Raw genomic sequence first — 144,179 nt, 5'->3', positions numbered from 1 at the left:
GGTGATCATTCACTTCTGATGTCACTATTCCTTTCCTTCAGGACAAGCGTCTGCTTCCAGCCCCTGAATGAATTGATATCCTGGGTGAACGTCTCCAACCTTCCTTGCCAGTTAACACAGTCATGTGTACACCAATGTCTTCTGGGCCACAGGCTCTGCCCTTGCTGGTTTCTGTACAGTTTAACCCACAAGGCCATTGCGGTAGCCTGCCAGAACCCCCCTGAGTCCTTACTGTCACCTTTTTGTGCCTGTTCCCCGCTTAGAACCTGCAAATTTTCTTTAAGATTGCATTGTAAATACTGCCATGCCTTGCTGGGAGCTTCCACTGCCGGCAAGGCCCCTTGCCATGGGTGCACCTCAATTATTCCACTCTACCAACAACCTCTTGCATTCAATGCCGCCCTTATGTTCCTTGTGAATACATCCGCCCCAGTGTCCAACAGGTGCTCCCTATCTGGACCATAATAGTCTGGTTGTCGTGAGTTAATTAAGCTATGTTTAGTCCCACCTAAACCTGCCCGCACAGGAATTTAGCCATGAGGCTGTTTAGTCTCTTCCTTGACAACTCAACATCCAGCCTCTATACAGGTCCTCCTGGGAATTATCTCTTGCCATAACACCTCTGTGGCATCCATGGTCCTGGCGAAGTCAGTGATGGATTCCTTCATAATCTGAAACAAGATACCCCCTACCCATGGCTGGGAGGTTGTTCCCACCTGAGTGGATGATCAAAATGTCTGGGTTTCTTGCATGTCTGAATGACACCTTCCAATTCCTTCCACTGCAACCCAGGCTTTCCAAACCAATCCACCCTTATGCGTTTAAAACAGGGATACTGGATTCCCCTCCGCCATTGTATCTGCCCTGGCCATGTAAGAGTGCCCGATTACCCACACAGTTTTGCAGTCCGTGGAGGAGAACACAAACACAAAAGGGGCATTAAGAATGAGCTCAAGGTGATGAATTACATTTATCAAGCAATTAATTTTGGCATACATTCTTGTGCCTCTATCAACCTGAAGTCCCACCCCGGACCAGCATCCTAGTTGCCAATTCCTTGCCGGGCTTTGGGGTGTATATACAACCAGAACCAACTGGATCCCCATCTCATTGGATTGTTTTAATTACCTTTGCAGACATTCCTTCCTGGGAGTCTGCTGTGGCTGCCCCAATTTGAAATGAATGTGTGGTAAAGTGGTTCCCCTGGAGCCCCGCTATCTTTATCACTGATGCCTACACCTTTTCAAACTGATATATAATTGAGGGTGTCCCATCCTTGTGAGTGAGGAGGTATGCCTCACCTTGGACCCCTGCCTGTTCATGCATGTACCCTCCCAGGAGTCTAACTGGGCAATATGGGCTCTCCACTTTCATCTTCCTCAGTATAATACTCTGTCCCATGCTCATCTGATCTGTCTTACATTGCCTAATTCGGATGGCCATGTGGTGAGAGTCCGAGAACATATCATTAACTAAAAGGGCCCTTTTGTTTTTATCACCTATGGCTCTGGCTACAAGCTCACTCGCCCTGAAAGCTACAAAAAAGCAGGCGAAAAAGCTGTACTAAAATTTCCAAAACTCCTCTTTGAAGGGCATCATCTTCTCTTCTGCTTCTGCTCACTCTACTCGGAACCTTTCCCACTGCAGGTGAGAAAGAGCATCAGCTGCCTGATTCTAAACCCCCTGCGCATGTTTAGTCCTAACTTCAATATTCTGCTGGAGACATGTGCTCACCAGACGCCTTAACAATCCCAATACCATGGGGCATGATGCTGCTTGCACATTAATGGCGTGGACAGCTGCCATGTTGTCTGACCCTACGACTAATTTCTTGTTGGCCAGGCAATCTGACCAAAGCAGCAAAGACACCAGAATGGGAAAGTGCTCTAATGCTGGCTGCTATATTACCTTTCAGGCTAGACTTGCACCAAGCAGCTGGCCATGCCCTGGCACACCAAGCTGTACCTAGTATTGCTCCAAAGCCACCATACCTGTAAGCATCCGTGTACAGCTGCAACTGCTTACTTGTTGTCCATGGTGAAGGCCACATTCTAACTCCAATGAAACCTTCTAAAATAGACAGCTACGTCCATAAGTCCTCTTTCAGTGCTGCCTCCAACCTCCCAAAATTATGCTTTTGAGTAATGCCTGCTGTTGCACATGCCAACCTTCTTGAAAAGACTCTCCCCACCTAAATGACCCTGGGTGCAAAGTTGAGCTTTCCTAGCATCTCTTGTTTAATTTTTAGTGTTGCTTTCTCCTTTGCTTGTACTTTCCTAATCACTGCTGAAAAATCCTGTATCTTTCCTGCTGGGAGGTGGGACACCCCCTTGTGTGGAGTCAAGCTTGATCCCCAAAAATGTCAATCTAGTCACTGGGCCTTCTGTTTTCTCTGCAGCCAAAGGTACTTTCAACTCTTGTGAGGTGACCTCAATGGTCGCCAATGATTGCTCGCAGTCAGGTGAGTTTGCTTTCCTCGCAAACAAGAAATCCTCAGGGTAATGGAGTTTGCCCCTACCAGCTGTAATCTGTTTGTTGCCCACTCCAAGAAAGAACTAAGGCCCAGATTTAAGAGGGCCTAGGGCCATTCCAAAGCCACATTAGCATAATTTTGTTTTACGTCAATGTGTTAAAAGGCCCAAAACGCAGGGCCATATTTATAAAGTGGCACCATGCATGCATGGCGCCCTTTGTAATCCGTTGTGTCACATTATGCCTGCGCCAGGCATAATGTATGCAAGGGGGTGAAAAAATGGCGCAAAGAAATAGCGCAAAGAAATCTAAGAGATTTCCTTGGGTTATTTTTAATCGGCATTTTTAACGCCTGCTAAGACCAGGCATTAAAGGAAGGCTCCCATTGTTTTCAATGGGCCTCTGGGTGCTTTGGAGGATTAGCGTCAACATTTTTTACACCATTCCTGCGCTGGGCGAGCTCCATAAATTATGACGCTAGTACCCCTGACAACCGCCATGGTGCACCATATTTTCAATACGGGGCACACATGGTGGTGTTAGGGGGACACTAAATAAATCTGCCCTTAAATGCCTCAAAATAAGCGCATGATACTGACCATGGGCATGCACGTCGTAGTATAGGTTTCCCTTAAACCGAAACCCCAACAAGTGGAAGCTTTTCAGATGTACTGGAAACAGTCGGAAAGGAGATTCCACATCAGCTTTAGCCATGAGGTCACCCAGTCCTGCCTGCCTGACTTACTTGATAGCCTCACTGTATGTAGCATAGGAGACTGAACACATGTCCAGACTCAGCCAGTAGTTAACTGAATTTCCTTTGGGATAAGAAAGGTGATGGATCTTTTGACATTTGCCTTCCTCCTTCTTAGTGTTGATCCCTAGTGGAGAAATGATAAAATTCTTAAGGGGAGGTTTCTAAAACAGGCTGCCTATCCTACCCAACCATAGCTCCTTTTCTTTTTTTTCTGGCACTGTGCCTGGCTACTCCTCCACTGATTACCTCCGTGACATTAGGCCACAGTAAGGTTTTCTGAACCCTTCCTTAAAACCCCAGAATGGTAATTCCCTGTCCTCTTTCTTTGGGTACTCGTTCAAAAATGTTGCTAGGATGTCAAAGTGGGTCAGGGATGGGCCTTTCGTTAACGGACCAAAGCTATGGCTGCCCATTGAATATGGTGCCAGGTGTTGATCTTGTAAGGGACTTGCAAGAAAAGACTGGGTGGCTAGGCCCACACTAAGAGCATGTCACGGTTTCGGGCTGGTCTGATCAGGACTCTGGTTGGGACACCCCTTGAGGTCACCGAATATCCTAAAGAGGTAGTATACTGGGGAAGAAGAGCAGCTAAAGGCATACACGGAAAGGACAGCAATGAACAGGCACAGGAACGTAAAAGCAGGGCAACCCTTGTGTGAACAAACAGGAAACAGATTACTAACGGACAAACACGCTGGGGTTGTACACAGAGTAAGGCGTAGAACCTCCCACAGTGACAGGGAATGTCAATGCCTCTGTGCAGTTTGCTCTTACAGACAGTCACCCTGCCAGTCCCATAGAAAGGAGGCAGCAGAAGTGATTCTGTCTCTGGACCCTAGAGCACAGACAAGGAAAGTACTTACATATACAAGACACGCTCTTGTGGGTCCAGCTGGGAACACAGTGGCGATTCCTGGGAAAACAGCAATTGCACACTGTCACTGTTAGGCACAAAATACAACGTATAACACTGGACAAGGATGGGGGCTGGAATTGCCTCCTGGAAACCAGGAGCCAACCCCAGAACGAAGGAGGACACGTATACACTGGTGAAGACTGATAGAACACTTACCAGACAAAATAACCAAGAAGAAACAGAAACAGAAGGGAACAAACTTAGAGGCAGAGGCAAGAACTAGGAACAGGCTCAGGCTGAAGCAAAGGCGGGACTAGGACTTGAAAACAGGGCGCAAACTTCTGGCTGGAACAAACAGAGATAGGACTGGGAAACTGAGAGCAGGCTCTGGCTGGAACAGGCAAGGACAGGACTGGAATACAGGGAGTAGGAATGAGTAGTAAACAGGACTGGGAAACAGAGAGCAGGTTCAGGCTAAAACAAGGCAGGAGCAGGGCAGAGAAACAGGGAGCAGGCTCTCGAAGAAACAAACAGGTACAAGGCTAAGAGATAGGGGGCAGACTCTGACTGGAACAATCAGGAGCAGGGCAGAGAAACAGGAAACAGGATCAAGCTGGAACAGCACAGGAACAAAACTGGAACACCATCCGACAAGGGGTCTGTAAAATAAAGGAATCGAACTCCAATGCACGACGGGGATCTTGAGGAAATGGCTGCTTATAAGCAGTTCCAAGCTGGGCTGCACCGGAGAGGTCTCAGGTGTGTGTAATTTCAGACACTTGCAAGTCTTGGAGTGGAGGATCAGGTGAAAAGGAGCAACTGGACTTCTCCCATAGAAAACAATGGGAAACAGAATCCAGGTTTTCCTGACTACCAGGCTGTACATTATGGGAGTTGCAGTCCCAGGAAGCAACTGTGGTACTACACAAGTATACCATGGCCAAAAGAGAAAACAAACAGGAGTCAGCAAGGGACTCTAGATAAGTGTTTAAGGTGATTCCCAGGCTTCCGACAGTCCCCTTACAGCGCCCCCTAGAAATGGGATGACAGAGTCGTAACAGAGCGCCCATGTTGGAATTTGCATGCCAAACCCCAGTAGCAGTTGCCTGCATTGAACAGTCTGCAAGTGTTGTCCCGTGGTTTCCGTTGAACCAAAGGCTTGAACATGTTTGCCACCTTTGATGTCTGAAATTACTGCACCTGCCCTTGAGGTGGCTGCAAGGAACCCACCATTAACTGCCCTTGGCGTGTAGCTGTGCCTTGATTAGCTGGCAGTGGTGCCAGTGTGCAGCATGTGTGTTGCCTGCACTGAGCTAGATGGCAGTCCCACCCCAGCCAATGGCTGTATGTTCTTAAACCAGATGGACCACAGTCTCTGCTGACCATTTAAGACTTGATGTAACTGCTCTCCATCCTGCATTGCAGACATTGGGCAACATTACCTAGCTGTTGGCCAGGCATCCCTAGTATCAGCTGTCTTCCTGCCGTTCCTTACCATTGTTGTCGGGCCTGCTCTCCAATTTGCTGCTGATGTGCTAAACCCAACCAAGCGTGGTGGTGACCCTGGCTGACTAAAGAAGACTGATGACTTGGGCCAATCACCGATCCTTGATACTGAGAACCCCCACTGGTTGTATGAATGTCTAGGGAATGATAGGGTGAGTTTAAAGCTGACCCCCTGCGATTGCTGGAAGCCCACCAGTCAAGGAATGGGAGGAAATCTACCATGGAAAGCACACAGTACATAACTCACCCAGCACTGAAACAGCGCTGATGGCTGTCTAGGTTCAGAAATGGGATCCTAAACGGAGATGTGAGTGCTGGAGGGGCTGCGGGAGCACTAGCACCTTAGTGCATCTCTTGTGGATCTGCCTGAGGTTGGTCCAATACTGGGGGGGAGGCGGGGGCATACTGGATACTATAGACAGGGCCTTCAACACGCAAATCTTGCGCTTCCCTGCTTACACTCTTCTAGGTCTCACCTAACCCCCTTGACATACCCCTTAAAATCCCTAAAGGGCCGGCAGATGGCGGCGCAGCACATCAGGTTATTTCGCACTCTGGGACACAGACATGTTTCGAAACCTCACGACATGGCTATACAAATTGAGGTGCATACAATAAGCCTGGAGAAAATATCCCTCTCTGCTCAACTCAAAATAGAAATATCTTGTGATTTGTGGGCCCCTTTTTCAAGCATCTTATCTGCAGAATTCAATTAACTGTACTGCCCCAAATACCATAAACTGCTGCATCTGATTACAATACTTAATCAATAATTATTGCCTTAGCAAAGTATTGGAAAACCTTTTTGTATGGTAGGAATAATGAGATTTAACTTTGGAATGCGTAGTCGTTTAACGTTCTGATCTGTAGGTGGCAGCATTTCTTAGTTATATACTTACATTTCACGAAAATAAGTGTTCCCCTATCCAAACATCCGGTAGAATCAGCCATGTGCTTGCATGCCTGAAATTTATGCTACATCATTTTGGGTAGATTTGATGCACAATTCACAGTGGTTGTTTTATTTGCTAGAATGCATTTTCCTATATATAAAACACACAGTGCTAAAGGAGCAATAATACTTGCTAATTTTTTAAACAGGCAGTGATATTTGGGACAGAAAATATTATTCATTTTTCGGTTGAGCATGCGAGACATTTGTGTTAAGTAATTGGCTTGGAACACGCCCGTAACTTACCATTAGTTGCTATCATAGTCGCTATTCTTTGGTGCCCGCTCAATGGGCAGTGCTTGTTAGGTTGAGCCTGCGAAAGCAGGTGCTCTCGCTCGTCAGACACTCGTATTAAGTAATGGGCTTGGTACCCCCATAGTTTACCATTAGTTGTTATTGTCCCTTTTCTTTGGTGCACTCTCATTGGATCGTGCTTTGCATACCTCACTTCCTTTTCGTTCTAGTGGAGCAGGGACGAAGTAGAGATTAATTCGTTTTGGTTAGTGCCCCTATGCTGGCTGTCTGCTGCTGCCACTGTGTTTCATAGATCTTTTTGGCTATGGTATGATTTTCTGTCTGAAAAGCATTGCTGTACATGCAGAGAGCTGCGTGGCTCCCTGTGATTTTGGGGAACGCAGTCAGGGAAAGGTGATATATTTAGCAGGCCAGATAGCAGTGCCTAACTTTGAGATTGTCTGCTCAGGTGCCCCACATGATGAGCGCCAACCTCTCCACCCTGCTGGCCAGCCCCAGACAAACTGTCTTTTGTGCCACTTGGCCCCCATCAGTGAGAACTTCCGGCGAAAGTGTACACTGCTGATGATGAGCCGTGTTTACTTACTTACAAGATAATTTTTTTTTAATCTGTGGCAGCTCTGAGAGATCAGGGCGCATCTGTATTCCCCTCTCGGGCCACTCTCCTGCCACCAGGGCAAGCAATGGCGGCCATATTCTAACAGGTTTATGCCTGCATGGGCGGGGTCTGGAGATGCAGTGTAAGATGTTTGAAACATGGAGCCGAAAGAGTGACATCTGGAATATGATGTACGCGGAATTTTATTCCTGATATGTCATTTATATGTCTGTTCTCTGACGGCTCCTTCTGGCATGAAATAAAGCAAATCCGCTGTGTTGACAGACACAGACACTCATTTCCACTATAACCTCAGAAAATAAATCTGCTTATTTATGTTATGGTGAATTTGGGAAACTTGGGCACAGATTTAAGAGGGCCTAGCACCTCCTTGCGCCACAGTAGCCTAATTGTTTTACGCTAATGTGCCCCAACGAGGCCAAATTTGCTGCACCATATTTACAAATGGTGCAATGCTTGCATTGTGCCACTTTGTAACCCCTTGCGCCACATTATGCCCGCGCCATGGATAATGTACGCAAGGGGGGCATTCTGGCGCTAGGGGGCCATCAAAATGGCAGAAAGCACTCCATGAGATTCCTTTGTGCCATTTTTATCGCCATTTTTTAACGCCTGCTAAGTGTGTTCAAGGGGCGTCTGGGTGCTTTGCAGGATTAGCGTCAACATTTTTGACGCAAGTCCTGCATAGCGCCAGACTACCGTAAGAAATTATGACACTAGTCCCCCTGACTATCGCCATGGTGCGCCACATTTTAAATACAGCACACACATGGTGGCATTAGGGGGGGCTAAGGGCTGCAAGAAAAGTGCTGCTGAACTGGGTGCAGCACCACTTTTCATTAATCTGGGCCTTGGGTTGTCAATCTCAATCGAGGTTTCTCTATCTCTAACAAAAGCGTGCGATTTAGAAGGAGAGGCAGGCTTATGATAACTGTCATATTTCCAGTTGAATCGTTGAAACAGGCCCTTTTCTCTCACAAGGTTTTACCTGAGAAGGAGAACTGGGGTTGGTGACAGCTGCCCCTGTGTCTTGTTCACAACTGCAAACATGACATTGGAACACGTCAGCTTCACGGGCCTTCTTCTATCTGTACATCATGTGGAAGAAAGAGCATCACCCCAGCTTTCAGGAGCAATCAGAATTCCCCTTCTTCCGAGTGATGATGGTTACTGCCTGTGCACATTGATGCTCATTACTGACTGTGAGCAATGGTGCTCATTAATACTTGGGCCCATTGAGCCTTCTTAATGCCTGAAGTGCTGATACGTCTTATAAAAGTTGGGCAATCGAGGTTTTTTACTGTTTGGGGCCTTTAATGCTAATTTGTTTGTTGTGGTCATTGAGGGAAGCTGTGCTGCATCTGCAACAAGACAGTACCTATAGAGAGAGAGAATCTGTTTCACAGAAGCTCACAGTCAATAGCCATGTGCAGACACCTCTGGAAGCATTGTGTGACTTAAAACCAGGCCGTGCACAATCCCCATCCAAACCAGCTCTGCCTGGCCTTTTGTCAAGCATTGTGGGTTCACAAGCTATGGGTATGACCACTGCGGCCCGGCCCTGTTTCAGTGAACCAGATATGTGTGGCCTTTGACCAACGCCTGACTCTCCGCTAGCCCTGTTCAACCCAAACCAGCTTTGCACGTTCAAAGGCCGGGCACAGTGACCTCTGAGCGTAGGGCCTGACTAACAGCCAGGCTTTACGTCAGGCGTCATCACACCAAAGCCAGCTGCACATGGCCTCCATCTCTGTGAAGTAATCTCTAGGTACGGAGTTTGGCCTATTTCCAGGCTTTCCACCCATATATACATATATATTTCTCAAGTAATAAAGTTGAAATGGACTAATTTATTAAAAAGTGGATTTACCACAAACACTAAAAAGTCATGAAAATGACGATGTATTGTGCTACCTTCACCATTTGTCCCAAATCAGCAAAATTAAATCAGCCTTAACTCCAGCATGCACTCCTCATGGAATTAAACACCTTTTCTAACACAAATTAATACATAAACAAATATAATATAATTTATTACATCACAAGCTAATGCACCCAGCATCATACATCCATACAATCAACATTTTTTTCCAACTCCCAATAAGATCCTAGTACGTCCAATTTTACACCGTCATCCACCATAATTTGGAAAATCACCAACCACCACACAGCCACCTGCACAACATCATATGGGACAGCACAGCCACCATGGTATGTCTGCACAACCACCAGTATATAGCCGGTCCCCCATAGTCAGACAACAACACAGGAAAGGTCATAAGCCCACACCTACTCATGTACGTTTATGCACCCACTTCCAACGCCCACAAAGACACCATCATATACCAACACATGGACCTTCATGCACCCACACAACCACTGATTACCAATGTTCAACACTGTCACTTCAAGACCTTAATCACTCCATTGTACAACCTTGTACACACTTAGAAACATAATCAATCAATAATCAAACTCATCTCATTTGAAGTTTTTCAAGGTAATAACAGGAATCACATGGCCACCATCATATATCCAAAAATCCAAACACCTCTATCATTCACACACCTACCATCGTATATCCCTGCATCCACCACTATATGACAAAATACAGACCATCATGGACCAGCACAGTCACCATTAAACTTATCTCAACTTACAGATGTCATCATGCAACATTTAACATACTTCTAAATATAAACAATTAGTCTGTGAAAGAAGTCTAATTTTAATTTTTTTAATTAAAATGAGGGGACAGAGTTCAGGTGTTCCTAGTATGGCGGGGCTAGGTTTTGAGGCAACATCTTAGCTTGTGCGTTTTTGACTTTTTAGTTTTTTCTGATGAAGCTGTTTTGACTATATTAGTTAACCGTACCTCTCTTTAAACTTTTGTTTTTGTAGGAAATGTCATTGCTATTTTTGGGTGTTTTTTGCTTAAGTGTGTTGAGATATGATGTTGGCTGTGTGGATATTTGATAGTGGGCATGTTGGAGTATGGTGGTGGGTGTGTTTGCTTATGATCTTGCTTGATGTGGTTCTCCACCAACTTGATGAGGATCTCCACCAACGTCCACCACCACAGTGGCTTGGCTGTATGTGAAAAAGAGACATGGAAAAGAGAAACAAAAGAGAGAGAGAGAGAACAAGAGAGAGAGAGAGACAGACAGAGAGAGAGAGAACAACATAGTCTCCAACCAAGAGAGACAAACTGCAAAGTGACGGTGAGAGATTGGATGGTTGAATAAACAAGACGCAGACACAGAAAACTAGAGACATGGGGCTAGCTCTGAGAATGTTAAAGATGATATAACTTATTACCCTTAATCTGGAGAGTGGTATTAGTTGGTGCAGGGTACGTTTGGTATGGTAGGATAGAATCTGCTGCACAAGTTGAGGTTGTTCATCCATGCTGCTGGACATGTGTAGGGAAGTCCTCCAAGTTGCTGGGATACAGCTACACTTGAGGCTGGTTATGTAGAGGCTAACCTTACTTGGTGCTGACCATGTGATGTTAATCATTGTCCATCGCTGTGGACCCTTGACCAGCGTGACTACTCCAAAGTACTTTAAAAGTTTACATTTGTTTCTAAAATTATCCTTAAGGGTGAACCCAGAGTCCTCTGTAATTTGTTTTTTTAAATCACATCAAGTTTTGGTTGATATTATTTAATAAAGCCAAGTCTGGTGACTCAGTGGACATTGCACCCACTGCAGCATCCTGTGATTACTCTCCTAGTCACAAGTTCAAATCCCCCCTGTACCGGCCAGCCTTTCATCCTTCCGAGGTTGGTAAAAAGAAAACCATTGTGCTGAGTAAGAATTCATCTGTTATTTCAGCACAGTGATACCCTTCAGGCTGAATGTGCATTTTACAAGTACAAGTTATTTAAAGGTGCTTTAAAAGTCTAAATTCGATAATATGCTGGAAAAACCTCAATCTGACTCTCAAGGGGTCCCAAAAAGTTAACTGAGACAGGACCACTTCTCTTTAAACCTACCAGCTTCATTTCACAACCTTCCTAAGAAAGAGTGGAAGCAATCTACTTTGTGTACTCAGGTCTAATATTAGACTTTAGGTCTAACTTAAGTTAGGCTTCAGGTCTAAAGTCAGACTTCAAGTCTAAGTTTACCTTTGTGATCTTCCGGTCTAAGTTTACCTTTGTGAATCAGGCCCAGGGTTTGTAATGATCAGTTAGGTGGCAGTCATGTTGATGGCTTCCAGTGCCCCTAAGGATGGCATACAATGGCAAGGAAAGTTGCCTCTATATTTTTTGCTGATGATCTCCATTGTATAGGCTAGATGGAAGGGTACATCAGTTGTTGCTGACAATGTCATAAAAAGGGAGAAGCAGAAAGTAGAAACATATTTGTCTTAATAACCCAAGACCTCCTCTACAAGGGATGTCTTGAGAGATGTTGGTGGTGATGATCTGAGGGAGGAACAGGACTAAACAATTAGAGAATGGGTCTTACTTATTGAAGTGTCCTGCAGGGACTTGCACAGAAACTTGAATGCCCAGATATTTAACTAGCGGTCAGAGCAGTTGAGGCCATATTGGGAGTTCTCTCAGGAAGGAAGGGTTTGTCTGGAACAGGTTAAAATTCAAATAGACGTCAGCCTGTTGTGGGCTTGTCTCTGTAAAGCATATCGGAGCTGGAGGCTAAATATGAGACATGGGCGATTATCAGGAGTATGGCCTTGATTGTGATTTCACTACGTGCTCAGCATTCTGCAATGTCACCCTTTACGAGGCCCCTGTCTGAAGTGAGGGGTTGAGCTCCAAGGGCATGCTATGCATTTTGTGGTTTTCTGAGATTATCTATATTCCTTCCCGCTCCACCCTTTCCTTTTTCCTTAAATGTGTGTCGGTTCTCTGGGCTGGTGGATATTGTCATTTTCGTGACTCTTTAAGTGATAAGTAAGCAGATCTGAGGGGACGTTCATCTGTCTTGGGAAACAGTCCTTCTTTGTCTCTTGCATTGTTGATGTGCATTGCAAGTCTGTGTCCCTGTGTGAGTCCTGAGTCTGTAATCCTAGAACTGTACATCCAAATTTGTGAGTGAAGCTACGGCGTCAAAACCTGTCTGACCCACATTAGATAGCTGTATATATTTGTTTTAAAATTTACACCATGTAACAATTGTTTCTTGGTTTACACCAGTAGGGGCTTGCAGGTTATAATGATGTGATGTGGCTGGGTGTGGTAACCTTGGCCAGGTTTGCATTGCATGTATGCCTATCCTTTTCAGTAACTGCATGTGAAGACTGGACTGTGTTTCGAATATATAGAATATCAAGATCTTTTTTAAGTCCTAATAGCCTCAAAGACGGATGTTAACCCTGACCAGAACAAGCAGCTTTAATAAACATTAGGTTAGACTTTGGCGAATCTATAAGCCTTATCAGATCATGTTTATCCTCCCTGATTGCCTGAAAAAAATAAGTAATGGGTGGAAGGAAATTTGTGGCTCCTCTCAGATTCCAGAACTTTCTGTCACCGAAATGTGAGGAAAACATGTTTTTTTAGGCACATTTTGAGGTTTGCAAAGGATTCTGGGTAACAGAACTTGGTCAGAGCCCCACAAGTCACCCCAGCTTGGATTCCCCTAGGTCTCTAGTTTTAAAAAATGCACAGGTTTGGTAGGTTCCATAGGTGCCGGCTGAGCTAGAGGCCAAAATCTACAGGTAGGCACTTTGCAAAAAACACCTCTGTTTTCTGTTAAAAAATGGGATGTGTTCACGTTGTGTTTTGGGGCATTTCCTGTCGCGGGCGCTGGACCTACCCACACAAGTGAGGTATCATTTTTATCGGGAGACTTGGAGGAACGCTGGGTAGAAGGAAATTTGTGGCTCCTCTGGGATTCCAGAACTTTCTGTCTCTGAAATGTGAGGAAAACATGTTTGTTTAGCCAAATTTTGAGGTTTGCATGGGATTCTGGGTAACAGAACCTGGTCAGAGCCCCACAAGTCACCCCATCTTGGATTCCCCTACGTCTCTAGTTTTAAAAAATGCACAGGTTTGGTAGGTTTCCCTAGGTGCCGGCTGAGCTAGAGGCCAAAATCTACAGGTAGGCATTACAAAAAACACCTCTGTTTTCTGTCAAAAAATGGGATGTGTCCACATTGTGTTTTGGGGCATTTCTTGTCGCAGGCGCTAGGCCTACCCACACAAGTGGGGTACCATTTTTATCGGGAGACTTGGGGGAACATAGAATAGCAAAACAAGTGTCATTGCCCCTTGTCTTTCTCTAAATTTTTTCCTTCCAAATATAAGAAAGTGTGTAAAAAAGACGTCTATTTGAGAAATGCCCTGCAATTCACATGCTAGTATGGGCACCCCGGAATTCAGAGATGTGCAAATAACCACTGCTCCTCAACACCTTATCTTGAGCCCATTTTGGAAATACAAAGGTTTTCTTGATACCTATTTCTCACTCTTCATATTTCAGCAAATTAATTGCTGTATACCCAGCATAAAATGAAAACCAACAGCAGGGTGCAGCTCATTTATTGGCTCTGGGTACCTAGGGTTCTTGATAAACCTTCAAGCCCTATATATCCCCGCAACCAGAAGAGTCCACCAGACATAACGGTATATTGCTTTCAAAAATCTGACATCGTAGGAAAAAGTTACAGAGTAAAACATAAAGAAAAATGGCTGTTGTTTTCAGCTCAATTTCAATATTTTTTTCTTTCAGCTGTTATTTTCTGTAGGAAAACCTTGTAGGATCTACACAAATGAACCTTTGCTGAATTTAGAATTTTGTTTATTTTTTTAAAAAAATTAGCTTTCTGGGATTCAGCATTGGTTTCATACCCATTTCTGTCACTAACTGGAAGGAGGCAGAAAGCACAAAAAATAGGAAAAAGGGGTATGTCTAAAACAAATGCCAAAATTGTTTTGAAAAATGTGGTTTTCTGATTCAAGTCTGCCTTTTCCTGAAAGCTGGGAAGCTGGTGATTTTAGCGCTGCAAACCCTTTGTTGATGCCATTTTCAGGGGAAAAACCACAAGCCTTCTTCGGCAGCCCTTTTTTCCAATTTGTTTGAAAGAAACAACATTTTTGCTCTATTTTGGCTAATTTCTTGGTCTCCTCCAGGGGAAACCACAAACTCTGGGTACCTTTAGAATCCCTGGGATGTTGGAAAAAAAGGACGCAAATTTGGCATGGATAGCTTACGTGGACAAAAAGTTATGAAGGCCTAAGCGCAAACTACCCCAAATAGGCAAAAAAGGGCTCAGCACTGGGGGGGAAACGGCCAGGCAGCTAAGAGGTTAATAGTATCAATGTGAGGTCACATTTCTGATACCTTTATCTTTTGTGTGTGGGGGAAATAAAACATGTCCACAACACGTAACAACCGTAGATACCGAAAGTGTGTAGGCAATGCCCGATCGCATACCGCAACAGCTTTGATCGCTCAGCACCACGTAACTGCCATTGGTAAGTACATGAAATGCTGGTCAAATCAAAGAGACAGGAGTACCCTTCAGAAAACAGGCCAACTTTGCGACCCCCGCATTGCAGTGGCCATGAAGGGACACCTGCTTGCAGATCATAGAATGACTAACAGTAGTCTCACAGTCGCTTCCGCTAAGAAAGACTTCTGTTTCGCAGTTCGGACATTTATAATCAAAGGGCAACTCCCACTCTTCCTTAATATAGCTATCACCCAATTGCTCATACCTGCCCACGGCAAGATGTTTCAAGCCCTCGAGAAACGAAAGGAAGATATGGGCAAATTATTAATGCCATGTATGAGCCAGACAGTCAAAGGACTCTCTGCAATCGTAAAAGGCAACTTTTCCAACTTTTCTATATAAAGCAAAAAAAACGAGTCTGACATCCATTGGTGTCTATTGGCCAAACTAACCACCCGCCGGGACTGGAAAGGGAAGAATTATAGGTACCAACCTGAACCTTTGCATCTAGGTCTTCTTCGGTGTTATTCAGAGAGAATTGCCAACCATTGAATTTAGCCAGTGTGGGGATACTGGGCGTATTCATTTATTTTATTTTTGCTAACCCGGGGCAGGACGTCTGTTGAACAGTGTCATTTAAAAAAATCATTTGTACAGGAAACAGGCATGCTCTGAACAAGGCTTCCCTACCCTGTATTTGCCAATCTTGTGTCCCCCATGCACTCTTTAAATCAATATTTTCTTCCAGTGGTCGTAACCTTCAATGGTAAGAGGGGAAACAAAGGCATCTGAATATATCAGTTTTGTATCTGTTAGCAAAATTTTCCTAATTTTTGAAGAAGGCAATTTGAAAAAATATGACTCAGAATTTCGTGTGTCATTCCCAGAAAAATAAGTGCATTTTTTAAAATAACTTTTTGGGCTCCCCACTGGTGGCGTTGAACAATGTTCCCAGTGTGTGTAATTAAGTACAGGTCTATGTCTAGTTGCACGGTGCAGGTAGTAATGTCCTCAATTATTGTAGCAGAACATTTCCCCATAATTCATTGTATTTACATATACATCATCACTTTCAAATATTGAACAGTTCTTCATTTCAGTTAACATATTATCAACTGTCTGGACATCCCAATCATCAGAAACAACACCGGGTGTGATAACATCTGTCATGGATATTTTGAATACATATGGAATTTGAATGACCTCAGTAGGCCTGTATATTTCAAAAGGATCTTTGTCCCACACAATCCCATCAGACATGGGCACAGCTGAAATGTTCACCGGGGACAAGTCTCTGCGGACCTTGTGTGAGGAATGATATGGAGTTGGTGCTACCATTGCACGTTCAGGGATGTAATGACCATTTATAAGCAAGAAAAAAAAACGAAACCAATCCATAAAAATAAGGTACTAAATGTTAGGCAGAACCAAAAATAGTTCCAAGGATATATCAAGTAGTTCTTTTTAAGCCATTGATATAGCTTGCGTGTCTTTAAATTTTTCATTCGTAGGAGTGGATGAGTCTGAAGAAAAGTCATCAATGTCGACAAAGTAGCCAGAGCCAGTCTCTGCAAAAACAGGAGCAAGTTCAGTACTTGTAGATGTGTTGACTTCTCGTGGGGGCTCATAGTAAATTGTGCCATCAGTCTGTGTTGTATTGTTGTGTAAAACGGCCAACTCTTGACCAGATGTTATCGTGGAAGTGTTGACTGGAACCAGCAAGAGCTCATTCTCCGCCCTCCCCATGTTTGAGGAGGAACTTATAGCATTGTTAGACATTGTAACATAGTCCATAGTAGTATTGGTCACCTGAAGGGATCAGGAACCACCCAAGGGACCTACTATGCAGGATCGGCCAGAAAAATCTGGACGTATTTAGTCATGTAGGGCCAGATGTATGAACCATTTTTGCATTCGCAAACTGTGCGAATGGCCGTTTGCGAATGCAAAAATGCCTTTCAGTATTTATGAAAGGCATTCGCAATGCACTTTTAAGGAATCGCTACAATAGTGATTCCTTAAAATTGCGACCCCATTTAGAGAATCGCAAATTGCGATTCTCTAAATAAGAAATCGCAAATAAGGAATCCTTATTTGCGATTTCTAAACCACATGTAACAAGCAATTCCTTTATGCGAATTGGGCATTAAGAAATCGCTATTACCACCAAGTTGAACTTGGTGGTAACCATGTGCAAATTTTAAAAATGCATTAAAAATGCATTTTAAAAATTGACATGTAACGCACACATGCCCCTTTGGCATGTGTGCGCCTTAAATTGTCTTTGAAAAAAAAATTGGGGTGCAGCAGAGGGGGCCTTAGGCCCCCAGCACTCTGGGGTTTGCATTTTCCAAAATTGGGAAATGCAAAAAATTCGCAAATATGGGCCTACAGGCCCGTAGGTGCGAATGGGGCCGGTATTGCAATTTACAATTCAGTAATAGCATTTGCGATTTTTGAGAAATCGCTATCACCGATTCGCAAATATGATACATACCATTTTGCGACTCAGAAATAGCGATTTCTTGAAAATCGCTATTACCGAATCGCAAAAGGGTTTTTTGCTACATCGGGCCCATGGTGGCTTAATGCGTTGTGCATAGTCAGGAATGTATGTTCTGCCAAAATTAAAGAAACCAAGCAATGACTGTAGTTTCCTTAGCGTATTTGGTGGATGCAGTTGTGCAAATTTTTCTAGGAAGTGTGGGGCCAGGCTCTTTCCTTCGTTCGATAGCTCATATCCCAGGAAAAGTACACTGAGAAAGGCGATCTTACTTTTCTTAAAGTTGAATTTATAACCGACTTCTGCAAACACCAAAATTATGCGATCGACTCTCACAAGATGAATGTTCAGGTTGTCGTCTGTGAGATAAAGGTCATCCACATAGGATAACGCCTCAGGATCAATATCATGTAATATTAACCTTACTAGGGCTGGGAACAGCCCTGGGGTAGATGGCAAAAGCGTTTTTGTGAGCCAAATGAGAATGCACTCAGGTCCCTACTTTCTTCTGCTAAATTCTGGAAGAAAAACCAGTTGGATATATCCAACGTTGTTTTATATTTTTTTCGCACTATGTTATTTATTAGTGCTGTGATATGTGAATTTTGTATAGCATATGTACTGTTATGGCTGTTTAAATGTCTGTAATCTAAGACTATTCTATAGGAATAGGCTGGCTTTGCAACTGGGAATAACGGGTTGTTCATTGCAGAGGCACAGGGTTCAATTACCCCCTTATATTCCAGCTGAGTGAAGATCTCCCTCACTGGAGCTTTCGCCTCATGTTTAACTGGATATTGTGGATGAGGCTAGGGTGTAGACCTGATAGGTATTATATGACACGGAGGCTCCCTGTCCCAACCTACATGATTTCGATATAATGCAGGTGCCTGTGCTAGAACCCAACTGACAGAGTAGGTTTCCTTTTCAGCCGCTGGAACAAGATTAGCGAAACAAGGTAAAATTACATTTTCCCCATGTGGGAGCTTACGGACGTGTTCGGGCGACCAATCTCTTTTAGCCAATAGAATGTCACAATCAAGTTCGTCCCAAAATATACCACCAATGGTGCATTCCACATCTCCCTCAATTCGGATCTCTAGATCATAAAGTCTATCTGGCTGGAGTACACGCCCGTCTGCCGTTTCAAATGCAACAAAATCACTAGTTACTGTTGCATCCAGATGTTCTCTCAGACTCTGGTGACATATCGTGACCTCTGTTGCACTGCCTAGCATTGTCACTGCCCATGCCCTGTTCTTCAGCAAAGTTCTCAAGTGTATTGGCATTTTTAAGCGATATAGTTGCCACCTTTTTCTTCTTAAACTGTGGCTTTTGTTGTGAAGTTTTCTCTTCTTTCTTGACTGTAGACTGTGATAGGTCTTTCTTTTGTTTCGCATATTCAGGACGTCGGTCAGGATGGCCCCCTCTCTCAATACACCTATCCGGGGCGTCCTGAAAGGAATGAGAGGGACGTGAATTAGTATATCTATGAGGAGTTCTAATATTCTCCCTATTTCTGAGAGTATATCTCCTTTCGGAGTTCTCTGGATGTGGAGAATCTGCTCTCTGCTTCTGTCTTTCTTTGAATTGTTTTGGCTTCTCCCAGCGCTTTTTCTAACTCTCTTGTGTCTGTTTAGTACCTTCCTTAGGGGTGGTACTGTGTACTTCCAATTTCTTTGGCTTGGCTCCCAAACTATCCCGTCCTATACTGGTATAGGTATCGGAAATCATTTTTGGCAGTTGTCTCTGTTGTTCCAAATGTGGAGTTTCTCGGAGATGCTGGCGTGTAGCCAGTGCTACCGCTTATCCTTTAATGTTACTGAGTATTGTCGGGGATAGCGCGTCAAAATTACGCATCAATTTCATCCCCAAATCTAGAGCAGGAGCTGCCCCATGCTCATTCTATATTTGTTTTAACACTTCCGGTAAGTTGGCAAGTGTCGGGGTACCATGTGGGGTAGTATATATTGCAGGGAAGACTGTACCCCATGTGGCACAGTCATCCACCGAGGGAACCATCCCAAAGGGCAAGCACATTGTTAGAATTCTATGTTTCTCCTGTGGTCCTGTGTGGGGAAACACAGCTTCCAGCTGATTTGTTTTCTGGGCTATCCAATAAGGTATTTTCTCCCGTTCTGTGAGTACTTTACCCATAATAGTATGTACAGTTTGTGGATTAATCCCAGTAGTCAATTGATATCCAGCCGGTGCTGGTGGTGCTGGACGCGCTGGTGTTGTGTTCAAAGTCCGAATTGCGAATTGAACAAGGCTGCTATATAATGTTACAATGTCATTATATAAGTTCTGCAGATCTGTTACTGGCATATTCTGTGTATCTGGGTGAGGTGTGTATGTGGCAAACATAGGCCATGTTGGTCCGTCTTTACTTAAAGGACCTAATCTCACTCGTTGTATAACATGTGGTGGGGGGAAACATCCTGAACAACTAGGTCTAAACCACTACTTGCCTGAACCACTACTGCTAAACAACTAAAAAGTCTCTACAACTAAGTACTGAACAACTACTGTCTAAACAACAATTGTGCCTGAATAACAATTGCCTGAACAACTAATTTTAAGGTAAAGTTTTCTTTTTGTTTTTTATGGTTTATTAGTTGTTTAGAATATATATATTTATATATATTAGTTGTTCAGGCAACTGTTATTCAGGCAAAATTGTTGTTTAGACAGTAGGTGTTCAGTACTTAGTTGTAGAGACTTTTTAGTTGTTTAGCAGTAGTGGTTCAGGCTATAGTTGATTAGGACCTAGTTGTTCTGTCACTTATTCGTGGTAGGGCGCCTTCAAACCAGTTCTGATGCTCTTGATAGGTGAGCGGTATTTCGTGGTACTGGTATGCTTGGCATCTTTGAGGTACATTAGCAACTCTATATGTGTGAAATGTGAGTTACCTGGCGTCTTCCTCAGGAAAGGTGGCCCAGACATAGAACGTTTCTGTTTGGTAAGCTTCATTAGCTTCCACTATGAAAGTGACGTCCCTGCCCTCTTCTCTTTAGCCATGAGCTACTAGATGTAATGTTAATGCTTGTCTATCATTTTCAGGAATGTCTATGGCGTTAGACATATTGAAAAATGGGTGAAGAGATGGAACACTAAGTGGGGAGCAAAGTCCATTTTTAAAAGTTCGAGCTCGAACAACCTACAGCCTAATTAGGTGTTCCCTGTTCAGCTGAGGAATATTTTCCCAAAGACCACAGACGTCTCCGTATAATTGTACTTAGGGTGCCTGTCGTTTTGTGAGACAGTGATAATCGGGGCACTCGTAAATAAGTGCCTAAACACCATCGTTGGTGGCACCATGTCGTAGTTTGGACTCTTGCTCTGGGCAAGACTGCTGGTTTACGCATGACAGTACTTATGTTTGTAGGTGACTATGCCTATCCTACAACAAGCTGCAACTGTAGTCCCAACCCTTCCAGCTCACTAGCAGTACCTCACCAACAACCTAAACAGGTAAAGGTGATTTGTGGCCGCCTTTACACATGGACTCAGAAGTATGAATTCTCAGGGAGTTAAACGGAGATTACCCCTTTCTCACAGATTTATTATGTTTCAACCAAACACAGGCAATAACGAAAATGCAGTAATGTTTCAATAGTTTTTATTTAATACAATGCAGTAAATTTTATTGGCTGCAATGATTAAGATAATGAACAGTACAAGAGATAGAATTGTAAAGATGAGGGTCATGGTTATGAAGACCCCCACCATCTTGTATTAGCATAGAAAGACATAAAGTGTATCATATGTCCGTGTACCCTATCATAATAGGCCTATCCTTCTACCTAGAGGAGAGCTGGGCATGTTAAACCTAATCTGCCAATGCCATGTCCCTGGAAAGAGCCCCCAACCCTGGTTACCTTGAATGAGGTCTTGAGCTCAGACTTCGGAAGAACACGAAGTCCGGATCAGCGTCAAGGCGACGTGCAGCATCGGTAGCAGCGATGGTGTCTGGTCGGAATCCCTCTGATTATCTGTCTAAAGTGTGATGTATTTATACAGATCTACTTGGACCCCTGACGTAGGTTGTTCCAAAACAATAGATAATGCTGCATGATGGGACGGTAATTTCTAATGTGAGCACCTACAGTTTGTTTGTCTTTGTTGCATGAGTTGACGCCTTAGTGCGGTGACGCCGATAACATAACTCTAAACAAAAAGGCCTTACTATAAACAAGGCAGCCGTCTTAGAAGATAAAATTAAATAAATGGTCTAAGACAGAGCAAGGTAAGTAGGTTAAAAGTCACTAGGTGACGGAGTCTGCAAGCCAAAGGCTAAGCTAACTCCCGTTATCCCATTAAATCAAACTAGGATTCACTACAGTCTACTTATTTGATTCTACAGATAAGCCATGGCTCAGTTACTAAGGGCCTGATTTAGATATTGGCGAATGCATTATTCCACAACGGTAATGAACAGCTCCTGTGCCGAAATATTAATCCCATTATTTCCCACTGTTGTGAGGGAGTAACCCATCCACTAATATTTAAATCAGGCCCCTAAGTGGGGAACACTGGACAAGTGAATGCTCAGGTGTGAGTAGTGAGCAGCCCACTGTTTCTGGGGCCCAAAGGTCATTCTGTGGTGCAGACACACTGATTTAGGGGCTTTTCAGGCTAAGGATAATAGATTAATTCCCACACAGGTTTAAGGTTGATCAGGCCAGCTTGTTTTAACTGGCACACTACAACACAACCTTAATTGAGATGTCTGTGCCATCGAGTGCAAGTCCGCATGTAGATTTGCCTTCCTCCAGGTGTGAGTGGCTGCTCCAGAGAAGCCACAAACATGTAGAGGAGTGATCACTGTTTACATTGTGAGTCAGATAAAATGCCAAACTCTTCACCCAACAAGGTGCACAGCCCACCCACAGGTCTTGAAGCAAGATCACAGGGGCTGGGGGTAGGGCAGTGGATGGAAGTTCAACCCTGGAGAATGTGCTATAAAATTTTCAACAGACAATGAAAGGATCAAAGGTCTGTGCACAGCCCGTCAGCACAGCTGGGTCACACTGACAACCACTGATGACTGTCTGTCGTATTAATTTGTCATCACATGCTTCTCGAGCACAGTTCAGTTCTTGGCCATCACTGTGGGATGCTGTCACACTTCTTAGAAGCTGGGCAGATTTCTCCTGTAAGGATATCTCCAGCACTCTTTTTCTCAGCAGGCAAGAAAGACTCCTTTATCTTAGAAGGGTAACAGCTTCTTACAGCACATACTTGCAGGTTTCTTTAGGTGAATGTCCCCACCTCTAGAAAATTGGCTGTCAAGGACACCAGACCCAGATCTCAGAAATGTACCCAACACCCTATGGGGTGTCACCAACACCTGTCACTGAGAAGTCCTAGAACACATATTGGTAGTATCAGCTTTTCTCTTTCACTTCTATCCCAGATGTGGTTTGTTTACTCCACACATGCCACTGGGGAACAGGTTTGCAGCAGTTCATTTGCTTTGAGTATCCCTTCTCTTTCAGAGAATGAACACTTCTTGCTTCCAGATGGTGACAGTTAGCAGGTGGCAATGAGAGTCTCCTCTAGGGGAAATAAATACACATGCACACAAAGCAGAGAAGCCTTCACAACTGCCAGTCTTCAGCTTTTGTGGTGCAGTCCCTCTGGGAAACAAAAGGGAGAGGTCCTGGCAAGGCACTGCACTTCAGAGGAGACCACTGTCTCCCCTCCTCCCACATCACTCATACAATATATTGAGAATGCTCCAGGAAGGAACAAAGGCAGGGAACAACAAATGGATGAATTTACACATCCAGAGGGAGCCTAAACAGGTAAAGGTGATTCTCCAATACCTCATAGGCTGCTGTAGCACAAAAGCCTCAGGAATGCTAGAAATCAACAACACTAATATGGCAGGCTACCTCCATCATGTACATCGTGCTTGCAGTGGCAGTCCTACATTGATTTCACCAACATTGTTAAATTCAGGAGTGAAACTACATGGTCTAATATCCTTGACATCTGAACATATTCTACCTTATTATGGCATAATTTGCATTGTTGTAACCATCAAGATTCAAAAGTACAGTGGGTCCAAGTCGTTCGAGAATAAAAGCTACTTAACATGTAATTTCAGATAGAGAAAGGGTTGCAGACTAGTTGACAAGCTTGAAAGGTGAAAGATTGCTAATATATTTATCTTGTTATTTTGGCATTTGTAGTGAACTTCTAATCTGTGTGATTGGTATAAACAGATCCTCTGCCCTGATGAAGCCCTGGAAACTTGAGCCCTGGAGCTCAGACTTCGGAAGAACACGAAGTCCGGATCAGCGTCAAGGCGACGTGCAGCATCGGTAGCAGAGATGGTGTCTGGTCGGAATCCCTCCGATTATCTGTCTAAAGTGTGATGTATTTATACAGATCTACTTGGACCCCTGAGGTAGGTTGTTCCAAAACAATAGATAATGCTGCATGCTTGGGACGGTAATTTCTAATGTGAGCACCTACAGTTTGTTTGTCTTTGTTGCATGAGTTGACGCCTTAGTGCGATGACACTGATAGCATAACTCTAAACGAAAAGGCCTAACTATAAACAAGGCAGCCGTCTTAGAAGATATAATTAAATAAATGGTCTAAGACAGAGCAAGGTAAGTAGGTTAAAAGTCACTAGGTGACGGAGTCTGCAAGCCAAAGGCTAAGCTAACTCCCGTTATCCCATTAAAACAAACTAGGATTCACTACAGTCTACTTATATGATTCTACAGATAAGCCATGGCTCAGTTACTAAGGGCCTGATTTAGATATTGGCGAATGCATTATTCCACAACGGTAATGAACAGCTCCTGTGCCGAAATATTAATCCCATTATTTCCCACTGTTGTGAGGGAGTAACCCATCCACTAATATTTAAATCAGGCCCCTAAGAGGGGAACACTGGACAAGTAAATGCTCAGGTGTGAGTAGTGAGCAGCCCACTGTTTCTGGGGCCCATAGGTCATTCTGTGGTGCAGACACACTGATTTAGGGGCTTTTCAGGCTAAGGATAATAGATTAATTCCCACACAGGTTTAAGGTTGATCAGGCCAGCTTGTTTTAACTGGCACACTGCAACACAACCTTAATTGAGATGTCTGTGCCATCGAGTGCAAGTCCGCATGTAGATTTGCCTTTCTCCAGGTGTGAGTGGATGCTCCAGAGAAGCCACAAACATGTAGAGGAGTGATCACTGTTTACATTGTGAGTCAGATAAAATGCCAAACTCTTCACCCAACAAGGTGCACAGCCCACCCACAGGTCTTGAAGCAAGATCACAGGGGCTGGGGGTAGGGCAGTGGATGGAAGTTCAACCCTGGAGAATGTGCTATAAAATTTTCAACAGACAATGAAAGGATCAAAGGTCTGTGCACAGCCTGTCAGCACAGCTGGGTCACACTGACAACCACTGATGACTGTCTGTCGTATTAATTTGTCATCACATGCTTCTCGAGCACAGTTCAGTTCTTGGCCATCACTGTGGGATGCTGTCACACTTCTGAGTAGCTGGGCAGATTTCTCCTGTAAGGATATCTCCAGCACTCTTTTTCTCAGCAGGCCAGAAAGACTCCTTTATCTTAGAAGGGTAACAGCTTCTTACAGCACATACTTGCAGGTTTCTTTAGGTGAATGTCCCCACCTCTAGAAAATTGGCTGTCAAGGACACCAGACCCAGATCTCAGAAATTTACCCAACACCCTATGGGGTGTCACCAACACCTGTCACTGAGAAGTCCTAGAACACATATTGGTAGTATCAGCTTTTCTCTTTCACTTCTATCCCAGATGTGGTTTGTTTACTCCACACATGCCACTGCGGAACAGGTTTGCAGCAGTTCATTTGCTTTGAGTATCCCTTCTCTTTCAGAGAATGAACACTTCTTGCTTCCAGATGGTGACAGTTAGCAGGTGGCAATGAGAGTCTCCTCTAGGGGAAATAAATACACATGCACACAAAGCAGAGAAGCCTTCACAACTGCCAGTCTTCAGCTTTTGTGGTGCAGTCCCTCTGGGAAACAAAAGGGAGAGGTCCTGGCAAGGCACTGCACTTCAGAGGAGACCACTGTCTCCCCTCCTCCCACATCACTCATACAATATATTGAGAATGCTCCAGGAAGGAACAAAGGCAGGGAACAACAAATGGATGAATTTACACATCCAGAGGGAGCCATGTCCCCATCCTCCAATACCTCATAGGCTGCTGTAGCACAAAAGCCTCAGGAATGCTAGAAATCAACAACACTAATATGGCAGGCTACCTCCATCATGTACATCGTGCTTGCAGTGGCAGTCGTACATTGATTTCACCAACATTGTTAAATTCAGGAGTGAAACTACATGGTCTAATATCCTTGACATCTGAACATATTCTACCTTATTATGGCATAATTTGCATTGTTGTAACCATCAAGATTCAAAAGTACAGTGGGTCCAAGTCGTTCGAGAATAAAAGCTACTTAACATGTAATTTCAGATAGAGAAAGGGTTGCAGACTAGTTGACAAGCTTGAAAGGTGAAAGATTGCTAATATATTTATCTTGTTATTTTGGCATTTGTAGTGAACTTCTAATCTGTGTGATTGGTATAAACAGATCCTCTGCCCTGATGAAGCCCTGGAAACTTGAGCCCTGGAGCTCAGACTTCGGAAGAACACGAAGTCCGGATCAGCGTCAAGGCGACGTGCAGCATCGGTAGCAGAGATGGTGTCTGGTCGGAATCCCTCCGATTATCTGTCTAAAGTGTGATGTATTTATACAGATCTACTTGGACCCCTGAGGTAGGTTGTTCCAAAACAATAGATAATGCTGCATGCTTGGGACGGTAATTTCTAATGTGAGCACCTACAGTTTGTTTGTCTTTGTTGCATGAGTTGACGCCTTAGTGCGATGACACTGATAGCATAACTCTAAACGAAAAGGCCTAACTATAAACAAGGCAGCCGTCTTAGAAGATATAATTAAATAAATGGTCTAAGACAGAGCAAGGTAAGTAGGTTAAAAGTCACTAGGTGACGGAGTCTGCAAGCCAAAGGCTAAGCTAACTCCCGTTATCCCATTAAAACAAACTAGGATTCACTACAGTCTACTTATATGATTCTACAGATAAGCCATGGCTCAGTTACTAAGGGCCTGATTTAGATATTGGCGAATGCATTATTCCACAACGGTAATGAACAGCTCCTGTGCCGAAATATTAATCCCATTATTTCCCACTGTTGTGAGGGAGTAACCCATCCACTAATATTTAAATCAGGCCCCTAAGAGGGGAACACTGGACAAGTGAATGCTCAGGTGTGAGTAGTGAGCAGCCCACTGTTTCTGGGGCCCATAGGTCATTCTGTGGTGCAGACACACTGATTTAGGGGCTTTTCAGGCTAAGGATAATAGATGAATTCCCACACAGGTTTAAGGTTGATCAGGCCAGCTTGTTTTAACTGGCACACTGCAACACAACCTTAATTGAGATGTCTGTGCCATCGAGTGCAAGTCCGCATGTAGATTTGCCTTTCTCCAGGTGTGAGTGGCTGCTCCAGAGAAGCCACAAACATGTAGAGGAGTGATCACTGTTTACATTGTGAGTCAGATAAAATGCCAAACTCTTCACCCAACAAGGTGCACAGCCCTCCCACAGGTCTTGAAGCAAGATCACAGGGGCTGGGGGTAGGGCAGTGGATGGAAGTTCAACCCTGGAGAATGTGCTATAAAATTTTCAACAGACAATGAAAGGATCAAAGGTCTGTGCACAGCCTGTCAGCACAGCTGGGTCACACTGACAACCACTGATGACTGTCTGTCGTATTAATTTGTCATCACATGCTTCTCGAGCACAGTTCAGTTCTTGGCCATCACTGTGGGATGCTGTCACACTTCTGAGTAGCTGGGCAGATTTCTCCTGTAAGGATATCTCCAGCACTCTTTTTCTCAGCAGGCCAGAAAGACTCCTTTATCTTAGAAGGGTAACAGCTTCTTACAGCACATACTTGCAGGTTTCTTTAGGTGAATGTCCCCACCTCTAGAAAATTGGCTGTCAAGGACACCAGACCCAGATCTCAGAAATTTACCCAACACCCTATGGGGTGTCACCAACACCTGTCACTGAGAAGTCCTAGAACACATATTGGTAGTATCAGCTTTTCTCTTTCACTTCTATCCCAGATGTGGTTTGTTTACTCCACACATGCCACTGTGGAACAGGTTTGCAGCAGTTCATTTGCTTTGAGTATCCCTTCTCTTTCGGAGAATGAACACTTCTTGCTTCCAGATGGTGACAGTTAGCAGGTGGCAATGAGAGTCTCCTCTAGGGGAAATAAATACACATGCACACAAAGCAGAGAAGCCTTCACAACTGCCAGTCTTCAGCTTTTGTGGTGCAGTCCCTCTGGGAAACAAAAGGGAGAGGTCCTGGCAAGGCACTGCACTTCAGAGGAGACCACTGTCTCCCCTCCTCCCACATCACTCATACAATATATTGAGAATGCTCCAGGAAGGAACAAAGGCAGGGAACAACAAATGGATGAATTTACACATCCAGAGGGAGCCATGTCCCCATCCTCCAATACCTCATAGGCTGCTGTAGCACAAAAGCCTCAGGAATGCTAGAAATCAACAACACTAATATGGCAGGCTACCTCCATCATGTACATCGTGCTTGCAGTGGCAGTCGTACATTGATTTCACCAACATTGTTAAATTCAGGAGTGAAACTACATGGTCTAATATCCTTGACATCTGAACATATTCTACCTTATTATGGCATAATTTGCATTGTTGTAACCATCAAGATTCAAAAGTACAGTGGGTCCAAGTCGTTCGAGAATAAAAGCTACTTAACATGTAATTTCAGATAGAGAAAGGGTTGCAGACTAGTTGACAAGCTTGAAAGGTGAAAGATTGCTAATATATTTATCTTGTTATTTTGGCATTTGTAGTGAACTTCTAATCTGTGTGATTGGTATAAACAGATCCTCTGCCCTGATGAAGCCCTGGAAACTTGAGCCCTGGAGCTCAGACTTCGGAAGAACACGAAGTCCGGATCAGCGTCAAGGCGACGTGCAGCATCGGTAGCAGAGATGGTGTCTGGTCGGAATCCCTCCGATTATCTGTCTAAAGTGTGATGTATTTATACAGATCTACTTGGACCCCTGAGGTAGGTTGTTCCAAAACAATAGATAATGCTGCATGCTTGGGACGGTAATTTCTAATGTGAGCACCTACAGTTTGTTTGTCTTTGTTGCATGAGTTGACGCCTTAGTGCGATGACACTGATAGCATAACTCTAAACGAAAAGGCCTAACTATAAACAAGGCAGCCGTCTTAGAAGATATAATTAAATAAATGGTCTAAGACAGAGCAAGGTAAGTAGGTTAAAAGTCACTAGGTGACGGAGTCTGCAAGCCAAAGGCTAAGCTAACTCCCGTTATCCCATTAAAACAAACTAGGATTCACTACAGTCTACTTATATGATTCTACAGATAAGCCATGGCTCAGTTACTAAGGGCCTGATTTAGATATTGGCGAATGCATTATTCCACAACGGTAATGAACAGCTCCTGTGCCGAAATATTAATCCCATTATTTCCCACTGTTGTGAGGGAGTAACCCATCCACTAATATTTAAATCAGGCCCCTAAGAGGGGAACACTGGACAAGTAAATGCTCAGGTGTGAGTAGTGAGCAGCCCACTGTTTCTGGGGCCCATAGGTCATTCTGTGGTGCAGACACACTGATTTAGGGGCTTTTCAGGCTAAGGATAATAGATTAATTCCCACACAGGTTTAAGGTTGATCAGGCCAGCTTGTTTTAACTGGCACACTGCAACACAACCTTAATTGAGATGTCTGTGCCATCGAGTGCAAGTCCGCATGTAGATTTGCCTTTCTCCAGGTGTGAGTGGATGCTCCAGAGAAGCCACAAACATGTAGAGGAGTGATCACTGTTTACATTGTGAGTCAGATAAAATGCCAAACTCTTCACCCAACAAGGTGCACAGCCCACCCACAGGTCTTGAAGCAAGATCACAGGGGCTGGGGGTAGGGCAGTGGATGGAAGTTCAACCCTGGAGAATGTGCTATAAAATTTTCAACAGACAATGAAAGGATCAAAGGTCTGTGCACAGCCTGTCAGCACAGCTGGGTCACACTGACAACCACTGATGACTGTCTGTCGTATTAATTTGTCATCACATGCTTCTCGAGCACAGTTCAGTTCTTGGCCATCACTGTGGGATGCTGTCACACTTCTGAGTAGCTGGGCAGATTTCTCCTGTAAGGATATCTCCAGCACTCTTTTTCTCAGCAGGCCAGAAAGACTCCTTTATCTTAGAAGGGTAACAGCTTCTTACAGCACATACTTGCAGGTTTCTTTAGGTGAATGTCCCCACCTCTAGAAAATTGACTGTCAAGGACACCAGACCCAGATCTCAGAAATTTACCCAACACCCTATGGGGTGTCACCAACACCTGTCACTGAGAAGTCCTAGAACACATATTGGTAGTATCAGCTTTTCTCTTTCACTTCTATCCCAGATGTGGTTTGTTTACTCCACACATGCCACTGCGGAACAGGTTTGCAGCAGTTCATTTGCTTTGAGTATCCCTTCTCTTTCAGAGAATGAACACTTCTTGCTTCCAGATGGTGACAGTTAGCAGGTGGCAATGAGAGTCTCCTCTAGGGGAAATAAATACACATGCACACAAAGCAGAGAAGCCTTCACAACTGCCAGTCTTCAGCTTTTGTGGTGCAGTCCCTCTGGGAAACAAAAGGGAGAGGTCCTGGCAAGGCACTGCACTTCAGAGGAGACCACTGTCTCCCCTCCTCCCACATCACTCATACAATATATTGAGAATGCTCCAGGAAGGAACAAAGGCAGGGAACAACAAATGGATGAATTTACACATCCAGAGGGAGCCATGTCCCCATCCTCCAATACCTCATAGGCTGCTGTAGCACAAAAGCCTCAGGAATGCTAGAAATCAACAACACTAATATGGCAGGCTACCTCCATCATGTACATCGTGCTTGCAGTGGCAGTCGTACATTGATTTCACCAACATTGTTAAATTCAGGAGTGAAACTACATGGTCTAATATCCTTGACATCTGAACATATTCTACCTTATTATGGCATAATTTGCATTGTTGTAACCATCAAGATTCAAAAGTACAGTGGGTCCAAGTCGTTCGAGAATAAAAGCTACTTAACATGTAATTTCAGATAGAGAAAGGGTTGCAGACTAGTTGACAAGCTTGAAAGGTGAAAGATTGCTAATATATTTATCTTGTTATTTTGGCATTTGTAGTGAACTTCTAATCTGTGTGATTGGTATAAACAGATCCTCTGCCCTGATGAAGCCCTGGAAACTTGAGCCCTGGAGCTCAGACTTCGGAAGAACACGAAGTCCTGATCAGCGTCAAGGCGACGTGCAGCATCGGTAGCAGAGATGGTGTCTGGTCGGAATCCCTCCGATTATCTGTCTAAAGTGTGATGTATTTATACAGATCTACTTGGACCCCTGAGGTAGGTTGTTCCAAAACAATAGATAATGCTGCATGCTTGGGACGGTAATTTCTAATGTGAGCACCTACAGTTTGTTTGTCTTTGTTGCATGAGTTGACGCCTTAGTGCGATGACACTGATAGCATAACTCTAAACGAAAAGGCCTAACTATAAACAAGGCAGCCGTCTTAGAAGATATAATTAAATAAATGGTCTAAGACAGAGCAAGGTAAGTAGGTTAAAAGTCACTAGGTGACGGAGTCTGCAAGCCAAAGGCTAAGCTAACTCCCGTTATCCCATTAAAACAAACTAGGATTCACTACAGTCTACTTATATGATTCTACAGATAAGCCATGGCTCAGTTACTAAGGGCCTGATTTAGATATTGGCGAATGCATTATTCCACAACGGTAATGAACAGCTCCTGTGCCGAAATATTAATCCCATTATTTCCCACTGTTGTGAGGGAGTAACCCATCCACTAATATTTAAATCAGGCCCCTAAGAGGGGAACACTGGACAAGTGAATGCTCAGGTGTGAGTAGTGAGCAGCCCACTGTTTCTGGGGCCCATAGGTCATTCTGTGGTGCAGACACACTGATTTAGGGGCTTTTCAGGCTAAGGATAATAGATGAATTCCCACACAGGTTTAAGGTTGATCAGGCCAGCTTGTTTTAACTGGCACACTGCAACACAACCTTAATTGAGATGTCTGTGCCATCGAGTGCAAGTCCGCATGTAGATTTGCCTTTCTCCAGGTGTGAGTGGCTGCTCCAGAGAAGCCACAAACATGTAGAGGAGTGATCACTGTTTACATTGTGAGTCAGATAAAATGCCAAACTCTTCACCCAACAAGGTGCACAGCCCTCCCACAGGTCTTGAAGCAAGATCACAGGGGCTGGGGGTAGGGCAGTGGATGGAAGTTCAACCCTGGAGAATGTGCTATAAAATTTTCAACAGACAATGAAAGGATCAAAGGTCTGTGCACAGCCTGTCAGCACAGCTGGGTCACACTGACAACCACTGATGACTGTCTGTCGTATTAATTTGTCATCACATGCTTCTCGAGCACAGTTCAGTTCTTGGCCATCACTGTGGGATGCTGTCACACTTCTGAGTAGCTGGGCAGATTTCTCCTGTAAGGATATCTCCAGCACTCTTTTTCTCAGCAGGCCAGAAAGACTCCTTTATCTTAGAAGGGTAACAGCTTCTTACAGCACATACTTGCAGGTTTCTTTAGGTGAATGTCCCCACCTCTAGAAAATTGGCTGTCAAGGACACCAGACCCAGATCTCAGAAATTTACCCAACACCCTATGGGGTGTCACCAACACCTGTCACTGAGAAGTCCTAGAACACATATTGGTAGTATCAGCTTTTCTCTTTCACTTCTATCCCAGATGTGGTTTGTTTACTCCACACATGCCACTGTGGAACAGGTTTGCAGCAGTTCATTTGCTTTGAGTATCCCTTCTCTTTCGGAGAATGAACACTTCTTGCTTCCAGATGGTGACAGTTAGCAGGTGGCAATGAGAGTCTCCTCTAGGGGAAATAAATACACATGCACACAAAGCAGAGAAGCCTTCACAACTGCCAGTCTTCAGCTTTTGTGGTGCAGTCCCTCTGGGAAACAAAAGGGAGAGGTCCTGGCAAGGCACTGCACTTCAGAGGAGACCACTGTCTCCCCTCCTCCCACATCACTCATACAATATATTGAGAATGCTCCAGGAAGGAACAAAGGCAGGGAACAACAAATGGATGAATTTACACATCCAGAGGGAGCCATGTCCCCATCCTCCAATACCTCATAGGCTGCTGTAGCACAAAAGCCTCAGGAATGCTAGAAATCAACAACACTAATATGGCAGGCTACCTCCATCATGTACATCGTGCTTGCAGTGGCAGTCGTACATTGATTTCACCAACATTGTTAAATTCAGGAGTGAAACTACATGGTCTAATATCCTTGACATCTGAACATATTCTACCTTATTATGGCATAATTTGCATTGTTGTAACCATCAAGATTCAAAAGTACAGTGGGTCCAAGTCGTTCGAGAATAAAAGCTACTTAACATGTAATTTCAGATAGAGAAAGGGTTGCAGACTAGTTGACAAGCTTGAAAGGTGAAAGATTGCTAATATATTTATCTTGTTATTTTGGCATTTGTAGTGAACTTCTAATCTGTGTGATTGGTATAAACAGATCCTCTGCCCTGATGAAGCCCTGGAAACTTGAGCCCTGGAGCTCAGACTTCGGAAGAACACGAAGTCCTGATCAGCGTCAAGGCGACGTGCAGCATCGGTAGCAGAGATGGTGTCTGGTCGGAATCCCTCCGATTATCTGTCTAAAGTGTGATGTATTTATACAGATCTACTTGGACCCCTGACGTAGGTTGTTCCAAAACAATAGATAATGCTGCATGCTTGGGACGGTAATTTCTAATGTGAGCACCTACAGTTTGTTTGTCTTTGTTGCATGAGTTGACGCCTTAGTGCGATGACACTGATAGCATAACTCTAAACGAAAAGGCCTAACTATAAACAAGGCAGCCGTCTTAGAAGATATAATTAAATAAATGGTCTAAGACAGAGCAAGGTAAGTAGGTTAAAAGTCACTAGGTGACGGAGTCTGCAAGCCAAAGGCTAAGCTAACTCCCGTTATCCCATTAAAACAAACTAGGATTCACTACAGTCTACTTATATGATTCTACAGATAAGCCATGGCTCAGTTACTAAGGGCCTGATTTAGATATTGGCGAATGCATTATTCCACAACGGTAATGAACAGCTCCTGTGCCGAAATATTAATCCCATTATTTCCCACTGTTGTGAGGGAGTAACCCATCCACTAATATTTAAATCAGGCCCCTAAGAGGGGAACACTGGACAAGTGAATGCTCAGGTGTGAGTAGTGAGCAGCCCACTGTTTCTGGGGCCCATAGGTCATTCTGTGGTGCAGACACACTGATTTAGGGGCTTTTCAGGCTAAGGATAATAGATTATTTCCCACACAGGTTTAAGGTTGATCAGGCCAGCTTGTTTTAACTGGCACACTGCAACACAACCTTAATTGAGATGTCTGTGCCATCGAGTGCAAGTCCGCATGTAGATTTGCCTTTCTCCAGGTGTGAGTGGCTGCTCCAGAGAAGCCACAAACATGTAGAGGAGTGATCACTGTTTACATTGTGAGTCAGATAAAATGCCAAACTCTTCACCCAACAAGGTGCACAGCCCACCCACAGGTCTTGAAGCAAGATCACAGGGGCTGGGGGTAGGGCAGTGGATGGAAGTTCAACCCTGGAGAATGTGCTATAAAATTTTCAACAGACAATGAAAGGATCAAAGGTCTGTGCACAGCCTGTCAGCACAGCTGGGTCACACTGACAACCACTGATGACTGTCTGTCGTATTAATTTGTCATCACATGCTTCTCGAGCACAGTTCAGTTCTTGGCCATCACTGTGGGATGCTGTCACACTTCTGAGTAGCTGGGCAGATTTCTCCTGTAAGGATATCTCCAGCACTCTTTTTCTCAGCAGGCCAGAAAGACTCCTTTATCTTAGAAGGGTAACAGCTTCTTACAGCACATACTTGCAGGTTTCTTTAGGTGAATGTCCCCACCTCTAGAAAATTGGCTGTCAAGGACACCAGACCCAGATCTCAGAAATTTACCCAACACCCTATGGGGTGTCACCAACACCTGTCACTGAGAAGTCCTAGAACACATATTGGTAGTATCAGCTTTTCTCTTTCACTTCTATCCCAGATGTGGTTTGTTTACTCCACACATGCCACTGTGGAACAGGTTTGCAGCAGTTCATTTGCTTTGAGTATCCCTTCTCTTTCGGAGAATGAACACTTCTTGCTTCCAGATGGTGACATTTAGCAGGTGGCAATGAGAGTCTCCTCTAGGGGAAATAAATACACATGCACACAAAGCAGAAAAGCCTTCACAACTGCCAGTCTTCAGCTTTTGTGGTGCAGTCCCTCTGGGAAACAAAAGGGAGAGGTCCTGGCAAGGCACTGCATTTCAGAGGAGACGACTGTCTCCCCACCTCCCACATCACTCATACAATATATTGAGAATGCTCCAGGAAGGAACAAAGGCAGGGAACAACAAATGGATGAATTTACACATCCAGAGGGAGCAATGTCCCCATCCTCCAATACCTCATAGGCTGCTGTAGCACAAAAGCCTCAGGAATGCTAGAAATCAACAACACTAATATGGCAGGCTACCTCCATCATGTACATCGTGCTTGCAGTGGCAGTCCTACATTGATTTCACCAACATTGTTAAATTCAAGAGTGAAACTACATGGTCTAATATCCTTGACATCCGAACATACTCTACCTTATTATGGCATAATTTGCATTGTTGTAACAAGCAAGATTCAAAAGTACAGTGGGTCCAAATCGTTCGAGAACAAAAGCTACTTAACATGTAATTTCAGATAGAGAAAGGGTTGCAGACTAGTTGACAAGCTTGAAAGGTGAAAGATTGCTAATATATTTATCTTGTTATTTTGGCATTTGTAGTGAACTTCTAATCTGTGTGATTGGTATAAACAGATCCTCTGCCCTGATGAAGCCCTGGAAACTGAAAAAACGTACCAGGCTTGAAAGCAGATAGTGCAACCTGTTATTTGAATAATGTTTATGTGCATGTTTGCACAAGGGCAAGTGGGAGGAGAGAAAGACAAATATTTGAAGAAGAGCCAGTCCTGTCCCATATCACATATTTCAGGGAAGGTAAATACTGTTTGTTTTATTGATAACTGTAAGCTCAGCAACTGAGAAACAGAGATATCTTTCTCCTCCGTGATGTATGCACAATTTAACTTTGTGCTTTTTACTTCTAATTTGTGAGTACATGGAAAAATTAGAGAGAGATATTACCTAGTGGTAGCCATCACAAACTTTTACAAGAAATTACGACGCTCACTTCAGTTGCTGTCTGGAAAGTTTCGGGGTGATCTGTCAATCGTGGGCTGAGAAAAAGGGGGGGTCCTAACACGCATTTTCTCCAAGCATTTTTCTACAGGGATTTTGAACAGCTTTATTGCCAAAACTACTGGAAAGAATTACACCAAATTTGGCAGAAAGGCAGCTCTTGGTCCAGAAAGAGCCCTCTTTAGGGTTGAGAGGACAAGCGCTCCGTCCCTGTTGTAATCTCTGTTTGGGCTTTTAACCACACCCATGTCACACCTATCACTTCCATTGGTTCGTGGGGTAGTGAAAGGTATGCATACGCCATGCCTTTTCCGGTGTTTAGCCCTCCTGGAGCGCACCGGCCAACTACTGAAAACATACGAGGCTCCATGTTTTCAGCCTGGTTTATACACTACTTTATCTTTTTATTTTCCACGCAGCGTGATCGCGCTTGGTTTTACATAGCATGCTCGGTTTTTTGGTTTTCAATTTCAGCGCAATCGCGCTGGGTTTTACATAGCGCTATCGCTCTCGTTTTTTTTTTCTTTCAATTAGTGTGGCAATAAAAGTCCGGGTAGGAGTTTACAACGCAAGTAGCTCTAACTTGAGCAAATGCAAGACCCGTTGCATTGCAAATGCTTGTTGTTATTTGGTGTAAATTTGTTCAGTAGTTTTTGAGAAATTTAAGGAAATCCAAATTTGTATATATAGGGATGCGAAGGATTTTCAACCCCTCCCTCCCGATCTCGTGCTGAGATCTGATTGGCTGCCAACATTTCAAAAAGGAAGTATTGGCAGGCCTGTTGGGACTTGGCTTCAGCCGAGTCCCAGAAAAAAGAATAAAAAATATATACAAGGGGTCAGGATATGAGCACCCTGACCCCTTATGCCTTGTGTTGAGGGTTCCAAAGGGACCCCCCACAACTAAAAAGCATTTTTTTTTTATGTGACTGTGATTCACAGATTTTGCAAACATTTTTTTTTAAATGAAGCATGGGCTCCAACGCTTCATCTTTATCAAGCCCCCAGATGGGCCACGCCTCAGGGGCAATGTTTATTTGCAACATGGAGGGGGCCACCCGACACTCCTGGTCCCTGGAGATCACCACCTCTCCGGGGTTATATTTAAATTGTGTGGGGGAGGCTCGTTGGCCTCCCCAAGGCCCCTGGAACTGCCACCCCCCGGGGATTTTCAGCAATATTAATGCAGAGGTCTTCACGCCCCCCTGCAGCCCTGGGTACCACCACTTTCCAGGGCCTATATTAAAAATAATGATAGGGGGTTCTCAAGTAACTATAACTTGTGCCCTAAGGAAACTATAATTGGGGCCCTCGACATGCACTGCTAATAACCCCACAAATTACTGCACTCATGACATCTTTGAGAACATCATTGATAATATGACTGTAATATTTGCAGTAAAATTTTTGACCAAAATCCGGTGCATGGCTAGAGTTATTGTTACCTTTGGGCACAAGTTATAGTTAGTAGATATAACTCTAACTATAACTGGTGAATTTCTATGATTTTGTATGTTTAAAATGTGATTGATAATATGGATATAACTTTGAAAGACAGTGAAGAGATCTGAAATTAAAATGGCCACTTATCAATATACTATGACAATGTTGAGTAGAGGAGACGTTCATTAAGGGTGAATTGATATTAATCAAATAGTGTTCCCAATCAAATTATCTTGTAACACTCCTTGTACCCAGAAAAAAATGACCAGCTAATTTCTTCAATTTATACTTAAGAGCTTCAGTCTAAAGTCTTGAGCTCACAATGGGTGTATATTTATACTAACGGCTTATTACTCCTGGGTTTTGGTTAGTCATGTGATAGTAGCTAATGGAGTGGGGCCTTGTTCTTTTTAGTAAACTTTTTAAAATATAGGTAACTTTACATATGCATTGGCTAATGGTGAGTTTTGATTATTTTTATGACCTTGGTGCCCAGGTGTTTTTTTTTCACATGACGAGAGCGACTAAAATTTCAGCCCTGATCAAGTCATTTGACGAAACACATTTTGGCTGTGAGGTCGTTATGGAAATGATGGACTAATAAATAAGACTGTGAGGTCGTCATGGAAAGGATGGACTAATAACTAAAGAATGGGAATTTAACATGACTATGAAGTGAACTTGGAAATGATGGACTAATAATAATCGAATGGATATACAACTTTGAATTGATGAGAAGTGTGGGAAGAACAAAAAACTCATATGTGGAGACATGATGAATAAAATCATGGACTGACAAATTGGATGTAACTGTGACTAATATTTGGGTTTTGAGTGGTATGTGCGATAAGGAATGAAGATAGAGACTTTTTGATATAAGAATCTCTGCAGTGAATTACATAAATGTTAACGCCTTTCTCTGATGTCACTACTGGTGATTTTATATACTTAATGTGATATTGAGTTTTTTTTTTCTTTTGCTCTTAGAATTAATTATGGTTAATAACTGACACTACATACATTTTAGTAGAAGGTGATAAAAACAAGTGCCACAGTATTGCTGTGTGTTTTATTGATTGACTTGTCTAATCAATGTAGGGGATTTTGAGGGTGTAATCCCCACTGTAGTGCACCGTTGTATACTATTATGTTAAACTAATATAATCCAAATCACTTAGTGCGCCAGTTCTCCCTGTACTAGACATCCCTTATTGAGGGAAGCATAGATTGTTTTATCTGCAGGTTACTGAAATTCAAAATGTGCCAATGGTTTTTTACTATCGTTTTGATTGTGTATGAAAAGGTGCTAAATGTTATTACACATATCAGTTTGCAATTGGCTTGCTTTTGGTGACATCCCAAAAGAGATTTTCTGTTCTTTCACATTTTGATGTTCTAATTATGATTCTTTGCAGTTAACCTCATGCAGAAAAGCTATAGCCCATTTGTCCAGCTTCTGTGTCATGGTCACCAATGTTAGAGCAGTTCCATTGTAATCTCAAAAATTGCCCAACAGTTGATTGTCACATAAAGAATTGGGGTGAAAACTGTCAGAATGAAGTAAACTGTTTCCATTGGTAAGCTTATGGAAGGCCTTGTGTTTAAAACTCCTTCAGACCCTGTTACATTCAAATCTAAAAATGCCAGACTTGTTTTTGGACATGCTGTGGATGAATTTCAGAAAAGGGTGGCATTTATTGAGGCAGCTGATACATTTGTATGACTAGTTCTTCATTGCCATTTCAATTGATCAAGATTTTATCAATATATATCTGCCATAATTATATATTTGCTTTAGAAGGATTGCTGTTTGAAAAAATAAGGGGGGCCTCAAATTCATGAACATACATGCCAGACTTGGGCTGAAAGTACTGCCCATAGATGTTAGATGGGTTTGGAGGTACAGTTTTTTGTTGCAAAGAGGTCTCAGTGAAAACTAGGGAAATCAGTGGAAGGATGAATTATCTAGGTGTTTTATATCTCCAATGTTCAAATTAAATCTTGCACCCTAAATAGGAGTGGTGCCTCTGCGATAACCTTGTTGGAATACACTTTACAGTTCTCCTCTCATTCACCCCATGAGCAAACCGAGATCTTAAGCCCCCTTGCTTCTTTTTAGAACATAACCTGTTTACTAGCTATGACTCACCTGCAAGCAGATTTGAAAGAAATGTACTTGTTAAGAGGAACCAATGCAAGGGTTACAAGCCTTCCATGCCAAACGACTTTGACTGCTCGAGGTAGGTACATCCAGGTTGTTAGACCTGACAGCCTTAGGGTGGTCACCCCTAACTTTTTGCCTGCCTCCTTCTACTTTTGAGATACTGTTTTTGCTGGTTTTTAGACTCTGCACACTTTACCACTGCTAACAAGTGCTAAAGTGCATATGCTCTCTCCCTTTAAACATGGTAACATTGGATCACACCCAATTGGGCTATTTAATTTACTTATAAGTCCCTAATAGAGTGCACTATATGTGCCCAGGCCCTGTAGATTAAAAGCTACTAGTGGGCCTGCATCACTGATTGTGCCACCCACTTCAGTAGCCCCTTAACCTTGTCTCAGGCCTGCCATTGCAAGGCCTGTGTGTGCAGTTTCATTGCCAATTCGACTTGGCATTTAAAAGTACTTGCCAAGCCTAAAACTCCCCTTTTTCTACATATAAGTCACCCCGAAGGTGTGCCCTAGGTAACCCCTAGAGCAGGGTGCAGTGTAGGTAAAAGGCAGGACATGTACCTGTGTAGTTTACATGTCCTGGTAGTGTAAAGTTCCTAAATTCGTTTTTTCATAGGCTAACATTGGGGCTGCCCTCATACATTGTTTGAGCAGTAGCTGCTGATCTGAAAGGAGTAGGAAGGTCATATTTAGTATGGCCAGAATGGTAATACAAAATCCTGCTGACTGGTGAAGTTGGATTTAATATTACTATTTTAGAAATGCCACTTTTAGAAAGTGAGCATTTCTCTGCAGTTAAATATTTCTGTGCCTTACAATCCACGTCTGGCTGGGTTTAGTTGACAGCTCCCTGTGCATTCACTCAGACACACCCCAAACACAGGATACTCAGCCTCCCTTGCATACATCTGCATTTTGAATGGGTCTTCCTGGGCTGGGAGGATGGAGGCCCTGCTCTCACACAAAGGACTGCCAAACCCCTGGCAGACAGGATTGAGCTGAAAGAGGACCTGGTGCACTTCTAAGCCACTCTTTGAAATCTCCCCCACTTCAAAGGCACATTTGGGTATAAAAACAGGGCCTCTGCCCTACCACCTCAGACACTTCCTGGAGAAGAAACCTGAACTAGAACCTGCACCCTGACAAGAAGAACTGCCTGGCTGCCCAAAGGACTCACCTGACTGCTTTCTGAAGAGGACTGCTGCCTTGCAGTTGCCCTGCGGTCTTGCTGCTCTCTTGCTTTGCTGCAGAAGTGCTCTCCAATGGCTTGGCTAGAGCTTGCCATCTGTTCCCTGAAGTCTCAGGACCAAAAAGACTTCTCTCCTACAGCTGAAATCCCCGTGTCTCGAAAATTCTACGCACCGCCTGCCAAGAAGAACGCACAGCCTGCTCGTGATGAAAAAATTCACCACACATTGAGTCCGGAACGATGCAGCCCGACTTTGTGACAGAATGTCAACGCAGCACCAGTGACGTGACCGGAACTTCGACGCATGGCTCTACTGGATGGACACAAGCCGACTCAGAACGATGCCGCCCGACTTCCTGAGAGGAATCGACACAGCGCCTGACGTGAGGAAGAAAATTCCACGCATCGCCTACCGGAATCGACGCAGCCCCTGTGACTTTGCTCCGCAAGCCCAGGATTCCACGCATTGTCCCTGGGGCGTCTGAAAACCCCTCAACCCAAAGAGGATTCAAGTCGACGCAACTTCTTCCCACGTGGAAAATAACAACGCAAGTCCGTGTGCAAAGGGGCGAAACCGACGCACACTCACCATTTTCCACGCATCTCCTCCTCTACGGTCCCTTGCGAGGATTTTTCATTGCAAACCTGGTACTTTGCCCTGCAAAAGACACTTGTTGTTTCTAGGAGAATTTAAGGCACTTTTTATTGCTTTCACAGTAATATTTTAACTCTAAGACACTTGATATCACTTTCAGTGATATCCCTACATTTACTTATTTCATCTTTAATCGTTTTGACCTGCATTTATCCAGATAAATATTATATATTTTTCTAAACACTGTGTAGTGTATTTTTGTGGTGTTGTATTGTGGTATTATATGATTTATTGCACAAATACATTACACATTGCCTTCTAAGTTAAGCCTGACTGCTCAGTGTCAAGCTACCAGATGGTGGGCACAGGATAATTTGAATTGTGTGTGATTTACTGTGACTGGATTGAGGGTCCTTACTTGGACAGGGGGTAACCTGACTGCCAACCAAAGACCCCATTTCTAACACAGGACCTCTGCACGCAGATTGAGGAGGATGTAATAATTGTCTGTGTACATAAAAACATCATTCAGTGTTGGTGCCGAAGATCTGCCAAACGGCAAAGGTACAGATTACAAAATAGAGGTGCACAGGCAGAGCCCTGGGGTGCTCACTAACAAACAAATTTAGGTACTGAGGTAAAAATCGCAAATTACACTGATTATATCAAGTCACTTGGAAAAGGTTGAGTCCAATAAGGGGCCAAACTTCTAAGGTGAATAATTGATATTTTACACGCTGATGGTTAACAGTGTCAAAGGCAGCAAACAGATCTAGCAACATGAAGGCATTGACACCACCAACAGTTGCCATCCATTATCCATTCACTAATGACATAATCACAATGTTATTCATTATCCCAACCATAACCTGCTTGAAAGTTATCCATCAGCTCCATAGATTTCATTCTGGCCTACATTAATGGTCCCATTACCCACTCTTAAAATGTTTTGTCAACATTCACAATAGGGAAGGGGTCCTTTAGAGGATCTTTTTCCAACTCATTAAACAGATTTAGTTCATTTAAAAAACTGTTATAGCTGTTTCAAATCCTATATCGAATCTGAGGGTTTGAGACCGTTAAAACACTTTGCACGAGGCCCCAAGTCCTTTAGAGAGAGCCATAACGTGGCAGGACAATCAACAAAGTAGGAACCAAAGAGCTTGGCTTTAGAAACTAGCGCCCAGATTTATGAAGGACCTAGTGCCAACTATCACCACCTCTGCGTCATTTGTTTGATGCTAATGTGGCGATAGTGTGGCAAAAATACTGCATCATTGTGCCACTTTGTAAACCCTTGCCCCCCCATTATGCCTGTGTCAGGCATAATGTATGCAAGGAGGGGGTTCAACCATTAGGGGCCCGCAAAAATGGCGCAGTGAAATCTATGAGATTCCATTGCATCATTTTTAGAGCATTTGTAAGGTCTGCACCAACATTTTGGGTTCTAATCCTGAAAAGTACAAGAATAATGTAAAAAATTATGAAGCTATTGTCCATAACCTGTGCCATGGTGTGCCGTAGGTTAAATAAGGCGCACATATGGCGGCGTTGGGGGAGTGTGCAATGTGATGCAAGAAAAGTGGCGCCTCGTGACATGAAGCACCACTTTTCTTAAATCTGGACCTCACTTTCATAAATCAGGTATACTGGAAAACAAAAAACTATCAACGTAGGTGACACTTTTAACAAATGGAAGATTTCCGAGTTCTAAATAAGAGTTCCTTCTGACTCCTTCTGACTGAGAAACTCATTACACATGTTTCTAATTTTTCTCAAATAGGAAAGAACTGAGGCTATCTATGAAAGCCTGAGATAGAGCATCTTGATTGACAAAAGCATTAGGGAACCAACATTTCTAAAACGTTTTTTAAGAAACATTTTTGCCAAATTAATTCGATTGCAATACAGTTGTTTTTTGCTCCTGAGATTTTGAGGGTATTGTTGCTCATATAGCGAAAATGTACAATCTTATTCTTTTGATCGCTCTTAGACGTCCCTTGTTTCTCTATCCACTTTATTAAAACGTTTCTTGTTTTTAAATCTTCAGCAGGCCAGTGGTATCTGTCAAACTGGGTCTAATAAGTAAACACGTTTCTAAGTCAACCAGGGCTTTGCTCAGAATCTCAGTGAAAATATGGAGATTGACATCAGCTCAGCATCCAAGGACAGCAACAAGAGCAGATTGCAAGCAAATTCAACAACTTTTATTTCGGATGTAACCACTTTGCATTTACCAGAGAGGAGAGATGTCAGTTTACTGTAAACAAATACACCACACATGATGCACTGTGTCTAGAGATCTCTGTTTGATTGTCCTATTCAAACCGTTAGTAGGTCTCACATTTGGGACTCACAGATTCGTTCTGCCTAAAAGTAAGAAGCCACATACTGAATAAGGAGGGAATAAACTCTGGCTTAACTCTCCTCTTGTAAATTGGTAACATTTACAGTGTTTTGATTCCTTGACAAGACTGTTTGTGCACAACCCTAGTATGTTGCTATAGGTAAAACAAGAACCTCCAGTGAACATTTGTTGTGCTTGACTGGAGGTCCCCTAATCTCCTTGCCATGCCTTGTATCAGGATGACTTTTTCGAGACCCGAGAAAGGACATACTTATGCTAAAGAAGGATTCAACTGTGTTAATAGGTGCCACCTCACTAAAACAGAAAGGGATTTTGTGAATCAGCTGACCATAGATTACAGATCTAAAGAAAGGGTGGGGTTCTTTTGTTGAAACGTCATAGAATATGCCATACAGGAAAGATTGCCACCTGATATGAAGTTCCGCCATAAGAATAATGGCCGGGGCAGCTCCTTCTCTATGACAAAGGAGCTTCGCCCCAATGGCTGAGCCAGAAGCAGATAGTTTACTATTGTTTTATATTTCAGCTTCTAGCACAGCCAACAATGCAGGGAGGGGCGGACCTAGGCCACAGGAGGTGGGGGGGGGGGGGGGAGGGGACAGTGCACCAAAGTGCATATGTGTGTTTGGCCAGCCGTCACACATGCGCACTTAGGTTTCTCCAGCCAGGCTGTGTTTAACAGTCGGGCTGGAGAAACTGCACCGACCCCAGGGCTTTGTCTAATCAGCATTCCAAGCTGCTCAGACCAATCCTGGCACTGCTATCATGCTATGTTTAGCATGAAAGCAGAGCCAGGATTGCTGGGGAGCCTGTGCTGGTGTCCCAGCAGTGAATTCTGGGACACCACAAGAGGAGCAACGAGCGAGGCGGCAGGGATGGAGGCAAGGTGAGTGTTTTATTTTTACCTCGTCTTCGCCCCGTCCCTCCCCTTGAGTTATGTGGCAGCAGCAGCTGATAATGGCTACCATCTAACTCTTAACCATCTGCTTTGCACACTACACAATTTCACAAAACTGCCTCCACCCGTTCAGAAACTTGGCTAATGTCTAACTTTGCAAAACTTCATAATTCTTTTGTCTTGGTCTGAATCTATCCATCACAATCACAGTGACGTCTACCATTCCCTTAAGGGCTTCATTATTTATCTTGCAGGAAACTCATATTTGAGCACAGACAGGAGTTTAAGTTGAATCGAGATACAAGAAGTGTGAATATTCTGGCATCTTGGTTGTCCCCTGCATGTTTTTCACCAGGCAAAACCTGGCAGCATTTGGTGGTGTAGGGTGTAACATTTAGGCCCTCATTACAACCCTGGCGGTCAGTGATGAAACAGCAGTAATACCACCAACAGGCCAGCAGTAAAAGAAAAGGAATTATGACCATGGCAGAAATCACTCAGACAAACAGCCACTTTAACACTCCGACCGCCACGGCGTTATCAACAAGCACCACGGCGGTAACCTCCAACAGCCAGGCGGAAGACAATGTACTGCCCACTGTATTATTACAGGCATATCTGCCACCTTTTCCTTGGCAGTACCAACAACATCAAAAGCACGGCAGAAACAGAACACAGAAGTCAAAGGACTCATCTCTGGAGACTCACGGAACAACCACAACACCATGGAGCCCGAGTTGCACATTTTTCCGATGTTCGCCTACCTTTTCCTGCATTATGAGCAGCAACGCCGGCGAAGACGACCACGGTGAGTACTGCCGTCTAGCACACAAGGGAGGTGGGAGGAAAAAGAGAGTGACACACACACACACACACGCAACACGCAACACCCCCACCCCAACACCATACACACAACCAGATGTAGTAACATTACATATACATCCCGTGCCCCTCAGGAGTAATGCAAGGACAAAATGATTGGAAGAAAGTGAGTGTAATACAATAAAATAACATGAATAAGGGCATCAAAAAACAAACGTATATACATATTTACAAATGGAGGGACACTGCCCAGTCCCCAATGTCCGTGGGCCACAGGGCCACATCACATAGTCCAAGGCCCCACCTCACTCCTGCAACAACATGGAGAGAACACTGCAGGGGCATCAGGTCGAAAATACACAGGCACCTCAGGGGGATGGGGAATGGGGGGGCACCTCAGCCGGAAGATGGTACAACACCACTGGTCGTGGAGGGGGCTACATGCCCAATGCTAGGTCCTGGGGAGTGCAAGGCCACAGTCTCTCAAGTGGGTGGGTTGCCCACTGCTTGGTCTTGGGGAGTACAAGGCCACAGTCTCTCAAGTGGGTGGTTTGCCCACTGCTTGTCCTGGGGAGTGTAAGGCCACAGTCTCTCAAGTGGGTGGTTTGCCCACTGCTTGGTCCTGGGGAGTGCAAGGCCAGTCTCTCTAGTGGGTGGCTTCTTCCAATGGTTCTGGAGGGGGCATTGTGCCCAGTGTGCTTCATCCTGGGAAGGATGGGTTGAGTGGATGGCTTCTTCCACTGGTTCTGGAGGGGGCATTGTGCCCAGTGTACTTCATCCTGGGAAGGATGGGGTGAGTGGATGGCTTCTTCCACTGGTTCTAGAGGGGGCATTGTGCCCCTGATGCAGATCTTGGGGAGTGCACTACAGCCCATGGAGGCAGGACTACACACTGCCCGCCGGCGGTGACGGCTGCTCAGTGGTGGCAGTGGCGGGGCTGGTGTCGGGGCTGGCAGTGGTAGGCTCCAGCCCTTCCCCTGCAGCCTCGGACGGCTGCCCACTGGGGCTGCTGCTGCTGGCAGTCGTGCTGGTGGCGGTCCTGATGGCGGTGCTGGCAGTAGTGGGGGGAGGCTCCAGTCCTTCCCCTGCAGCCTCGGACGGCTGCCCACTGGGGCTGCTGCTGCTGGCAGTGGTGCTGGTGGCGGTGCTGGTGGCGGTTCTGGTGGCGGTGCTGGCAGTGGTGGGGGTAGGCTCTAGCTCTTCCCCTGCAGCCTCAGATGGCTGCCCAATGGGCTGCTGCTGCTGGCAGTGGCACTGGTGGTGGTGCTGGTGGTGGTGCTGGCAGTGGTGTGGGGAGGCTCCAGCCCTTCCCCTGCAGCCTCGGATGGCTGCCCACTGGGGCTGCTGCTGCTGGCAGTGATGCTGGTGGCGGTGGTGGTGGTGCTGGCAGTGGTGGGGGGAGGCTCCAGCCTTTCCCCTGCAGCCTTGGATGGCTGAACTGCCATGGTTGGTGGTGGGGGCTCTGAATGAGTCCCAGCACCAGGCCTCCTGTCCTTTCTGCCTGCAGGTGCAGGCCCCTTGCCCTTCCCTTTCACAGCTGGTAGTGCCTCACTGCCCTTCCCTTTCGCAGCTGGTGGTGCCTCCTTGCCCTTCCCTTTCGCAGCTGGTGATGCCTCCTTGGCCTTCCTTGATGCACCTGGTGCAGGCACACTTTCAGTGCTGCTGGCTGGTTCCCAGGATCCTCTCCCACCTGCAGTAGCTGTCGACACTACTGTGGCCGTGGACAGGGTGTCTGAGGTGCTCGTCTGGGTTCTGACCACCCTGGCCCGACGTGAGGGGGGTGAGGGGTAGGGAAGAAGTCAATGGTGGAGCTTCTTAGGGACATTGGGGCGGGAAGAGGGTGAATGTTTGGGAGTGGAGGAAGAGGAAGTGGTTGTAGGAGGTGTCTGCTGTGTTTGGGTGCAGGTGCATGGGGTGGATGCTGTTGTGAGGTGGATGGCTGTTGGGTGTCTGAGTGCTTGCTTTTGTGTACTTCGGGAGGAGGGAGCACAGACACAGTGGGAGAGGTCACAGGGGACGTGTGCATGGATGTGGGGGTGGTGACTGCCAGTGAGGGGTGTGTAGTGATAGGTGTGCTGGTGATGGTGGTAGTGGATGAGGATGTAGTGCATGCAGGTGTGAGGGGGTGGACGAGGAGGAGGAGGGGGACTCAGTGGAGGCAGTGGATGTTGGTATGTCTGCATCTGGATGGTGTTTGTGTGAGTGCCTGTGGGATGATGTGTGGTGCTTGTGTTTGCCTGAACCACTCCTGTGTGTTGTCCTGTGTGCATGCTGGTCTACCTGTGTACTTGGGATAGGTTGGGGTTGAGGGGAATGGGATTGGGTAGAGGAAGTTGGAGGGGAAGGCTAGAAACAGTGATGATGGCTGCCATCAAAGAGAAGGCCAGAGCCTGGATTGATCTCTGTTGGGCCGCCATGCCAGAGTGAATGCCTTCCAGGAATGCATTTGTTTGTTGCAAATGGGCTGCCAGCCCCTGGATGGCATTCACAATGGTTGACTGCCCAACAGAGATGGATTGCAGGAGGTCAATAGCCTCATCACTCAGGGGAGCAGGGCTAACTGGGGCAGGGCCTGAGGTGCCTGGGGCGAAGGAGATGCCCACCCTCCTGGGTAAGCAGGCACAGGAAAGACGCTGAGGGGCTGCAGGGAGGGAGGTGCTGGTATGGGGGTGGCAGCTGTACCTGTAGTTGGGGTGGCCACTGAGGTGCCCGCCACCACCAGGGGGGCTTCCACCAGAGGAGGTATCACGGTCAGAACTGTCCCCTCCTGTCTCCGCCGTGGTGCTCCCCTCGCCCTCCATCCCACTGGTGCCCTCACCGTCGGTGTATTCGGCCTCCTTGGTCCTGTAGGATGCAGCTCCCTCCGTCGCCGGTGCCTCAGCTCCTCCGCCAGATGATGCTAATGCACAGAAGGACAGGGTGACAAAACAAAAAGGGAGGGGAAGAGACAAAGGATACACTTGGCCAATGGCTACTCCAACACCACTGTTGGCACACACAACACAAACACACAGACACAGGGGACTGCCCTACACATTAGGCAATGCACTACCAGTCACAATGCTAGGCCATGGACAGTAATACCTAACGCCAATAACAGCATACCTGAGACCCACAGACCCCTGCCCAGTAGTGGATGCCTACTAGCTTGGTTGGAGGTGGTTCACATTATACCCTGCCCAACATGGGACCTACCCTGCAATGTCCGGCCTGACCTAGGGGCACCCACAGGCCCACATCCCCCACCCAGAGACCAGCCCACCACACACAAGTAGTATATTGGGAAACTGTACTCACCCCCTTGTGGATGCTGTGATGCCCTCAAGTGCCCATCCAGCTCCGGATAGGCCACCGCACGTATGCGGGTCATCAGCGGGATCAGGGTTCGACGGGCACCCCTTTCTCGTGGGGAGGCCATCCCCAGCTGGGCCTCCGCTGTATTCCTTGCCCAGCGTCTCAGGTCCTCCCACTGTTTGCAACAGTGGGTGCTCCGCCTGCCATAGACCCCCCGTCCGCACATCCTTGGTGATGGCACACCATATACCCTTTTTCTGATGGGCGCTGACCTGCAGAAATATACACATAGCAATAGGTATCAGTCAGACCGTCCGGCCTGTTACACTCATGTCCCACCATACCCCTCCCATCCCCTTAAGTACAGACATTGCCCACCAAACATGCAGCACGCAGCCCAGGGCCCTTCCACCAACCCCCCCACATGAGGCCCTCACACACAGCACTCCATGCATTCATGCCCCATGCATTGTGCTCACAGTGTACTCACCTGTTGGTCTGGAGGCCCATACAGCATTTGGTACTGGGGTAGGACCCCATCCACCAGTCTCTCCAACTCCACAGGGGGTGAAGGCAGGGACCCCTTCCACAGCGACACGAGCCATGGTCGGTTCCAGACGCAGGTCACAGCAGCACTTGCAGTGTAGGTCCTCTCCTGTTGAAGGTCAGGTAGCAAGTGGGTGAACAGAAAGAAAATGGCAGTCACATCCGTGGTGGTGCGTACCGTCACCGCCGGCGTACATCACCATTGGCCAATGCAACCCATAGGCCCAATGGTATCCAATGAGGAGTTGCACGGCGGTTTTCGACCGCCTCCCGCAACGGCGCACATCAGCGGAATTACCTAATTTTCACATGTCTCTCCATACAGGACAGGCGGACGCCATTTCAGGGGGTCAGGCAACGGCACCTAACTGCGTCACAGTACACATGGGCAGCATTTGGGCCTATACAACAATATTGTGTTACAGTCACAATATGCAATGCAGTGCAGTGTTTGGAAATATGGACTACTGACCAGCTACTCACCGTTTGCCCCCTAGTTAGCAACCGCTGCGGATGAATAGGAGATGGAGACATCCCCCGTGTAAATGCCCCTGGTGGACTTGACAACAATGGAGGACAGGCACATTATCCTCACCTATAGACTGGGCAGGGCCACAATCACAGAACTGTGTGCCCAATTGGATCCTGACCTGATATCTGCTATCCGTCAGCCCACCAGGATCCCCCCTTGTGCAAGTCCTATCTGTGCTCCATTTCCTGGCAAGTGACAGTGGGCTTGGCAGCAGGAATGTCTCAGCCAATGTTCTCAGTAGTGCTGACCAGAGTATTGTCTGCCCTGATTAAACACATGTGCAGCTACATCGTTTTCCCCCAGGTGGAGGATTTGGCCACAGTGAAAGCTGATTTCTATGCAATGGGACACATCCCCAACATTATTGGGGCGACTGATGGTACACATATTGCATTTGTCCCCCCAGAGAAATGAACAGGTGTTCAGAAATCGAAAGAGCTTTCACTCCATGAATGTGCAGATAGTGTGCCTGGCGGACCAGTACATCTCCCAAGTCAATGCAAAGTATTCTGGGTCTGTGCATGATGCCTTTATCCTGAGGAATAGCAGCATCCGATATGCGATGGCTCAACTTCAGAGGCACCGGGTGTGGTTAATAGGTGAGCACTGGTTCCCACCCAGTGGATGTTGGTGTATGGGTATGGTGTGGGCCCTAAGGGTTAGTGTGTGTCTATCAGTTGTCCCTTGATATTTGCAGGTGACTCTGGTTACCCCAACCTCTCATGGCTACAGACCCTTGTGAGGAATCCCAGGACAAGGTCAGAGGAACGTTACAATGAGGCACATGGGCAAACAATAGGAATAATAGAAAGGACATTTGGCCTCCTAAAGGCCAGGTTTCATTGCCTCCATCTAACAGGTATATCCCTGTACTACTCATCCAAGAAGGTGTGCCAGATCATTGTGGCATGCTGTATGTTACACAACCCAACTACACGTCATTTCTTTGTATACAATACTGTACAGTTATATTGCAGTGTTTCAAACTTGTTAAACAAATACATGGTTAAATCATTTGACAGACTCCATACTTGTATTTATTCAAATGGTGTTTATTTAAGTGCTAATGATTAGAGGGGGATGTGCAATGGGCTGGGGTGATGATGGAGGAAAGTCCAGGATAGAGTCCATTCTATTTATATCACAGGTGCATTGTCCAAGGGGGCATAGGAAGGGGAGCAATGGCAGTTCAAGGTGGACAGGGTGGCAGAGTGGGTCACAAGGGTGACATTCAGGAGAGTCTTATTTCCTGGCGGGGGTCTTGGCAATGTTCGCTAGCTTCTGCCTGGATCGCATGGACCGTTTGCGGGTGGTTCTCCTTTTGCAGGGGGTGGGGTGCTGGTGGCCTGTGGTTCCTGTGGTGGGGCCTCCTGTCCATTAGCGGCAGCGGAGGTGGAAGGCTGTTCATCAGTTTGGCTAGTGTCAGGGGCCCAGTGGTGTGCTACTGCCTCCATGTCTGCCAGCACCCCTGCAATGGTACCCAGGGTGGTGTAAAATGTTCTTCAAGTCCTCCCTTATCCCCAGGTACTATCCCTCCTGCAGTCGCTGGGTCTCCTGCAACTTGTGCAGTATCTGGCCTATCGTCTCCTGGGAATGGTGGTATGCTCCCAGGATGTTGGTGAGTGCCTCCTGGAGAGTCGGTTCCCTGGGCCTATCCTCTCCCTATTGCACAACAGTCCTTCCAGCTTCCCTGTTGTCCTGTGCTTCTGTCCCCTGAACCGTGTGCCCACTGCCACTGACCCCAGGTCTCTGATCGTCCTGTGTTGGTTGGGTGGCATGGGGTCCCTGTAGTGGTGGATGCACTGCTGATTGATGTGTCATGGGGACAGAGGTATGGGCCCGCTGGGTGGGTACTGTGATGGTGTTTCCTGAGGGGGGAGGCTCTGTGGTGGTATGGGACTGTGTCTGGGTTACCAACTGTTTGGAGATCCCTGATGGGCCAGGTTGGTCATCCAGATCCAGGCGTCCAGAGCTGCTGTCATCACTCTGGAAGTTGCTGTCACCTCCTCTCCGGTGACATTGGGTGGGGAACTGTGGGGATGTAAATGCAGTGTTGTTGTTTCTGTGTGTGCCATATTGTGCATGGGTGTGTTGCCCTGTATGGTTGTTATTGCCCTGACAGCTTAGACTTGTGTGAGTAGTGATTTTGTGGGCTAGGTGATTCTCTCTAATGTGCATGCTTTAGTGATGGGTATCCATGCAGGTCTAAGAGGGGTATCCATGCATTGGTGTTGCATACAGGGCTTGGTATTGGGATGAGTGGGTTGTGATGGGGGAGTGTGTGAGGTGGTGGAGTGATGGGAGTGAGGGCAAGGGTGGGGGTTTGTGATAGCATGTAGATGGGGGGTTAATAGTAATTGCGATTTGACTTACCAGAGACCAGTCCTCCTCCAACTCCTGTCAGGCCCTCAGGATGCATGATTGACAAGACTTGCTCCTCCCATGTTGTTAGTTATGGGGAGAAGGTGGGGGTCCACCGCCAGTCCTCTGTACAGCTATTTGGTGTCTTGCTGCTGTGGAACGTACCTTCCCCGTAGGTCGTTCCACCTCTTCCTGATGTCATCCCTTGTTCTGGGGTGCTGTCCCACGGCGTTGACCCTGTCCACGATTCTCTGCCATAGCTCCATCTTCCTACCAATGGACGTCTGCTGCACCTGAGATCCGAATAGCTGTAGCTCTACCCGGATGATTTCCTCCACCATGACCCCTAGCTCCTCCTCAGAGAACCTGGGGTGTCGTTAAGGTGCCATGGGTGTATTGTGGGTGGTGTGGGTGAGAGTGTGTGGGGTGGTGTGTTGGGGTGTGTGATGTAGGGTGTGTGGATGGTGTATAGGTGATGGTGGTGTCTGTGGCCTTGTCAGTGGTTTTGCTATCTCTCTTTTCGCACTTGTTTGTAATGGTAAATGGTTGTGGGTAATGTGTGTGTGTGTTTTATAGTGGTGTGATGGCGTTGTGTGTGTATGTATGTCAGGTGTGTGTAGTTTGAATTGTCCAATGTGGTGTTGTTTTGCATGTGTGTGTGTATTTTGAGCGCAGCAGTATGTATCGCCAATGGTTTAGCGCCAATGAATGTCCGCTGCGGCGATTTGTGGGTCATAATGCGGTGGGTGTAGTTCTGTTGACGTAATGGTGGGGGTTTTGGTACCGCCAGTTTATCACTGATGTTTGGGCTGGCGGACTTGTGTGTGTGGCTGTATAGTGACAGATTTCTATGTGTGGGTCATAATATGGATGGCGGTAATCCGCTGCGGCGGCAGTATGTTGGCGGCAGTCAGCATGGCAGTAAGTGGGATTTACTGCCAATGTCATAATGAGGGCCTTATAGTCTTCATGCCGAAAAACAGCAGAAAATGCACTATAACAGTGTTATCTCCCAATCTGAGATGCAGAACTTGGAATTATGCAATAAAACCACAGCGGGTAAATCCTACATCTGTGCGACGTTGGTATTTACTGAAGATGGTATTATTGCACTAAAAGACTGTTGGACTCATAATCAGTCTTACTGTATCTCACTCAGACTGATTTTGTCTTTATGTACTGTGCATGCAACTGCTCTTCATTAAATACCTATAAAAGAAAACAAACATGACAGATCCAAGCCCATTTGATGCATTTTAGCAGGCACAATATATAAATTCCGAATCTGAAGAGAAGCTAAAATAGCCACAAATGGGTTATCAGATATGTTTTAAGGGTTGGGCAAATTGAGCAATTTGCCTAGGGTCCCCATCTTCCAAGGTACTCCCTGGAAAGGTGACATGTATCTCTGTATCACCTCTGTCTGTTTCTGTATCTTACCCTCTCTCCTTCTCTCTGCCTACCTCTAACTCAATCTCTTTCTCAGGGTCAGCTTTGATTTTGGGGTTCTATGTTAGCTATATTTTAATGGTATTTTAATGACCCCATTTCAGAAAGTTTGTTTGGAACATGCAGGATTTAATTAGCAGAACATAGGTAATAAAATGCAGAGTTTTCCCTAATAAGGCCCCTCAAAATATATCTTGCCCAAGAACACAAACATCCTTAAAATGACATTGCACGAGAATTCGTTCCATGCAAATTAAGAGTTGCCATTATGCCAAGTAGGTGATAACACAGTCAGAATTAATAGTTTCGTTATCTCCACCCCTGAGTCTGGACATTACAAGTTAAAGGCAATGGAATCATAATTACAGGTGAGATCTGTAACTACGGAGTCCTTTCCTGCATGTGGTCTTTGATGGCTGGTCCTTTACTGTTGATATTTTCCACCTGCTCTGAGCAGATGGAAACTGTCAGCAGACAAACATGGGCCCAGACGTAAGAGGGCCTAGCGCCATTCCAATGCCACATTAGCTTAATTTTTTAGGCTCTAATGTGGCGTCGGAAGGCCAAAAACGCAGCACCATATTTACAAGCATTGCGCCATTTTGAAACACATTTTGCCATATTATGCCTGCGCCAGGCATAATGTATGCAAGGGGCGCGTTCCGGCGCAGAGGGTGGGGTGAAAAAAAGGCGCAAAGAAATCTAAGAGATTTATTTGCATCATTTTTATCAGCATATTTAGGGGGTCTTTCCTACTGGGGAACCGCCAAATGACCGCACCGTGTTCAAAAGACCGCAACGGCCATTCTGGCTTTCCCGCTGGGCTGGCGGGCGACCGCCAGAAGGCCGCCCGCCGGCCCAGCGGGAAACCCCCTTCTACGAGGATGCCGGCTCTGAATGGAGCCGGCGGAGTTGACGGGGTGCGACGGGTGCAGTGGCACCCGTTGCGATTTTCAGTGTCTGCTTTGCAGACACTGAAAATCTTAGTGGGGCCCTGTTAGGGGGCCCCTGCAGTGCCCATGCCAGTTGCATGGGCACTGCAGGGGCCCCCAGGGGCCCCACGACACCCGTTACCGCCATCCTGTTCCTGGTGGTGAAAACCGCCAGGAACAGGATGGCGGTAAGGGGGTCGGAATCCCCATGGCGGCGCTGCAAGCAGCGCCGCCATGGAGGATCCCCTGGGCCAGGGGTAAACCGGCGGGAAACCGCCGGTTGCCCTTTTCTGACCGCGGCTTTACCGCCGCGGTCAGAATGGCCAGGGAAGCACCGCCAGCCTGTTGGCGGTGCTTCCGTCATTTTAGCCCTGGCGGTCGCCGACCGCCAGGGTTAGAATGACCCCCTTAATGCCTGCTAAGTTCAGTGGTTAGAGGGAGGCTCCCATTGTTTTCAATGGGCCTCTGGGTGCTTTGCAGAATTAACATTTTTGGCCCTAATTATGCAAAGCGCAGTCTAGCATCAAACATTATGATGCTAATACCCAACTACCACCATGGTGTGCCGTATTTTAAAAACGGCGCTCAAATTGTGGCATTAGGGGGGCGCTAAGGGGTGCAAGAAAGTTGGCGCTGTACTAGGTGCTGCGCCACTTTTCATAAATCTGCCCCATGGTTTTACCAGTTGGTTTTTTGTACACAGAAAAGAATTACTCATGGTAATCAGGGAGCAGGAAATCTCACCTATTCAGGCACAGCCAGAACAGTATTCCTCCATAGATACCGCTGAGTTCAACTTCTAATGTGCGCCTTGATTTGCTCACATGAAACGGACTGATCACATGATCCTCTTACTTCAAAACTCGATAGGATAGCAACATCTAGAGGTGAGCGAGACACTTAAAGCTCCTGCCAGATGCCGTGCTCTGGCTCAACTCGAGGTGCCCTTGGAACCTCGAGCCCAAAACGAGCGATCTTTTATGTGGCTTATGCCTGCCACCCTCACTCGACCCTTATGCATGAAGTTAAAAACAAACCATTAACATTGGAGATAAAATGGGTGACAAATAGATATCCATTTAGTGGTTCAGTTGTACAAAATGGAATTAGAAAACCTGGGATTAATCCTGGCTTCACCTCTTAACCAAACACTGTCATCTTAGGTAAATATTTTGTTTCACGAATCTCCCTTTTTCTTCATTACCTATCAATGAACCTTTAAGGTGACCTATTAAAGTCAAAGCTGTGCATGTCAAAGAAATTCACTGTTTTTAATTTTGAGGAGACTTTATCATATTTGACATGATATTTATTGCATGATTTACATGGCAAATATTTCCAGGACTCCTGCAAGGGCTCTGAGAGCCAAGCCAGACCCTTGGCTCAGCTTTGGCTCTGCTCTCCCTGTTAATTTGTTGGCTCTTCCACCTCATGCAACATCTAGTAGACAGTACTGAGGTGGCCACTAGACAGCCATCAGGCTCCCATAAAAACACAACAAAGACTGCAAAGACTTGATTTGACAAGTCCCTTCTATTTAATCATTAATAAGACAGACATCACCAACTTCTCCAGGTCTTTCAAACATGCAAATGTAGTAGCTAGCGTTACTGCAGTCTTGGGTAAGGTTCTTGGATTCAGTATTTGTTTTTAGCCTTTATGGTCTAGTGATATTATACAGGGTTCTTATGTTCAGTGAAAGCTAATCTGGATAAAGTTGTAAACTCCAGTTCTGGTGTCCTACTGGGCTATTGTGAGACTCCAAGGGAACTTCCAAACATTAACTCTTATGGGAGAGAATGAACTGCCACCCTCAGGCACATGTTGTAATTTGGAAACTATGACAAGGAGAAATCGAGCCTTCATTGACAAGATTCTTCTTTATTTCACAGGACAGTAATAACTAAGTAGAAGCAAACAGGTGCTACTGGAGCTTAGTCACTGACTCTGCCTCTCGGAATCTCTCTACCCCCACATTCCTGCATGAAATTTTAAGATTCTACTTCAAACCCAACAAGAATATATATCTGCTTACATCTAAAATGCCACACATCTCCCTTGATTATATAAAAAATAAAAAGTCAACAAATTAAAAACTAAATACGAATTAACAAAAAAAGAAAAAATAGTTTAAAAAGAAATGCTTCTAGATTTCTTACAATTAAAATAAAACAATACAGGAATTAACCTGCCCATAGTACAAATCCATCCAATTTCTTAGGATGATATTTTTCCTGCACCCTATGTCTCCTCCAAACAGAAGGAATCTGCTAATCTCTAACATCAACACCATTCATACCATCCTGAAGTGCAGTTGAACCAGTCGGACAATTAGAATCATTCAAAGTTATAGGATGAGGGAATATTTGGGGCACACAAACATCATGCAACACATTGTCACCATTTATTTTTTCCTCAGCAAATTAAGGACCCTGCCACACTGAAATTCTGGTATTCCACACTTTGCCACCTTTCAGTCTCACAGCTCTTTTGAAAATCTAAATCATCTTCCAAGGAAAATACCATTGTGGAGACTCTTTGCCTTCACTCTTCGGTTTCTTAATGCTAACCAGTTTCCCCACACAAATATCTGGTTTAGAAAGCCACCTCTTATTGGAATCCATCTGCCTTCTCATCTTCTCCCCTTTGCCCTTTGCATGAGATCCAAATTACCCATGTTTGGAATAATTGCTTTCCCTCTCTGTTTCCTTAACCACCAGAGGCACATTTGTAACCCAGGGATACAACCATGTAGAGTTGGAATGGTGTACGATCAGTCAAAGGATACAATGTGTTGTGATAAGCCAATAACATAGACTGCAAACACTTTCTCAAATTAAGACCAGAAGTACAAGATAATTGAAAGAATCCATGTCTACTTTATTGAAGCTCTAGATTTGGCCATCAGCATGGGAAGATATACTGAATTATTTTGTATACAACATCCAAATTCTTCAAATATCCTTCAAAGCATTCAGTAGAAAATTGTGGACAGCAAACTTTCAGGAATACCATCCTGCGAAAAAACATAATTAAAAAAAATCTATACAAATATTAGTTTCAACCTTTTCCACCATTCTAAACTCTGGCCACTTAGACAGTCAACTAACACTATTCCAAAAGCTTCTTTCCGGGGCAGAATATTAAAAGGACCAGTATCATTTGTTCCAACTTGTATCCAAGATCTATCAGGGTCAGCCACTTAACAGCCCTAAACGTTTTTTTCACTATTCACACAAGCACTACAAAGCTTAACCTAATTTTCAACAACAGCTTCCATAGATGGCCACCTGTGTATTTCCTTTACACGTCTTTCAGAAGAGGACATTCCAAGATTACACTCATGGCATACCTCAAATATACCTTCTCCCAAACCATTAGGTCAAACAACTCTGTCACCTCTTCAAACAATTCCATTAGAAACACTTAACTCCTGCTTAATTTTAACAAAAGCACCTAACTCACCTCTCAAATTCATTTCCTCAGGCCAACCAGTGGAACAATATTCAATTACTTTGTTCAATTTCACATCTTTCAGCATTTCTTCATCCCACTTTTCCTCTAAATTAGATTTGGTAATAGCAATAGTGTTCTCAAAAGTGAATGCAGCCTGAACATCATACTCAGCAACATTGCTTAATTCATCATTAGGGTTCTCTTAGACATCCTAGACATGCAATCTGCATGTACATTCCTATGACAAGGAACATACTCCACCCTGTAACAAAAAGCTTGTAATTTACTTGCTATTCTACTCAACCTAGCAGTTAAATTTCCCCCCCTACCAGGAGACAGAATTTTCACTGAGGGTTTGTGATCTGTCCTTATGATAAAATGTCTGCCTCAAACTTTCCCACAAGCTCTATAGTGTTCGCAAGCCCAATTCCGTGCCTTGCAAATGCAACAACTCATTCTTCCTTTTCATCCCTTTCAATCGAAACTCCTCCAATCGCCAAACCACTCGCATCTACAGAAATTACACTCTGTACCTGCAACATAAGGTTTCAAACAAGGCACTGCAATTAATTCTTCTTTGAGAGGTCTGAAAGCAGTATCCTGGAGAACACCCCATTCAAACCTCACATTCTTCCTCAGAATCCTCCTTCGATGTTCAACTTTAGAAGCATAGTTTTGTACAAATTTTGCATAAAACTCAGTCAAAAGAAAAGAAGACATTTCTTCTTTGTTTTGCAGAGTTCCTGCATCATGAATGGCTTTCACATGAAATAGAAGTAATGCTTCCTGTACTAGTGTTGGAGACAGGAAGAGCTGGAGTCAATTTCAAATGATTCAAGAAGCACAGACAATGTTCCCAGAAAGATACCCACCATCCTCAAACCTCCAAAAGAGCAGGAACATCAGCCTGATCGTGATCATCACACAGAGTAGTGTCCAGAAGGGCCAAGATCCTTTCCCTCTGCTCGTCGCCAATGTGACGAGGAGAAACCGAGCCTTGTTGACAAGAATCTTCTTTATTTCACAGGTCAGTAGTAACAATTAAATACTAGCAAACAGATGCTACTGCAGCTCTGTCATTGCCTCTCCTACCACCTCCCAGAATCTCTCCACCCCCACATTGCAGCATAACATCTTAAGATTCCACTCCAAACCCAACAAGAATATATATATATATTTCCTTACATCTAAAATACCACAGAAATCACATATTCGGTTTAAGGAATGGAGAGTCCCGGGTTTCAAAGTCTGTAGCATCCTCCGATATTTGTAGATGGTAGCAAGCCCTGGTGTTCTGCACTGAGCCCGAAAAGTAACAGATAAGGTGTGTTCCACAGGGATTGGTTGAAGGAAACAAAGCAAATAGGAAACTCTCACAAATGGCACCCAGGAAAATTAAGAGAATTGCCTGTCTTTGAAACACAGACATAAATAAATAATCCTCTGCAATTCGAAGACCACATGTCACGTGACACTCTGCAGACAATGCAAAAGAAATCCATCTAGCAATAGGTTAGAATTGAGTTTACCTGGTAGGCATATTCAATTGTATGAAAGGGGAAAACACAAGAATGAAGCAAACAGTCAGTGCTTAATGTGTGCTGGTGGTGGTTGCAGGTGGTGGACACCTGCACTCCTTTTTGGAAATCTGCACTTATTTTGATTATCAGAGAAAGAGTGAAAAAGATAGAAAAGGGAGGAACGTGGAAGAAGAGGGAAGTAGGAAACTAGGGGAGAGGTAAATGGAGAAAGCAGTAGTGAAAAAACCCTCCAACAGTGATATAAAAAGATGGGAATTGTAGGGTGGTGGAAGAAAGAGACAAGAGGTGAAATCAAGACCAGCCAACCTCGGTGTTTGGCAACCGTGAGATGTGGTAGCACTGGCAGCAGATTTCTAAGAGAAACCTTTGGCCTTAAAACGTATTGTTTTGTACAAAGTATGCACTATTGATAGTGCACTCAGGTGCCTAATATCGCTTCCCCCCCATATAAAAATGGTACGTGTGTGCTTGCTTGCTGCCTTCTGCTCACCCCAGCTTCGGCCCTCACTATCCAGGTCAAATTAATAAGTGATACCTACTCTGTAGTACAGCTGCTTTCACCAGAGGCAAACCAAACATTGAAAATAAAAAATGTGTATGTTCCTGAAAGCATAAGGGCTATTTGTAAGCTATAAGGCAATGAAGACTGTAGCACAGGAATTTGTGTATGCTCCCCAGGGCTAATGGTGCAATGGTTGCTTCCTTGATTACTGAGATCAACCAATGTCTTTATACCACTCCCACTTCCTAGGACGTTCATTGAGCTGCTCCTACTCACTGCAACATAGAGAGCCTTTATTGGAACAGGACAAAGCTAACATGATAAATGCACCGTGGTGGTCATCACACACCGCATGGAAACACTGCCCACATAGGACCAAAACAAAGATAACACCTTTCCAACCACACACCCTAAATAGTGTAGTGTGCTACCACTGCCGACAAGCCCTATGTACCCCACTTTGGAATAGTAAGGGATATACAAGCATTACAACACTATACCTGGCAAGGAAAGTTCTACTGGTCTTGTTTTGTGCACCTGTTCCACAACCTCTAGATACCATGCTATACTTAATGATGCAACAAAAAACCTCTGTAAGTGTGCTGTCAAGTGTGTGCTGGCACACATACTCTTTCGATGTAAAATGTCTTGAAAAGCTCTCCTGCGAAATGGGTCACATGCTGGTCAGTTATAAAGGAAAGGACATAGCTTTATTTTCATCAATAACTAAGTGCCCGTTTACCTCCCCTGTAGGTGTTCAGTAACCCCAACACAAGCTATGTTGGTGTTTACAAATTTCCAACTTTAAATGTTATATCAATAGAAAAATAGAAACATCTATATACAATATGAAGGCAGATAATGTAAAGCGGGTTGCCTAACCCAATGCAAAGTTGCAGATCTGATTGGATAGGCTAATTCTTGGCATATCATTGGTAGTCCTAGCATGTAAATGTCCATCCATGGAACACTGCTGACCCTCGCATAATGGTGTAAATTCCTAATGTACTGTGGGCATCTATGGCATGGCGGCACCCTCCCCTTATATGATGCTTCCATTGCAAAGTGGTGGTAATTCTTGACATGTTGTGGGCATTAAAAGCTTGATAATGTCAGTCCTTATTATCTCGCCTGCCCTTACATAATGGCATATTGTGTGCATCATTTTCACTCTCCTTGGCATACCCGTATCCCAATCATTTCAAATTTCCAACTATGGAATAATGGTGTTCCAGTGTTTAGCAGCATCCCGGCTACTTCTGACATAGTTGTAGCACAGCTTTAACATGGTTTGCATACTGGAATTATTCTGGTTGTAACTGGCATAAGGGCCCCATCTTGGATATAGTGGGCATTCTGGCTAACTTTCTGGCCACAATGTTGGTGAAATCCCTGCTGTTAAACAGGCAATCTGAGTATTATGGGCAGCATCTGTTCATGTTACTCTAGTACATTTGAATGCTTGGTAATAACAGCATACTGTTGGTTTGGTATGAAACTTATTTTTAAAAAAAGGAAAGGAAATCAAGATTATTAATTAAAAATACAACTTGTAGCATTCTCCCCAGTCAGGGTACTCGTAAATGAATACACCACACGTGGAGCTTAGTCTTTCATGTCTTTATTGTTCTGCGTGCAAGAGCGAACTCAACTTTCTAAACATGAAATCTATATGAAATCTACTCTCCACACCCTAACACTTCTGTCATAGTTATACAGAGTCCATCAGGGACCAAAAGGGTCCCGTCATTGCTATCTCACAAGACACTACATCTTCCCCCTTGTTAAATTAATATTTTGGTACACACACACACACACACACACATATATATATATATATATATATATATATATATATATATATATATAAATTCCTTGATAATTCATCCTGAAGCTCTTACCATATGCATAAATCATGTACTCTGAGGTTGGGAAGAGAAAAAGAGGGGAGCATTCATGACTGAGGCAGATGTCTGAAGTGTGAAGAATCTCAAGTAATGGACTTTCCAGGACAGTGTGCAGTTACAACGTGTCCTGTGCAAGTCACAACTTTGAAGGGTGCAGTATCAAAGGGAGCATCAGAGTTACATTTTGTCTGATGTCGCACCAATACTCCATCTCTTTCATTGAAAATAATGTCCTTGGCACAGCAACTTTTGACAGCATATACTTTAATCTTTTGTTTATGGCAAAAGTCTTTTCGGCGAAGTTCACCATTTGTTGTAGATCTCCTATTGGTCCACTGTGGTAACTTGGTCATCATTGCTCTCCCAAAAATCAATGTGGCAGGAACTTTCACCTGTTGTGGAATGAGAAGACTACTAATAAGCTTTTTTTTTAAAATCTCTTTTATTGCTTTATAATTGCATGACAACGCATACATAACAAAATAACTTCCCAATTTTGTGATTCCCCCCCTCCCTTTTCCCTTCTGCACATTCTATCAATTGCATAAATGTGTTTGATCAATTCACAAATAGATAACATATTTGTCCTCTTGTACAATCTCCTGTATGAGTATCTTAGTTAGTTATGCAGGGTCCGGTTCTGATAGATTAGCCTCAGTATCAGAATTAGAAGTGTCGGTGCTCTAAAATTGTCCAGTATCGTATTCCAGTGCTGAGCATTGTCTCTAGTTCTTAGGCCTCTGAGAGCTTCCCTCGGTAGTACTGTCCCTTCGGTTTCCACCCATTTAATTAACGCATTTCTCCAACGGTTTATCTGTGGGCCCTTCGGATCTTTCCAGTGCGAGGTTATTTCTCTCCTTGCTAAAATCAGGGCCAGGTCTATGAACCGGTTTGTGATTTTATGCTTGCTGGGGTGTGGGAAATCCCCCAAGGCCACTACCATGGCTGTTCGGGGTAATGTTCTGCCCGTGCAGGTGGAGAGAGCCCCAAATATCCCCGCCCAGTAATCCCTAATTAGTGGGCAACTCCAGAGCATGTGCAACAATTCCGCTGCCAGTTCTGCACAGCGAGGGCAACTGGCATTTTCTACACCATACATTTTTGATATCATATAGGGGGTTAAGTAGGCCCTATGAAAGACATCTACATTTATTAATTTAAACCTGGCATTCCTGGAAACTGTATATATGTGTGAGGTTATTCTGGACCACTGTGCGTTGTCTATTGTAACTCCCAACTCCCCCTGCCATTTGGTCTTAAGTTTACTTAAGGGAAGACATGTGCTGGTTAGCAAAGAGGTATATATCCATGATATCATCCTCCCTTGGTCTCCTATAGTGCATAGTTGGTCACAGGTAGGATGTCTGAGGGGTTCAGCGGAGGTGGAAGGCTGTTCATCAGTTTGGCTAGTGTCAGGGGCCCGGTGGTGTGCTACTGCCTCCATGTCTGCCAGCACCCCTGCAATGGTACCCAGGGTGGTGTAAAATGTTCTTCAAGTCCTCCCTGATCCCCAGGTACTATCCCTCCTGCAGCCGCTGGGTCTCCTGCAACTTGTGCAGTATCTGGCCCATCGTCTCCTGGGAATGGTGGTATGCTCCCAGGATGTTGGTGAGTGCCTCCTGGAGAGTCGGTTCCCTGGGCCTGTCCTCTCCCTATTGCACAACAGTCCTTCCAGCTTCCCTGTTGTCCTGTGCCTCTGTCCCCTGAACCGTGTGCCCACTGCCACTGACCCCAGGTCTCTGATCGTCCTGTGTTTGTTGGGTGGCATGGGGTCCCTGTAGTGGTGGATACACTGCTGATTGATGTGTCATGGGGACAGAGGTATGGGCCCGCTGGGTGGGTACTGTGATGGTGTTTCCTGAGGGGGGAGGCTCTGTGGTGGTATGGGACTGTGTCTGGGTTACCAACTGTTTGGAGATCCCTGATGGGCCAGGTTGGTCATCCAGATCCAGGCGTCCAGAGCTGCTGTCATCACTCTGGAAGTTGCTGTCACCTCCTCTCCGGTGACATTGGGTGGGGAACTGTGGGGATGTAAATGCAGTGTTGTTGTTTCTGTGTGTGCCATATTGTGCATGGGTGTGTTGCCCTGTATGGTTGTTATTGCCCTGACAGCTTAGATTTGTGTGAGTAGTGATTTTGTGGGCTAGGTGATTCTCTCTAATGTGCATGCTTTAGTGATGGGTATCCATGCAGGTCTAAGAGGGGTATCCATGCATTGGTGTTGCATACAGGGCTTGGTATTGGGATGAGTGGGTTGTGATGGGGGAGTGTGTGAGGTGGTGGAGTGATGGGAGTGAGGGCAAGGGTGGGGGTTTGTGATAGCATGTAGATGGGGGGGTAATAGTAATTGCGATTTGACTTACCAGAGACCAGTCCTCCTCCAACTCCTGTCAGGCCCTCAGGATGCATGATTGACAAGACTTGCTCCTCCCATGTTGTTAGTTATGGGGGAGAAGGTGGGGGTCCACCGCCAGTCCTCTGTACAGCTATTTGGTGTCTTGCTGCTGTGGAACGTATCTTCCCCGTAGGTCGTTCCACCTCTTCCTGATGTCATCCCTTGTTCTGGGGTGCTGTCCCACGGCGTTGACCCTGTCCACGATTCTCTGCCATAGCTCCATCTTCCTACCAATGGACGTCTGCTGCACCTGAGATCCGAATAGCTGTAGCTCTACCCGGATGATTTCCTCCACCATGACCCCTAGCTCCTCCTCAGAGAACCTGGGGTGTCGTTAAGGTGCCATGAGTGTATTGTGGGTGGTGTGGGTGAGGGTGTGTGGGGTGCTGTGTTGGGGTGTGTGATGTAGGGTGTGTGGATGGTGTATAGGTGATGGTGGTGTCTGTGGCCTTGTCAGTGGTTTTGCTATCTCTCTTGTCGCACTTGTTTGTAATGGTAAAGGGTTGTGGGTAATGTGTGTGTGTTTTATAGTGGTGTGATGGTGTTGTGTGTGTATGTATGTCAGGTGTGTGTAGTTTGAATTGTCCAATGTGGTGTTGTTTTGCATGTGTGTGTGTATTTTGAGCGCAGCGGTATGTATCGCCAATGAATGTCCGCTGCGGTGATTTGTGGGTCATAATGCGGTGGGTGTAGTTCTGTTGACGTAATGGTGGGGGTTTTGATACCGCCAGTTTATCACTGATGTTTGGGCTGGCGGACTTGTGTGTGTGGCTGTATAGTGACAGATTTCTATGTGTGGGTCATAATATGGATGGCGGTAATCCGCTGCGGCGGCAGTATGTTGGCGGCAGTCAGCATGGCAGTAAGAGGGATTTACTGCCAATGTCATAATGAGGGCCTTATAGTCTTCATGCCGAAAAACAGCAGAAAATGCATTATAACAGTGTTATCCCCCAATCTGAGATGCAGAACTTGGAATTATGCAATAAAACCACAGCGGGTAAATCCTACATCTGTGCGACGTTGGTATTATTGCACTAAAAGACTGTTGGACTCATAATCAGTCTTACTGTATCTCACTCAGACTGATTTTGTCTTTATGTACTGTGCATGCAACTGCTCTTCATTAAATACCTATAAAAGAAAACAAACATGACAGATCCAAGCCCATTTGATGCATTTTAGCAGGCACAATATATAAATTCCGAATCTGAAGAGAAGCTAAAATAGCCACAAATGGGTTATCAGATATGTTTTAAGGGTTGGGCAAATTGAGCAATTTGCCTAGGGTCCCAATCTTCCAAGGTACTCCCTGGAAAGGTGACATGTATCTCTGTATCACCTCTGTCTGTTTCTGTATCTTACCCTCTCTCCTTCTCTCTGCCTACCTCTAACTCAATCTCTTTCTCAGGGTCAGCTTTGATTTTCGGGGTTCTATGTTAGCTATATTTTAATGGTATTTTAATGACCCCATTTCAGAAAGTTTGTTTGGAACATGCAGGATTTAATTAGCAGAACATAGGTAATAAAATGCAGAGTTTTCCCTAATAAGGCCCCTCAAAATATATCTTGTCCAAGAACACAAACATCCTTAAAATGACATTGCACGTGAATTCGTTCCATGCAAATTAAGAGTTGCCATTATGCCAAGTAGGTGATAACATAGTCAGAATTAATAGTTTCGTTATCTCCACCCCTGAGTCTGGACATTACAAGTTAAAGGCAATGGAATCATAATTACAGGTGAGATCTGTAACTACGGAGTCCTTTCCTGCATGTGGCCTTTGATGGCTGGTCCTTTACTGTTGATATTTTCCACCTGCTCTGAGCAGATGGAAACTGTCAGCAGACAAACATGGGCCCAGATGTAAGAGGGCCTAGCGCCATTCCAATGCCACATTAGCTTAATTGTTTTGGCTCTAATGTGGCGTGGAAGGCCAAAAACGCAGCACCATATTTACAAGCATTGCGCCATTTTGAAACACATTTTGCCATATTATGCCTGCGCCAGGCATAATGTATGCAAGGGGCGCGTTCCGGCGCAGGGGGTGGGCTGAAAAAAAGGCGCAAAGAAATCTAAGAGATTTATTTGCGTCATTTTTATCAGCATATTTAGGGGGTCATTCCTGGCCGCCCGCCGGCCCAGCGGGAAACCCCCTTCTACGAGGATGCCGGCTCCGAATGGAGCCGGTGGAGTCGAAGGGGTGCGACGGGTGCAGTGGCACCCGTCGCGATTTTCAGTGTCTGCTTTGCAGACACTGAAAATCTTAGTGGGGCCCTGTTAGGGGGCCCCTGCAGTGCCCATGCCAGTGGCATGGGCACTGCAGGGGCCCCCAGGGGCCCCACGACACCCGTTACCGCCATCCTGTTCCTGGTGGTGAAAACCGCCAGGAACAGGATGGCGGTAAGGGGGTCGGAATCCCCATGGCGGCGCTGCAAGCAGCGCCGCCATGGAGGATTCCCTGGGCCAGGGGTAAACCGGCGGGAAACCGCCGGTTGCCCTTTTCTGACCGCGGCTTTACCGCCGCGGTCAGAATGGCCAGGGAAGCACCGCCAGCCTGTTGGCGGTGCTTCCGTCATTTTAGCCCTGGCGGTCGCCGACCGCCAGCGTTAGAATGACCCCCTTAATGCCTGCTAAGTTCAGTGGTTAGAGGGAGGCTCCCATTGTTTTCAATGGGCCTTTGGGTGCTTTGCAGAATTAACATTTTTGGCCCTAATTATGCAAAGCGCAGTCTAGCATCAAACATTATGATGCTAATACCCAACTACCACCATGGTGTGCCGTATTTTAAATACGGGGCTCAAATGGTGGCATTAGGGGGGCGCTAAGGGGTGCAAGAAAGTTGGCGCTGTACTAGGTGCTGTGCCACTTTTCATAAATCTGCCCCATGGTTTTACCAGTTGGCTTTTTGTACACAGAAAAGAATTGCTCATGGTAATCAGGGAGCAGGAAATCTCACCTATTCAGGCACAGCCAGAACAGTATGCCTCCATAGATACCGCTGAGTTCAACTTCTAATGTGCGCCTTGATTTGCTCACATGAAACTGACTGATCACATGATCCTCTTACTTCAAAACTCGATAGGATAGCAACATCTAGAGGTGAGCGAGACACTTAAAGCTCCAGCCAGATGCCGTGCTCTGGCTCAACTCGAGGTGCCCTTGGAACCTCGAGCCCAAAAAGAGCGATCTTTTATGTGGCTTATGCCTGCCACCCTCACTCGACCTTTATGCATGAAGTTAAAAACAAACCATTAACATTGGAGATAAAATGAGTGACAAATAGATATCCATTTATTGGTTCAGTTGTACAAAATGGAATTAGAAAACCTGGGATTAATCCTGGCTTCACCTCTTAACCAAACACTGTCATCTTAGGTAAATATTTTGTTTCACGAATCTCCCTTTTTCTTCATTACCTATCAATGAACCTTTAAGGTGACCTATTAAAGTCAAAGCTGTGCATGTCAAAGAAATTCACTGTTTTTAATTTTGAGGAGACTTTATCATATTTGACATGATATTTATTGCATGATTTACATGGCAAATATTTCCAGGACTCCTGCAAGGGCTCTGAGAGCCAAGCCAGATCCTTGGCTCGGCTTTGGCTCTGCTCTCCCTGTTAATTTGTTGGCTCTTCCACCTCATGCAACATCTAGTAAACAATACTGAGGTGGCCACTAGACAGCCATCAGGCTCCCATAAAAACACAACAGATTTAAAATGACAGTTAAATACACAGACATAAAGTGTAGTCTTTTCAGAAGGTCTTTTGACAAAGACTGCAAAGACTTGATTTGACAAGTCCCTTCTATTTAATCATTAATAAGACAGACATCACCAACTTCTCCAGGTCTTTCAAACATGCAAATGTAGGGCTAGCGTTACTGCAGTCTTGGGTAAGGTTCTTGGCTTCAGTATTTGTTTTTAGCCTTTATGGTCTAGTGATATTATACAGGGTTCTTATGTTCAGTGAAAGCTAATATGGATAAAGTTGTAAACTCCAGTTCTGGTGTCCTACTGGGCTATTGTGAGACTCCAAGGGAACTTCCAAACATTAACTCTTATGGGAGAGAATGAACTGCCACCCTCAGGCACATGTTGTAATTTGGAAACTATGACAAGGAGAAATCGAGCCTTCATTGACAAGATTCTTCTTTATTTCACAGGACAGTAATAACTAAGTAGAAGCAAACAGGTGCTACTGGAGCTTAGTCACTGACTCTGCCTCTCGGAATCTCTCTACCCCCACATTCCTGCATGACATTTTAAGATTCTACTTCAAACCCAACAAGAATATATATCTGCTTACATCTAAAATGCCACACATCTCCCTTGATTATATAAAAAATAAAAAGTCAACAAATTAAAAACTAAATACGAATTAACAAAAAAAGAAAAAATAGTTTAAAAAGAAATGCTTCTAGATTTCTTACAATTAAAATAAAACAATACAGGAATTAACCTGCCCATAGTACAAATCCATCCAATTTCTTAGGATGATATTTTTCCTGCACCCTATGTCTCCTCCAAACAGAAGGAATCTGCTAATCTCTAACATCAACACCATTCATACCATCCTGAAGTGCAGTTGAACCAGTCGGACAATTAGAATCATTCAAAGTTATAGGATGAGGGAATATTTGGGGCACACAAACATCATGCAACACATTGTCCCCATTTCTTTTTTCCTCAGCAAATTAAGGACCCTGCCACACTGAAATTCTGGTATTCCACACTTTGCCACCTTTCAGTCTCACAGCTCTTTTGAAAATCTAAATCATCTTCCAAGGAAAATACCATTGTGGAGACTCTTTGCCTTCACTCTTCGGTTTCTTAATGCTAACCAGTTTCCCCACACAAATATCTGGTTTAGAAAGCCACCTCTTATTGGAATCCATCTGCCTTCTCATCTTCTCCCCTTTGCCCTTTGCATGAGATCCAAATTACCCATGTTTGGAATAATTGCTTTCCCTCTCTGTTTCCTTAACCACCAGAGGCACATTTGTAACCCAGGGATACAAGCATGTAGAGTTGGAATGGTGTACGATCAGTCAAAGGATACAATGTGTTGTGATAAGCCAATAACATAGACTGCAAACACTTTCTCAGATTAAGACCAGAAGTACAAGACAATTGAAAGAATCCATGTCTACTTTATTGAAACTCTAGATTTGCCCATCAGCATGGGAAGATATACTGAATTATTTTGTATACAACATCTAAATTCCTCAAATATCCTTCAAAGCATTCAGTAGAAAATTGTGGACAGCAAACTTTCAGGAATACCATCCTGCGAAAAAACATAATTAAAAAAAATCTTTACAAATATTAGTTTCAACCTTTTCCACCATTCTAAACTCTGGCCATTTAGACAGTCAACTAACACTATTCCAAAAGCTTCTTTCCGGGGCAGAATATTAAAAGGACCAGTATCATTTGTTCCAACTTGTATCCAAGATCTATCAGGGTCAGCCAATTAACAGCCCTAAACGTTTTTTTCACTATTCACACAAGCACTACAAAGCTTAACCTAATTTTCAACAACAGCTTCCATAGATGGCCACCTGTGTATTTCCTTTACACGTCTTTCAGAAGAGGACATTCCAAGATTACACTCATGGCATACCTCAAATATACCTCCTCCCAAACCATTAGGTCGAACAACTCTGTCACCTCTTCAAACAATTCCATTAGAAACACTTAACTCCTGCTTAATTTTAACAAAAGCACCTAACTCACCTCTCAAATTCCTTTCCTCAGGCCAACCAGTGGAACAATATTCAATTACTTTGTTCAATTCCACATCTTTCAGCATTTCTTCATCCCACTTTTCCTCTAAATTAGATTTGGTAATAGCAATAGTGTTCTCAAAAGTGAATGCAGCCTGAACATCATACTCAGCAACATTGCTTAATTCATCATTAGGGTTCTCCTAGACATCCTAGACATGCAATCTGCATGTACATTCCTATGACAAGGAACATACTCCACCCTGTAACAAAAAGCTTGTAATTTACTTGCTATTCTACTCAACCTAGCAGTTAAATTCCCCCCCCTACCAGGAGACAGAATATTCACTGAGGGTTTGTGATCTGTCCTTATGATAAAATGTCTGCCTCAAACTTTCCCACAAGCTCTATAGTGTTCGCAAGCCCAATTCCATGCCTTGCAAATGCAACAACTCATTCTTCCTTTTCATCCCTTTCAATCGAAACTCCTCCAATCGCCAAACCACTCTCATCTACAGAAATTACACTCTGTACCTGCAACATAAGGTTTCAAACAAGGCACTGCAATTAATTCTTCTTTGAGAGGTCTGAAAGCAGTATCCTGGAGAACACCCCATTCAAACCTCACATTCTTCCTCAGAATCCTCCTTGGATGTTCAACTTTAGAAGCATAGGGCCAGATGTACGAAAAAAGCAATTTGCGACTTGCAAATTGCGAGTCCCTGCGACTCGCAATTTGCAACTCGCAAATTGCTATGCAGTACGGTGTCTCAGACACCGACTGCAACTCGCAATGGGGTCGCAATGACCCACCTCATGAATATTCATGAGGTGGGTCGCAAATTGCGGCCCCATTGCGAGTATAGGCACTCGCTAACATGGAGGCCTGCTGACGTCAGCAGGCCTCCATGTTAGCGACCTGCTTGTCAATAAAGCAGGATTTATTTTTTTTAAAGTGTAGCCCGTTTTCCCTAAGGGAAAACGAGCTGCACTTTAAAAAAATCCGAAACCTTTAGTTTCGGTTTTTCAGGGCAGGGAGTGGTCCCTTGGACCACTCCCTGCCCTGAAAAATTAATATCTGGTCCAGTCACAAAGGGGAAGGGGTCCCATGGGGACCCCTTCCCGTTTGCGACTGGGTTACCATCCACTTCAAGTGGATGGTAACTGCGAGTCCATTTGCGGCCGCTTTCGCGGCCGCAAATGGAATTGCATACCAGTGCGAGTCGCTAATAGGAAGGGAACACCCCTTCCTATTAGCGAGTCTGAAATGCATTTTGCGAGTCGGATCCGACTCGCAAAATGCATTTCTGCATAGCAAACCCACGTTTGCGAGTCGCAAACGGCGATTTTCGCCGTTTGCGACTCGCAAACGGGTTGCTACATCTGGCCCATAGTTTTGTACAAATTTTGCATAAAACTCAGTCAAAAGAAAAGAAGACATTTCTTCTTTGTTTTGCAGAGTTCCTGCATCATGAATGGCTTTCACATGAAATAGAAGTAATGCTTCCTGTACTAGTGTTGGAGACAGGCAGAGCTGGAGTCAATTTCAAATGATTCAAGAAGCACAGACAATGTTCCCAGAAAGATACCCACCATCCTCAAACCTCCAAAAGAGCAGGAACATCAGCCTGATCGTGATCATCACACAGAGTAGTGTCCAGAAGGGCCAAGATCCTTTCCCTCTGCTCGTCGCCAATGTGACGAGGAGAAACCGAGCCTTGTTGACAAGAATCTTCTTTATTTCACAGGTCAGTAGTAACAATTAAATACTAGCAAACAGATGCTACTGCAGCTCTGTCATTGCCTCTCCTACCACCTCCCAGAATCTCTCCACCCCCACATTGCAGCATAACATCTTAAGATTCCACTCCAAACCCAACAAGAATATATATATATATTTCCTTACATCTAAAATACCACAGAAATCACATATTCGGTTTAAGGAATGGAGAGTCCCGGGTTTCAAAGTCTGTAGCATCCTCCGATATTTGTAGATGGTAGCAAGCCCTGGTGTTCTGCACTGAGCCCGAAAAGTAACAGATAAGGTGTGTTCCACAGGGATTGGTTGAAGGAAACAAAGCAAATAGGAAACTCTCACAAATGGCACCCAGGAAAATTAAGAGAATTGCCTGTCTTTGAAACACAGACATAAATAAATAATCCTCTGCAATTCGAAGACCACATGCCACGTGACACTCTGCAGACAATGCAAAAGAAATACATCTAGCAATAGGTTAGAATTGAGTTTACCTGGTAGGCATATTCAATTGTATGAAAGGGGAAAACACAAGAATGAAGCAAACAGTCAGTGCTTAATGTGTGCTGGTGGTGGTTGCAGGTGGTGGACACCTGCACTCCTTTTTGGAAATCTGCACTTATTTTGATTATCAGAGAAAGAGTGAAAAAGATAGAAAAGGGAGGAACGTGGAAGAAGAGGGAAGTAGGAAACCAGGGGAGAGGTAAATGGAGAAAGCAGTAGTGAAAAAACCCTCCAACAGTGATATAAAAAGATGGGAATTGTAGGGTGGTGGAAGAAAGAGACAAGAGGTGAAATCAAGACCAGCCAACCTTGGTGTTTGGCAACCGTGAGATATGGTAGCACTGGCAGCAGATTTCTAAGAGAAACCTTTGGCCTTATAACGTATTGTTTTGTACAAAGTATGCACTATTGATAGTGCACTCAGGTGCCTAATATCGCTTCCCCCCATATAAAAATGGTACGTGTGTGCTTGCTTGCTGCCTTCTGCTCACCCCAGCTTCGGCCCTCACTATCCAGGTCAAATTAATAAGTGATACCTACTCTGTAGTACAGCTGCTTTCACCAGAGGCAAACCAAACATTGAAAATAAAAAATGTGTATGTTCCTGAAAGCATAAGGGCTATTTGTAAGCTATAAGGCAATGAAGACTGTAGCACAGGAATTTGTGTATGCTCCCCAGGGCTAATGGTGCAATGGTTGCTTCCTTGATTACTGAGATCAACTAATGTCTTTATAACACTCCAACTTCCTAGGACGTTCATTGAGCTGCTCCTACTCACTGCAACATAGAGAGCCTTTATTGGAACAGGACAAAGCTAACATGATAAATGCACCGTGGTGGTCATCACACACCGCATGGAAACACTGCCCACATAGGACCAAAACAAAGATAACACCTTTCCAACCACACACCCTAAATAGTGTAGTGTGCTACCACTGCCGACAAGCCCTATGTACCCCACTTTGGAATAGTAAGGGATGTACAAGCATTACAACACTATACCTGGCAAGGAAAGTTCTACTGGTCTTGTTTTGTGCACCTGTTCCACAACATCTAGATGCCATGCTATACTTAATGAAGCAACAAAAAACCTCTGTAAGTGTGCTGTCAAGTGTGTGCTGGCACAAATAGGCCCTCATTCTGACCTTGGCGGTCTTTTCGCAAGACCGCCGAGTTACCGCCGTGGTGAAGACCGCCGACCGCGGCGGTATGCCGCTGTGCGTATTCCGACCGCTGGGAGCGTTCCGCCGGGAAACCGCCAGCAGCCACACTGGCGGTCGGCGGGAAAGTGGAGACTGGTCAACCTCCACCGCCACGCCAGCAGAACACCGCCCACAGAATTACGACCCACATATCTGTGTGGTGGTCTTCTGTTGGCGGTGTTCTGTTGGCGGTCACCTCCCCATGGCTCCCGTCGCCTCCCGGAGGACCAACACACAAGGTAAGTTGATCGTCCGTTAGGGGAGGGGGTGGGGGGTGTTGTGTGATGTGTGCGTGCATGGGGGTGTGCGTGTGAGTGTGTAGAGGGGGTGTGTGAGTGCGTGTATGCGGGCGGGGGGTGCTGCTGTGTCTATGGGTAATGTGTGCAGTTCGGCGGGTGCGCATGTCTGCATGTTTGTGTGCGGGTATGTGTCCCCGTTGTGTATGTGTGTGTGTAGGGTGTGTGTGCATGTCGGGGTGCATGTATGTGCATGTCGGGGGTGGGGGTGGGGAGGGGGTTCGTACCACCTCTGGGTGGTGGCAGGGGGGTGGAGGGTGTGGGGGGAGGACTCGTGGGGGGTAGTGGGGGGTGGGGGAGACCCCTATCAGTGCCAGGGAAGGAATTCCCTGGCCCCGATAGTGCCTACCGCCATGGTTCGCATGGCGGTTCCCGACCGCCAGAAACCGCGGTGGTAAGCAGGGTCATGATACCGTTGGTGGTCTTGGGACGACCGCCGGGCCGGAGTGCGCAAACTCCAGCCCGGCGGTCATGACCGCCGTGGCGGTCGGAGTGGGGAAGTGGCAGTCGATCGCGGCGGTGACCGCCGCGGTCAGAATGCCATTTTTTTGACAGCTGGTCTGTTCGCGGTCCGACCGCCGCCTCTCTGCCGACCGCCAAGGTCAGAATGAGGGCCATAGTCTTTCGATGTAAAATGTCTTGAAAAGCTCTCCTGCGAAATGGGTCACATGCTGGTCAGTTATGAAGGAAAGGACATAGCTTTATTTTCATCAAAAATTAATTGCCCCTTTACCTCCCCTGTAGGTGTTCAGTAACCCCAACACAAGCTATGTTGGTGTTTACAAATTTTCAACTTCAAATGTTATATCAATAGAAAAATAGAAACATCTATATACAATTTGAAGGCAGATAATGTGAAGTGGGTTTCCTAACCCAATGCAAAGTTGCAGATCTGATTGGATAGGCTAATTCTTGGCATATCATTGGTAGTCCTAGCATGTAAATGTCCATCCATGGAACACTGCTGACCCTCGCATAATGGTGTAAATTCCTAATGTACTGTGGGCATCTATGGCATGGCGGCACCCTCTCCTTATATGATGCTTCCATTGCAAAGTGGTGGTAATCCTTGACATGTTGTGGGCATTAAAAGCTTGATAATGTCAGTCCTTATTATCTCGCCTGCCCTTACATAATGGCATATTGTGTGCATAATTTTCACTCTCCTTGGCATACCCGTATCCCAATCATTTCAAATTTCCAACTATGGAATAATGGTGTTCCAGTGTTTAGCAGCATCCCGGCTACTTCTGACATAGATGTAGCACAGCTTTAACATGGTTTGCATACTGGAATTATTCTGGTTGTAACTGGCATAAGGGCCCCATCTTGGATATAGTGGGCATTCTGGCTAACTTTCTGGCCACAATGTTGGTGAAATCCCTGCTGTTAAACAGGCAATCTGAGTATTATGAGCAGCATCTGTTCATGTTACTCTAGTACATTTGAATGCTTTTTAATAACAGCATACTGTTGGTTTGGTATGAAACGTATTTACAAAAAAAGGAAAGGAAATCAAGATTATTAATTAAAAATATAACTTGTAGCATTCTCCCCAGTCAGGGTACTCGTAAACGAATACACCACACGTGGAGCTTAGTCTTTCATGTCTTTATTGTTCTGCGTGCAAGAGCGAACTCAACTTTTTAAACATGAAATCTATATGAAATCTACTCGCCACACCCTAACACTTCTGTCATAGTTATACAGAGTCCATCAGGGACCAAAAGGGTCCTGTCATTGCTATCTCACAAGACACTACATCTTCCCCCTTGTTAAATTAATATTTTTGTACACACACACACATATATATATATATATATATATATATATATATATATATATATATATATATAAATTCCTCGATAATTCATCCTGAAGCTCTTACCATATGCCTAAATCATATACTCTGAGGATGGGAAGAGAAAAAGAGGGGAGCATTCATGACTGAGGCAGATGTCTGAAGTGTGAAGAATCTCAAGTAATGGACTTTCCAGGACAGTGTGCAGTTACAACGTGTCCTGTGCAAGTCACAACTTTGAAGGGTGCAGCATCAAAGGGAGCATCAGAGTTACATTTTGTCTGATGTCGCACCAATACTCCATCTCTTTCATTGAAAATAATGTCCTTGGCACAGCAACGTTTGACAGCATATACTTTCATCTTTTGTTTATGGCACAAGTCTTTTCGGCGAAGTTCACCATTTGTTGTAGATCTCCTATTGGTCCATTGTGGTAACTTGGTCATCATTGCTCTCCCAAAAATTAATGTTGCAGGAACTTTCACCTGTTGTGGAATGAGAAGACTACTAATAAGCTTTTTTTTTTTTTAAATCTCTTTTATTGCTTTATAATTGCATGACAACGCATACATAACAAAATAACTTCCCAATTTTGTGATCCCCCCTCCCCCTCCCTTTTCCCTTCTGCACATTCTATCAATTGCATAAATGTGTTTGATCAATTCACAAATAGATAACATATTTGTCCTCTTGTACAATCTCCTGTATGAGTATCTTAGTTAGTTATGCAGGGTCCGGTTCTGATAGATTAGCCTCAGTATCAGAATTAGAAGTGTCGGGTGCTCTAAAATTGTCCAGTATCGTATTCCAGTGCTGAGCATTGTCTCTAGTTCTTAGGCCTCTGAGAGCTTCCCTCAGTAGTACTGTCCCTTTGGTTTCCGCCCATTTAATTAACGCATTTCTCCAACGGTTTATCTGTGGGCCCTTCGGATATTTCCAGTGCGAGGTTATTTCTCTCCTTGCTAAAATCAGGGCCAGGTCTATGAACCGGTTTGTGATTTTATGCTTGCTGGGGTGTGGGAAATCCCCCAAGGCCACTACCATTGCTGTTTGGGGTAATGTTCTGCCCGTGCAGGTGGAGAGCGCCCCAAATATCCCCGCCCAGTAATCCCCAAGTAGTGGGCAACTACAGAGCATGTGCAACAATTCCGCTGCCAGTTCTGCACAGCGAGGGCAACTGGCATTTTCTACACCATAAATTTTTTATATCATATAGGGGGTTAAGTAGGCCCTATGAAAGACATATAAATTTATGAATTTAAACCTGGCATTCCTGGAAACTGTATATATGTGTGAGGTTATTCGGGACCACTGTGCGTCGTCTATTGTAACACCCAACTCCCCCTGCCATTTGGTCTTAAGTTTACTTAAGGGAAGACATGTGCTGGTTAGCAAAGAGGTATATATCCCTGATATCATCCTCCCTTGGTCTCCTATAGTGCATAGTTGGTCACAGGTAGGATGTCTGAGAGGTTCCTCCAGCCCTGTACCCCACTGCTTACGAAGAGTTCTGACAATCGCGTTATAGGTTAGGAACAGCCCTGGTGGGAGCTGGAACTTTTCTTGGAGTTCTGCATAAGTACATAGTTTCCCATTATTATATAGAGCCCCTATGGTGTCGATCTGAAATGATATGAATCGGGCGATGCCCCCTATCACATGATTTTCCGCAATAGACCTCAGGCAGGTCAGGGGGGTTTCTGGTGAGTATGGAGCCCTGCTGTGCGTTCTCTTTAGGTATTGTTCCCAGCAGTAACGTGATGCCTCCCATTCCACCAGCAGCGGTCTATTCTGTTTCTTGGGGTTTAGTAGTATGCCCAAATTTGTATCTCGGGAGCAGTGGAGAGGGGCTCTCAGGGCCTCCCCCACTGGAGGTGCCCTGAGAAACCGCGCCAGCCACTGGAGTTGGCTCGCCCAGTAGTATAATTCGAAGTCGGGAACGGCTATACCGCCGTCCGCTGTCGATCTCTGGAGGGTGCGCAAAGCAATCCTATGTCTGCTGGGTCCCCATATAAATCCTGTAATCAAGGACGTGATTGTTTTAAATACTACCCTCGGTATTACGAGTGGAATGGTTGTGAAGTAGTATAACACTCTAGGCAGCACTATCATCTTAATCAGCGCAACTCTCCCAGTGACCGCCAACGGAAGTGTCTGCCAGAATACCATGCTGTTTTTGATATTCCTAATCGTGCTCTGTATGTTCCCCTCCAGTATTTCTTCAGCAGAGTGATAGATATTGAGCCCTAGATATCTGAATGTGGACGGGGACCACGGGAGGCCCCGATTGTCCGTTGGCTCTCTGATGCCACTGGTAGCCGGAAAAATGGACAACTTCCCCCAATTAATCCAGAGCCCGGATGCAGCACCAAAGTTGTCTAACATTGTCATTGCTCCCGGCAGGTCGGCCTCTACGTTCTGGAGAAAAAGTAACATGTCATCCGCATATAGGGCAATATGATGTGTCCAGGCATTAATTGTAATGCCTTCATAAAACCTCTGGGATCTAGCCGACTGGGCGAGAGGTTCAACCGCTAAGGCAAAAAGTAAAGGTGACAGCGGGCAGCCCTGTCTGGTGCCCCTACCTATGACAAAAGAAGGGGATATTGTACGGCCTGTGCGCACTTGCGCTCTGGGGTTTGTATAAAGAAGCCTCGTCCATTTAACAAAACCTTCCCCTAGTCCCAGCTGCAGCATGACTCGCTCTAGGTAGTCCCATCGCAGGCTGTCAAAAGCCTTCTCAACATCTATCGAGATGATCACTGCTCTAGATGCATCAGAAGGCAGAGCATGAAGGAGTGAAATCAATCGTCGAATATTTTGGGCAGTGCTACGCTGTGGGATAAATCCTGATTGGTCCTGATGGATCAACGAGGACATGTGCGGTAGAAGTCTGTTAGCTAGCACCCTGCTTAGTATTTTATAATCTAAGTTCAACATTGATAGTGGGCGGTATGATCGAACGTCCGTGGAGGATTTGGTGGGTTTCAAAAGAGGAATCATTATAGCTTCCGTAGTGGAAGGAGGCAAGCTATTGTTATTCCATGCCTCCGTATATAATATGCTGAGTTGGGGAGCTAATAAATCCTGGTACATAAGGTAAAACTCCAGGGGGAGACCATCCGTTCCCGGGATCTTGCCCCTGGCCATACTCTAAATTGCAGTCTTTATATCTGTAAGTGATATGGGAGTCGCCAGGGCTGTTCTATCCTCCACTCCCAGTGTAGGGAGGTTGAGGTTTCCTAGTTCTTGTAATTGAGCGTCGCTAAGTACTTCGGTGGGAGGGGCATATAGCTCCGAGTAATATTCGAGAAAGGTAGCATTGATCTCCTTCTGTCCATACACTCTAGTACCCGGGGCAGCCTCCAGCTCTACCACTATGGTTTGATGCTGAGGTGGTTTAGCCAACCAGGCCAGGAGGGCACCCGCCTTGTCACCCTCCACGTGATGCCTCTGCAAAAATTGCTTATAATCGAAACGAGACAGTCTAATGTTAGCTTCCGCTATTCCAGCCCTTGTCTCTTCTAGTTGTGCTGAGAGGTCGGGCTGTGCCGGGTGTTTGCGTTCGAGGTCTCTAAGGGAATCCTCGAGATCGTCTAGTTCAGTCTCCAACACCTTACGTACTCCTACAGTCGTGCCAATACAATATCCCCTGACCACTGTTTTAAAGGATTCCCATTCAATGGATCTGGACGAAGCAGTTTCAGCATTGTTCCTACAGAAATCAGTGATATGCGTACTCAGTAGAGCCTTAAAAGCTTCGTCCTCAAGGGATTCTGCTCTTAGGCGCCAAGTGGGAATCAAAGGTCTCTCGCCGCACCAGGTCAAAGATTTTAGTAAAGGATTATGATCTGAGATGGTGCGGCCAAGATACTCGGCCTTCGCCACCGCAGATTGTACATCCGGAGAGGCCAAAAAGGTGTCCAGTCGTACGTGCAGGTCATGGACTGCTGAGTAAAAAGAATATTCTCTGTTGAGGGGATTCAGTTTGCGCCAACAATCCGTTAGTTGCCAGTGTCTCTGCCACTGCCGAAAGAACAGTGCTGTTTTATGGATTGTGGATTGCAACAATGGTGGGTGCGATCTGTCCATTGTGGGATCCGTTACACAATTAAAGTCCCCTCCTATTAGTGTGGTGCTGGTGAGGAGCGTGCTCATGACCAGCGATAGTCGATCTAGAAATCTCCCCTGGTCGTGATTTGGGGCGTAGAGTCCCGCAAGGGTTACCCCTCTCCCGTCCAATCTACCAGAAATCACTACATATCTCCCCTCCGTATCAATCAAGGTATGGAGAACCTGCAATGGAACGCCTGGTCTGATCCATATTAACACTCCCCTCGCAAACGCCGAGTGGGCAGTGGCGAAGATTTGTCCCCTCCAGCGCTTTTTCAGGGCTTTAACCTCCTGCTCTAACAAATGGGTTTCTTGCAAGATAGCTATGTGCACTCCACTTAGTTTAAGAAAATTGTGGACCTTGTATCTTTTGGACATGTTATTTAGGCCCCTAACATTCCATGTGATTATCTTGTATTCTGTGGCCATAATTTAAGGAGGGACGTGAAGGTGGCCTGCAAACGCCGCTCTATTACAACTAATGGATGAACCTATCGAGATCAGTAATCTGAGGTGTGAACTGTCTGGGCCGTGAAGTAGATGTGCATGATGTACCCTTATAACAACAAAAACGAAATCAAAACCCCTTTGCAACTCCCTCTCCCCAGGACCGGTACCTACAACTCTCCCAGTCCAAACCATTACAACCATTGTAATCTTAATTATCAACCTGTTGGAAGGAGGTGCGCCAGAGACCAAGAGGTAGCGCTCCGGGCCGTTCCCCAGGCCCAACCACATGGAATGTGCCGGTTAGGAAGTGATATCCAGGGTCATATCTTCATATGTTCACGGGTGGGATCTAGCAGGGCCCCCAAACAAAGCGAGATTCACCCACAAACGCTAGCTCATTTGCCAGCTTGTTCCTTCAGTGAGGTCATATAAGCTCGTCCGCTGTTCTCGGGGTGATTGGTGGCAAGCTGATAAGAGTGTCTCGGGAGGATGCTGAGGAGTGTTCGCAGCTTGAATCGACATCCGATGCAGCATCTGGGGTCAGACGCGAGTGGAAATCTCCTCCGCTCAGCGCTGCTGCTGTTTCCACCGCATCACGCATCTCCTGAAGTGACTGATGTTTCAATGGGGCCGCCTCTGTGGTCTTCTTCCGAGATCTACTACATTTCTTCCCGTGGTTTCAAGAAGGTCGATCGCGGGCTGATCTGCAGTGGATGTTCAGTGATTCGAGCCAATCTGTCGCTAATTGAGGGGTGCAGAAAAAATGTGTCCTATTATCGTATTCCGCTCGGAGCTTAGCCGGAAAGAGCATGGCATACTTTATACCATGCTCACGCATGGTGCGTTTTACTGCAATGTACGATGCCCTCTGTGATTGTGTCTCTCTTGTAAAATCAGGGAATATCATGACTTTTTGACCGTCCAACTGAATCTCTCCTTGCTGGCGGGATTGCGACAGTACATAGTCCCTATCCTTGTAGTGGAGTAATCTGGCGATTATCGGCCGTGGCCTAGCTCCCGGTGGAGGGGGCCCGCCGGGGACCCTGTGGTCTCGTTCCACTGCGAAAAACGCCGAGAAGCCCTCTGGGGCCATTGTGTCTCTAAGCCATTGCTCCAAGAACGTTTCCATATTAGCTGCGATGGACTCTGCCCCCTCCGGAACCCCCACCAGTCTGATATTATTCTGTTGGGCTCGGTTCTCGGCATCTTCCGCTCTTGCCTCCAATGTTTTCAGCCGGGTGGCCAGGTCTTTAACTTCTGAAGATGAGGTTTTTTGTGCCGCTGAAACCCCCGTCTGCGTACTCTCATGTGAACCCACTATTTCCTTTAGTTTACGGTGGTCATCTCGTAAAAGGGAAAGGTCTGTGGTAAGGTTATCAATCTTGCGTTCAAGTGCTTTGCGGGAGTCTTTAATGGCCAGCAGCACAGTGTCCAGAGTTGTTTCTTGTTGCTCATGTCCAGCTTGTGACCCCTTGGCGGGCGTTGGGGGTGGATTCCCAGTGGGTGAGGAATCCCCCGCTGACGGCCTGTCGTGTTTTTTGGGTTTTACCATTGTAATAGGTGAATAACTCGCCTCAGGTAGGCGATGGCCGATCGAATTAGTAGAAGGTGGTACCGTTCATCAATGTCGTCCAACCTGGATGTCGCCCTTCCCCAATCCCGGTACTCTCACATGGATAGCACTACACTGTGAGATATTCTCTATTTTGGGCAGCTTGTCCACGAGGGGGTTCTCCCACAGTTATGCACGTGCTGGTCGCTGGTTAGGGCAGCCTGTGAATGCAGAAAGGCAGTGCTAAAATCTCACCTCCGGCAGGGCATCAGACGACGGCATCTGCATAATGTTCTGGTAAACAGGGGAGAGTGCTGCTCCGGTGTCCTCGATCTCCCCCTCCAACTGGGCTTCCGTTGTGCAGGATATCATGGATTTCTGGAGTGCACGAGGTTGAGGTCCCCGATTCCCCTCAATGTGCCAGTATTAGCTCCCATCTCAGCAGGCAGCCTTCACGTTCTCTCTGGCCTCGCGGCAGCCGGGGATCCTACCCGTCGGGGCCGTCCCTCTCTCACCCGAAGTTCCAGGGATTCCGCACCTCATCCACTCCTCACTACGCTCCCCAAGGTCCGCTGGTGCTCCGCTTCATATCATTACTCTCGCTGCTGGGGACAAAGGTGCTTGTACCCCTGGTGCTCCTCGATGGATGGCGTGGGGGTCCTCACCACTGCATGTCCGCTGCTCTCCCCCAGCCGAGGGCTGCGGAGTTGTCAGGGCGATTTTCGGGCAAAATCCACCTCAAAGTAGGGGCGTCGCGGTCCCTAACCGTGCCGCATGCTCTCCGACCACCTCACTTCAATTTTCAAGACCTCCGGTCGTTATTATGGCAGGATTCATGCATCGGGCCCGGTTTGCGGCCCAGGAGCGTTGCACTATGTGTGCAGCTCCATCGGTCCCAGGCCACGCCCCCCCGACTACTAATAAGCTTAAAGAGTAGCATAGAGAGCTGACTTTAGATTAAGCTTCTCCAATTTAGCACGTTGGGCAGACTTTTAAGTGTGGTCATAAAGGGTTGGCCAATACCATTTGTTTGTGGCTAAAGTGTAGTGATTTTCTGATGCTTCCCATTGAGATGAGTAAGAAAATCTCAGAATTCTCAACCGTTGAATGGTGGACCATTGTCAGAGTTTAGGATAGAAGGAACACTCCATACTGCAAACATGCATCTAATCTCTCAATTACATTTTCTTGAGTAATCGATAATTGTTCTTCTAATAGTGGAAAATGGGGTATTTATCGATAATCACCTTCAGGGGATATCCATTGTCAATAGGACTAAAGAAATCAACAGCAATTCTCTCCCATACATGTTTTGGTAAATCTGACATGTTCAAGGTATGTTGAGTGATTTTGGGAGATAAGCAATTGCATAAATGAAAGGCATTCAATTATTTTTCAACTCTCTTATCACGATGAGGAAGCCAAACTCTGTCTTGTAAAGCTTGTTTAGTGGACACAGTCACACAATGTCCTACATGGGCTATTTCAGTTACTTATATTCACAGACTCTCTGAAATGACAATTCTTGAACCTCGTCAGACAATACTTTCCTAAATTCCAGACAGTTCATCTTCACATTCTTGAACTGATATTCTCTATTACGTGTGAGAGGATGAGAGCGCTGCTTCCAGGATTGATATGCAATATGTTCTTTCTGCGTCAACACGTCACTGTCTTTGATTGTTGCAGTAATAATATATTCCAAAGAAATAGCAGCATGGGTGTTCAACTTTACGATCAAGTTAATTTTGGCTTTAACTGCTTTGGAAAGGGTACCATGACACTGTATTGGCACTATTGAAAAGTAGTCAGCAGGGTTGTGATCTTATTCGTGCAGTCACAAACCCCAACATTCAACCCTGGGAGGCATCCTGGCTTTTGGATTGCAAAGATGGCAAACAATGCTTGATGATCAGTACAAGAGTCAAAGGTTTTCCATATAAGAATACGTGGAAATGTTCACAAGCCCACACTATTGCTAAACCTTCTTTTTCAGGTTGTGAATAGGCACATTCAGTTTGTGACAAACATCTACTTGCAAAGGCCACAACATGCCTTTAAGCATTTGCATGTCTATTGTATTGGGCAAGGATCATGCCTAACCCGACTAGCTTGCGTCAACAACAACCTCTGTATGTAGCTTCGGGTCAAAGTAGGCCATTTCTGTGGAGTTGTCAATTGCATGTTTGATTTTCTTTCAACTTTTTTCACATTCGTGTGACCCGTAAAATGGAACATTTGTTTTTCTTAAGTCTCTGAAGGGAGCACTTACTGTAGCAAATTTACATATGTATCTAGAACAGGCCATGCCAAGGAATGAAGGTAGCATGGTAACATCTTGTGGGGGATTGGTGTCTGACAAAGCTTGTACCTTAGCTGGATCTGGCATCATACCCCCATCAGAAAAGAGATGGCTAAAGAATTTGAGTTTTGTTTTGTGGAACCCGCATATCTATGCATTCAACGTTAGACCTTCATCAGCAAGTAGTTGACAGACTCGTGTAAGAGATTTATCATGTTCTTTTCCTGTAGCCCCAAAGACTAATATGTCATCACTGTAATTGAAAACATTTGTGACAGGCTGTATTAACTGTCATATGACATCTTGAAAAAGTTCTGCAGCTGATGACACACCAAAACGTAATCTTTCATATCAGAACAAACCAATGGAGTAACAAAGGTAATATTGTATCTGCAATTTTCTTCAAGTTCAAATGAATCATTCCCCTTGTTCTGTCAAGGGGAGGGAAGACTTTGTCACCATTTAACTGTGATCATATCGGCAATGTGTGGACTGGGATGTCATTCTCATTCAATTGTCTTGTTAGCATTAAGCATATCAACACAGATGTATATCGTTTCTTCACTGTCCTTTTTGGGTGAAACCCACGGAGTTGGACCAGTAGATCTCTCAACAATATCATGTTTTAGTAATGTCTCAAGCTCTTTTTCAACAGCTTCTTGTAAATGAAATGCAATTTTTTTTGTCGTTGAACAACAGAACCAATGTACTCTATGATATGCAGTTTCACTTTCATGGTCTTAAGCTTTCCTAATCCATGAAACAACAAAAGGAACTGACTCACTATTTTGTGATGAGCATTCATGTTGTAGTTCACAGATATCAGTTTCATTTCAGCAACAGTATTGAAACTGAGTAAACAGGAACTTGATGCAGTACCTTGACGTATTGGGTGGTTATACCTTTGTCTTTTTACGTTTCATGGTGGCTATGAATGAACCTTGCCTCTTTTATGGCATTGACGCAGCCCAGGTATATACTTTGGTCTCCGATGGTGCGAAATGGGGTAACAGAGATAACTCATTGTATGTCTCCTCAGGCATAATGTTTATCAGTGCACCACTGTCAATAACAAAAGGTATGGAGCAGCCATTTATCTTTAGTGTAATTGTTGGACAATGTTTGAAAATAATTTGTGATTTTTCTTGTTGACTTTTCTTAGATTTGTATTTTTCTTCGCATGTGGCCAATCTGACATGCACATGTTTTTCTCAAGTAAACATTAACATCGCTCATCCATTTTCCTCACTGTAACTTGACACTGAAACTGAAGAGCTCCTGGACAAAGATTTAGATGACAATCAACTTTGGTTTGTGTCAATTTGTCTCAACAGATGTGGCCGCTTGGCCTTGTGGTTGCACGTAGAACGTTGCTTCTGGAACATTCTGGAGTCTATTTTGTTTTCTCAGCGTGATGAACTTCGTTTTTCCCTTGCCTTACAAACCATTACAAAATGGCTCTCTTTCCCACAGCCTTTGCATATTTGTCCAATGGTGAGGCATTTACCTTCATGTGGAAACAAAAAAATCCACATCTGCAGCACAGTTTCTTTTTCTTTGGAGACATCACTTTGTGGCTTTCAGCCTTGTGTTTCTGCTTACTTTTCATGTTCATGACTGACTCACTGTGGGCACCCCTGGACTGCATGTCAGTAGCTTGTCGATCTGCACATTCCTTAGCTCTGGCAGCCATGACTTCTTGCTCCAGACTAAGGATTTCTCTCAGCATTCTGACAAATAGCCACCTATACCTCTGAGACCTATGGTCTATTCATCATTTGACTTACAATGTGCGATGAGCATATAAAGTCTCTCAACACATTTGTCATTTGTTTTACCAGCTCTCTGCCTTTCCTGACTGAAAATATTTATTTCATAATCAGCATTCAGCATTGCTTTGAATTAGAGATTTAACACTTCTTTGATTTGATGGTTTGATACTTCATCAGCATGTGGTATTTTCTTTATTACTTCTCTTAATCCTTCACTGGCAAGATTTTTGATGTATTTGACAAGCTTTTTGTTATCTGTTTCTTCCAGTTCATCAATGAAGTCATCAAAAGTTTCTTTCCAGGTAGTCCCTCTGTCACCAATATTTTGCTTTTCGGCAGTATCGAATGGAAGTGGTGGTTTCAAGCAGGAGGCAGCATTATAACCATTGGTGCCACTTACTGATGTTGAAAGCACGCCTGCAGTTTGCTGGGACCTATGCCATTCACACTATCCCTGAGGCCCTGTGACGTGCTGGCATCAGAATCGTCACAAACAATTTTAAGTCATGTGGCCTCTTTCTTCACTGCCATTGGAACCCTTCAACTCTTCAAAGACTTTTTGAGTTGTACTGAGATCCTCCTGGCAACTTCAGTAGTGTGCCTCTTGAAGGACTGACCATTCTATAAGCACAATCCTGTGCTTTCACTTGGGTTGTGGTGCTTGATGCAGAGGTTGGATAGCTTTCTTTGCTCAAGTTCTGGTTAGCATGATGACATTCTCTATATATCTGATTATCATCACTTCTAATGTTTCTCTGCATTTATCTGCTTCCACTCACAGCTTTCTCTTGCACCTGTCTGTCTTTGCTCATCATGTTTTCCTTACCTGATTGTTGCTGCGTTCAACATTTCTTTGCAAGCAACTATCTCTGTCTATAGCATTTCTCTGTACCTGGTGATCACTGCCTTTAGCGTTGTTGTTCTGTATATCTTGTAGCTCTTGTTGTGTTGTGGTGGTGTACCTCTTCCACTGGCTCACCATTAGGTTCCTGGCAAATAACAAACACATTTTTTGCAGGTCCTTAGTCATTTTTGAAAGCTTGGCACTAGCTGGAGTTGTGCTTTGACTCCACATACGCCAGACATCGATCTCCACTTTGGCTGGGGCATGTGTGGCACGCACAAGCAGTTTGCTGGACCACGAAAAACTCTCTGGGAGAGCACTGTTGGTTCTTCGGGTTAAGTATCTCCTATCTTTTCACCAGTTGTAGTATCCTCCTCAGTCTGGGTACTCGTAATTGAATAGGGCACAAATGGAGCTTAGGTTTACATAACTTTATTCTTCTGCGTGCAAGCGCAAACTCAACATTCTAAACATCAATTCTGTTCACCACATCCTAACACTTACGACATAGTTATACAGAGTCCATCAGGAATCAAAAGGCTCCTGTCAACCCTAACTCACAAGACACTACACAGCTGGGCCTCTCCAAATAGATTTTCAGTTATTACAAATGACAGTGATTCTATTTGGAAGTGGCAGTGTGGAACAATGAACTCAAGAAAGATGCTTCATACATTTTGATATATTATCGACCATGAGAAATTGCATGCTCAGATTTTTATAACTGCCTTTACTGCATAAACATCTTTTGCCAATTTTAATGGAAACTCTCCTGAACAATCTATTGTTTTGCCACCATTTTTAATGACGTCCTGGTGGCGGACACATTCTGTAAAACACTTAGGAAGAGTAAGGGGTAACTTGTGCCTCTTAAATTAAAAAGGAAGCGGAAGCTTTCCCAACCCCACGGGTTCTCCAGAGAAAGACATTAAAAAAGGAAACGCCTTAGAACAATTGCAGGAATATGGCATCAAAAGCCTTCTGTTTCTAACCTCTCCAATCCTATATCCAAGCACAAAGCCTACATTTTTGAAGTAGAATCTCATTTCATCAGATCTGAAAATAAACTCAGCAATAAATCGCCCTGAGAAACTATTTGAGCTGTTAAAAATCATTCCTTCCCATTTGCATCACCAGACATCTCAGATGCAAAGGAGAACCTTGAGAAACTCTAACTCACCCTGGAGGATAAAATAAGGAAGAACCTCTCTGTCTCTTGTTCATCCGCTTGTACTCCGTGTTTATGACCTGATCTTCACTGATATTCACTATGCCAAGAGATCTCTCAAGATGTTATCTAAGGCTAGCTAAGATCATAAACAACCCTCTCACTTTTTGGACCTCGTCACTACAAAGTTGATGAAAAGCAATTGCCCTCTCTTTTCCTGCTCTGTGTCTTCCCCAGCAAGGCATGGTCCACAACACTCTGAAAAATGTAAAAGTCACCACTCTTCTTCAAAGGTATGGAAATGTCTTGAAAGATCTCAGCAACTTTCGGGCAATCTTGAATCTACTTTTTCTAGTCAAAATCCCATAGAGCTTCATAAGCAACAGTTTACTCATTTCAGAAACAAATATAACTCATGATTTACAGTCAAGCTTGAACTTGCACAGAATTGCTCATGAGAGTTATAGTTGATGAGGAGCTCTGTCTTGCAGCTCCTGCCTTCTCATCCTTTCGTTCTCACTGCAGTGCTTGGCACAGTCAACCATGCAACAATGGCCATCTTATCCTTTGAATTACTTACAGAAACTAAAACTAGATTGGTCACTCTTGATTCCCCCATCCCTTTCTCCAGAGTCCCGTAATGGTCTACTTTCTCACCATGCTTTTTAACCTGTACATGGAGCCCACTAGCATTGTCCTAAGACAATCCAATATTGCTTTCCACCTCTTTAAGGATGGCACACAGTTATACCTCAAACTGTCCTCACCAGAAGACAGTGGGACCTTGCCAACCACTGTTAACACCTTCCAGTCCTGAATACTTTGTCACTTGAAGCTTAATCATCTGATAACAGACTTTCTTTTCATCTCAACTCCAGGCCAAGCCAGGATCCATGCTGACAACCTGCTGGAAAGTATGTTTGTGAAGCACAGTCTGTCTTGTCCTTGAAACTCCTGCATCCAAGAAACTCTAAGCCAAATGTTCTCCCGTAGTCTGTCCCGAGACTGTAACACCACTCCACCCCAACTGAGGAAGATTCTCTTCTTTAGCACATTCAACAAAGAACTAAAAATCGTTTTGTTCCTGTGCCTTTTCCAAACAACACTGCCAAATTAAGGCCTCACTCGATGACCACAACGTTATCTATGGATATCCAGAGGTTCTTCAATGACTTGGTTTTCTACCGAATGCCTCTGTGCGGTGAAATATTCTGTGGCATTGGCAAACTGTTATGCTATGTTATGTTTGTTTCCTGCAATGGTCTTCCATACCATTAATTGTATGTTAAGCCATGCTTTGACCATTCCATTGTTTTTGCTCTGTAATGACCCTCATAAACTCTAAAACTATCTGATATCCTTGTGTGTCTGTCTGCTATATATCGCTACAAATAAATAAATGAAAAAAAATAAAAGGTTTCCTAGTAGATTGTAAAATGTGTGGAATATTTCATAACTGCTCCTTGGACGTCTTATTTTTTACCCAATTTATTTGAAAACTGTACATTAAGATTCCACATTGGCCTGTTTTTCCCTAAAATGTTCCTGCATAAAACAACCCCAGTTAAAAAAGTCGGGGTTGCTCACTTTGCTCCCTCACATGGTCAAATGAAGAAGTTATTTAAGCACCACAACTTTAAAAGGTCACCAGCTACAACTGAAAATGGAAATGACCAAGCATTCCTGGCAAAGGATGTAAAGGGGAGATGTATGGTAGTAGTATCAGCGAGGTAGCGATTAAAACTGAACAGAAAGGATCAAATAATGCTTTGAGCAGAAATGCTCACCTTCGTTTTCTTGTGAACTATAGCTTTTGGCTCGGTTAGTACTGCAACAAACACAACTGATAGCAGCATTGTTGGATGAGAGAAGAGACTCTAGGTCAATGAATCAGATGTTAAAGCGAGGAAGTTGTGAAGTAGACCATGCCTCCCATGATGTCCTACATTGTGACGGATAATGTCCCAAACAGTTTTGAAGGAATGTCCACTCATCAGATTTTGTAAGCAAGTTACACCGGCTATTTCGTCAAAACATAAAGTTGTATGTGTACGTAGAAGTAAAGTATACTGATGAAATTATAGGTCCATATGATCAAAGGCACTTTGCATTGTCTAATGGTGCGAATCGCAATTTAAGGTTGCTAGGAAATGCAAAATGCCATTTTGCTATGTGCGAAAGGCATATGCGGTAGTGCAAAAGGTGATTCCTACCTCATAGAAATCACATTTTGGAAATCACAAAAAAGGAAATTGCCAGTAGGGATTTCTTAGTTGCGATTCACTACCCGCATGCACAACAGATTTCCTAACTGAGACTAGTAGCAAAATGGGCATTTAGGAATTGTAATCACCATTTATTCCGGTAGTAACCAGGTGAAAAATATAAAAAGGCACCCACAATGCATCAGGCTCTTCCACAAGCTTTGTATGGTCTGATGAGGAGGATGAGGATTTAGGCTGGGAAAAATACAAGGAGGATGAGATAGGAGAGCGTTTTTTAGGGTGAGGGTCACCCTGTTTGAACAGACTTAGGATGAGATTTATGACAGGTACATACTCAGTAATCAGGTAATTCCTGATTTAATTGCTGAGGTACAACCTCAACTAAAGACCCCAACATGCAGAAGCAACACAATCTGACCACATATACATGTATTGTGCTGCCTACACCTCGTAGCTTCTGGCAGTTACCAGGGGGTCATAGCAGTTACTGGTGGTGTTACAAAGTACCTTTTCCAGATTCTTTTGCAGGTTTCTGGACATCATGGTGAACCAATATATATATGTTCCCAATACCCGGTACCACAGTTCCCCTGTGTTACAGACTGTTTTGATGCAACACATATTGCCATATGTCTCCCCTCAGCAAATTGTTTACAGGAACATGAAAAGCTCACCCTCACTCAATGTGCAGGTAGTATGTGATGCCTCCTTTATCATAACAGAACTTGTGACCAGAATTCCAGGCAGCACGCCTGGAATTCTGGTCACAAGTTCTGATTCATTTATGTTCCCCCTCAGTGTAATACAAAACCAACTTTCACAGGGTGAACTTGCCAATGGTTTCTTACAAGGTAAGAGAATTGCACAGTCAATGAATACAGTGGCAAGGATGGTTTGTGTAACAGGACCAATGGTTTCCTTTCTCATGCTCTTAAGGTGGCATATGCCTTGCAGACCTGGATACTCACACCATACCTGAATCCAAGAACAAGAAGTGAAAGGCAGTTCAACAGGGCACACAAGGCAACACGTGCAATCATGGTGAAGACCTTTAAGATCCCGAAGTCCGGTTTCGCTGCCTACACAAGACCAGCTGGGCACTACTGTACAACACGGATCGTGCTGCAAGATATTTGGTACTTGTGCCATTCTGCACAAAATTGCAATGAAGAAGGGTCTGCACAACATCCCTATATAGCGTGGTTCCAACTCTGATGATGACTTACCCCAATTACAGGTGCAGCAGGAGGATACACGTGCATCAGAGGGACAAGCATGACACACAGAGATCACCAACAACTATTTCTGAGGTATGAGTAATTAGAACATCTAATAATAAGTCAGTACAACTGATGGTAATGCTTGGTGTCTAACTGAGAGATCACCATTTAGGTAGCAAAAACATTGTTTCAATTGTCTTGTAGGTTCACATTATGCTAATGAGGTGATTCGGGCAGCAGAATCGCATGGATTGTGGGGAACAAACACCATTCCACACCATGTAACGCCTGTTGGCCTAATCTAGTTTTTCCAGCTAACTAACAGCACCTCATCTACACCCAAGGGCAGGGATGATTGTGGGAACCGGGCGCATGACGAGGAAGACTCCTTAGGGGAATCGTGGTCGGTCAGATCTCATCCCTTTCTCTCAGTTACATTGGTCTCACACAGGCAAAGACAACAGAGGCAGGATATAGTTCAATAAGGATTTATCAAAGTAACTGCATCTTAGATAAAATGGTATGTATTGCAATAACTAGGATGGTAAAACACAATAAAAGCAAGAGGGTAACGAGGAGAGTGAAACACAAAAACAATCCCACCATACTGTCACTAGAAGTGAGATATAGTTCTCCTTCCTACGCTATGTTCGAGCACAGCATAATAAGCCTAATCTGCCCTTCAGGTTTCTCCTTGGGAAAGCATCATCCCTGGGCAAGGAAGCCTGTAGTCTAGAAAGACACCGTCCCCATGTAGGCCAGGGGCTCAGCAGTCTAGGCAAGCAGCTGTAGCGAGGCAATCAGCATGCAGTCGTGATCATCTGGCGGGAATCTCCCTCTAACGTGTATGGGACAAAGGAGTGTTTTTATAATAAAACAGTTGACATTCTGAGAAATGGTCCCCACGTATTAGTGTGTATGTTTCTGCAAATGTTGGAGACACATCGTACCACTTTTGCCAGCAACCTATCTGCCTGTAGCCTTTAAGAAAGCACAGAATGAAATGAATGTCCTACTGAGAACAAATTGCTTTCCAATGCAAAGAACAATTTGATAGAGTAAAATAAAATAACATCGCAAATGTGGCTATTGCTAAAGAAATAAAGCGATGCTGGATAAAATATAACTGGGCTAAAGTGCACAACAGCAGGCCTAGTTTGGTAAAATAACATGTCTAAAATATTGCTAAAATAGCTATACACCACCCTCCCCATGCTGGTTCAAAGATGGTTTAAAAAGCTCAAAATAGAAGAAAGCCAAATACAATCTATCAATAAAAGCATACAAACTTAAATGTCATTATTGACAAGCTAAAAGACACTCAAGCAGGAATAAAATGGACAATTTAAGAGTGGCGTCAAAGAAAGCCAAATGTAAAGTTCAGTGTCATTTTGAAAATTGCCAATAATATCTGGGACAATTGAAGCCAGGAAATGTTCTGCTTCAGCAGGTGGTAAAATATACAGATCCTTTCCAAGGAAAACCGTAGAGCACTTGTGTTCCAAAGACTGAGCTCCAGCTGAGGCAGCAGCATACTGTGTTGTGCCCAATGTTGAGCCAAGAGTTAAATCATCCACAAAAGGCAACTCATAGACTGCTTCCTCTAGCAAACACACCCTCAATGCGCATGTCTGATAATGAGCCCTCATCGAGAACATCAGCAGATCAGCGTCCAATGAAAGTAAGTGCTGCGTAGAAAGGCAAACTTTCAGTGCACATTCAAACAAGCAACGAAACACGGGCTGCACACCATCCAAAACCGGTTGGAATGACAAGGACCAGTTGCACTCCAGTTGTTCAAGAAGTGGTGCTCCGAAATACTGCATCATGCGTTCACAACACAGTTGCGGTGGTGGAAACACTTTCAGCCCTCCTTGTTGTGAATGGACAGCCATTACGGAGAAAAAGTAGCAACAGCAAAATGCCACCTATTATAACCAAAGCAATTGGAAATACCCTGAAAATACTCTAAAAAATTGAGTGTATGGCTGAAGATATTAAGCCAAATATAGAGGAAAAAGTGTGAACGAAACCAGAACCAACAGCCATAAAGAAATGAGCGGTTCCAGTAGTACTGGACGTGTTGAATATTCATCCCATGGGCTCACCAAAGTGTCTCGGAAGATTTGTGTTCAAAAGGGACCAAGGGGGTCATTCCTATATTGACGTGCGGCGGTCGCCGCCCGCCAAGCGGGAACTGCCGAATGACCGCATCGCAGTCAAAAGATCGCGGCGGCCATTCTGGCTTTCCCGCTGGGCCGGCGGGCGACCGCCAGAAGGCCGCCCGCCGGCCCAGCGGGAAAGCCCCTTCTACGAGGATGCCGGCTCCGAATGGAGCCGGCGGAGTCGAAGGGGTGCGACGGGTGCAGTGGCACCCGTCGCGATTTTCAGTGTCTGCTTTGCAGACACTGAAAATCTTAGTGGGGCCCTGTTAGGGGGCCCCTACAGTGCCCATGCCAGTGGCATGGGCACTGCAGGGGCCCCCAGGGGCCCCACGACACCCGTTACCGCCATCCTGTTCCTGGCGGTGAAAACCGCCAGGAACAGGATGGCGGTAAGGGGGTCGGAATCCCCATGGCGGCGCTGCAAGCAGCGCCGCCATGGAGGATTCCCTGGGCCAGGGGTAAACCGGCGGGAAACCGCCGGTTGCCCTTTTCTGACCGCGGCTTTACCGCCGCGGTCAGAATGGCCAAGGAAGCACCGCCAGCCTGTTGGCGGTGCTTCCGTTATTTTAGCCCTGGCGGTCGCCGACCGCCAGGGTTAGAATGACCCCCCAAATCTCTGCCGATGACCTTGCACCCTGAATTGCATAGGTCTCGTGTGCAGATGTAAGCGCCACATGTTTGTGAAACAATAAAGCCTTGAGTCTGCTCAACTTGTCAAATTTCTCATCAGAAGTAGCAATATGAGGCCTAATTTCTGCTACTCCTTTTTGTTGTGTAGGAGGAAAAAGACATTCCCCCAACACGTAACAATTTGGGAGACCGGAATGACACAAGCATTTCCGGCTTGCATTCCACAACAGCTCTCACTGTTAAGGACCACATAGCTACCATTTTAGAGCACCTGGATTGCTGGTCTAATCAAGAGAACTGAAGCTCCCTTCAGATAACAAGCCAAATTTGAAGTCAAGGCATCACATGCCCCATGCAAGGACAGCTGTTTGCAAACCACTGAATGGCTCACAAAAGTCTCACATTCACTACCGCTAAGAAAGACCTCTTTCATGCCATTAAAACATTTGTATGAAAAGGGAAGCTCCCACACCTCATGTATATAACTATCTCCCATCCTTTCATATATGCCTGCTGGAATGTGTTTCAAACCGGATGTGAATTGAAGTGTTGAAATAGGCAGATTTATAACCCTATGCATTAACCATTCAGCAAATGGTATTTCAGCCACAGTAAAAGGTACCCTTTCAAATTTCTCGATATTTAGCATAATGCATGTTGCTTCCTTCTTAGCCATTATTTGTTGTTGTTGCGTTAAATTGAATGTTGAAAAAATATCCCTTGCACTAACATGTTCCCAGGGAATGCTACCAGCTTTCAAAGTTTATAGTGTCCAACCCAACTACATAATTGACCTTAGCTGAATTTGTCCATTGGGTAAAGATAACATGTACTCTGTGCTATATCTATTGCAGAGGATGTAGGCCCGCATTACGAACAGGCTGGCGGTAGGTACCGCCAAATTATGATCATGGTGGTGATAACTCTCATAGACAGCCAATGTACTGCACCAACCGCCAGGGCGGAAACAACACTCACCTCGGCGGTAGCCGTCAACAAGCCAGGCGGAAGACAAAGTACTGCCCACCATATTAAGACACACGAATCCACCACCTCTTCCGGGGCGGTACCAACGCCATCAAAAGCCTGGCAGAAACGGAGCTCAGAAGAGAAAGGACTCACCATCGGAGACAAAGGGAAGAACAATGCCGCCATGGAACCTGCACTGCAAGTCTTCCCGATGATCTTCTACGTTATTCTCCACCTGGAACACCAATGCCGACGAAAATAACGACGGTGAGTACAGCCGTTCAGCACACAAGGGTGGGAGGGAGTAAAACAAGAGTGACACACACATGCACAACACACACCCGACACACACACACCATACACACAACCAGCTGCAGATGTAAACAATGGCACATGACACAAGGCAGAATAACACAAGGACCAGAGTATGGATGTACAGAAAATGTATTAGCATAGCAAAACCCACCACACAAACCAAATATATACAAATTTTCACATTGGGCCAATGCCCAGTCCAAAGTCATAAGGGCACACAAGGCCACAGTCCAAGGTCCAACTTGTATCCTGACTTCATTTGGGGGCATCATTTTGCAAGTGGGCAGGTACCTCAGAGGGTGGGGGGCACCTCAGCTGAATACTGGACCTTCCTCACTGGTTCTGGAGGGGGATCCATGCACATTTGTCTGGCTGGAGAGTGCAAGGCCACAGTCACTGAGCTGGAGAACATGCACACTGGTTCTGGAGAGGGCTTCATGGCCATTTGTCTTTGCTGGGGAGTGCAAGGTCACAGTCTCTGAGCTGGGGAACATTCCCACTAATTCTGGAGGGGGGCCCTTGTGCATCAGTCCCTGGAAGGTAGCCTACTTGTTCTCTGCTGGTGGTGATAGCTGCACTGCCTCAGCTGGTGGTGAGGGCTGCTCTGTGGCAACAGGTGATGGTGCCTCCTGGTCTGCCTCTGCTGGCGGTGATAGCTGCACTGCCTCAGCTGGTGGTGAGGGCTGCTCTGTGGCAAAAGGTGATGGTGTCTCCTGGCCTGCCTCTGCTGGCGGTGATAGCTGCACTGCCTCAGCTGGTGGTGAGGGCTACTCTGTGGCAACAGGTGATGGTGCCTCCTGGCCTTCCTCTGCTGGCGGTGAGGGCTCTGTGACCACAGGTGGTGGTGGTGGTGGTTTTACCCTCCCAGCCTCTGATGGAGTTGAGGGCTTCATTCCCTCAATGGCAGGAGGTGCGGGCACCTTCCCCTTCCTGGCTGTAGGTGTTGTGGGCTTCTTCCCCTTCCTGGCTGTAGGTGTTATGGGCTCCTTCCCCTTTCTGGCTGTAGGTGTTCTGGGCTCCTTCCCCTTCCTAGATGTAGGTGTTGTGGGCTCCTTCCCCCTCCTGGCTGTAGGTGTTGTGGGCTTCTTCCTCTTTCTGGCTGTTGGTGAGGAATCCCACACTGTGCCTCCACTGTCCCGGTGGACTGTTTGGCTGAGGTGCTGGGCTGGCTGGTTGGCACCATGTTTCTATGGGCAGGATGGTGGGGGACGGTGAGTGAAGAGGTCAAGTTGGGCAAGGAAAAGCTTCTTAGGGATGGTGGGGTGGGATGAGGGAGGAGGGATGGGAGTGGAGGTTGAGGGAGTGCTTGTTGGAGGTGAACATCTGCTGGACTTAGGTGCAGGTGCATGGGCAGTGTACATGTGTAAGGTGGATGGCTGTTGGGTGTCTGAGTGCTTGTGTTTGTGTCCTTGTGGAGGGAGGGACAAGTAGATGGATGTTGTGGAGGTGTCTGCTAGAGAGGTGTGAGTGCTGCTTGGTGTGGTGATGCTGGTGGTGGATGTTGATGTAGTGCATGCAGGTGTGAGTGTGACATGACTGGGAGGGAGGTGGAGGAGGAGGAGGGGGAGACAGTGGAGGCAGTGAATGTTGTTGTCTGCAACTGTATGGTGTTTGCGTGAGGGCTTGTGGGATGAAGTGTGGTGCTTGTGTTTGCCTGTGCCAATCTTGGGTGTTGTCTTGTGTGCATGCTCGTCTGTATGTGTGCTTGGGATGGGTTAGGGTTGAGGAGAATGGGACTGGGAAGTGGTAGTTCGAGGGGGGACAGTAGAAACAGGGACAATGGCTGCCATCAGAGAGGACGCCAGAGCCCGAATTGATCTCTGTTGGGCCGCCAATCCACCTTGAATGCCCTCCAGGAATGCATTGCATTGCTGCATCTGGGATGCCAGCCGCTGGATGGCATTCACAATGGTTGATTGCCCTACAGAGATGGATCTCAGGAGGTCAATAGCCTCCTCACTCAGGGCAGCAGGACTCACCGGGGCAGGGCCTGAGATGCTTGGGGCGAAGGAGATGTCCACCCTCCTGGGTGAGCAGGCACGGGCAACTCGCTGAGGGTCTACTGGGAGGGCGGTGCTGGTACGGGGGTGGTGGCTCTACCTGCAGCTGGGGTCATCACAGAGGTGACCGCCACCACCAGGGAGCTTCCATCGGAGGAGGTATCTGAGTTTGTGTTGTTTCCTCCAGTCTCCGCCATGGTGTTCCCCTCGCCCTCCGTCCCACTGGTTCCCTTGGCGTTGGTGGACTCTGCCTCCTGGGTCCTGTGGTATGCAGCTCCCTCTGTCGCAGGTGCCCCTGCTCCTCCGCCAGATGATGCTAATGCACACAAGGAAAGTATGACAAAACAAGAAAGAGGGGGGAGACAAAGGATACACTGGGTCAATGACTGCACCAACACCACTATTGGCATGCACATCACTGTCACACACAGGGAACAGGCTTAAGCACTATGCATTGCACGACCAGTCATATGGCTAGTCACTAAGGCAAGATGAGGACCACACACCGCCAACTGCAGCACTCCTGGGACCCACAATGCCCTGGCTGAAATGGACTGATAACAAGCTAGGTTACCTGTATTTGCCATACACCCATTACCCTTCAGATGACCCACACTACAATGTCTGGCCTGGCCTTCGGGGCACCCACTAACACACATCCACCACCCAGATACCACCCCACCAGCCAAAATATGTATTGATACCCACTGTACTCACCCCCTTGTGGCTTCTGTGATTCCCTCAAGCGCCCATCCAGCTCAAGGTAGGCCACTGACAGTATGCGGGCCATCAGAGGGGTCAGGGTCCGACGGGCACCATTTCCTGGTTGGGAGGCCTTCCCTAGCTGGGCCTCCGCAGTCTTCTGAGCCCAGCATGTCAGGTCCTCCCAGCATTCCCGACAGTGGGTGCTCTGCCTGCCATAGACCCCCCAGGGTATGCACGTCCTTGTCGATGGCACGCCATATACCCTTCTTTTGATGGGCGCTGACCTGCAGAGGCAATACAGACATGAGAACATCATTAGACAAACAGTCCAGCCTGTCACACAAATGGCCCATCATACCCTTTTCCATCACCATTGGCACACACATAGCCCAGCGCACAACATGTACACCGCCATTAGACATTCCTCCCACCCCCTCCCAGCACCCTTACACGATGCTTGCATACACACCTCCATGCATCCTTACCACATGCATCGTGCCCAAAATGTACTCATCTGTTGGTCTGGAGGCCCATATATCTGTCCATACTGGGGTAGTGTCCCATCCACCAGTCGCTCCAACTCCTCCGAAGTGAAGGCTGGGGCCCTTTCCCTGGTCATAAGGGCCATGGTAAGTTCCAGACACAGGTCACAGCAGCACACGCAATGTAGGTGTTCTCCTGTTGAAGGTCAGGAAACAAGTGAGGAATCAGATAGAAGATGGCGGTCACTCCGAGGCAGTATACACCGTCACTGCCAGCGTAGATCCCCATTGGCCACTGTACTCCATAGAGCCCCATATTATCCAATGAGGAATTGCACAGCGGTGCAAGACCGCCTTCCTCCACGACACCCAACATCAGCGGAATTACTGCACTTCCACCTGTTCCTCCATACAAGACAGGCGGTCGCCGTTTCATTGGGGGGGAAACAGGCCTATCGACAATTACTACTTCACAGATTAAATTGGCACATACCATTTACACTGTCCCAAAACATTAGTGCACCATGTGGACTGCAGTTGTGGTTTTGTTGTTCCAATTTTGACACCCTACCCACTCTTGTGTCCCTTAGATACCTACCACTGCAGATAAATAGAGGGTGGAGACATACCCCCGTGTACAGACCTCTGGTGGACTTGGCTACACTGGAGGAGAGGAATATAATTCTCACCTATAAACGGACAGGGCCACAATCACAGAGCTGTGTGCCCAGTTGAAGCCTGACCTGATATCAGCTATCTGTCATCCCATTGGGATCCCCCCTCTTGTGCAAGTTCTATCAGTGCTCCATTTCCTGGCAACTGGTTCTTTCCAAGTGACAGTGGGCTTGGCAGCAGGAATGTCACTGCCAATGTTTTCAATCGTGCTGACAAGAGTTTTGCCTGCCCTGGTAAAACACATGTGCAGCTACATAGCTTTCCCCCAGGTGGAAAATTTGGCCACTGTGAAGGCCAGATTCTATGCAATGGGACATATTCCCAATATTATTGGTGCGATTGACGGGACCCGTATTGCGTAAGCCCCCCCACCAGAATGAACAGGTGTTCAGGAATTGTAAGAGTTTCCACTCAATGAATGTGCAGATGGTATGCCTAGTGGACCAGTACATCTCCCACATCAATGCTAAGTATCCTGGATCGGTGCATGATGCCTTTGTTTTGAGGAATAACAGCATCCCAAATGTGATGGCCCAGCTACAGAGGCACAGGGTGTGACTAATAGGTGAGCCTTGGTCCCCACCCACTGTATGTTAGTCTATGCCTCTGGTGTAAACCCCATAGGATTGTGTGTGACTAAATGTTGTCCCTCAATACTTGCAGGTGGATCTGGCTACCCAAACTGATCGTGGCTGCTGACCCCTGCAAGGAATGCCAGGACAAGGGCTGAAGAACGCTACAATGAGGCACATGGGCAAACCGGAAGGATCATTGAGAGGAACTTCGGCCTCCTGAAGGCCAGGTTCAGGTGCCTCCATCTGACAGGTGGATCCCTGTGCTACTCTGCCAGATAGTAGTGGCATGCTGCATGTTGCAGAACATGGCCCTCAGATGGCATGTACCTTTTCTGCAGGAGGAGGAGATTGGAGATGCCCCTGTGGCAGTAGTAGACCCTGCTGACAGTGAGGATGAAGAAGCTAAGGATGAGAATGAGGACAACAGAACATCAGTTATCCATCAGTACTCCCAATGACACACAGGTGAGACAGTGCAGATTAACATTTCTATGTCTATTGGTGTGTGCTGTGTGGCATTCACTTCCTTTTACCTCTACTTACTGTCACCTATGGTTTGTCATTTTACAGATGTTGTTGATATAACAACTGTGTACTGATCTGCTGACTACAGACAGCTATGGGTCATTATTTCTATGCTCTCACAATGTACATTACATTTGCAATGGAGGAAACTGTTTCCATGAATACACATTTTCAACACATGGCATACAAGTAGTTGAGTTGTGTCCAAGGGTGTTTATTGTAGAGCTAAGAAATTGAGGGGAAAGTGCAATGGAATGGGGTGATGGAGGAAAGTTCAGGGTATTGTTCCAGTCTGTTTGTAGCACAGGTCCAGTGTCCAACGGGCCATAGGAAGTGTAGCAACGGCAGTTCAAAGTGGACAAGTTGACAGGGTGGGACATAAGGGGGACAATCAGGAGAGTCTCTTTTCCTGGTGGTGGTCTTGGCATGTGTCTCTGGCTTCTGTCTGGGTCGCGGGGAACGTTTGTGGGGTGGTTCACCTTCTGCAGGGGTATGTATGCTGGTGGCCTGTGGGTCCTGTGGCAGGGTCTCCTGCCTACTAGCGGCAGCAGAAGTGAGCCCACTGCCACTGACCCCAGGTCCCTAACTGTCTTGGGGGCGAGGTGTGGCCTGGGGTCCCTGTACAGGTGGGCACACTGCTGATTGACGTGTCCTGGGGCAGAAGTGTGGGTACACTGGGTGGGTGCTGTGGTGTTTGATCCTGATGGGGGAGGCTCTGTGGTGGTCTGTGAGTGGGCTTGGGTGACCGGCTGTCCAGTGGTCCCTGATGGGCCAGGTAGGTCATCCAGATGCAGAAGTCCAGAGTTACTGTCATCACTGGGGGCATCTTCTGTTGGGGGAATTGATAGTCGTGGCACCTCCTCTTCAGTGTCATTGGCTAGGGTACCTGTGGGGATGTAAGTGATGTATTATGCTTCATGTGTATGACATATTCTACATCCCTGGCTTCCCCTCTATGGTTGCTGTTGCCCTGCCACCTTTTGTTTGTGTATGGTGATGTATTGTGTGATTGTTAGTTTCCCTATGCTGTGCATGCTTTGGTGATGGGTGTCCATGCAGGGCTGGGAGGGCTGTCCATGCATTGGTATAGTATGCAGGGGTTGGCATTGGGGTTAGTCATATGTGTATGTGCAGCGCGTGGGATGGAGTGTAGTGATGGGAGTGAGGGTGTGAGATGGCATTCAGGTATGGGGGGGTGCTAGGTAGTAAATGTTGACTAACCAGTGACCAGTCCTCCAGCTACTCCAGCAAGTCCCTCAGGATGCAGTAATGCCAGTACTTGCTCCTCCCATACTGTCAGCTGTAGGGGAGGAGGTGGGGGTCCACCGCCATTCCTCTGTATGGCGAGCTGGTGCCTTGCCGCTATGGAATGTACCTTCCCCGTAGGTCGTTCCACCTCTTCCTGATGTTGTCCCGTGTTCTTGGGTGTTGTCCCACGGCGTTTACCATGTCCATGATTCTCCGCCATAGCACAATCTTCCGGGCAATGGAAATCTGCTGTACCTGTGCTCCAAACAGCTGTGGCTCTACCCTGACAATTTCCTCCACCATGACCCTTAACTCCTCCTCAGTGAAATGGGGGTGCCTTTGTGGTGCCATGGGTGTTGTATGTTGTGTGTTGGTGATAGTTTGTTGAGTAATGTGGTGAGGTGTGTGATGTGGGGTGCGTGTGGGATATATGGGTGTAAGTGGTGTGTGTGTAGTTGTCTCTGTGATGTCGGTGGCTAACTCTTGCAGTCTTTTGGTGTTGGCAAAGGGTTGTGGGTAATGTGGGTATGTGTTTTATAATGGTGTGGGTGTAGTGTGTGTATGAATGTCAGGTGTGTGTTTTTAGTATTGGCCCATATTTAGACTTTTTGATGCAAACCTGCGCCAGCGCAGGTTTGCGTAAAAGAAATTAACGCCGGCTACCGCCATTCCAACGTGCCAGTCAGGCGTCATATTTAAGGAATGACCGTAGCAGGCTCTGCGGCCTGGTTAGCATCAAAATAAATGACTCTAACCGGGAAGACTGGGGGTTGTGCGTCAAAGAATGGTGCAAGTCAGGTTAGAGTAAAGAAATTACTCTAACCCTTTTTTGATGCACAACCCCCATGGAAATGACTCCTGTCTTAGTAAAGACAGGAGTCATGCCCCCCTGCCCAATGGCCATGCCCAGGGGACTCCCCTGGGCATGGGCATTGGGCACAGTGGCATGTAGGGGGGCCCAAGTTAGGCCCCCCCATGCCACCTAAAATAAAATAAAAAATTACTTACCTCTACTTACCTCTATTTATCGTAGATGGGTCCACCCATCCACGGGTGTCCTCCAGGGGTGGGCAAGGGTGGCAGGGGGTGTCCCTGGGGGCAGGGAAGGGCACCTGTGGACTGCTTACATGGTCAGAGACCATGGAAATGAGCCCACAGGTCCCTTAGCGCCAGCCCTGACCCAGGAGTTAAAAACGGCACAAATCCGGCTGGGCGACATTTTTTAAAGCCCGGCTCCTCCTGTGCATCAAAATGACACAAGAGAATAAATAAGGCGCACAAGCCTTTGAGTCATTTTTTGCACGGGAATGCCTACCTTGCATGTCATTAGTGGAAGGTTGGTTTTCACGTGCAAAAAATGACTCAAACTCCATAACTTTGGCGCTGCATGGGTCTAGCGCCAAAGTATAAATATGGAGTTAAGTTTGTGCCGAATTTGCGTTAAAAAAAAAGGACGCAAATCCGGTGCAAACAGAGTATAAATATGGGCCTCAGTTCCCTAACTTTTGCAAAGCCAAGACAACTAGTTTGTTGTACAGTTTCATTTAAAAACATCAATTGAACAGGTATCAGACATGCTCTAAATAAAGCTTCCTCCCCCTTATTTTCCAATTGTTTGTTCCCCAAACACTTTTCAAGTCTATCCACTTCACCCAATATTCATAGCCTTCTGTAGCCAAAAAAATAACAGAATATCAGAATAAATTAATTTTGTGTCCATCAATAAGATATTTGGACATCCATCACTGGCAATTTGAAATAATACAACTCAGCATTTTTGACATTGTGTCCAGAAAAATAAGAAAATTTTTCAGTATATGTTTTGGAACTCCCCACTGGTGTAGTCGGACAGTGTTCCCACTGTGTATAACTAAAAATAGTCAAATCAAAATTAGCTTTATTTTTTTTTTTTAAATCATAAACGCAGATGGAAAAAGACAATAATAAATAATTTAAAAACATCAGATCTCTTACAGCTATAGGTGTAAGAACTAGCTCTCACTCTTCGATAAAATGTATTAACTTCCTATGTCTAAAAATAGCCCATAAAAATTTGGACATGACATTGCAAATGTATATCGTTGACAGGGATTGTAAAAACACATAAGCTGGGCGACATTCTACCAGGTCCATAGATCTCAATAATGGAAACAAAAATGTATTTCTCAGAGAATTGTACAGTGTGCAGAATAAAACCGTATGGAAAGTACTTTGATCAGTTACCTTATCACACGGGTATTTAAAAATAGGCCTCGAACAGTCATTCATGGTTGGAAAACTCACCAAAAAGTGAAAAAGTTCCAGCCTAACCCTGGTTAAAACAAATCTATGCTGTTCATTGCTCACCTCCTTTAAATACAGTTGCATGCCAAATGAGGTGAAAACCAACTGATTTTTAACAACACTTGGCTTAAGCAATTCAGCAGATAGGCTTAGCTCTTCCCAGTCTGACAAGCACTCTTTTTTCAAATGTTTTCTTGCAACAGCCCGTAGAGTTTCTGGTTTGTAGTAATAATCTTGATGCCCCAGATCAATCATAAATTTTGGAAATATTCTAGCCACTGTACTCCTACACAAGAGGACCTGAGACAATCCCCTACAATCTCTTGATTCAGCTTAGTGTGCTCAGAAGTCTATACCTTGTGCCATAATAGGATCGGCTGTATTTTAAATAGGTTTCAGATAAGCTGAACCCCTAGTTCAGAGTGGCATACATATGATGGGCTACTCTGCGGGAGAGAGAGAAGAAACTTCAAAAATGTATTCTCTATAGATTGTAAGAAGTCATGTTTTACGTGCCCCTAAGGACCTGCTCCATATAGGGCCATTGACATGCATTTGGCCTCATAAAGTGTTAGTATCTCCCTAAGGGGTTTATTTCCATCCTTGCAAGCAAAACTGTGCAAGGCTGTAACAGTTTTCTGAAAAGGTAACCCTCTAGTTCTAGTTGCTGTCCGCCATGTCCCATTTTGATCAAACATAATCCCCAGGTAGAAAAGGATGTGACACAGTCAATTCTAATAGCTTTTATCATGAGACTGAGGGATTTCGGTATCGCTTTTCCACACCTGATAGCAAATGTCTTGCTTTTATTAACTAACAACCCCAGATCCTCCATATGATACAAAGCGCATTGGTAGCTGTTGTAATGCGAAAGGGGTTTGTGCCAAGAGAACGGCGTCGTCAGCATATAGTAAGGCAGTAATTGGCCAGGACCCTATTTGATGCAAGTTGTTGCAATCAGCAGATGGTACATTACCCAAGCTATTAATGTATAACAAGAAGAGAAAGGGTGCCAAAACACAACTCTGCCCTATCCCCCTCTCTATGCTAACTGTCTTGGTGCATTCACTCATTAATCCATGTCGCACTCTAGTCTTACACCCATAATATGTTTGCCTGAGGAACTGTACAATCGGCGGGTGCACCCCAGATGCCCCTGAACAGCCCACAGTTTACTATGGATTATGCAATCAAACGCAGCTGTTAAGTCAACAAAAGCCAGGTACAGTCTCCCTTATTTAATGGTGGAATATTTCTCAGCATACTTAAGTTAAGGCCATGCTCAACGGTCCATACTCCCACCCGGAATCCCTACTGTAGGTCTGATAAAACCTTCTTCTCCTGGGCCCAGTCTTGTAATCTATTCAAGACAACGCGACCCACCACTTTCAGCATCAAGTCTAAAAGAGAGATTGGCCAGTAACAGGTAGGGCTGTGTCTATCTCCCTTTTTGAAACTTGCCACTCACCTCAGTAAGCCAACTTGGCAACGTGCATTCAGAACTTGAGTGAGCAATGGCCCCCAGAGGCCATTGCTCTGGGGGCCATTGCTCACTCTGGGAAAATCTGGGCAAATGTGGGCCCGGCACCTGGCGAGCTTTACATGCATTTACGATGGTAATGACCTCTTCCAAGGCAAATACAAGCTTGATTGGAAAGTTAACAGGGGCAGGTGAATTGCTGTCAGAAGCATCATCATTTGTCACACATAACATTTCAGTCGGATTAGAATAAATGGCTGAGAAGTGTGAGATCCAGTCTCCCTCGCTAATTGCCATTTCAAGGCGTGGTCTAGTATCTGACCTAAAATAGGGCGGGTTGATTACATGCGAAAAAGCTGCAGAATCTTTACTACTGCTATCTTCTTGCAATTTTTCCTATAGTTCCTTTTTCAATACTGCTTTCCTCTGCATTAAGACATGCTTATAGTTTTTACTAGCAGCCCTGACTTTATTTACACAGCGTGGGTGTTTGTGTAGGGCTAGTTTCAACATACTATGGGCCTTAGTGCAAGATTCAGCAAACCACCCCATTGTCCTATTTTTGCTGCTGCCCCTACCTGTAATCACAAGTCCCTCCTTAATACCCCCATCAATCCTTTGAAAACTCTCAATATCCTCTGGACTAGTCCCATGTCTAAGCATTTCTCAAAAGCCTGCGTGCATCCACAAATCAACTTTTTTAGGAACTCCTGGTGATCAATCTTTGACCAACGCAAGGTGTACCCGTTAAGCCTAGCAATGTCCATGTCACCCACTGTGCAATAGTTAGAAAGTGATGCTTGAGATTAAGAAAATTCCTTGCCGCCACATCCAAGTCTGTACTCAGTGGGTAGTGGTCACTGCATTAAAAGTTTCCATCCCTTGCCGTGTGTCTTCTTGTGACCAATATATAGTCTATCAAGGAGTTTTTTCTTTGACCATAGAATGTGGCTGCAAATGGAAACGGAGGACAGCAGATCTCATAGCAGAACGCTAGGTCAGTACTAAATATGAGCTCCTTCAGTTGCTCCCCAAGGAAGGAGTGAATAAAGTGTGAGTGCCCATCGTTCTCTCTTTCTCTTAAGCCACATATCTTCTCTGAGCCTTTAGTATATACTTTGTTGTCAAAGTCTCCCCCCCTTAGAAATACCAAATCCTTGGGCCTCCCATTCCTAAGGGCTTCAACATCGTTCTTTAATAAAGTCAGGGCTGTTTTTACCTCAGCTTTCGGGATGTTATTGTAGATGTTGATTAATGCCAGCACACATGTGCCTGAGATTTCAACAATAACAATCTGATGGTAGGGTTGCGGGGCCAGCATAATTATACTAGAGGCCACTTTTCAAGTCTATCGACTTCAACCAGTACTCATAGCCTTCTGTAGCCAAACAGGAAACTAAGGAATCAGAATACATTCTGTCAATAAGATATTTTGACATCCATCACTGGCAATTTGAAATAATACAACTCAGCATTTTTCGCACTGGTGGAGTCGGACAGTGTTACCACTGTGTATAATTAAAAATAGTATTTGGGGTACTTGCTCTGTGAATGAAATGGTGCCCATAATAATTACAACAGAACATATCACCATAATTTTCTTTGGATTGATACACATCTTCATTTTCAAATACTGCATAGTACTCTAAATCAGACAGCATGTAATCAATTGTTTTCACATCCCAATCATCAGAAACCACTCCAGGTGTAATTACATAGTTCATAGAAAGTATGAATACATATGGAATTTGAATGACCTCTGTCATTGTTTGGGATAATGTATCCCAAACAATCCTATCAGGAATTGGTATGGCAGAAATGTTCACTAGGGACAAGTCTCTGCAGACCTTGTGGGTTAAAAAATGTGGTTTAAGGACTTCATCCACCAGTTCAACTGTAGAGCATCCAGGAAGGTGATAACCATGTTTGAGTAAAAAGAAAACAATGACAACCCCAATCCAAAGGACAAAGGCAAGTGCAGTTAGTGAGAACCATAGGTAGTTCCATGGAAAAAAAAAGTAATTAATTTTGAGCCAATTTATCAGCTTTCTGTTGCAGTAGAGGCAGATGAGCCAGTAAAGGTGTCGTTGATATTGGCAAAATATCCAGAAGCAGTTTGTGCAAACACTGGAGCCATGTTTGGAAGTGGAGAATTTGCAGATGACTAGCTTGGTGGTTCATAGTAGACTATGCCATTTGTTTGAGGAAAAGTTGAATAAAATTGATCAATATTGTCAGTGTTATTTGTTGTAGTAGAGGCTAGTGGAACCAATAAAAGCTATTTTTCACCCTCCCCAAGCTGGGAGAGGTGTCAGCATTGTTGCTGAAAACCTGTAGAGGAACATCCTGTCTGTACTTGAGGTTAATTCTTGGTGTAACTGCGTGTTGTTGCGCTGGGGCAGCACATGATGGATTAGTATTTAGTGTTTGCATTACAAACTGTACTAACAGTCTGTATATTCTAGTGAGCTCTATATATAAGCGGCAGACTTCAGCTACTGCATCAGGGTGTGGTGTGTATGTGGCCAATAAAGACCAGGTCGGGCCGTCATTACTCAGGGGACCTAACCTAACATGTAATACTGTGTATGGTAGGGCACCATCAAGCCAATTATTATGGTCTTGATAAATTAAAGACATTTCTAAATATGCATAAGCTCTGTATTGAGCAGGTATGTTTGCAGGGACATAGTTATGAAATGTATTTGTGGTCCCATCAACTGCTGGAAAAGTGACCCAAGAATAAAAAATGTCTGTTCTGAAGGTAAATGAGCCTGAGCAACAAATGTGACTGGACCCCCCACCCCCAGGCCGTTAGGCCATTTTCCAATAAGTGTGCAGTAAGAGTGGTCTCATATTTACTGCAATTACCACCCGTTGCGGGCTCACCATGTTAATGGTATATGTGAGTTCAGAGATAAGGACATCAACTGGGGATTATTCCTTTTAAGGTTCAAGCTTGAACAACCTACAGCTTTGGATAGGTACTGCCTATTTAGCTGGGGAGGAAATCCTCAATACCACAGACTCTCCGTATATAGTATGAAGGTGTCTTTACCCTTTAGTGAGACAGAGAAACTTAAGAGGATCAGAAAATTAGTGCCTGACCAAACGTTGGTGGTGCCATGTCATGTAGGTCCTCATTATGCTAATGAGGCTACTGGAATCGGGCAGCAGAATTGCATGGATTGTGGGGGTATTAAGCACCATTCCACACCATGTGACGCCTGTCGGCCTAACCTGGGTTTTCCTGCTAACTAGGAGAGCCTCATCTCCACCCAAGGGCAGGGATGATTGCGACAACCGGGCGCACGGCAAGGAAAACTCCTCAGGAGAATCATGGTCAGTCAGATATCATCCCTTTCTCTCAGTTATATTGGTCTCACACAGGCAAAGACAACAGAGGCAGGATATAGTGCAATAAGGATTTATTGAAGTAACTGCATCTTAGATAAAATGGCATGTATTGCAATCACTAGGATGATAAAACACAATAAAAGCAAGAGTGTAACAAGGAGAGTTAAACACAAAACCAATCCCACCATACTATCACTAGAAGTGACAAATAGTTCTCATACCTATGCTATGTTCGAGCACAGCATAATAAGCCTAATCTGCCCTTCAGGTTTCCCACTGGGAAAGCATCATCCCTCATACCTGAGCAAGGAGACCTGTATTGTGGAAAGAACCCGCCCCCATGTAGGCCACGGGCTCGGCAGTCTAGGCAAGCAGCTGTAGCGAGGCAATCAGCAATCAGCATGCAGTTGTGGTCATCTGGCTGGAATCTCCCTCTAACTTGAATGGGACAAAGGAGTGTTTTTATAATAAAACAGTTGACATTCTGAGAATTGATCCCCACGTATGATTGTGTGTTTATGCAAATGATGGAGACACAGCATACCACTTTTGCCGGCAACCTATCTGACTGTAGCCTTAAAGAAAGCACAGTGAAATTAATGTCCTACTGAGAGCGTTTTGCTTTCCTAGGCAAAAACACAATTAGATAGAGGAAAATAAAACAACATCGCAAATGTGGCTATTGCTAAAAAAAATTAAAGCGATGCTAGATAAAATTTAACTGGGCTAAAGTGCTCAACCACAGACCTAGTTTGCTAAACTAACGTGTCTAAAATATTTCGAAAATAGCTACACATCACACTAAAGTATCAACTGTATCCTTGTGGATGTAATAGTGTGAAAAAAATGCAACAAAGTATGTGAGGCAAAACAAAACAATGGCAACTCATTCCTCTGAGTGTTCAGTGTTTCACTTCTTTCGGCTTCTGGGGCTGGGTGCCTTGCCAACAGCACTAGCCTGTGGGACTTTTGACATGTCGGTCCCAGAAGTGTGTTAGCTTGAATGCCTGTAACTATGTACCTCTTGAAAAAATGTACCACAGAGGCTTGATCCCTCTTCGCTCTCAGATTGGGGTAGGATGCTGGGGATACAGATGTTGTGGCTCTGTATACTCTCAAGGGCTGTAGTCACGTGAATTAGCCCACATGCAATGTCCTGACAGCCGTGCCCCATGTCAGTCCGCATGCTAACAGTCTGCCTTGCTAGTGTTTTAGTGGCTACTGCCAATCAGCTGATAGACCGTGTGAATGAATTAAAACTTGCCAGGTACTGCCTGTGCCTCTGTCGCTGAACATGGGGCTCCCTCTCCACTGCAGCTACCCACCATTCCTGCCCTTTCTCTAATTGCTGTATCGACCGAGACATCCATAGGAAATGTCTATTAACATTCCTTATTTGTTTTGTCTGCAGGTGATTTAAAGAGATGATGGGCTTCTCCAAGCCACCAAACACAGGAGAACACTCTGACATGTCGGCTGACACATTCTCACTGTGAACTGTTGATTGCTGGCCTCTGTGCTGTCTGTGTGTCCTGTCCACAGATGTTGTGGTGGCCCTGCTGATGGTTCCTTATCACTGTCCACAAAGTCAGGCAGTGGTGATAGGGTTGCTCTCCTGGCAGTAGGAGTTGGTGTGATGGGCTGAGTACATGGTGATGTTGTGTCCTCAACTTCAACATGTGTGTCTGTAGCCCCTTCAGTACACATGCTTCTGACACGTCATGGGTGTAATCTGTGAAAATGCACATATATAGTCAGTGTAAATACATGGTTTATGATGGTACACAGGAATGCAACTTTGCTTCACATGTTTGTGACATGTTGATGATGTGCATACATGTTTGGTGTAGACATCAGCACACAGTACAGGAAGCAACGTATGTGTACTACAACTCCCATGATGCATTGCCAGGGTAGGGCAAAACAGTTCAATGGAGTCATTAATGTTGTGATGTTTGATTTTTGGATTTGCTAACATTATGTTATGGTAAGTAAGTAAAGGGAATATGACTCACCCTGGCTGGTGCCTGACTGATTGGAGGCCCCATTGTCAGACACTCCCAACACAATCTCTGGTTCCAGGGTCCCCTCGATTAGTGTATCCATGGGAGTGGGAGGGGATGTGTTGCTGGTCCACCACCTGATCCATGACCCTCAGCCATCCTGCTGGCCACCTCCTCCTTAGTGCAAGATTGCAGGTCATACTATTTCTTCTGTATCTCTGGGATGGTCGTTTGATTGACACCTAGGAAGCTCACCTTTCCCAGGATGCTGGTCCAGATTTTTGTCTTTTGGCTTTCTGGAACTGTGAAGGAGGCGTTCCCAAACAGTTGGTCCATATTGGAGACATGTTTCTCAGTCAGGAGCTCCAGCTCCTTCTCAGACAATTTAACCTTTCTCTTCCTGCTCCCCAAATCCTTGTCCCATCTTCTTTTGACATGGTGTTATCCTGGAATTGCCAAAACCACTGAAGGTAGTAGGCCAGGTGCACCTCTTACTTCCAGCAGCTTCCTAAGCTTCTAGATTGTGACCACACCCTGTATTTGTAAACTTCCTGGTCTGACATCATCATTCTGCATTGACAATGCAACCTTTCCTAATTTGTGATTTCCTATTAAGAAATTGCAATTTTGCGAATTCCAAAATTGTGATTTCCTAATTGTGAATCGATAGGAATCGCTATTAGTTAAATCAGCGATTACATAACACCGTTTTGCTATTTCCAAATAGCGATTTCTATGGATTTGCAGTTTGGAAATCACAAATCCGGAATTTCTCACAGATGGCCCATAGCTCTCTAGTTTGTAAAATTCTTAGACCCTTAGGCGTGATAAGTAATTTGCATATTCCTGATGTCCCAGGAAGTAGTGTCGCAAAAGCCCTTGGCAATGATGGCTTTAGAGCTACATTTAAATGTAATGTGGATAAAATAACACCAAAATCTCACTAACGTAGGTAAATTGAGTGGATATCTGCATGTGTTTACATGAAACTCTAATATAAATAAATGTGGGAATTTTTGAAGATGCAATGCAGTGACATCACATACTTAAGTGGAACATAAGCTTTCAAGAATGATTATTTGGGCTTGGGCCTGAGTGTTGGAATGCTGTTAAGCCTGCTCTGTGACCTGGAAATGGAACTCTGCTCACCGTGCATGTGGTGATGTTTGAGCCCAGAATTAGACACATCTCTCTCACCTTTGTGATACCGTGGTGACAGATCACAACAGAGCCGTATTGTCGAATAAGGTTGTGCATAGGCTAACTCCCCAGCTCGGCACCTTAAGCAGCTATGTGGGGTCTATGTCACCAGTTGTAGCTGAGTTGTCCTGGCATGATGTCCCTGGGAAACCCCGGGTGGGTCATGCTGTGTGGTGGTGGTACCATTCTCAAACCTCCACAGTACTAAACTGAGCAACATTGGTTGTGTTGCATTTGGAGACCTGAGGTAACCAATGCAACCCACCTGAAGACCCTCTCTCTGCGCACCAATGATGTCGGTCAATGTCCATCGATCACTGGTGTGGAAGTATGGAATCTCTGGGGTCCTGCAGCAGACTATCACTCTGGGAGTCATTGCTGACTGCACAATTCAGTCGTGGGCCAGCTGATGTTGCTCCACACCAGATCCCCTTCCACACCGTCGTGCACCACTCACAAGACTTTGCCTCCTGGCTTCCACCACATGTGTTAAAACATTATGGGATTAAGGCTCTCATTACAACCCTGGTGGTCGGTGTTAAAGCGGCGGTAATACCGCCAACAGGCCAGCGGTAGCAAAAATGGAATCATGACCGCAGCGGAAACCGCCAACACATATAGCCACTTTAACACTCTGACCGCCACGGCGGTAGGAACAAACACTGCAGCGGTAACCACCAGCAGCATTGCGGAAGACAATGTACCACCCATCCCATAACAACCCGCCCATCTGCCAGCTTTTCCGGGGTGGTACCAATGCCATCAAAAGCACGGCGGAAACAGTACTTTGAAGGGAAGCCACTCACCTCTTGACACTCAAGGAAGAACCAGGACACCATGGAGCCGGAACTACAGGTGTTACCCATGCTGGTGTATCTTCTCATATACCAGGAGTACCAACGCCGGTGACGGCGACTACAGTGAGTACTGCACCTAGCACATAGTGGGCGGGGGAAGAGAGTGACACACACATGCAACACGTAACACCCCTATCCCCAGCCTCACCTCCAACACCATACACACAAACACATGCAACAACATTACATATACACCCCATAACCCTCAGGAATAACGCAAGGACAAAAGGAATGGAGTCAAATGAGTGTAATATTAGATATTTAGAGAAAAACGTTCATAAATAAATAAACAGTATGTACAATATATATAATATACACAAAATGAGGGACAATGTCCACACAAAAATAGTTTGTGGCCCACTGGGCCATAACACATAGGCCAAGCCCACACTTGACTCCTGCCTCAAAAAAGAGAGAACACTGTAGGGGCATCAGGTCGAAAACACACAGGCATCTCAGGGGGAAGGGGAAGGGAGGGCACCTCAGCCGGAAGATGGTACTATGCCACTGCTTCTGAAGGGGGCTCCATGCCCACAGTTTGCTCCTGGGGAGTGTAAAGCCACAGTCTCTCAAGTCTCTCAAGTGGGTGGTTTGCCCACTGCTTGGTCCTGGGGAGTGCAAAGCCACAGTCTTTCAAGTCTCTCAAGTGGCTGGTTTGCCCACTGCTTGGTCTTGGGGAGTGCAAAGCCACAGTCTCTCAAGTCTCTCAAGTGGGTGGTTTGCCTTCTGCTTGGTCCTGGGCAGTGCAAAGTATAGGAGGCTGGCCTGGCTTATAGTGGATACCTTGTAGTACTCACACCCTGTGCCAGGTCCAGTTATCCCTTATTTGTAGAATAGAGGTGTTTCTAGCAGCTTAGGCTGATAGGAGGTAGCTATGGCAAAGCTTAGGCTGAACTAGGAGACATGCAAAGCTCCTACTATACCACATATATCATATAGCACAATATCATAAGAAAACACAATACTCAGAGTTACTAAAAATAAAGGTACTTTATTTTTATGACAATATGCCAAAAGTATCTCAGTGAGTACCCTCAGTTAGAAGGTAAGTAATATACACAAGTTATATGTACACAAACCCAAAACAGGTAAGTAATAGTAAGAAAAGTAATGCAAACAGTGTATAATTACAATAGGATGCAATAGGTGACCATAGGTCTAGGTGCAACACAAACCATATACTGCAAAAGTGGAATGTATATCACGAATGGACCCCAGACCTATGGGAGCTTGTAGAGGGTCGCTGGGACTGTATGAAAACAGCCAGGGTGTCCAAGATACCCCACCCCAAGACCCTGAAAAGTAGGAGTAAAGTACCCCTACTACCCCAATAGGACACAATAGTCGTGATAGGGGGATTCTGCAAGAACCACAAACACCAGCAAAGCACTGAAGACGGATTCCTGGACCTGAGGACCTGCAAGGCAAAGGGGCCAAGTCCAAGAGTCGCGATAGTGTCCAGGGGGGGCAGGAGCCCAGGAAACCCCAGATGAAGGTGCAAGAAGGCTGCCTCTGGATGGAAGAAGCTTAGGATTCTGCAACAACGAAGAGAGCTAAGAACTTCTCGTGTGGATGGAAGATGTCCCATGGTGTGCTGGAGGTTGCAGAAGTGTTTCCATGCAGAAATAACGCAAATAAGCCTTGCTAGCTGCAAGGGTTGCAGTAGAGATTTTTGGGTGCTGCTGGGGACCAGGAAGGACCAGGATGTCGCCCCTTGGAGGAGGAGACAGAGGGGGTGCTCAGCAACTCAGAGAGCCCCCACAGAAGCAGGCAGCACCTGCAGAAGTACCAGAGCAGGCACTTAGAATATTTGTGAACCAGAGCTGGCTCTGAGTCACAAAGGAGGGTCCCACAATGTTGGAGTCCAACTCAGAGGACTGAGCACTGCAGGACAGAGTGCTGGGGACCCAGGCTAGGCTGTGCACAAAGGAATCCTTGGAGAAGTGCACAGAAGCCGGGGCAGCTGCAAATCACGCATTACACAGGTTTGCAGTTTTAGCATGGGGAGGCAAGGACTTACCTCCACCAAACTTTGACTGAAGGATCACTGGACTGTGAGGGTCACTTGGATATAGCTCCTGTGTTCCAGGGACCACGCTTGTCAGGATGAGAGGGGACCCAGAGGACCGGGTTCTCCACTGTTTCTGGAAGAGGCTTTGTGCCCAGTGTGCTGCATCCTGCCAAGGATAGGGTGAGTGGATGCCTTTCTCCACTGGTTCTGGAGGGAGCTTTGTGCCCAGTCTGCTTCATCCTGCCAAGGATAGGGTGAGTGGATGCCTTTCTCCACTGGTTCTGGAGGGGGCTTTGAGCACAGTGTGCTTCATCCTGCCAAGGATAGGGTGAGTGGATGCCTTTCTCCACTGTTTCTGGAGGGGGCTTGGTGCTCAGTGATGTAGCACATGGGGAGTGCCAGGTCACAGTCCCTCACCTGGGTGTTAGATCCACAAGATTTGCAGTGACCAGGATGCATGATAGTCCTTGGAGGGAGGGCTACAGTCCATCCGCTGGCGTCTACGGCTGCACAGTGTTGGTAGTGCCGGTGCTGGTGGTGGTACTGCCAGTGGTGGGGGGAGGCTCCAGCCCTTCTCCTGCAGCCTCGGACGTCTTCCCACTGGGGCTGCTAGTGCTGGCAGTGGTGCTACTGTCAGCAGTGCAGGTGGAGGTGCTTGCGGCGGTGCAGGTGGCGGTGTTAGCCGCGGTGCAGGTGGCAGTGCTGGCAGTTGTGCTGGTAGTCACCAGGCCTTCACCTACAGGCTCAGACGGATGACGTGGCTTGGCTAGTGTTTTGTGCCCCTTCCTGCCCTGCCCTTGTCAGATGGTGGTGTCACCTTGGGTCTGGCAGCTGGAGTCTTTGAGGTGGCCTTGCTGGGTGGTTGTGGCTCCTTCCCCTTGCTGGATGCTGTCAACTTCTTCACCTTGCCAGGTGGCGGAATGTTCTTGCCCTTGGCAGGGGTTGGTGGCACACTGCCTGGGCTGAAGGGTGCCCCTTTTGAGCGTCTGACAGCTGCAGACACCAGAGCGGGTGTGGATTTGGTGGCTGAGGTGCTGGGCTGGGTTTTGGCCACCCTGGCCCAAGGAGAAGGACGGGGGAGGGGGAGGGAAGAGGTCAAGGGTGGCTTGGAAGAGCTTCTTAGGGACATTGGGGCGTGAAGAGGGAGAAGGTTTGGGAGTGGAGGAAGAGGGAGTGGTTGTAGGAGGTGTCAGTCTGCTGTGTTTGGGTGCAGGTGCATGAGCTGGATGCTGTTGGGAGGTGGATGGCTGTTGGGTGGGTGTGTGCTTGTGTTTGTGTACTCTGGGAGGAGGGGTCATAGACACAGTGGGAGAGGACACAAGGGACGTGTGCATGGATGTGGGGGTGGTGACTGCCAGTGAGGGGTGTGTAGTGATGGGCTTGCTGGTGATGGAGGTAGTGGATGAGGATGTAGTACATGCAGGTGTGAGTGGAGACGCAACTGGGAGGGAGGTGGACGATGACAAGGAGGGGGACACAGTGGAGGCAGTGGATGTTGGTGTGTCTGCATGGGGAGGGTGCTTGTGTGAGTGCCTGTGAGATGAAGTGTTGTGCTTGTGTTTGCCTAAGCCACTTCTGTGTGTTGATTTTGGTGAATGCTGGTCTGAAGGTGTGCTTGGGATAGGCTGGGGTTGAGGGGATTGGGACTGGGTAGAGGAAGATGGAGGGGTGAGGCTGGGTACAGGGACAATGGCTACCATCAGTGCGGAGGCCAGAGCCTGAAATGCTCTCTGTTGGGCCGCCACGCCAGAGTGAATGCCCTCAAGGTATGCATTTGTTTGTTGCAAATGCCCCTCGACACCCTGGATGGCATTCAGTATGGTTGACTGCCAAACAGTGAGGGATCTCAGAAGGTCAATAGCCTCCTCACTGAGGGCAGCAGGGCGGACTGGGGCAGGGCCTGAGGTGCCTGGGATGAAGGAGATGCCCACCCTTCAGGGTGAGCGGGCACGGGAAACACACTGGGGGGCTGCTGGAACGTCGGTGCTGGTAGCAGGGTTGGCGGCTGTACCTGTTGTTGGGGTGTGCACAGAGGTGTCCGCCATCGCCAGGGAGCTTCCATCGGAGGAGGAGTCGCTGTCTGTAGTGTCCCCTCCTGTCTCCGTCGTGGTGCTCCCCTCACCTTTGGTCTCACTGGTGCCCTCAGCCTCAGTGGATTCGGCCTCCAGGCCCATGTGGGTTGCAGCTCCCTCCATCACTGGTGCCTCTGCTTCTCCCTCAGATGATGTTAATGCACACAAGGACAGGGTGACAAAAAGGGGGGAGAGACAGAGGATACACTTGGTTAATGCCAGCAACAACACTACCGTTGGCATACACAAAACACAGTGAGCAGCCCTATGCACTAGGCCATGCACTACCAGTTACAAAGATAGTCACCAGCCCATGGGGTACATAGCATAGCGCCATCAGCTGCACACCTGAAACAAACAGAGCTCTGCCCAATAGGAGATGCCCACTTACACCATTGGGGTTGGAGTGCTTCAGAGCCTGCCCAAAAAGGGACCTACCCTGCCATGTTTACTATGGCCTAGGGACACCCACAGTCCACATCTCCACCCAGGTAAAACCTTAACACGCGCAAAGTCATGATTCTGAATTTATACTTACCCCCTTGTGGCTGCTGTGATGCCCTCAAGCTCCCATCCAACTCCAGATAGGCCACAGCCAGGATGCGGAACATCAGGGGGGTCAGGGTACGACGGGCACCCCTTCCTCGTTGGGAGGCCAGCCCCAGCTGGGCCTCCGCCGACTTCCTTGCCCAGCGGCGCAGGTCCTCCCACCATTTGCGGCAGTGGGTGCTCCACCTGTCAAAGACCCCCAAGGTCAGCACCTCCTTGGCGATGGCACGCCAAATACCCTTTTTCTCATGGGCGCTGACCTGCAGTAAAAATACAGCAGAAAAGGGATTAGTCATAACGTCTGGACTGTCATACTCATGGCCCACCAAATACCTCCTGTCCCCTTATGCACATACATTGACCACCATACATGCAGCACTCTGCCCAGGACCCCTCAGCCCCACCCCCCACACGAAGCTTACACACTGCACTCCATACATTCATGACCCACTCATCATGCTCACAGTGTACTCACCTGTTTATCTGGAGGACCATAGAGTAAAGTGTACTGGGGTGGGACCCAATCCACCAGTCTCTCTAACTTCTCCGAAGTGAAGGCAGGGGCCCTTTCCCCAGACACATGAGCCATTGTGGCTTCCAGACACAGGTCACAGCAGCACTTGCAGTGTAGGTCCTCTCCTGTTGAAGGTCAGGTAGCAAGTGAGTGAACAGATAGAAAATGGTGGTCACGTCCGCGGCGGTACGTACCGGCACTGCCGGCGTACATCGCCATTGGCTCCTGGAACCCATAGGGCCTAATGTTAACCAATGCGAAGTTGTGTGGCGGTCATCGACCGCCAACCGCAACGGCGCACAATGCCAGCGGAATTACCTCATTTCGACTTGGCCCTCCTCACAGGTCAGGCATCTGCCATTTCAGGGGGGCACAGGCCATGGCACCTAACTGCGTCACAGCAGACATTGGCACATCAACTGACTCTCGGATTCACATACTGGTTCTGTAAATGAAGATATGCATCATTATTTCAATAGATGTGTGATTATGACCCTCTGCTCACCTTTTTCCTCCCTAGACTTCAACTGCTGAGGATGACTATGAGATGTAGACATCCCCCAGTGTACAGACCCCTGGTGGACCTGGCCACAATGGAGGACAGACACATTATCCTAACCTACAGTCTTGATCGGGCCACAATCCAAGAACTGTGTGCCCAATTGGAGCCAGACCTGATTTCAGCTATCCGCCACCCCACAGGTATCCCCCCTCTAGTGCAGGTCCTGTCAGTGCTCCATTTCCTGGCAAGTGGTTCCTTCCAAACAACAGTGGCCATGGCATCAGGGATGTCTCAGCCAATGTTCTCCAACATGTTGACCAGAGAGTTGTCTGCCCTGCTGAAACACATGCACAGCCACATCGTATTCTCCCAGGTGGAGGATTTGGCCACAGTGAAGGCTGACTTTTATGCCCTGGGACATATCCCCAACATCATTGGTGCCATTGATGGTACCCATGTAGAATTTTTTCCTCCCCCCCTGAGAAATGAACAAGTATTCAGGAATAGAAAAAGCTATCACTCTCTGAATGTGCAGATGGTGTGTTTGGCGGATCAGTACATCTCCCATGTGAATGCCAAGTATCCTGGCTCTGTGCATGACGCCTTTATCTTGAGGAATAGCAGCATCCCATATGTGAGGGCTCAACTCCAGAGGCATCGGGTGTTGCTACTAGGTGAGCCCAAGGTCCCCACCCAGTATATATTGGTGTATGGGTATGGGGTTGTCCCTAAGGGTGAGTGTGTTGCTAACAAGTATCCCTCGATATTTGCAGGTTTTTCTGGTTACCCCAACCTCTCATGGCTACTGACCCCAGTGAGGAATGCCAGGACAAGGGCAGAGGAATGTTACAATGAGGCACATGGGTGAACAAGGAGGATAATTGAAAGAACCTTCGGCCTCCTGAAGGCCAGGTTCAGGTTCCTCCATCTGACTGGTGGATCCATGTACTACTCACCCAAGAAGGTGTGCCAGATCATCGTTGCATGTTGCACAACCTGGCCTTGAGATGCCAGGTGCCTTTCCTGCAGGAGGATGAGCCTGGAGATGGTCTTGTGGCAGCAGTGGAGCCTGTGGACAGTGAGGAAGAGGAGGCAGAGGATGAAGATGTGGACAACAGACGTTCTCTCATACAGCAGTACTTCCTGTGACACACATTTACATTGCAGTTTTGTGTTGGACATTGGACATGGTAGCATGATTTCCCTATGTCTATGGCCACTTACTGTACCCATTGGCATCTCTATTTTCAGATCTCTGTGCTCCACTCTGGCTCCTGGTGTGTTTACTGCTGCCCACTACAGGTCATACCAAGGTATATATAACTGTACATATGAATTGCAATGTTTACAGATTGTTGAACTAATACATTTTTCAATCAATTGACAGACTCCAGACTTGGCATTTGTTCTAAGGGTGTTTACTTAAGTGCTAAGCAGTTGAGGGGGATGTGCAATGGGCTTGGGTGATAGTGGAGGAATGTACAGTTATAGTCCAGTCTCTTTGTATCACAGGTGCATTGTCCAATGGGGCATAGGAAGGGGAGCAATGGCAGTTCAAGGTGGACAGGGTAACAGAGTGGGACACAAGGGCGACAATCAGGAGAGTCTTTTTTCCTGGTGGGGGTCTTGGCAATGTTCTCTGGGCTCTGCCTGGATCGCAGGGACCGTTTGTGGGGTAGTTCTCCTTCTGCAGGGGGTGGGGTGCTGGTGGCCTGTTGTTCCAGTGGCAAGGCCTCCTGTCCACTAGCGCCGGCAGAGGTGGAGGGCTGTTCTTCGGTGTGGCTAGTGTCAGGGGCCCGTTGATGTGCCACTGCCTCCCTCCTGGTGTTGGCCATGTCAGCCAGCACCCCTGCAATGGATGACTAGGATGGTGTGGATGTGTTTGAGGCCCTCCCTGATCCCCAGGTACTGTCCTTCCTGCAGCCGCAGGGTCTCTTGCAACTTGGCCAGTATCTGGCCCAAGGTCTCCTGAGAATGGTGGTATGCTCCCAGGATCCCTGCAAGTGCCTTGTGGAGAGTGGGTTCCCTCGCCCTGTCCTCCCCCTGTCGCACAGCAGTCCTCCCAGCTTCCCTGTTGTCCTGTGCCTCTGTTCCCTGGACTGTGTGCCCACTGCCACTGACCACAGGCCCCTGATTGTCTTGGGTTTGTGGGGTTGCCTGGGGTCCCTTTAGTGGTGGACACACTGCTGACTGACATGTCCTGGGGGCAGTGGTATGGGCCCACTGGGTGGGGGCTGTGCTGGTGTTTCCTGAGGGGGGGAGGGTCAGTGGTGGTATGGGACTGTGCCTGGGTACCCGACTGTCCAGAGGTCCATGATAGGCCAGGTTGGTGATCGTGATCCAGGCGTGTAGAGCTGCTGTTATCACTGCGGGCCTCTTCTGTGGGGGGACTGGATGTTGGTGGCACCTCCTCTCCGGTGACGTTGAGTGGGGGTCCTGTGGGGATGTAAATTCAGTGTTATTGTATCTGCGTGTGCCATCTTGTGCATGGGTGTGTTTCCCTGTATGGAATGTGATTGCCCTGTCAGCTTTGCCTTGTGTGCGTGGTGATTTTGTGGGCTAGGTGATTCTCTCTAATGGGTATGCTTTAGTGATGGGTGTCCATGCAGGTCTGTGATGGGTGTCCATGCATTGGTGTTGCATGCAGGGCTTGGTATTGGGATGGGTGGGTTGTGATAGTGGGGTATATGTGAGGTAGTGGAGTGATGGGGGTAAGGGTAGGGGTAGGAGTTTGTGATGGCATGCAGGTAGGGTTGGTGATATAGTAGTAAATATTTGACTTACCAGAGTCCAGTCCTCCTGCTACTCCTGTGAGGCCCTCAGGATGCATTAATGCCAAGACTTGCTCCTCCAATGTTGTTAGTTGTGGGGGAGGAGGTGTGGGTCCACCGCCAGTCCTCTGTACGGCTACCCGGTGTCTTGCAACCACGGAACGCACCTTCCCCCATAGGTCGTTCCACCTCTTCCTGATGTTATCCCTTGTTCTGGGGTGCTGTCCCACGGCGTTGACCCTGTCCACGAATCTCCGCCATAGATCCATCTTCCTTGCAATGGACGTCTGCTGCACCTGTGATCCGAAGAGCTGTGGCTCTACCCGGATGATTTCCTCCACCATGACCCTTAGCTCCTCCTCTGAAAACCAGGGGTGTCTTTGGGGTGCCATGGATGTGGTGTGAGTGGTATGTGTGAGGATGGGTGGGGTGATGTGTTGTGGTGTGTGCTGTGAGGTGTGTGGATGGTGTATGGGTGATGGTGTTCTGCGGCTCAGATTGTGTGGGTGCTCCTGGATTGTCTCTCTCTCTCTTGGCTATCTTTTTTTTTTGTTGAAAGGGTTGTGGGTAATGTGGGTGTGTGTTTTATAGTGGTGTGGGTGTGTTGTGTGTATGTGTGTCAGGTGTGTGAAGTTTCAATTGTCCAATGTGGTGTAGTTTTGTAAGTGTGTGTGTATTATGAGCGCAGCGGTGTGTACCGCCGATGGTTTACCGCAGTTGTAAGACCGCCACGGTGATTTGTGGGTCCTGATACTGTGGACGTATTCCTGTTGGCATAACAGTGTGGGTTTTGGTACCGCCAGTTTATCACTGCCCTTTGGGATGGCGGACTTGTGTGGGTGTCTGTATAGCAGCGGATTTCTCTGTGTGGGTCATAATACCCGTACAGGTATACCGCCGCGGTCACGGTATGTTGGCGGCCGTCAGCACGGTGATAGGCGGCATTTTCTGCCAATGTTGTAATCAGGGCCTAAGTGTCCCCTTTGTCACCATGCATAGTTTAAGGCAGCCCACTCTAAGTTGATTGTCAACAATCAGGGCTTCCCCTAGCCACATGATGCACTTTATTGCATCTACATTTCTGTGTACGAATATTTCTCAATCGTGCAAGATAAATAGCTGTGACAGCTGATTCTAAAACTAATGTGCGTGATCCTAAGACGATGCATGAGACTTGAGGTCTCTGTGAACACTGTCTATCCAGTGCAAATCCTTGATCTTCAAGGGTGACTGAAACAGAATTTGGAGGCAGATGAGAACTTCTGGTGTGGACCGCTGTCTCATCAAGTCTCCCAATTTCCTTTCTACCAATCCATGCAGACCTTACAGAAGCTCCATAGATACCATTGGTTAGAGCTAATGTTCCCCTTTTGGAGTCCCAGGACTTTAATAAATGTGCTCATTGTTTTTGCCTCGGGCCCTTCTGCCGGAGACTGCTCCAAATAGCACTTTTTTGATGAAAAAATATTTGGCAGCACACATTGTACAGTAGAAAGGTCAACACCATGGTTTGTATCATGGAGTAAGAGAAGCCAACATTACTTTATTTCCGTAGTTTGAGTCAAACTGGCCGGTACTGTGGAATTCTGGAACCTTTTTAAACACCTTTGGTTGGATCAATAAAACGCTTCCATATATATCCCTCAAACTCTCGAAGTTAAAAATAAATTGTATGCTTCACAACTTTCCATTTAGTTGAATAGAACCCAAATTCCACACCTCAGTGTGGTTATCCAAATACTTTTTGTTTAAATTGGGCTCCTACATTTGCAATGTTTTTGTTTTCAGGCCTCCCAAGAAGGACCTAGCTAACTCTGAGATCAAATTGCTCCCCAAAGCCGAGTTTTTTGCCCAAGAAAAGGCTACTCCGGGCTCCACTGTAGCTATAAAAAGAAAAATAAATCAGTGATGGGCGATAAGACTTGATGACAAAGCAGCGGGCTCTCCGGTCAATTATACTCGCCCGGCTCCAGCAGGATATGGTTGCAGAACCTTTTTTGTAAATATATATTAATCCGTTACTGCTGCTCTCTTTGTGTGTGTACATTGGATTTATAAAACCCACAGGCATCTCTCGCTTGCTGGGTTCTTAAATGTTCTCCTATTCGCCTGTGCCATCTAACGTGCAAGGCGGCTTCTGGCCTGAACCTAATGTCTATTGCAGGTGTGATTTCCAGACACTTGCCAAACCAGCAACGGGTATCCAGTGAGTGCGCAGCCATGCAATAATATTTAGAAAAGGCAAAGGCAACATTTGCTGATTATAAGAGCCCTGCATGTGGGGTAGGAACTATACACTTCTCTATTTCGCTTTTAATTTAAAAAGTGGATTAATGGAAGGGTGGAATTTATTACAGCCTTTACTTTGCAGACGTTCTTTAGAGCCAGACCCACAGAGTATGGTCGTGGGATTCAAAGGAGATAGAAAAACACACTTGATCCCTATTGCTTGCCAGTTTGTATAGAGGAATGAAAACAAACCCACACGAAGAGTTTTAGGAAAAGTTTTAGGAAAAGTTTATTAGATCGTGAGTAAGCTATTTCTTCTGCTTACGGAAGACGTGAGACCTCTTATGGAGGTGTGTATGACCAGTTGGGCTGGCATATCATGAACGGGACAGAGCGTTATCCAAGGGGATACAGCTCTAGCCTCCTACCAGTTACACTGGGTGCTAATCTACATAGAGTCTCTTTTAGGCCCATATTTATGGTTTTGCCGCAAAACTGGGCTAATGCAGTTTTGCAGCAAAAATATAAATGCTGGCTAACGCCATTCCTTAGAGCCAGCAAAATAAATGCCTCTAACCAGCCTACCATAATTTTCTGATGCACATGCAGCCACAAACATGACTCCTGTGTAAGTATAGACAGGAGTCATGCCCACCACCCCAATGGCCTGCCCAGGGGACCAATGTCACCTGGGCAAGGCCATTAGACCCAGTGCCAGACAGGGGGCCCCATGCCAGGGGCCCCCAATGGCGCACCTAAAAATGTAAATAAAAACTTACCTTAACTTACCTGGGATAGGGTCCCCCATCCTGTGGTGTCCCTCTGGTGTGGGGAGTGGTGTGTTGCTGGAGGTTGGGGTGGGCATCAGTGGGCCCATTCCCTGGTGTTTGACCATTAAAATGGCTCTACAGCCACCTTAACGCCTGGTGTGACCCAGGTGTTAGGGAATGGCGCCAATACAGCCTTAGAGCCATTATCTGGGTCTGCCTACTCCTTGCGTGTGGTCTCTGTGCCGGAGTATAGATATGGCGACAGGGGGTTAGCGTCATTTCTAGGACGGGAACGCCTACCTTTCATCTCATTGACGCAAGGTGGGTTGGCGCTTCCTAGAAATGGCGCTACGCCCAATATTTTGATGCTAGACGTGTCTAGCGTCAAAGTATAAAAATGCCGTTAGGTTTGCCCGGTAAAAAAAAATTACGCTCAAATGGCACAAACCACCATAAATATGGGCACATTTATACTTTTTGATGCAAAACTGCACTAAAGTTTAGCACCGGCTTGAGCCATTCCTTAGTGCCAGCCGGGGGCCATATTTATGGAATGGGGCAAGCTGGCGCAAAGGGTGGGCTAGCGTAAAAAAAAAGATGACGTTAGCCTGGTGGGGGTGGCGGTATGGAAGAAGAGGGGGTTTTTGCACCACAAAATGACATTAGGCTGGTTAGAGGCAAAAACAAAATGCCTCTAACCAGCCTAGCATCATTGTTTGATGCAAAACCATCCATACCACATGACTCCTGTCTTAAAAAAGTCAGAAGTCATGCCCACCATCCCAATGGCCAGCACAGGGGAATAGTGTCCCCTGGGTATGGCCATGGCACCCTGTGCCATGCATGGGGCACCAAATTGGGCCCCGATGGCACTTTAATAAAAAAAAATCCTTCAGTATCCCTCTGGTATGCGTGGGGTTGTTCCTGGAGCTTGAAAAGGGCACCTGTGGACTCATTCCATGGTGTTTAACCCTGGAAATGGGTCCACAGGCCCCCTAATGCCTGGTCTGACCCAGCAAGCTTTGCACCATTATTTAGCCCCTCCTCCCACCTGTGCGTCATTTTAGCATGGGGGATAAGTATGGGGGTATGACGTTAGCACTTTTTTTAGATGGGAACGCCTACCTTGCATCTCACTGAAGTAAGGTAGGTACACGCATCTAAAAAATGAAGCAAAATCCAATATTTTGACGTTAGACGGGTCTAACGTCAAAATATAAATATGAAGTTATTTTTACACTGAATTTCTGTAAAAAAATTACACAATTTAGGGGCAAATGGAGTATAAATATGCCCCTTAGTGTTTCTGAGTACAGATTGAGGCCCGTATTTATCATGAGTTTGCGTCGCCCTTGTGCCAGCCAAGGGTGGGAGTGGGGGGGATGAAAGGGGTGCAAGGGCAACACTAAACCTAGAATGATATTTACCAAGCAACGCAAGGCTAAATTACCCCCTTCCGTTAATCTGCCCCAGGGGGGATTATATGAGTGCAATGTGGGTGTACCCACGCATACACCCATGTATTTTGGCATATTCCAAGATTTATCATTTGTGGTGCATTCTGCAGGACACCTAGAAAGAGGGAAATGCCTCTGAGGATTATTTATGTGCAGTAAGGTGTCCCTTCTTGCACAAAAACAAACCTGCCTACAATGCAGACACCCTTGCACCATGGTGGAAGGGTGCCTGCATTAGATCTAAGGAAGCACATTGTGCGCCAGCGCAGATAGAGTGCAGGAATGCACTGTATAATGTTACATATGGTGCAATCTTGCCTTCTCCCTTTCACGCAGCACAGCAAGGTGGCTTGCTGCGTTGACCTGCATGGAAATCTTATAAATATGCCCTTCAATCAACAGTAAAAAGTGTGAAATCAGGCAACACACGCAGGAATGGTCACATAAATCTGATTGTGCACTTGTTTTTCCCCATTCTAGCTGCTTAAACCCAGAATAGTGCGGTATTGGGTAACAATTGTGGTCAAGAATCAGTTTCCGGCCCCACTTGCATCCCACTACCTGTAATCAGGCCCTGTGTGCTTAGATGGTACGAAAGTATCTTTATGTTGCTGTCTGGTTTCTTTTACCAGCCTGAAGATACTAGACGTACTAAAATCAAACATTAATATTCATTATTTTTCCCAACTCTGTCACCCCAAAAACCGAAAAATAAAGTGGCAGATTTATGGAAAGTGGCCCTGCACCTAGTGCAGCACCACTTTTCTTGCCCCCAATAACGTCCCCCTAACGCCACCATGTGTACGCCGTATGTAATATATGGTGCACCATGGTGGTAGTTAGGGACCTAGCATCAGAATGTTTGACACTAGTTCAGCGTTTTGTAGGATTAGCATAAAAAATTCTGACACTAATCCTGAAAAGCACCCAGAGGCCCATTAAAACAAATGGCAGCCTCCTTTCAATGCCTGCTCTGAGCAGGTATTAAAAGGCCCGAAAAAAATGATGTAAAGAAATCTCTTAGATTTTGTCGTTGCATTGTTTCTGCCCTTCCCCCCCAATGGGGGAACGCCCCCTTTGCACACATTATGCCTGGTGCAGGCATAATGTAGCACAAAGGGTTACAAAGTGGCGCAATGCATGTATTGCACCACTTTGTAAATTTGGCGTGGTGATTTTGGCATTGTTAGGCCACATTAGTATGAACAAAAATGACGCAAATGTGGCGCAAGGAGGCCCTAGAGTCTCTTAACTCTGCCCCAAAGTGCTTCAACTTTATGTATTGAGTACACTGGTCGCCTCTGAAAAGATAGGGGAGTAACAAGGAATGCCATTGGCCAAAACTAGAATGAATTAGATTTATGCACTGATGGAGATAATCTGGGTTATAACTGAGCTCGTGCCCTGTCCCACAAAAAATCAAAATGAATAAAAACGTTTTGTAAAACGTAGAGGTGAGCGAGTCAACAAATGTGCAGGGAGTGCCATGGCCAAACCAATGGTCTGGTTTGGATCTTAGAGCACGTGCATGAGCCGAGCCCCGAAACTGTTTGCTATGTAATTCACACAACAAACATAAAATAAAATATGATAAAGTTGCTTCAGTGCAGCGCCACTTTCTCTGACCCCTTTGCGCCCCCCCAATACCACCATGTGTGCGCGATATCTAAGATACGGGGCACCCTCGAGGTAGTAAGGGAATTAGCGTCAAACTTTTTGATGCTAGTTTGGAGCTTTACAGGATTAGCATCAAAAGCCCATTGAGGACCATTGCAAACAATGGTGTGCCTCCTTTTAATGCCTACTCTGAGCAGGCGTTAAAAGTGCTGAAAAAATGACTTAAATAAATCTCTTAGATTTATTTAAACCGATGTTTCAGCCCCCCAATGGGTGAACGCCCCCCTTACATACATTATGCTTAGCGCAGGTATAATGTGGCGCAAGGGGTTACAAAGTGCCGTAATGCATGCATTGCGCCACTTTGTAAATTTGGCGCTGCGATTTTAGCCTCATTAGCGTAAAAAAAATTGACTCTAATGTGGCACAAGGAGGTGCTAGGGGCTCTTAAATCTGCCCCTTAGTATCGAGAAAGTTAAGATCAGGCCACAATTTCTATGAGTTCTCAAATATCTTCCTCATTTATTTCAGTGAAACAACCTGACATGCAGAATCAAACATACATTTTTAACAAAAGCATCAGTCTCGTAGTTAACTCCCTCATACTGCAGCACCGCATCACCAAGAGTTTTAATGAACAATTAGGGTGCCAACATTTTGTAATAAAAAAAAACAGTGAGGCACTCCTGAACACGATTTTGTTGGAACAGGGGCTGTTGAATGTAAAGTGTTTCATGTAGAGCAGGGTGAAGTAAATGAGCATTGAGATGTTAATATTTTAAAGAAAAATCAAAGGTTAAAGGGATGGTATAGTTAGGTATACTAAGTTAAAATGGCAGTATAGTTAGGTCTTGAAATAGGGTAAAAACTCAAGTTTAAAAACCCCCAAAAGTCTGAAATTCACATGTTATAGTTTATTGAGCTAAATTTAACTTTCTTACTGACAGAGACCGCTTATGACCTTACATATTACATCACTCATGACACATTAAATGACATAATTGATGACATCACAGAAGGCATATCAAATTATATTATTGAAAGCATCACTGATGACATCAGTGAAAACACAAGTCATATACAGCATAGAGATAATTACAGCCATGTGGATCAATAACATGAAAATAGTGTAAAACCCTGATGACAAATGTGATTGTACATTTTAAAAGTTATACAACTTGCTAAAGTTTATAGTGGAAGAAGTACTCAATTTTAAACAAGTTAAAGGCTGAGGGTACCTGATGTTGGCTTCATAGGTATCTTTGACAGTAGATTGTGGCTTAAAGATGATGGAGTGCTGGGCCATTCTCGCTCTCAATCTTCCAAATTTCAGTTATCCAATGAACCTCCTTGTTGAATCGAGGGTTGGAGGGAGTTAGCATTAATCACAACAATTTCCAATCAGCAGTATAACACATTAGTCCACACAAACAAGACCAGGAATCCAGAATAAAGTTACCAAGTTTTATCACAAGTTAACAGTCAGGCTAATGTAAATCGATCTCAAACATGTGCTATAGAGATACGGGATTATACCAAGAAACCACATATACTGAAAAGGTTCAGGTGAATCAGCATAAAGCAAACTAAAAGTTCAGTTACAGCAATTTAGAAAATTAGCAATACAATCTGGTGCACTGGGAAAAATCTTTGATCTTCTCTCCTTAATACCTAAAGTCATCTAGCTTAGGAACTAAATTAATCTAATTGAGTAAATCAGGAAAATCTCTGAAGTCGGGGAAAATGTTAAAAAAGGAGAAAATTCTACATGCTTATGCATATCAGGAAAATTGTCATCATTTTAGAACCTCGGTCAAGAGTCTTCTAGAAACAAATGTTAGCTCAAGGGACAAAAAAGAGAAAGCATAGTGGTCTGTACCTCTCAAATTTCAAAGAAAAGGTCTCCCTAGCAACCTGTGAGAGTTCTAGTTAATACCGCACTCTCATTCACGCAACCAGGGATTCCATTGTCTTCTCCGTTCTCACATGGTAACTGCAGCATTTGTGGATTTTCCCAGACCAGTCCTGAGAACAATTTTATTCTTGCCACCTGTGACTTTTGCTACATTAGTGAATAGAGACTGTCAGTTAACACTACGGCTCTCAATCATTTGTACAGTGTAATATCTATTTTCAAACTAACAATTCATGTGAATGCGCCTGCAAAGAAAAAAAAAAACATACAAGCAGAAATGGAAAAATACTATTTTATGTTGAATAAAATTCAGGCCTTGTCATGTCAAGTTTACACATATAGTACAATGGGTACAATAAATACGTGCCAAATATGAACATATAACTTAAAATATATGAGAATATCAGTACATGAATTCAAATGAACTCATAATGGTTTTAGATAAAAGCAATGCAACCTTTTTAATACACAAATATAAATGTAACTACGAACTACCTTTATAAGTAGCATGTGAAAACATTAGTGCGTACGTTATATAAACACTTCTCATTTCTAATGCAAATATATTTAATAAAATTGAGTATGATTTCTATCTCAATTCTGGTGACTACATTTCATATAATAAGGTTAAGGCACACAGAATATATGATTTTCTAGGTCTACAGTGAATGCACTCCAGTATCGTGTTCAAGTGCAAAACTTTACATTAATAACATTAGATCACACAAAGTATGTAGTGCTAAGTGCACACATATTGCGTATATAATGACATGTAAAGTTGGAGTCAACATTATGTTGCTCCAAAGCTCAAGCCATTTAAAAAAATCTCTGTGAAAGGCCAATGCTGCTTTTGACAACATATTAACCACCAGTGACTATATAGGCAGATGTCCATGTCACATACAGTGGTCTTAGACAAATTACATAAACTTCCAGAACTTCACTAATGATTGTGAGGCATTGCAGATTACGGAGTAATGTAGGATGGAGGGGCGTCCCACTTAGATGTGGTTATTTCATACTGTTGTTGTAAGTATGGATCTTACGGTTGTTTACCATTATGCCCATTTCAGAAATCTGTGTATTGTTTTTTTCTAAAACTACTGAGCATTATCCATACTTCCTGATAGAATGTGCCTTTACATTGACAAATGTATACCTGTCAACCTCTTGACTTAAAATTTGCAGGTCATGTCAATTCTTTAAGAGGGTAATCCCATTAAGGTAAATATAACATTGTCCACGGGTGTAATGTGTTGAATTACTTCAAGTCCACAAACCATAAAGAATGGTGTCACAATAATTGTATGGTATAAGTGAAGTTAATTAGTTAGGTGTTGAAATAAAGTAAAACACTAAAGTTTACAAACCAAAAAAAAACCTGAAATTCATCAGTTATAGCTCATTGATCACCATGGGCTGATTATGACCTTACCTACTAAATCACTCATGACATTAAATGATATAATTGATGATATCACTGATAACATCTCAAATGGCATAATTAATGACATCTCTGATAACACCATAGTCATGTACAGCATAGAACTCAGATTTTTAGGTCGACGCCCATCACTATCACCCATTCATAGGCTTACCTTTCAAAAATCGTTTGTTATCATTGGTAAATGCTTTACATTTGTCTGTCCTTGGGGCAGTTTTGTTACCGCCTTGGCCGTCGACTTTGTTACATGGATAATTGCACTTTTGCCAATACGTTTGGCTGCAAGCAAACTTTTTTAACTTTTGCATCTCTCCTTCGTGCTCATAGCTGCTGTGTCGCTTTGAATCAACTCGCTTAAGTCAACTATTTTACTTTTAATTTTCAATTTATGTGGCAAGAAAAGTTCAGTTAGGAATTTACAATTCTAATGGGTCTAACGTGAGCAAACCTGAGACTCATTGCATTGCAAATGCCTGTTTTATTTTGATTCTAGAGAGGTTCCTCTAAGGACCCCGCACAAAGGCAAGGAGGTACTTCTTGTACCTTTTTTTTTTCAAACTCAGGACACCGGAACTGTGTCCCCAAGTCCTAAAATGGTGGCTGCAACATCTCGGTTGATGTCATGGCCTATCAATCAGACTGCTTGGTAGCACAGCACATCCAGGAAAAATCCCTCTCGGCCAATCGGAATGCTCTATTTTATTAAATTAGCAACACTGCAGGACTGCTGCAGTTCTCAATATATCACTATATTTTGAACTTTCACTTGACAAAAAGTGTTGAAACCCCAAATTATTAAAAGCACACTTTCTGAGTAAAGATCTAGCTTTTTGCCAAATTTGGTGAATGCTTAAAATGAGTTTTGGGACTGCCCATTTTCTCTGCCCCCGCTCGACAGATCGCTCCAAAACTTCCAGGTAGGAGCTGAAGTGGATGCACTTTTTGTCTAGCAAGTTTTGTGAAGCTTTGCCGAACTGTTTCAAAGTTATTAGCAAAACAAAAACTCTGACTTAACTATAAATAATCAATAGAGTCAGGTCTGCATTTCAATAGGGCGTGCCTTTTCAAGCACTATTTGACAATTCTTCATAAAACTTTCCCAAAAATGTGTTCTTTTTTGCTTAGTTTCTTAATGGAAAGTTTTGGGGTGATCTGTCAAGCGGGACTGAGCTAAAGGGGGGGGTTAAAAAAATGCAATATCCCCATGCAAATTCAATAGGGATTTTTGAACAGCGCCCAGTCAAAATGGCTGAACGATTTACATCAAATTTGGCAGGCATCTAGATCTTGCTCAAAAAAGTGTGCTTTTGTGATTTGATGTAAATTCATTAAGTAGTTTTTGAGAAATTAAAGCTAAAAAATATTTGTTTATCTGGACAATTGGGTTTGAGGGACTCTTCTGAGAGCCCTGGGAGCACAACTTAAAACAATTGAGCCTTCTGAAAGCCTAGGATGACTTTTTCCCCTTGTGCTATTTCCCTTCTGTGGGTGTGAAGGCCCTGCATGAGCAAGCACTCTGATTGGGTGGAGCAACATGAACAACAAGCATTGGCAAAGCCAATAGGTCTTGCCTATATAGGAGCTATTGGCTTTGGCAATGTGTTTTGCTATATTGTACACCTGTGTGGCTGCTGTTCAGCATGGCTAAAGGTTAGTGGCATGGAGGTTCAGAGTGGAGGGGGGGGGTAGAGTGTCGTAGAGTAGATTAGTTGGAACGTCATCCAGTGGAGTAGGAGGAGTAGAGTGTGATAGAGTTGAGTAGAGGGGAGTAGAGTTCAGTGGTTCAGTGGGATACAGTGTCATGGAGGTGTGTGGGGTGGAATAGGGTGGAGTGGGTTGGAGTGGTCTGAGGTAGTGGGGTGTATTGATTGGAGTGGAGTGGGGTGGATTCAGTGGAGTGGGGTGGATTGATGTGGGGTGGATTGGACTGGAGTGGGGACGGATTGAAATGGGGTGAGGTGGATGAGACTGGGGTGTATTCAAGTGGGGAGGATTACATTGGATTGGTAAGGGTGGTCTGGATTGGATTGATAGAGTTGGGGTGGGGTGGATTAGAGTGCCATGGAGTGGCATCGATTAGATTGGACTGGAGTGGATTGGATTAGACTGGAGTGGATTGGACTGGGGTGGAGTAAATTGGACTGGGGTGTGTTGGAGTGGGGCAGGCTGGATGGATTGGAGTGGGGTGCACTGAACTGGATTGGGGTGGGTTAGATTGAGATGGAGTGTGTGGACTGAGTAGAGAATGGTGGATTGGAGTGAGTGGGATGGATTGGAGTGGGGTGGAGTGGATTGCATTGGGGTTACTGAAATATGGTGCAGTGGATTGGATTTGGGTGTGGTGGGCTGCAGTGGGATGGTCTGGAATGGAGTGGGGTGGGGTGGGGTGGATTGGAGTGTGGCGGAGTGGACTGGAGTAGATTGCACTGAGGTGAGGTGGATTGGCATGGGGTGGATTAGCCTGGAGTGAGGTGGACTGGAGTATGGTGAACTAGCTTGGGATGAACTGGATTGGGGTGGATTGTATTGGAGTGGGATGGATTGTATTGGAGTGGGATGGATGGGAGTGGGGTTAGATTGGAGTGGGGTGGATTTTGGAGTGTGATAGGCAGGATGGATTGGAATGGAGTGCTGTGGACTGAATTGGAATGGGTTGGGTGGATTGGGGTTGAGTGGGGTGGATTGGGGTTGAGCGGGTGGATTGGGGTGGGGTGGAGTGAATTGCAATTGGGTGGGTGGACTGAAGGGGGTGGGTTGGATTGGTGGTGTATTGGATTGGGGTTCGTTGGGTTAGATTGGGTAGAGTTGGATTGGGGTAGGGTGGATTAGAGTGGGTGGATTGGAGTGGTGTGGATTGGACTGGAGTGGGTTGCAATGAGGTGAGGTGGATTGATTTGATGTGGAGTAGGTTAGCATGGAGTAGGGTAGACTGGATTGGTGTGGGCTGGAGTGGGTGGACTGGATTGGAGTTGGGTGGATTGGATTAGATGGGAGTGGGGTAGACTGTATTGGAGTGGGATGGATTGTATTGGAGTGGGGTGGATTGGATTGGAGTGGGGTGGATTGAATTGAGTGGGGTGGATTGGATGGAGTGGGGTGAGTTGGATTGTGTGGGGTGGATTGATTAGAGAGGGGTGCACTGGATTGAGCGAGGGGAGATTAAGGTTGTTTTGACTGCAATAGGGTTGATTAATGTGGACTGGATTTGGGTGGAGTGGGGTGACTTAAAATAGATTGTATTGGAGTGTAGTGGATTGTATTGGAGTGAGGTGGATTAGGTAGCGGTGGACTTGATTGGAGTGGGATGTTGCGGATTAAAGTAGATTGTATTGGATTGGGGTGGATTGACTTTGATTGGAGTGGGGTAGATTGGATTGAATTTGAGTGGGGTGGGTTGGATCAGATTGGGGTGAGGTGGGGTGGATTGGAGAAGGGTGGTGTTGATTGTATGGAGTGGGGTGGGATGGATTGGAGTGGGGTGGGGTGTGGTAGATTGGACTGGAGTGGATTGGGGTAGGGTGGATTGGATTGGGATGAGGTGAGGTGTACTGGATTGGTGTGGGGGTGGATTGGATTAGTGGGGTGGATTGGATTGAGTGGGTTGGATTGGATTGGGTGAGGCAGATTGTATTGAGTGGGGTGGATTAGGGTAGGGTGGGGTGGATTGGATTGAGTGTGGTGGACTGAATTGAGTGGGGTGGACTGGAATGGGGTAGGATGGAGTGGATTGGAGTGGGAGTGGATTGGTTTGGAGTGGAGTGGAGTGGAGTGAATTGTGGTGGATTGGGTTGGACTGGGGTGGATTGGATTTGAGTAGGGTGGACTGCATTGGTGAGGGGCAGATTGGATTGGTGTGGGTTGGATTGGATTGGAGAGGGGTGTACTGGATTCAGCTGGGATATATTAATGTGGTTTGACCTGGGGTGGTGTGGACTGGAATAGGGTGGATTAATGTGGTTTGGGATAGCAGTGGACTTGATTGGAGTGGTGTGGATTGGATTGGATTGGAGTGATGTGGATTGCATTCGACTAGAGTGGGGTGGGTTGGATTGGTGTAGGGAGGGTTGAATTAGAGTGGGGTGGATCAGATTGGGGTTCGATGGATTGGAGTGGGTGGATCAGACTAGAGTAAGGGGATCAGACTGGAGTGGGGTGGATTGGACTGGAGCGTGGTGGTGTGGAATGAACTGGAGTGGATTGGGATGGGGTGGGTTGGATTGGGGTGAGGTGGATTGGAGTGGGGTAAGGTGGATTGGAGTGGGGTGGCTATATTGGATTGGGGTAGAATGGACTGGTCTGGATTGGGGTGGATTGGATTGGTTTGGGATGGATTGTATTGTATTGAGCTGGATTGCGGTGGATTGGGGTCGGGTGAATTGCAATGGGGTGGATTGGATTGGAATGGAGTGAGGTGAAGTGAATTGGATTGGAGTGGGACAGACTGTTGTGGATTGGAGTGGGGCAGATTGTTTTGGACTGCAGTGGGGCAGATTGGCATGAAGCAGATTGTTTTGGATTGGAGCGCAGCAGATTGCAGTAAGGTAGTTTACTTTGAAATTGGACAGATTGGAGTGGGACAGATTGTTTTGGACTGGAGTGAGGCAGATTATTTTGGATTGGAGTGGGACAGATCGGAGTGGGGTAGATGGGAGGAGGGTTATTGTATTGGATTGGAGTGGGGCATATTGTTTTGGATTGGAGTGGGGCAGATTGTGTTGGGATGGAGTTGGGCAGATTGTTTTGGAGTGCTGCAGATTTATTTTTTATTAGAGTGGGGCGAATTGGAGAGGGGCAGATTAGACTGAGGTGGGTTGGGAGGATTGGAGTGGGGTGGGCTGTAGTGGATTGGGGTGAGTGGTTTGGATTTGAGTGGGGTGGACTGGTGTGGGATAAAGTGGGTTGGATTGTAGTGGGGCAGATTAAAGTGGGTGAATTGGGGTGTACTGCACGATTATGTGTTAAAGCATTATTTTATAAATTACACATAATAAGGAAACAATGTTGCTTTGCAATATTTCAAACAAGTTTATTGTCATCTTTTGAAAAGAGCACCCACAAACAAAAGCAAAAGAAAACGTGAGTGGAAAGTGAGAAAAGACGACTGGAGAAATAAAGTCAGCTTTAAAAAATAAAACTCTGCAATTTTGTTTGCCCTGCTGGGCACATTTTTGGTAGTCAAACCCCTTCTGTTTAAACTAGAAGATAAAAAGAACAAAATAGTGCCTCAACCACGTCAGGATTAGCGGATGGCCACTAATTAAGTTGAATCCATCAGTGCTTGGTCCCTGCTCCACACAGAAGAACGAAAATGATGTCACGCCTGTCTTGACAAATTACGAGGCTTTAAAGAGGAGTGCTACACAAACCATCAAATGATGAGCGGCACACAGGCTCCGTGCCCTTTACTGTACACAGCACAGTCTTGCAAGGTGAGAAGTATCAACTGCCCATGCACTTGTAGGCTCACCCCTAAAAATGTTGTGACATACATTACAGGATACTGAGGACTTACTCTCCTCTCCTGAAAGTAAGTAAAAATAAAATGATAAGGAAGCAGAGTAGGGATACCCTACCCTCCTACCCCTCGTGGGAGGTTCCAGAGGGACCCACTGGGATGAACTTTTTATAAAAAAAGTTTTTTATCATGATCATGAGGTACTCCAGTGGGATCGCAGAGAAAAACAAAATAGTAGCCGCCATTTCTTTTGTTGAATATGACACCCAGGATGGGCCAGGGACTCAGTGTCAATATATGAAATAATTTGTGCTTGTGGCCACACAGTCTCTGAGTAAATTTTGGTTTTCCAACCCCTGGGATCCTCAAACTATTACAAAAGTGAGGTGGCCCCTACCTAAGACGATTACAGCTCTGGGGACCCAACCCCCCGAATCCAGGTATAAAAAGAAAAGGGAGGGGGGCATGTGATCCGCCTTCCTGGGCCTCATAAGGCCTCAGTAACCCCATCCCCCAGATCTGTGATTAAATTAGAGGGGAGGGGGATGTGGTCTCACTCCCCAAGCCTCATTAGGCCCTGATGACCCCATCCTGTGGTGGTGCTATTTTAAGAAGGGAAGTGGCTGGGCAACCCCTCCCTAAGCCAGTATCAGCTGCAGGGTAACCCATACTCCAGGGCCTGATTCTTAGCAATGTTCCAAGAAACCCTATCCCAGGACACTATTCCCTGCCCGCACACTCCCATGCAGGGAACACAACTTTGCTCCCACCGGTGGGAGCAGTAAAAAAAAACTGCCTCTGCCCAGGCAGGAGCAAAGGAAAGATGTCACCTCCTGCCACCACCTAGTATGGTGCTGGCTGGGGAGCTGGCTGGGGCCAAAAGCACTCTGTCAGCATTGTGGCTGCCCTGGGTGAGCACTGGGGCACCCACATACAGATTTATAAAAAGGCCGGCTCGCACCAGGAGAGCTGGCTGGGACTGCAGGGGCCCTGGAGCTCTCTCCACAACTCCCCAAAAACGTGGAGCTGTGGGTGCCCCAGGGGTGCACCGGGGTACCCACTGAAGAAAAGTAATGCCTGCTCCAACAGTACTCACAATGAGTGCAAGCTGGGGAGTTGACTGGGCCCTGGGGCCCTCCCACGGCCCCCAGCCAAAATCACAAAATTAAGAATGTAGATGTCCTGTGTGAGCACTGGGGTACCCACAAAACTTTGTTTTTTAAGTGAATAATAAATGTGCGATAGGAGTTGCTCACTTATTATTCATTGCCCCTTGAAGGAGCTCCCCATGCCCTGCAAGGGCTATTTACTATGTTTTAACTTGGTGATGTCCTTAGTAGGGAGAAGGAGCACTACCAAGCATTTTTAATGTTGTGGAGTGTTGGAGGGAGTGTAATGTCCCATGAGAAACATTAAAAGGAACAGTAAGTCTCCTGTGTCATTAAATCCATGACCCCAGGAGGAACATACCATATTTTCCTAAAGCCCTCTTAGCTGGAGCACTATGCTCTGTGCTTTCCACTGTGTGACTGGCCCTAGTGCTAGCAACAGAAACAGATACGATCGAGGTCAGTAGGAGTCCACACACAAGAGATTCCATTGTCCTTAGTTTGATCCATGTTTGTCATGAGCACTAGGCCCAGACTCACAAGTGGCACAGTATTTATTATCAGAAAAAGTGGTGCAAAGTTGGGTGGTAGGAATTTTGTGGATTCATGTGCAGGGCATTCTGGGTAAAAAGAAACCTCATGGAATCCCCGCAGGACCCCACGGGGTTCTGGATAAAACAACCAATTGAGAGCCATGGAAGTCACCCTATCATGGATTCTCCTAAATCTCTAGTTTTCAAAAATGTACAGGATTGCTAGGTGCTCCTAGGTGCCAGCTGAGCTAGGGCACGAAAACCACAGCTACCCTGTTTGCATAAAACAGGTCAGTTTTGAGTGGAAAGATTTGATGAATCCATGTTTTGTTTTGCGCCGTTTCCTGTCACGGGCACTAGGCTTACTCACAAAAGTGAGGTACCATTTTTATCACAAGACTTCGGGGAATGCTGGATAGAAAACAAATTGAGACTGACCACAGATTCCACAACTTCCAATTATAGACATGAAAGTAAAATGTGTTTTTGTCGTCAAAGTTTGAGGTTTGCAAGGGATTCTGGGTAAAACAACCTGGTGAGAGCCATGAAAGAAACAGTATCCTGATTTCCCTAGGTGTCTAGCCTTAAAAAAGATACAGGTTTCCTTGGTTTCCCTAGCTGCTTGGTAAGGTAGGGCCCAAAAACCCAGCTACTCACGTTCAACAAAAGGGTCAGATTTGAGTAGAAATATTTGATGTATCCATGTTGCGTTTTGGGCTGTTTCCTGTTGCTGGCACTAGGTCTACCCACACAAGTGAGGTACCATTATTATCAGAAGACTTAGGGGAATGCTAGGTAGAAGGAATTTTGTGCCCCCCCACGGACGGCAAGACCTTCCATCACAGAAATGTGAGGAAAATTTGGCCCTCATTACAAGAACGGCGGTAAAAACAGCTACCGCCGCCGCAATGGCCGCCAAAAGACCATTGCTGCGTCTACTAGCCGTCTGCCATATTATGACCACAGCCCAATTTCCGCCACAACAATGGTGGAAATCCAGCTGTGGCCATACCGGCGGATGGCGGTAAGGTGGTACTGCTACTTCCAGCAGTGCCACGCCAGTAGAATGCCGGCAGCTGTATTATGACAAATAATATGGCCTGGCGGTGTTCTGCTGGTGGGTGCTGCTGGCGGGAACAGCGCCCCGTCCCATCTCCTGCCGGAGGACCCCCTGAATCCAGGTAAGTCGAGTCTCTGACAGGAGAGGGAGGTGGGGGGTGGTGTGTGTGTGTGTGTGGGGGGGTGAATGTATGTGTTTTCGTGCGTGAATGCAGGTGTGTGTTGAGTGTTGAATACGTGTGTGCATGTACGGATGTGTGAGTGCGTGTATGTTGTGAAATGTAAATGCGTTTCTGCATGTATGTTCGGAAGTGTGTGTGGATGTGTCTGTGAACGGATGTATGCATGCGTGTATGTATGTGTGAATGCGTGTTTGTATGGATGTGTGTGTGTGTGAAGGGGGCATGGATGTTGGGGGGAAGGAGATATAGGGAGCGTGGGGTAACTGGAGACATAGGGGGGAGATATCTATCACTGACATGGTAGAAATTCCAAGTCACTGATATGACCTACTGCCATGGTTTAAAACAATGGTGGTATGCAGGGTCATAATCCCACAGGTGGCACAATGGTGGCTGCCGGGCTGGAGATGGATATCTCGAGCCCGGTGGCTGTTACCGCTGTGGCGGTTGGAGTGGTATATTGGCGGGTTGCCTTCAGCCAACCCGCCTATGTCATAATGTGGCGGTAAGTACCACCAGCCTGTTGGCGGTACTTACTGCCACATTATCGCCGACCGCCGGGGTCGTAGAGATCCCCTTTGTTTTTTAGTCAAATTTTGAGATTTGCCAGGGATTCTGGTGAAAGTCACACAAGTCACCTCATCCTAGATTCCCTAAGGTGTCTAGTTTTAAAAAATGTACAGGTTTGTTAGGTTTCTCTAGGAGCCGGCTGAGCTTGGGCAAAAAACCACAACTATTCATTTTGCAAAAATTGGCCCATTTTCAGTGGAAAAATGTGATGTATTCATGTTGCATTTCCTGCCATGGGTACTAGAGCCACCCTCCCAAGTGAGGTGCTACAATTATCAGAAGATTTGCTGGGGAATGCTGGGTGGAAGGAAGTTAATGGCTCCCCGCAGATTCCAGAACTTTCTATCACAGAAATGTGAGGAAAATGTGTTTTTAGTCACCGTTTGAGGTTTGCAAGGGATTCTATGTAAAACAATCTGGTGAGAGCCAGGCAAGTCACTTCATCCTGGATTCCCCTAGGTGTCTAATTTTCACAAATGTACAGGCTTGCTAGGTTTTCATAGTTGCCGGCTGAGCTAGGGCCCAAAATCCACAGCAAGGTATATCACAAAAAAAGGGTCAGTTTTCAGTGGAAAATGTTGATGTGTCCATATTGCGTTTTGGGGCCTTTCGTGTTGTGGGTACTAGCCCTACCCACATAAGTGTGGTACAATTTTTATCAGTAGACTTAGGAAAACACAGAATAGTAGAGGAAGTGTTATCACTAATTCTATTTCTCTATTATTGTGACTTCCAAACACAAGCCAGTGTGTAAGAAAGAAGACATTTTGATAAAGGCCCTCTAATTCACATGCTAGTATGGGTATCCACAAATTTGGAGATGTGGAAATAACAACTACTTCTAAACTTCATAACTTGTGCCCGTTTCAGAAACACGTAGGTTTCCTTGATATCTATTTTTCACTCTTTATATTTTACCATATGGATTGCTTTGTACCCGGTGCACAATAAAAACCATTGTTAGGTGCCGCTCAATAACTGGCTCTGGGTACATTGAGTTCTTGGAAAAACCAAAAACCCTTTATATTCCATCAAGCAGAAGGGTTTAGCAGCTGTAATGGTATATTGCTTTTGTAAATCAGCCATCATGAAAAAAAGTTACAAATGAAAATGTTGTCACAAATGCTCATTATTTTCTACTAGCTTTCTGTGTTCAACCATGGGTTTCCCACCCATTCTCCTGAAGGAGGTTGAAAGCACAAAAAATAGGAAATATGGGCGGTTTCCCAGTAAAATGCCATAACTGTGTTTACAAATTTTGTTTTCTAAATCAAGTCTGCCTGTTCATGAAAGCTGGGAAGATGGTGATGATTTTAGCACTGCAAACCTTTCACTGATGCCATTTGAAGCACAAAAGTCACTATATTCTGCAGTACTTTCTTCCCATTTTACCCCCCGAAAAAACAATATTTTGCTAGATTTCGGCTAATTTCTCAGTCCCTTCCAGGAGGTTTCACAAACCCTGGATACCTTCAGAATTCCCAGGATGTTGGAAAACAAGGACACATACTTGGTGTGGATAGCTTACCTGGACAAAAAGTTATGATGGCCTAAGAACAAACTAACCCAAATAGCCAAAAGGGCTAAGCATTGGGTGGGGTGGGGGGGGGAGGCCCAGCAGCTAAGTAGCTAAACAGCTTTATAATAATCACTGTTATTAAACATTGCATTGTGTGAATTACTGAAATATACTTTTGAGTAAAAATATTGCAGATTTTTGGACAAAGATGATAGATCTGCTTTAAATATATTGGTAAAGCCTGCAGAGTACATAGGGGTCCATTGTATTCAATGGCATGCCCCCTTTTAATGCCTGCTCTGAGCAGGTATTAAAAGTGCCGAACAAAATGGACCAAGGGAATCTGTGCGCCCTTTTTTTCAACCCCCCCCTAATGGGGGAACGCCCCCCTTTGCATACGTTATGGCTGGCGCAGGCATAATGTAGCGCAAAGGGTTAGAAAGTGGTGCAATGCACACATCATCCCACTTTGTAAAGATGACACAGCATTTTTGGCCTTCTAATGCCACACTAGGGTAAAATAAATGATGCTAATGTGGCATTAGAATGAAGCTGGGGGCTCTTAAATATGCCCCAACGTTTTTTTCAGTGAATTTCTAAGTTTTTTTTAAATGTAAGTCACTGTCACCATATAAAAGGCAGACGTATTGGTTTTGTTAACTGGTCATTGCAATGTCTGTCAATAAACATTCAAGTAAGTCATTTGTAATTATAAGAACATAAAACAGGTTTAGAGTCAGTGTTCAAGCCACATATAGCAGGTATAAGACCAACCATAAGGGTTACCTGTATCCCCAAGCTGAAAAGCAAAAGCTCCATCGATGGGAATGTTTATAAATATAATCAACTATTCCTTGGGTCATGTTCTATAGACCCCAGGATGCACAGGGTTAATTTTTAAAAAGTATTTCTGCAGGCTGCTGTACTCTCTGCAGCATCCGAAATACTTAAAAACATGCTGGTGGCGCCCCTACCCTGATTGGGAAACCATCATGCATCAAAATATATTTCAATTAGCCCAGCACCCAACCCTCTACAGGCCTCTAATCCTCCACTGACCCCCAACCCCTCTTTTTATTTAGTTGTGCCACAGATCCTCTGCAATTTTCCAGGAGGCCGCACTGCGGCTTGGGTAGATCTACAGATCCACTGAACTCCAAGCAAAACATTGACGACCCCCCTCAACATAGCGCAGCAGGTATGGGAACCCTGCCCTGCCTGCTTATTTTGTAGGACTCGAGAAGAAAGTCTTTGAGAACTACGATGGCAGCTGCAATTCTTCCGTCAGGTTGCAGCAAGCCAATCACAAAGGGCGTTTGAGCTTGCGGATATATGGATCCACCATCGTAGATCCAGAGTGGAACAGCGGTATGAAATATGCATACATTTTGAGGCTTAAATTCTCAAAAACTACTGAAAGGATTTATACCAAATCACAAAAAAATCCCACATAGTCCAGTGGGTCAGAGTACACCTTTCCTACCCACTTGCATCTTTTTTTGTTTTTGGTGGCAGCTGCAATGTGTCTTTCTGGTTGCAGCCAATCAGAACACATACCCAAACACCCATGGGCCCCAACCCATGCTGCTCATGGCCTTCATTTGTGCACTGCATGGAGATGGACAACCAGGCCCTGCATTCAACCCCCATGGGTGCTCAACCCCCTTTTTTATTTTGTCCACAGGAGGCTGCACTAAGTCTCAGGGTGAGTCTGCTGATCCACCGAACCCCAAAAACACATTTTTTTAAATTTGGCTTAGATCGGGTCACTCAAGGAATATATACCCCATATGGCCTACTGGGTATGGCACCCCTATCCTAACCCTTATATCTTATTTTATTTTATTTGGTGGCGGCCTCAAATTTTCCTTCAGATTGCTGTTATCCAATCAAAACACTTGCTTGAGCTTGCAAATTAATTGCGGAGGATCTATTACCGCAGCATTAAATACATACGTAAATGTCAAACAGTGCCAAAGATTTTAGCAAACCAAAAAGCCAATATCCTGTGTAAATGTGGTCCTATCTAAAACTACCCAGAGGCCACTGCTCTTGTTTGAGATCCTCAGGGGAGAACCCAGTAAAAGTAAAGACAGTACCCTTTCATGTTTAGAGTGGGGAATACATTATGCAAACAAAGAAGCTGAGTAGTTCCTAAGGTTTAGGGAGAGAGCAGCTCCTTCTACAGAACCCTACATCACCACAGGCTCTTTGAATATCTATATCTCTATATCTATCTACATCTATCTATCAATATATGGATCTATATATATCAATATAGATATGTTTATGTTATATATACATATATGTTTGTGTGTGTAGATATATAAATATATATATATCAAGTCTTTATTTCGCTTTAAGTCCCAGCCCTGTCACGGCAAGCCTTGTCGAGGTTGCAAACCCCGGTATAAATATATATATAGTTAGGACCTAGATTCTACAGAAGAAGAGTTCTTAGTTTTGCAAATAACTTTGGTGCCATTTGAAGAATCTTCGCAAAATTTGCATTGTGGGAAACACTCGGAAACATTGCTCTCACAAGGAGGAAGCTGCTATTCAAGTAGCTCCCTGCTTGTGGGAGCAATGCTGGGTATTGCAGAATGAGAGGAGCCAGCTAGGACTGCAGCAGCCTTGAGACTTCCCCTGCTGTTCTGTCACTCTCTCTCTCTTCCATTCCATAATGGGAGAGAGAGAGAGAGAGAGAAAGAGAGAGAGATTGTCATTGCAATTGTCTCTCCACACAATGACTTCAAAGAGTAAGACTGCAAGATGTTTCGTACAAATGTTATAATTATGTTCGAGTGCAGAGCGGAACGGAGTCACTTCTGGGCTAATGCTCATGGACTTATGCTGTCAGTCCGTAGGCTGAAAGTTCAAATCCTAGTATAGCTAGTGGGTTTGTTAATTTACTAGTGTTTTGACTGTTAAACCTTCCTAGTGATGGAAAGTTCACATTTCTTTCCAATCACATTCAAGGTTTGACTATCATAGGTATGTCTGGAGGCATCACAGTAGGGAGTCACCTAAGGCCTAAAAGTGAAGGTCACAGACACTTGCACTGAAAGTTGAGGGTTCTACTCCAGATGTGTCTGCGGTCATTTTCCTTCTTTAATTTGTTTTAAACTTCAACAGTTTAAGATTCATACTGAAAAGTGTCCTCTCTCCTTTTAATTGACAGATATATTTTTCTTTTCAATTTGTTCAGAAATATTTCATTCTAAGCATTTCATTCATCAAAGCCTAAAAAGCTATCTCTCTACCTCTCAGTCTCACTCTCTTTCT

Source organism: Pleurodeles waltl, chromosome 6 (genome assembly GCF_031143425.1).
Source record: "Pleurodeles waltl isolate 20211129_DDA chromosome 6, aPleWal1.hap1.20221129, whole genome shotgun sequence".
Classification (NCBI taxonomy): domain Eukaryota; kingdom Metazoa; phylum Chordata; class Amphibia; order Caudata; family Salamandridae; genus Pleurodeles; species Pleurodeles waltl.
This window is presented reverse-complemented; position numbering follows the sequence as displayed.